General features: G+C 35.0%; 2 protein-coding genes across 2 annotated transcripts; one reads left to right on the top strand and one right to left on the bottom strand.

The window, feature by feature from the left end:
* Window positions 1–19883: 19883 nt before the first annotated feature.
* Window positions 19884–87397, bottom strand: Stam (signal transducing adaptor molecule). The gene is made up of 14 exons (XM_076831662.1): window positions 87172–87397; window positions 68590–68674; window positions 52264–52339; window positions 52087–52182; window positions 49577–49723; window positions 44630–44720; window positions 42717–42909; window positions 38756–38850; window positions 35325–35413; window positions 32127–32214; window positions 31160–31214; window positions 30473–30626; window positions 28049–28224; window positions 19884–22874 (listed from the first exon to the last, which is right to left on the bottom strand). The coding sequence occupies exons 1-14, from the start codon at window positions 87209–87211 to the stop codon at window positions 22652–22654; spliced, it is 1608 nt and encodes a 535-aa protein (XP_076687777.1). The 5' UTR covers window positions 87212–87397; the 3' UTR covers window positions 19884–22651.
* A 15085-nt stretch (window positions 87398–102482) lies between these two features.
* Window positions 102483–122214, top strand: Hacd1 (3-hydroxyacyl-CoA dehydratase 1). The gene is made up of 7 exons (XM_076831782.1): window positions 102483–102793; window positions 112651–112768; window positions 112941–112959; window positions 113037–113125; window positions 116244–116365; window positions 120628–120806; window positions 122038–122214. The coding sequence occupies exons 1-7, from the start codon at window positions 102537–102539 to the stop codon at window positions 122118–122120; spliced, it is 867 nt and encodes a 288-aa protein (XP_076687897.1). The 5' UTR covers window positions 102483–102536; the 3' UTR covers window positions 122121–122214.
* The last annotated feature ends 21965 nt before the right edge of the window (window positions 122215–144179 follow it).

The raw sequence follows: 144179 nt of genomic DNA on the forward strand, positions 1-144179 counted from the left end.
TTTTTGCTATCTTGAAGAACTTCCTGGTTAGAGAACAGACTTGGCTTTCTGAGGCTGGATCCGTGGTGGAAAGACTGAGTCTTGTGGTTAGAATTCACTTCCATGTAGGAGTGTTGATGCAGTGTTTTTTATTTTAGTAAGCAGAAGATATCATTCTGCCCAGAGGAACACCTGTTCTCCACACTTCCAACTGTCATTTCCTTCCTGCAGGCAGGAAGTCAAAAACTGAAAACCTAAAATTGTTAGTAAGATCATTTGTAATCTCAAGGTTTGTTCATTGTTTTCAGTGGAGGGTTTGTGAAACAAAATGTACAAACTGCCAGGAATGTTCTGGCATATCCGTGGTTTGTTTCCTGTGACCGTGTGGTGTTGATGTGCAGAAAGGGAGGACCTGGTGGAGTGAAACTGCTCTGGGGATCAAGCTGGATCTCCAGAGAGCCTAAGGAATAGGAGAGATCGTGTCTCTGGGCCCAAATCACTGATTATTTACAATTTCCAATAAAATTGTGATCCTCGTAAACAGATGTTACCAAATAAATCACCTGAAGGGAACTTGGTAAGATTCTGACATCATTTGCTATGTGTCATTTTCACCCCCGCTAAGCACTTGCAGACTGGACATACTAAATTTATAGTATAGGACAAAGTACAAGTTCGTCTGTGTGGCTATTATGTAATTTAAGCAATTTTGTAAGAGCAAAATGACACCATATTCACTTTTGTAACCCTTTTAACTGAAGTAACTCTTCTTAAAATTAACGAAATATAGAGAATTTTAAAAAATAATTATTGTGCTCCCTTGAAATGGTTTTCAGTTATTATTACCTACGTCTTAAAAGAAGAAGAAAGAGAACGAATGGGAGGTATTCATCTGTACAGCCATCACATAAACCATGTACCTAGTAAGCTGGGAATTACAAAAAGCGATATTTAAGGAAAAGCAGTCATTTTACTTTTCACAACATTTCTCAAATTTTATTTTTCAAGAGACAGCAATTTGAGTTGACCTTTCAAGTATTTCAACATAACAAACTTATGTAAATAAATAAAACTTATTTAAATGTAAGTACTTCTCTAATTATAATTAGCATAAATTTATCCCTGACTTTTCAAGGATGCCTTGGCCTAAATTTTCCAAATCTTTACTGTTAAGGGCTCAAGTTTGCAGTTCTCCAAATTTTTGGTTACTTACATTTAAAAAATTTGGAATTTCTTTTAGTAGCCTTGCCCATACTCTCACAAAATTAGGCAACAACAATTATTCAATTAATTTGGTCAACCTAGATAAAATAGCTTAGCTTTCCATGGTGTTTTCTATGGGCAGTGCTTCCTAACTCCACTGGGTAGTGCGGGTTTTGTTTGGTTTTAAGCACAGTTTTGAATTAATGTTCTAAAAGCCCTTGTGGGTTTGGAATCTTCCAGCCTAAACTACCCTTCTTTTTTTTTTTCCCATGTTTTTCTGATACTTTTATTTTACAATTAATTTTTTCTCTTTTTTTTTAATTTTTATTTATTTAGTTAGTTTTATTGATTTTACTTTTTAAATACACAACAGCAGAATGCATTACAATTCTTATTACACATATAGAGTACAGTTTTTCATATCTTTGTATATAGAGTATGTTCACATCAATTCATGCCTTTATACATGTACTTTGTTTTTATTTTTTGCATTAAATTCTTATTACACATATATACCACAATTTTTTTGTATCTGTTCATATACATATATATGTTGACACCCAATTTGAGTCTTCTTACATGTACTTTGGATAATGATGTCCATCACATTCCACCGCCCTTTCTAATCCCCTGCCCCATCCCTTTCCTTCATACCCGTCTTCCCTATCTAGAATTCGTCTATTCCTCCCATGCTCCCCCTCCCTACCCCACTATGAGTCAGCCTCCTTATATCAGAGAAAATACTCAGCATTTGTTTTTTGGGATTGGCTAACTTCACTTAGCATGATCTTCTCCAACGCAATCCATTTACCTGCAAATGCCATGATTTTATTCTCTTTTAATGCTGAGTAAAATTCCATTGTGTATATATGCCACATTTTTTTTTTTATCCATTCATCCACTGAAGGGCATCCAGGTTGGCTCCACAGTTGAGCTCTTGTGAATTGTGCTGCTATAAATATTGATGTGGTGTGTCCCTGTAGTATGCTGGTTTTAAGTCCTTTGAGTATAATCTGAGGAGGGGGATAGCTGGGTCAAATGGTGGTTCCATGCCCAGATTTCCAAGTAATCTCCATACTGCTTTCCATATTGGCTGTACCAATTTGCAGTCCCACCAGCAATGTATGAGTGTGCCTTTTCCCCCACATCCTCACCAATACTTATTGTTGTCTTCATAATAGCTGCCATTCTGACTGGAGTGAGATGATATCTTAGAGTAGTTTTGATTTGCATTTCTCGGATTGCTAAAGATGATGAGCATTTTTTCATCTATTTGTTGATTGATTGTATATCCTCTTCTGAGAAGTGTCTATTCAGTTCCTTGGCCCATTTGTTGATTGGGTTATTTGTTTTTTCAGTGCTTAGCTTTCTGAGTTTTTTATATACCCTAGAGATTAGGCTGGCTATAAAGGTATATGTCGTTTTTCCATAATATACTGTATCTTATTACACTATATAAACTGGGCTCATTTAGTTTTACAAACACTCAGTGAGAGAAGTCAGAGCTTCTCTTCATCAAAAGCAACCTAGTGACCTCCTGTCTCATGTACAGTCAAAGTCTTGGGCTTTGCCAATATTTTCAAAGCCCTACACCATCTATCCCTTACCTCCTTTGTAATTTTAATTTTTGTTTCTGTCCCTCCTCATCACTCTCTTCAATATTCTTCAAACATACCAAGCATAAAGCCTTAGGCCCTCGTTGTTTTCTCAGAATGTAAAGCTCTCCCCACAACATCCAAAAAGGCAGCCACCTTGCTTTCTGTAGGTCCCTTAAATGATCCTAAAGTCAACACTCTTAGTTAATCTACCAACTGATACCAGCCCTGTGATTTAAGTCTGAAGTATTATTATCATTACAGAGAGGGGTCAAATAGATAAATTTAGACACATTAGGTCAGATCCTGAATAGATGTCAAAATAGAAAGCATATTTGGGCCACTACCTCTGTGTTGGTGATTTAAACCATTACAGTCTGTTTTCTTCTATATTTATTTGTTCTATCCCCCTGCCTCATTTTTCTCCTTATCACTTAAAACATCATGTTTATCTGATTATTTAATTACCTGTTTCCTGAACTAGAATATATTTTTATTATTACATAATATAAGTTTCTGGAGGGGAAAAAATTTTTTTTTACCAATTTTGATTTCTGCTCCTTCCTAGACTAGTACTTGGAGCATAGTAAGGTCTCAACACATCTTTATTGACTTCCCAGATGACCTGGGTGAAGTCTATGCTAGCTACTGCACTGACGCTGGGTTTTCCAGGCTTTTTAGTCTAGTTGGATCTACAGGTAATTTCAGCAGCAGCAAAACTTATGCCCAGGCCATTTGGGAGTAAAGGAAAGAGGTGCTGATCAACCTAGAGGTTCCAGTAAAAGTTAAAACAGGCACGTTCTCTTGCTTACAAAACTAGTATTAAGGAAAACAAAATTACAACCAAAATAGATCCTGTGTTGGAGAAATCCCCAAGCTAACACTACTGTCAAAGGTTTTCTAAGAGGACGCACAGGACTTGGCCGACTGTCATCATCATGGTTATGATTTATTACAACAAATGGACTTGAAGACAATGCTTCAAATGGAGGAGGTGCAGGAGGTGAATCTAGCTCCCAAGGATTCTCTCACCTTTGAGCCACATAGGCCACAGTTAACTACACCAGCAATAAGTTGTGACAAAACACATGAAATATTGCCAACATGGAAGGCCCATTAGACACTCAGTGCCCAGAGTTTTTTCGTGGGGCTTATCATGTAAGCACTCTCTGCCTGACATGCTTCAAAATTCCAGAGTCCGAGAAGGAAAGCAGGTGTTCATCATAAACCACATCATTCATGCAAATTATTTAAGCACAGTAGGCCATGCTGATCAGTTCTGGGAATGGTGGAAATCCTTCCCAATCCAAGTTTCCCAATGCCAAGGGAGGGCCACCTTTATAAACAGGCCTTTTCAGCCTACGATGTTAACCCCTTTCTGTCCACTTACTCATCATTAGACCCCAGTACTACTAACTAATCTTCTGAAGTACATGTTCAACTTTGCACTATTTTGTTAAAATGAGGAAATGTAAATTAAAGAAATGAAAACACCACACGTTAAAAAAAAAGTACGACCTAATTTTAAAACGGTCCATCTGTAAGTTTTTTTAAAACTGTGTCTTCCTACTTCACTTGTGTTTTTTGTTCCTATATTACTTAAGTCTGAGCGAACCAATTTCAAACAGCAAGCTCATCATCATAATAAATATAGAAGAAAACAGACTGTAATGATTTAAATCACCAACACAGAGGTAGTGGCCCAAATATGCTTTCTATTTTGACATCTATTCAGGATCTGACCTAAGGTGTCTAAATTTATCTATATGACCCTTCTCTGTAATGATAATAATACTTCAGGCTTATATCACAGGTATGATATCAGTTGATAGATTAATTCAAACTAAGAGCAAATTTATTAGTTGAAATAATTAAAAAATTTGAATGACAGGACAACTCTAATTGCCTATAAGATCCAGGCCTGCTGATGCTAAAGAATGTGTTAGAAAGTCTCTGGCCAAGCCTGGGTGAGTCCCTGCACTTTACCACTGTGCTGCAAGATGACATTCTCTCTCTCTCTCTCTCTCTCTCTCTCTCTCTCTCTCTCTCTCTCACACACACACACACACACACACACACACACACACACACACCTTGACAGACCATCAGTCTCCTTTACCATCTTTTTTTTTTAACACCCTTGAAGATATCAGTGACTGCACAGCATGAAATCCTGACTGGAATATTTCCTTAACAGACTCTATTCTGTATTTTGAAGAACAGGAGACCTTCAAGCAATGCATATAGGATCCTTTTAATTTGTTCATGTGCTCAGGAATATAATCTATAAAATGGGTCCATTTTTCACAACTTCTGGCTATAATGGGGATAATGAAACAATAGGCTCCATCAGTAGATTGGGATAGGATTATGGAAAATTCAGGCTACAGTTTTAAATTGATTCTATAGGACAGAGCTTTATAAGATCGGTTACATAAATGGGTTCTAGAAGGTCTCTGAAACTATATGCAAAACTGGGCAGGAACATTTTTTCTGGGGCGAGGGTCCATGGTTTTCATCAACCAATCAAGGATGATTGTGATCTTAGAATTCAGTTTGTGAACCTTATACCAAGTGGGTATGGAAACAGTTTAAAAGGAGGAGATTCTATAGTATGTTTCCCAAACTGCTATAACTGAAGAATCACTTAGGATTCTAGTTATTTTACAGGTTTCCAGTCCCAGATTCCAATCAGAATCTTCAGGCAAATTCCTGGGAGTCTATTTGTTACTACGTTTCTCTTTGAAGTAGGTTGGAGAATAGAGATTTCAGCGTCTTTAATATCCATACCAGACTGGACATTTTATAACTGCATGATTTTTTATGGGCCTATTTCTAATTGGTTAAAGGCCTGAAGTCCTCTCTATATCTTGAAAGTTGACATGAAAATGGTACCTCAGAGGGTCACTTCTGATTCTGCCAGAAAGTAAAGCTCTGAAGTTCCTTGCATATAATTCTCTTCTCCAGGAAACTCAAATTGAACTTTTCTTTTAAATCTTACTACACATTCTGATTTGTTTCTTGGACCTATCACAGTAAATTTAAACATGAAGGCAATAGCCACCCCCAGTACAACCTATCATAAATGATCAATATTATGTTTGATAATATGTTCTTCCTTCAGATTCTGAAGACTTATGTCAGTTTCAGTTTCTTTAGTTTTGGAGCAAACCTAGAATATGCTACATATTAAGCAAATCAAAACTCTAAACATCAACATTTTCCAGATGGCATGGTAAAATGATAAATGAGAAATTGACTGCCTTATAACACTGAATTCTTTTTCCCAAATAACTTGCCTGGAGCCTAGATAATTTTCAGTTAAATATCTGCTTTAGATTTTTCAAGACTCAATCTCAGCAGCACCACCTACTGATAATTTAAATTCAGTGCTTTATGTAAATTCTTAGCAATGTACATATTAAACAATTTATTGGAAAATGCCTAGAACATGTTTGACTTTTCACAAAATAATGTTCATGATAATATAATTACACATGATAATATAATTACATTAAATAATATAAAATAAAAATTTAATATTTTTGCAGGTGACAAATTAAATTGATTGAAATGGCGTTGCATGCTTCATTCCAAATGTCTCTAGCATGCTGACTCTTATCCATTTGCCTCTATCCCCATCATTTCCCAGAATCCTCCCTTCATTCTCTATTCCAATTAGGCTCAGCCAATGAGAAGACTGGTAGGCTCAGCCAATGAGAAGACTGCTGGGAGGTCAGAGGACAGCATGGGAAGCTGTGGTATTTTTTTCCTTGTCCCTCTTTCCTGACTGGTATGCTACTTACACTTGTGTCAGCCTGTCCATAGGTTCAGTTCTCACTAGATTCCAGACACTGGACACCAAACACTTGTCCTATAGGCCTAGAGGTGGTGACACTTGCAGATGCCTCAATGTCCCTGTCTGCTCCCTTAAGTAAATAATAGTTCTTTCATTAAAGTATTAAGTCAAACCTCCTGAATATAATCCTGCTTCCTCCAGGGCCATGACTCTGGAGACTCAGACTGTATACTTGAAATGGAATTGATCAGTCACTCAACATTTACTAAGTGAATACTATGAAAAAATCTTGTCCTTGGTGCAATGGTAGATACAAAGAGAAAAAAGATTCTGGTATTTACATTAACATACATAAAGAGGATCTGGATTAACTAAAAATTTTTTTAAAAGATTAAACATAAGAATTTTAATTTCTGTATGCAATGTTTTAAATCTTAGTCACCAAACAAAGGTTTTGGAGCCAATTATGTCTCCCTAGTTCCCTATGAAGTTCTGATCACATTTACTACCATTAGATTTGAACCCTAAGGTATATTGCAAACAATCTTAAACCTGGAGCCAATTATTTTGTCTATACTTAATATATGCTTTTGCATTCTAATGAGTGTTCTCACACATAAATGCTCACACTGGAGTCCTCTGGGACATGCACGCATACACACACACACACACACACACACACACACACACACGCAAACACACAAAGAAAATGAAATTTTCCATGAGTGCCCAAATCCTGGAGATCAGAGTTTCATTCTCCATTGTGGCTTGTAGCATTCTCAGGACCTGCCTCTCACACAGTAGAGGGGGATTCCACTGTCCAGTGACCACATGGAAGGCAGCATGGCATGGTAAATAAGAATACAAGCTTGGGGCTGGGGCTGGGGCTCAGTGGCAGAGGGCTTACCTCGCACACATGAGGCACTGGGTTCAATCCTCAGCACCACATAAAAATAAATAAACAAAGTAAAGATATTGTGTCCATGTACAACTAAAAAGATATTTGAGCAAAAAAAAAAAAAAAAGGACAAGCTTTAACTAGGTTTCAGTCATTCAAACAGTCTAGCTGGGGATTGTGGGTAAACTACTAGGCTCTCTTGCCTCAATCCTTCATGTTACACATGAGGATGTGAATATCACTCTAGTTTGAGTTATTTGAAAAGCATTTACACTGGTGCCTGTCCAACAGCAGGGGAAATGTAAATTTCTGCTGAATATATCAAATTAAAGTGATGCTATTTTTTATATTACATGGAAGTGATGTACTTGGAAGGAAACTTATGCTACCTGGCCTGGACCCAGGTAGCTAATAAATCCCATAATTATCTCATTTTATACATGATAAAACTGAGGGCCAGAAAAAAGTGAATGCAATAAACCATTGAAAAAGCCATTGTCACCCAAATAACCTCACTCCTAAGATCTGCTTGTTGGTTGGTACAGTACAATTTAAAAATAAATGAAGTAATTTTACCTAATAAAACAAATAGAAATCATTTTCCTCTCATAGAAAAACACATGGGCATGCAAATCTATATTGGAAAAGGTTTAATCATGAGTGACTGAATTCTGTTACACAATAAACCATTTTGTAACTTTATTATAATTACCTAACATAAAACTGTTGAAATCTATAAAGGGTCTGAATTTTTATTCTACTTGCAAACTAAAAGGTTAGCCTGTCATAGTTCCCTGAATGCCAGCGGACAACATAAGAGGAGGCATGACTCCAAAAGAGATGACTGTGTTACTGACAGCATTAGCAGAAGCCAGAACACCAGCATGTTCATGTGCCAGTTCCCCAAGAACAGGGGACATACAAAGGTCAGGTAACACTTGCATTTGCAGTGGGCTGTGGAACAAAAGAAGAACTCTGAGCTTAGAGAACCCAAATATTTTACCATGGCAAACCTGCCTGCTTTTTGCTCTGACTGGAGATAGGAACTGTATCTTCTAAGACTCTAACAAACCCGCACTAATTTCCAGAAGACATCTCCACTTCAAAAACTATCCATTATACAAACATCCTTGAAAAGATAGTTTAGAAAAAGCATAGTTAGTGTTTCTGCTTACAAGGTGTATAGAACTATGAAAAAACTAAGGAGAATTTATCTCCCAACAATTGCTAGCACACATTTCCATTTAGTTGTTGGCAAATTTTCCCATCAATACACCAATCCATCACTATGACTAATATGACAGAGGTTAGGACCAAATCTGTTAAATTTGTCTCCCATAATATTCAATTAAAAATACACCAACAGGACTCCAAGAAGTAAGATAAGGCCAACTTTAACCATGCCCCTGTGGCCTGGACCCAGGAAGCTAATAAATCCCATAAACCACCAAAATTTACATTCAAAAGTCAGATGGACCAGAAACTGCTCAACGTGACGCAGACCAACACAAGAAACAAGGAATAATCACTAAGCTACTCTGTGACTGTGAAAGCAAAACAGGGGTAGAAAGTTCACTCAGTACCCGAGCACTGTGTACCACTTGAGGACTTGAATACGCAAATGATACCTGCTGAGATTTACTCTCACCAGATTTCCCTTTTGCTAGACTTCCATAGTTCTCACTGGGCCCTATTTTCCCAGCCTATGTTTCTCTTGCTACATAAAAAATTACCATGCATTTAGTGGCTTAAAACAGAATACAATTATGATCTCCGTTTCTGGGGATAAGGAGGCTGGACCTCTTCCAGGTATGATTACAGTGTTATCCAGGACTGAGTTCTCATCTGGAGGCTGCACTTGGCAAGAGGGTTTCTAAGCTCAGTTTGCTAGCAAGATGGAATCTTATGTGACAAAATATAATCACTAGAGTGACATCCTGTTACCTTTCCTGTAGTCTGCTGGTTATCAGCAAGTCAACATCCTGCTCACACTCAAAGGAAAAGGCCTAAACAAAGATAGAATCATCATGAGGAAGGTGTCATGAGGACCTGCTGCAGAGGCTGTCTGCCACAGGTCAGACACAGTCTTTAAGACTTCAGTCAGGTCCTAGAAGTCCTAGATGGGAAGTCACAGAAATATGATGAGAGCTTGGGGTGCAGATCAGTAGTAGAGTACTTGCCCAGCATGCTCAAGGCCCTGAGTTAGATACCAAGCACACAGACACATACAAAAAAAAAAGAGTCACATATGTAAATTTTCTATTAGTCATGTTATAACATAACAAGAGTACAGATTACAGTACTACTTTATGTGAAGCAATGGTCATGGTGAAACAGTTCCACCAAAACACTGAAGTGGTCTACACTGCTTGAGAAACTAATGTTTGACTCCATTTTTTAAAAATAAGTAAATAACAGCAGCTTCTACCTCAAGGCCTGTCCTAAGGAAGGGGGCCTGACCCTTGTCCTTGGTAAAACCCACAGAACATTCCTAAGCACATACCCACCCTGCTGAGTTGTTTGTCTGTAAATAACAGGAGAGATCTGTGGCACCAGGTGTCCCTGACCAGGTGTCAGGCTAGGTGAGGACCCATAGCAACCCCCCTAGCAACCTCCAATCAGCATGAGACAGGGAAAATACTGGGATGCCAGATGACCCCCAAGTAGTTTATGGTGGTTGATAACATGTTGGGAAACCATGTAGTCTAGCACATATACCCCTCGTGGACTAAACCAATCAGTTCAAAGGAATCCCCCTCTTGTACTAACCAATCACCCCTACCCAACTTGTTCCCACCATTGAATGTGCTAATCAATGTTAAGAGTTGTTGTTTGACTTTCCCGTGGTATGGAATGATTTGCTGTGTGATGTTGTGATGCACAGAGTATCCCCCCTCAAAACCTATAAAATCTCACTGAACAAAGGACTGGGACTTACTCCCTGGGACCCCTGCGTCAGGATGGTTGTGAGTCCAGGCTCGAGCTTGCAATAAAGACTCTTGTGTGATTGCATCAGATTCGGCTCCTGGAGGTCAATTGGGGTCCCATGAATCTGGCATAACATGCTTTTTTTCAACTTCAAATTAAGATTTATGATCCAGTTCCATAACTTCACTGAAACATCATAAGTTCCCAAAGGTATAAAGGTGTAGCACAGTCTGAGAGCCACCTTTCCTTCAAGCATAAATCAAAGCTTCACATATTGCCAGGAGTCAGGTAAAAATGAAGTGACAAGACTTCAGTCTCCTTGACCAAACTTTATCAGACTTTCCAAACCCTCTTTCCAGGAGGCTTTGACCTTGCCAGACCTGCATAAAGGATGTTTTCTAAAGTTAGAAATAAATGTGACTAGCCACTCATTCTCTGTTTCTAAATGATTTTTAGAGTCAGTATTAATATTGCATTTATTTGGAAAACAAACTTGTTCCAGGAGATTGATAGCAAGGAATAATATGATCAAAACACAAGGTCACATTTGCTTATATATGATTTCATGCAGGAGAAACACTAGGTGAATTTTGGGAAACCCCACACAGCAAAGGAACACAAACAACACACATGCACACCCTTTTTGTCACCAGTGACTTCAGTCACCATAAGTACTGAGTTACACTCATCCATACTGGGGTTATAACTTGCCTTCTAATTTCAACTGACTGTCCTTCGACTACTTCACAACATCACAGTCTGCAACCCTCCCTACATCCACCCCATAGGTACACATGAAATCTTGGCTAAGGTAAATTGCCATATTTATTTTCATGTTTATTTATTTCTCAATCATTTACCATGTGTGACCCTGCTGTTTTAATTATGTTTCTTCCTTTATTATGTCATTGCCAAAGTTTTTGAATGTTCTATCTCTAAGTTTTTCCTTTCTCCGTAACCCTAAATTTTTTTATTACATAATATTGTATAGCACATTGATTTTTAGAATGCATTCTGTGTAATACCATGGAATTTACTGTATTCTGTTATGAACTCCATTTCATCAAATTTAAAGAAAAATATACAAAAGGCATCTGCTAAAAACCACCACCAATGTTTGGGTTTCTCTTGATTTTAAGCATTCTGTATAGCATTTTACATTTCTCAAATGACAAGTCTTAGAATAAATATCCAGAAACAAAGGAGTTATAAACAACACTTGATTAATAAGCCATGAATTAGTCTTGCAGGTATTTTTTTAGTTGTAGATGGACACAATACCTTTATTTTATTTGTTTTTTTTTTTAATTTTTTAAATATGGTGCCGGGAGTTGAACCCAGTGCCTCATGCATGCTAGGCAAGCACTCTGCAACTGAGCCACAACCCCTGCAATACCAGGAATTAATACATAAAAAGAATATCTAGTTTGAAAGACATTAAACATAGTAATTTAGATCATACTATTAAATTTTAAGTTAGTGGCATTTACCTCTTAGTCAAAAACTGGGTACTAGCGCATCAGTTTTAAATCTCAAAATGTTGACTTTTGATAAAATTATTAAAACATACTACCTAAACATAGATTTTCCACCAATATCACCATTCTCTTTTCCTTAATTTTAAAAAATTTCCTGATCATTTTGAATCATAACATACATCAAACAAATATTGAGCATAAATAGGAGACTTATTCAATATTAATTTTCACTACTGAGGTCATAAATAGAATCAATGTTCAGTAACTATTCTACAGAAAATAAAAATCTGGAGTAATCTTCTGCTTTTCAAATACGTAAGTTGACATAGATATCTACAAATGCTGGAAGAAATTTTAAAAGAATTTGTTCCCATCATGCCAAAATACTTGAGACAGTTTACTGCTTTTCAAATATATAAAAGGCACAATCACACACACACAAAATAGAGATGCTCTACTCTTCAGTTTAATGGAGTAAGCAAAAGCAAAATAATTTAACTTGCAACCTAATGTATCTCCATTCCAGTTACAGATCATTCCATTTCAAATACATATCAAATATAATTTGAAGTCTGTTGGATTACCTTCCCTTCCCACGTAAATACATTGCAACCACATATGTGAGATAGCCCTGAAGTTTTGATATTAAAATATTTCACTAAGCTCTACTGGAATCTGTTTCTCTTGAAAGTGCTTTTCAAACGAAAGGAAAAAAGCATTACTGTATAAACATAAAAGTAGTATTTACTATGATATAAAAGCTTTTTCAGTGGGGGGAGTAAAACTGAAGAGCATTCCCTTCTGGAATTATTCTTGAAAAAAGTAGCAAAGACAGCAAATAAAATTCTAAAAGGCATCTGCTTACAAAAAAATAAAATAAAATAAAATCAGTAATAAATAACTGAAAAAGTTTATCTTTCTCCCACTATGAAAAATAACTAAAAAAGCTTATCTAGTTTAATCAATACTTGAAATAAGTCATTATTTCTTTATCAGATTCCATTAAACCATGAGACAAATTTAGGATTTTTTTGCAAACTACAAAGGATCATGTCATTATATTATATTTGTATAATTGTCATTACACAAACTACAATTAACTAGAAGGCAGCCCAGAAAGATTCACAGAGCTGTCCAAGATCACACAGCTACCAAGATGCTATTTTAACAAAAGCTCTGAGTTAAAAGTCAGTTCTCTATCTTCCTAAGGAAAATAAACTGAAATTTCCATTTAATAGCAGAATGGACTAGTAAATTCCTATAATTTAATTTAGTTCTTATCCTTACCTTCAATCCCAAATACCATCACCACCATCTAGCAATTTCTTTATAAGATATCTATGTGGTCCTAAACCATGATACAACACAAACTAATGAAACCACTTCGCCACATAACAGCCACTATTTATAGAAATAAACTTGCTGTTTATCAAAATACAAGCAACAATAAATGTTGGCCAGGATGTGGGAAAAAATGTACACTCATACATTGCTGGTGGGACTGAAAATTGGTGTAACCAATATGGAAAATAGCATGAAGTTTCCTCAGAAAATTTGAAATGAACCAACCATTTGACCCTATGTTATCCCGCTCCTCGGTATATACCCAAAGGACTTAAAATCAGCATACTACAATGACATAGCTGCATCGTTTATAACTGTTTAACTCATAATAGCTAAACTATGGAACCAATCTAGGTGTCCTTCAACAGATAAATGGATAAAGAAAATGTGACACACACACAGGAATATTACTCAGCCTTAAAGAATGAAATGATAGCATTTGCTGGTAAATGGATGGAGCTGGAGAATATCATGCTAAGTGAAACAAGCCAATTCCAAAGAACCAAAGGCTGAATGTTTTCTGATATGCAGATGCTAATTCACAGTAAGGGGCAGGGGTCAGGAAAAAATAGAGTTACTTTGAATTAGAGGGGAGTAAAGGAAGTAGAGTGGGTAGAAAGGATAGTAGAATGGGGGATAGGAAGGATAGTAGAATGAATTGGACAATATTACCATATGTGCATATGTTGATTACATGACTGGTGTAAGTATACATCATGTACAACCAGAAAAATGAGAAGTTATATTCTATTTATGTATGATGTGTCAAAATGCATTCTACTGGGGCTGGGGATATAGCTCAGTTGGTAGAGTGCTTGCCTCACATGCACAAAGCCCTGGGAGCAAACCCCAGCACCACAAAGAATAAAAAAAAAAAAAGAAGGGAAAGAAAGAAAAAGAAAAAAATGCATTCTATTTTCATGAATAACTAATTAGAAGAAAATTTTTAAAAATTAACTTGCTGTTTGAAGGCTCTTCAATAAATTTTAAGTTAACTAACGTACATTTTTCTTAGTAAAGAGCTATTAATAGGACTTTAGTAGTAAACTATGATGCTATAAAATATGGTATATTATAGTTTAATCATGTTATCATATAAATTATATAAAATATGTATTACATATGTACAAAACTATTCTGTGTCCTACATACCATTCATGTACATACACTGTATGCACTGGATACACACTTTGGTCAGCTTTTTCACTGCTGTGACTAAAGGACCCAATCAGAACAATTGTATAGGAGAAAAAGTTTATTTGAGGGCTTACAGTTTCAGAGGTCTCAGTCCATAGACAGATGTCTCCATTTTCCAGGGCTCCAGGAAAGGACTTAAAATCAGCATACTACAATGACATAGCTACATCAACATTTATAACTGTTTAACTCACAATAGCTAAACTATGGAACCAATCTAGGTGTCCTTCAACAGATAAATGGATAAAGAGAAGGAAGCAGAGAGACTCTACTCACCATGTACAAATATATACTCCAATGCCATGCCCCCAGTGCCTCACCTCCTCCAGTTACCACTCAGTTAATCCCATCAAGGAATCAATTCCCCGATCAAGTTAAGGCTCTTACAACCCAACCATTTCTTCTCTGAATTTTCTTGCATTGTCTCACATGTGAGCTTTTGGGGGACACCTCACATCCAAACCACAATACTATACCTCGTATCAGTGTACTCAATGTACGTAACAAAAAATTCAACAAATTTAGAAAACTGAAACTATAAATAAAGATGACTTACACTATCCAGGATGATAAGTGGATCCAGAAAAGCAATGGGATTACACATCTTAAAGACAATATAGTATCAATGTTCACCTCCGGGGTGCATTATCATGTACCTTTGAGTAAGTCATGGGGAAAATGAAGGCATACCCACTTGTCAAGCACTCACAGTGTTTTTCTCAAAAAATTTTTTTTCATGTTTTTGTATAGCTCTGGAACACCTGAAGGTCTTATTACATTTATTACATAATTAAGGCTTTTATCCAATTGTGAATTCCTCCTTCTTTTTCAAAAAGGACTGGAAATTGTTTAGTAGTACCAGATTTCTTAGTCATCAGGCTTTTCTCAAAGGAGTCCTTTAGTCTTTGAAGGAAACTGGGAAAATTGAGTATATTCTTACATTCTGTACTTCTAGGGATTTCCCTGCATGAGTTCTTTTATATACGTGAAATGGTATGCCTTGGACTTGAAATGTCCCCTAAAGGCTCATGTGCTGTAGGCTTGGTCACCGTCTGCTGGTATAATGGGAGGTTATGAAGATGTTTGAAGGTTGTGTCTGATTATCCCACTGGGGATAGGACCTTGAAGGGTCTATCTGGTTGCTGGCCAATTCTTCCTCATCCAACTGTTTCCTAGGAGCAATGAGAAAAGCAGCTCTCCTCTGCCCCTCTACCATGACATTCTAAGTCACCTCAGGCTCAAAGCAATGTAACTACTGATGGACAGAAATGATGAACAGAAAGCTCTGAAACTATGAGCCAAAATAAGTCTTTCTCTGTTAATTTTTTTCACATATTTTGGCACAGCAACAGAGAACTAATACAAAAAAAGGAAATAAAACGTTTGAAGTCTTTACATTTTTTACTTGCATCAGGTGTCTTATCAGTGTGAATCTTTTTATCTTTTAAAGAAACTCGAGAAAATGTATGCTTTCCCACATTCCTCATGTTCAGAGGGTTTCTTTCCACTGAGAACTTACATGTATAGAAAGGAAAAGGAAACATACACTCAGGAAGTTGTTTTACAGTAAGAGTGAAAAGGCTTTGAAAGTAACTGAGAGCACTCAAATTTACTGTATTATGAAAAAAGAAAAGAAAAAAAGACATTTTTCTGGATTACGTCTTTGAGGTGAATGGAAATATGGGACATTATAGCAGCTTTGGGTATTCAAAGGACTTTTCTCTAGTACACCTTCTTTCATGTCTACAAAGAAAAATATAATAACATGATTATCTCCCATTACCTTCATTAATAAGGACTTCTCTCCAGTATGAATTGTCTGATGTTGAATGTAACTGTAAGCGAAGACTTTACCACACTGTTCACATTCATAGGGCTTCTGAGTTCGTTCATTTATTTGGAGATAAGTGGACTACTGAAGGCTTTAGCAAACTATTTGCATTCATAAACTTCTATTCAGAATTAGTTCATTCATATTATCTAGTCAAACTGAAGACGGTGAAGGCTTTAACACATTGTTTACATGCATAGGGTCTCTCTCCAGTCTGAGTTTTTTCACATATTTGAAAGAAACAGTGACAAGTGAAGGCTTTCCCACATTGTTTGCAATCATAGATCTTTTCTCAACTTAGTTCTTTCAAGGATTTTTAAGGGAAATAATAAGCAAAGGCATTTATATTGTTTATACCCATAAGGCTTCTCTCCAGTATAAATTCTTTCATATTTTTTGATGGTAAGCAGACTGAGAAAGCGTTCCCACATTGTTTACATTTGTAAGGCTTTGCTGCAGTATGAGCTTATTCTCATTTGAAACTCTGTAAGGCTTTACTCCAGTGTAAGTTCTTTCATTCATGTGAAGGTAAGCAGTAGGAAAGAAGGCATTACTACATTGTTTACATGCATCAGACTTCTCACCAGTATGATGTCATTGATGCACTTAAAGGTGATGGGAAAAAGGCTTTCCCACATTGTTTACATTCATAGTACTTCTCTCCTATGTGAATCCTCTCGTGTATGACGTTATCTCCAACAAGTGAAGGCTTTATCACATGTTTACATTCATATGAGTCTGTTCATGTCTTTGAAGGGAAGCAGAACTAGTGCAGGTTTTAGCATGTTGTATACATGCATACGGCTTCTCTCCAGTATTACATGCATGTTTTGGAATAGAACTGAAAAAACTGAATTTTTTTCCCACTTAAACATTTGTAAGGTCCTTTTCCAGTGTACATAATCATTTATGTTTGAGTACTTGTAAAAGAATAGATTTCCTGTGTGGTTTAAACTTACATGGCTTCTCTTCACATTTTCCACTTTCATGTGGTCTGTTTTTGTGTGCACCTTACTTTTTCCCCAGAATTTTTGTTCTGACCTGCAATGTTTCGGTCTTCCTATAGAAGCCAGGTTTCTGAAGACTTTCTATATTACGTGTAAGTAAACATTCATCTAGTAAGGATCCAGCAAAGACCATTCTTCCTAGAGAAACTTCACAGCCACATCTTAAAAGGCCAATGAATTTGAAAATATCCTACATATGGGGCTGGGGCTGTAGCTCAGTGGCAGAGTGCTTGCCTAGCATGCATGAGGCATTGGGTTCAATCCTCAGCACCACATTAAAAAATAAATAAATAAATAAAGGCATTCTGTCCATCTACAATTACCAAAAAAAAAGTTTTTAAAAAGCAAAAATTACTATTAAAAAATATCCCACATATGTATAGCTGCAGAGCTGCAGCTCTGCCTGGCTCAAATTGACAGGTTATGTTACATTCCTTAGCAAACATTGTTTTTGCATTTTAGGATGACCCAGTGTCCTCCCTAGGGATCTCCTGACACCTGCAGCTTCCAGGAGACATAGGCTGCTCAGAGGCGCCTTGGCCACAGAAGTAGATGATGTAGAGCCTGGATCAATTTATTTATTTATTTTGATACTGGGATTGAACTCTGGGAAGCTTAACTTCTGAGCCACACCATCAGCGCTTTTTATTTTACATTGTGAGACAGGGTCTCACCAAGTTTTCTACCACCTCGTTAAGTTGTTGAGGCTGGCATTGAACTTGTGCTCCTCCTGCCTCATCCTCCCAAGTCACTGGGATTCCAGGCATCATCATTGTGCCCAGCTCGATTTTATATTCTTGATTACAACTTCTTCAGTCACTTTCACCAACTTCTTTGGTGTTGATCGTTCCTTTTAAAATTACAGAATATCAAAAGTACCTATACTGAAACTTTAAGTTCTTCGGTTTAGAGAAAACCATATCCTATGTACATTTTACCAAATTTCCTATTTGATATGTTACCTAACAGATAATACTATATGCAAAATTTTAAAAAAAAACCTTCTCTACTGTCTCTCTTTAAAGTAGCAAGATATATAATCGTCTTGAAGCTAAAAAAACCTTACATATCCTGCCACAGAAACAATAGATTGCAAGTATTTATTATGTATCTTTTTATAAAGCCATTAACCAACTGAAATAATTTAAGGTCCTAAACATTATTGTGACTCGTATGTATTTCTACCTGGATTGTGGTTTATACATTTTACTCAGCTTGCTTTCAATTTGGTAACCAACTTGCAGAAAATTAAGTCACAATTAGAACTTTTAAAAAGAAAAAACTTTCCCTCCCTTCTTAAAAGAAGGTATAATTATAGATAAGTTTTAAGATTAACATTCCAAAACTTATGTATCCAAAAATATAGTCCTGTAGTTGCTGACTGTACTTCTAAAATTGCACACCAGTGGGTGAATGAGCTGAGAAATAAAATGATTTAGGCTTGAACGAAAGGGAGGAGCTGTTTTGGAGAGGGGGGGAAAACAAACTTTCTTCAGTTACTCTGAACACAACTGAAAATAAAGAACAGAAAAACAACTATAATGAGCTACAGTAATGTCAATGGCCTAAGGTTAGAGTCTATTATACAGCATACACAAATAATTTAAGGTTAACAATGTTCATTTATGAGAACAGCTTCTGATATAATCATGAAAATATTTGTTTCATTCTTTTGAACCATAAATCATATGGTTCTGATTGTTAACTCTTAGGAATATATAATAGTCACTACAACGAAAATACAGCATCAGGTTAAATAACACCATATAAAGAATAAAAAAGGGGCTGGGATTGTGGCTCAACGGTAGAGCGCTCGCTAGCAAGGGCGGGACCCGGGTTCGATTCTCAGCATCACATAAAAATAAAGGCATTGTGTTATGTCCATCTACAAAAGATATTCTCTCTCTTAAAAAAAAAAAGAATAAAAAATAATGGTATACGTTCCTGTATATAAGTCATACACACATACAATTGGGACATTTGGTAATATTACAGAATTGTTAGGTTTCTTAGATGTGATATTAGGTTTAGGTTATATAGGAGTCTGTCCTTATCCTTACGAGAGGCATAATAAAGTATGTAGGAGTATGGTTTACAATGTCAACAACTTGGCTAGCTACATAATAAAGTGTGTGGGGGTGACACATCCATCTACATATATATATATAAATGTGTAAATATGTATATTTATATATATACATTTATACATGTATAAATATATATAAGGAAACAAATTGCTAATGATTACAAAATCTAGATGAAGAATGTTTAATTGTTCAAGGTATAATTCTCTCAAATCTATTGGTAGGTCTAAAAATTCTCAATACAAAAAAATTGTTGGGAAAAGCACCCTTCATACTATTAGATATTTCAAAGGACCAATATAGTAATTCCTCTTCTAAAATAAAAGATAATTGAATGTAAGATCTAAGGGATATAAACAGTTAGTCAACAACAACAAATAAATAAAAACCTGAAACCAAAAAGCAAAACAAAACAAAAAAAAATTGGGAAAGGACACTAGAGTGAAAATTTTAAACTACAGTTTTGGTATTAATATTTAAAATGATACAAGAACTTATGGTTATTAGTATAACTGGTAAGCAAAACAAGGAAATAGAGAAGAAGAAAATAGTGATTTTAATGTATATTTGATAAAAATTTGACCAATTATACCAATAAACCTCATTTTGGAAAATAATTTCTATAACTTTTATAGTTGCATAATTTAGCAGACAGGGCAATGATTTGTCTTATACAAACGAAGCCTTGAACAAAAGATACTTTCAAGCTCAATTAGACTGTCACATATAAAACTCATATCTACCAGAAATGAATGGTAGTTAATGGTCTATTAACAATTTTAAATACAAAAACTAAGAGGTATAGAAAAGAAGTTCCAGAAGCATTTAAGATGAAGTGCATCTCTAGGCACATAAGATGGTCCCTCACTGAGAAGCGAGAGAGCATAGTAAAGGAAGACCACAAAGTTGGAAAAGACTGCATCATATTAAGGATGTATTACCAAATAACTCCTAGTAGGTTTTAGGTATTGATATATTATCATATCCAATTAGCCATAGGGTCTGTTGGCTATTAATGCTACATAGTAACTGAATTGGATTTTTCCACTTAGTTGTTACTTTGGTGGAAATAAATCTCAAACTTTATAAAAGAGATAAACCGAAAAATAAAATTTGCTTCACAGAAGTTTACATTAAAATTAGTTCATTTTATAAATAATTCTACCCCTTTAAAATAAAAACTGCTAGTAATAAAGATTTCTAGAAATTTTGCAAAACGCAAAGGTCTCAAAACAAAATCATTTGTGATCCTAGCTGGTCCCTTCCTATTTCCACCTCTGTCATGTCATTTCAAAGATGGAAAAGCTAGCGTTTCATTTCATTGAAATTGTTTTTACCTGATATTTTAATTCTTAATAAATGAAAGGCACAAACAAATATAGTATGTTTTAAGTCCTCATCATTTAAATCTCCCTAAGCCTGATAACTAATAGGTAAAAAATAATATATACATTGAAATAGGGTATTTTTTTCATTTCATCATTCTTTGACTTTTATAGGACAAAAAAGGATAGAGAATACTTAACTGATTTTGTAACATAAAAGATATCAAAATTAAAATGGGAAAAGAATACAGTTTTAAACAGGAATTCATCAAAAGAAAGAAAAATACAATGACGTGGGGAAAAGTTTATCAGAAAAACATAATATTCAAATTGAAATGAAAAAGATTATCATCTGTTTAACAAAGTTTATCAAAAGCAACTTATAAAAAATAGTTAAAGTGTGAAGTCGGAATTGAAAACTGAAAATTATTATTTGAGAGCAACACACTCTAAACACAAACACACTACCAAGTGAAACATTTAAGTTGAATATGATGCTTTAAATAGGAACCTGTAGAATTAATCATCATTAAGATTATCTGCCAATGATGGAGTCATTTGACAATAAGCAATCAAACAAGTTACCTGATTGCAATAGTTTAGTACAAATCCAATTTGCACTTATAGTATGAAACCTGTTAATTCATTAAATGTACTCAACTCAACAGGTATTTAAATAATATTGTTAAATTATAGTATTGTAAAACCAGTGAAGTTTTAAATATTTAAGATTAAAATGTCAGTGGAAACATTCCTCGTATGAATACATTCAAAAATACTCCCAAATACAAAGCCAAAATCACTCATTAGAACTTTAAAAGACAGAAGAAAACTAAAAACTCCAGTTTTAAAGGTAATAATAAATACATAAACTGTGAAGCAAAGCCAGGAATATAAAATTACTTTGAAACAGCTACTTATATCCATTTTAATGATGAATTCAAGGATACAATATGTTAAAGACATATTTAAAAGTCTAGCAGTGGGGTAAGACAGGTGAATCAAACTTTGTTTGTATCTGAAATAATTACAAGAGACTTTGAAAATGTAGTGTTTTCTTTCCAGTTAAAAAAATTCTATTCATTGCCTCTATCTTTGGTGTCACTGCCACCAATAAACACAGTATACAGCTTAGAAACCTAATTACTATCTTCAACTAGGAAAAGTAAAACAACATTATTTCTTTAAAAATAAGATGTAAAGAATGTAATCCTACTTAATTTTGTCTCAGGGTCCCACATATCTGAAATATCATGCCAAAAAGTAAAAGTCTAAAAGGGAACATCATCATTTGCTATAACTGCACCAAAAATTTAGCTACTGTACGCTGGTGTGATGACAGCCAGTAGTATGCAGAGGCTACAGAAAGACATAATTTACACAAGTTTAGATCACAATTAGGAAAAGGAAGGTTCAGTTTAATGTGAAACTGAAACACAGACAACAATGCCTTCACGTAAATATGCTACAACTTTGTTCTCTTGCAGTTTAAAAGGACAGTGTAAATATCTTAAATTTACACAAAACATTAGGAAACAAGGTAGTTGTTCATGATTAAAATAAAATAGCAGTGTAAATTAATTTAACACAGTGTTAAATATATTCACATGATCACCATTGTGATTCAAATGGCCACTAATAGAGTTACATATCAATATATACACATAACATTTGCCACAACAGTTTTTGTTAAGTTTGACATTTTGCAGACCAGGTAATTTTACAAGACATATAATCTTGTATCAATTCTTCATATTATGAAAGGAATCAAATATTGTTAAGTAGTTTCATTTCTCTGGCGGAGGGTGACCCTCTAAAAAGTCAGTGCAAATTGAAGAGAGTTCTACCTTCTTGAATATTTGAACTTGTTGACCAAGATAGATTCCTATAAGCTGAAGATAAACAAATCTTAAGAATTAACGAATCTCGTAACATTGTCAGTGGCCTTTAGCAGATATCTGCCACAAAGAGGAACACTGGGTCCTATAGCAGAGCCTTCTGAGAATATGGTTGCTGTGGCTGAGGAGGCTGTTGGTTGCCTCCCGGTTGAGTCAGGGTTGACGATGTTAAATTATAGTTTGGCATCTGGGACATATTAGTTCCTGCATTCTGGTATATAGTGACATCAGCAGTTGCAGCAGTAGCAGTGGGAGGAGGACTATATATTGAAGCCTGGTTGGGATATGTATTTCCTTGAACCATTGCACTGTGGAGGGAGAAAAACATCCAATTAGCTATCTACCAAAATATAGCCATTAAGAGATAACAGTAAAGCCTGTTATCTGTTAAACACTCATTCATCTAAATTCTTTTTCTTTTTTTAGTTGCACTTGGACACAATGCCTTTATTTATTTATTTGTTCATTCATCTGTATGTTTATTTATTTACTTACTTACTTATTTATACGCGGTGCTGAGGATCGAATCCAGGACCTCGTACTTGCTAGGTGAGCACTCTACCGCTGAGCCACAACCCCAGCCCCCCATTTAAATTCTTTTGATAACTGTTTAAACATTTGACACAGATGTCAGACATTATTATTTGAGACACTGGGATGCTGCAGAATAAAAATAAATCACTACCATCATGAAGCTTCCACTCTAGCAGGAGAAGCCAATGGGTTATAAGTGCTGTGAGAAAGAAGAGAGTCTATTAGTAGGACTCAAAGTCCTGAAGCAAGTGATTCTAGTTTCTGTATGGTGGTAGAGGGAGGTCTTTCAGATAGAGCAATTGTTATGGTTTGGATATGTGGTGCCTTTTCTGTTTGAGACAATGCAAGAATGTCTTGAGGTAAATGATTAGATTATGAGAGTTGTGACCTGGTCAGTGGATTACTCCACTGATATGGATTAACTGGGTGGTAACTATAGGCAAGTGTGGTGTGACTGCAGGAGGTAGGTCACTGGGGCTTGCCTTTGGGGCTTATGTTTTGTCCCTGGTGAGCAGGGTTCCCTCTCTGCTTCCGTGTTGCCATGCCCTTCTGTCATGATGTTCGGCCTCACCTGGGACCAAGAACTATAGAGTTGGCTATCTATGGATTGAGACCTCTGAAATCATGATCCAAAATAAACTTTTCCTTCTCTGTGTTGTTTTGTCAGATCTTTTGGTCACAATGACACAAAGCTGACAAAAACAGAAGTATTTAAACAAAGACCTAAAATAAAGGAAGGGAAGGAGCCATATCAATTATCAAGGAACAGTTTGTTTCAGGCATACAGGAAAGAAGCCTTTGAGGAAAGAAAACACCACACATGTTCAAGGAAGAGCAAGGAGGTCAAGAGGCCTATGGCCAAGTGAGCACAGGTAAGAGTGATATATGATAGCAGAATTGAGGGGCTATAGCATATATAGTACCTTGAAGGCCACAAAGATTCTGGCTTATAACATGAGATGGAGAGACATTGGTTGGTTTTGAGCAGAAGGGTGATGTAATATCACTTAGATTCACCCTGAAACTAGGACAGAAGCAAGAACAGTGGAGGCTATTAGATTTTTCCAGGTGAGAGCTGACAGGCAGTCAAAGCCAGGGTGGAGATGGAAGAAAAGGGCATTCACATATTTTGAAGATCATGCCATCAAAATATAATAATGGACAAAGTAACTGGGAATGCCTGAGATTTTATACTTAGTAAAAATAAATGGCAGAATGGCCATTCACTGAAGAGGAGAAGAACCAAGAATGGTTTTGAAGTGAGAGGTCTAGAAAATATACAAGAAAACATGATACGTTAAGCAGTCAGATATTCAAGTCTAGAGTCCAGTGGAAAGATTAAGAGTAGAAAAAACATTTGAGTGTCATCAAGAATATACATGGTGCTTAGAGTCACAGAGCTGAATGAGCTAACCTATAGAGTGCGGCAGAGAAAAAAGCAGTCCATCTGGTCAGCCCCACACATCTGAAAGATAAGATAAACAGGAGCAAGGCCAAGGAAACTGAGCAGTAGTAGCAGTGAATAAAAGAAAAATAATGGTCATTATGGTCATGACCAACTATAATAGTATTTCAAAAAAAAAAAGAAATAATAAACTGTAAAATTAGGTACAAAAACAAAATTGACCCCATGATCTGGAAATCATCGGTGTTCCTGACAAGAATAATTCCAATGGACTACTGATAACGAAAGACTGATTGTTTCATTTCTCTACTTTCCTAAAAATACACAGAATAAAAGAGACCACCTAAATACCACCCCACCACATTTATCAACTATACCATTACCTATTCAGATCTGACTATACCCCGTATGTGAAACTGTTAATACAGAGTCTGACCCTATCAATTTTTAGTATAGCTATTAATGCCATCTCTGAAGGAGTACATGTTCAACGGGTGTTTTTTGTAGAACATGTCATTGAAACATTTAGCTGCCTTCTTGGCTGGGCTCATTTGTTTATTCTCTAGTTAATTCTTAGCTTACCTTCATTTTCACTAGGATACATTCCTTGATTTCCCACTTTTCTGGCATGGTTCCTCCTGTGTTCCATCAGAGGACCCTGAATGTATAACTATCATTGTATATTCTCTGACAGTTTCCTTTTGTATATTCTCTGATAGTATGTATCCCTACTAAACTATAATATCTTAAGAACTGGAACTGAGTCTCTTTCATCTTTTACAGTCACACTGCACAGGACACAGTTTTTATACTATAGAAGAACCTGCTAAATATTTGAAAAATAAATGTTTAAGTGTTAATGATGACAATTTCAGGTGCTATATTAAGCCAGTGAGATGTATTTCTTTATCCTTATAAGGGTTTCATAAAACTTTGAGGCAATTTAAGAATCTATGTATAAATGTACCATATATATACATATACATGCACATATACATATATACATAAGTATACACACAAAAATGTGTTTTCCTAGTGTTTCAGTATAGAAATAAGAAAACTGATAGCATAGCAAATGTAATATAACAAAATTGGAATAAGTGAGAGTCAGGGTTAGAAGTCTACTTGCTTGAAGTGTGCTGCATATTTGCCTTGAGTTTTCTAGTTGCAAATTAAGGCCAATGAGAATTTTTGTTGTTTTTGACAGGCAGGGTTTGTTTCTTTGTTTTTCCTGATCTTCAGTACACATCTAAAAAGACTTTTTAAAAATTCTTCTACAGATAATTTTGGTTTCAGAGTTCAGTTTTTCAGACTTCTGTCATTCTTGGGCTATCTTATTATTCATTGGAGAAGGTAGCACTGATTCAGTTCTCAAAAGTTACTTGTAGAGATGGTAGAATTTTAAAGTGATAGTAAATGACTTTATAAGGCAGCAAAGCTTGTTTATTTTTTTTAATTTGCTTCTGCTAAACTGAGGTTCAGGGACAAATCAGTGTATGTATGGCAGACATCTGACATACAAACATTACTTAGAGTTTCTTAATTTCAAAACGCTTCCTATTTAGCAGAAGCAAACATATAAAAATATGTAGTTTATCACAACATAAGTTATAAATAAAGATATATGCACAGTTCTTTAGTTGTTTAAAGAGGTGAATAAGTTTTCCAAGAAAATAACTCAAGTTGTGTTATTCCAGATCAGAAGAGGGAGAAAAAAGTAAGAAAGATGTTCTAACAAGAGTAAAGATAATGCTGGAATGGAATGGAATGGTACGCATGGTATAGCAAAGATGGAAAGTGTGAAAGGCCCGATGTGTGCTGGGAATTACCCTGATACTAACTGATTGAAGGTACACCTGGAGATACTGACAAGGATTGAAGAACATGTAGTCCTAGGAGCACACTAAGCAGCTTAACTCTTAATACTGAGAAAGCGCATAAAGAACTTTTAAATGGAAATAGGATAGATAAATTTACAGAAGCAAGATTAGAAGCCAAAGAACCATGTAGATTAGGCAAGAAATTCTATAGTGTTTAATTGCAAGATATGATGATATTAATAGGGAAGAGTTACTTAGGAAATTAGCAAATAATTTTATGTTGGGTATTATGATAGGGAAAAGTGCTGAGCAGACATAAAAGAAATATTGGGTGAAATGCAGAGTTTGTCCCAGGCTACTGGGTAGACAGGGAAAATTTAAATTGAAAATAAGGAAGTATATAGTTAGAATGAATACAGTAAAAGCTAATATTAATGGAATGTTTAGTATGTGCCAGTTTGCTATATGCATCACTTATTATCAGTCCATTACACTGTGATATATACTTATATTACAGTAAGTCAAATTTTTTATACCAATAGGAACCACAATATTGCACTATCACAGTATAGAGGCCATGTGTGTTAAGCTCTGGAGCCAGAAGGCCTTGCTTTGAATTGAAGTTAAGTAGAACCTTAGACCCCTCTCCCCGTCTCAGTTTCCCATTTTATAAATGGAAAATACTAGTATAGCTTCCCCCCTACGTTATTACAAGAAGCAAATGAATCAATTTATGTAAAACATAAAACAGAGTGCCTGGCAGACACTAAACATCCCATGTTAAGCCTCCCCATGACCTTAAATGACTCTGGAATACTAGACATGACAATAGGATAATTCCTTAAAATTCCCAAGCTTCTCCAACATGTGACTCTTTGAGGATGAATATTACAATAATGAGGGTATTACAGAGTATCTACAGACACTGATGGAAAGATTTCTAGAAATTATGCCTGGGTCACCTAGAAATGTCTGTTACACAAGTCAGGATATCATGACTTGTAGAATACATGCTAGTAAACTATCTTAAAGTTTGTTTCAAGGGAAAGAATTCTGCTTAGATTCCCAATAAAGCAAACACACACATAAAATATTTAAAAAATTCATAATGATTTAACTACATGACAGAGAATACAAGTAAATGCCAAAAGAACTGGGTCTCTGTCATCGCATAATCAGTTAGCTATCTGCCTCAAGAACCACCGAGGCAAATAATTTTTTCATCTTTTCTTTTCAAATGTTGTACCCTCTTTAATGAAAATCAAATTCCAATATAATACAAAAATAAGGAAATATTTTCTTACTTAAAGAGATAGCCCAGGATGTATACTCCAAAACAATAACAGAATTTAGATTTTACATAAAATTTGTGGAAAAATGATAAATTATAGTTACAAATTAGTTTCTTTAAATAAATTATCAAATATCATCATAGACTCAAAATCACAAAAATATCCCACTTATAAGAATACAAAAAATACAAAACTACCCCCCAAATACAGAAGTTGAGTGAGTTATTCAGTCAATGGACTGGCTTGTAGCTGATATTGTAGTATCAAAGGGGTTCCTATAAAATCCACTCAACACCACAAATGGGGCTGTCTGGCAACACTGATGACCTCTACCTGAGATTTCTTATTCAGATCTATGCTTACTGATGACTGGAGGCAATTAAAGAATTTTAACAGCAAAATCACAAGTAATAGTCAATATATCAAATTACTTTGAGTAAGAAGCCTGAGTGTGCTGACTAGAAAGGGCCGGGTTTGCAGATGGTGGAACTGCTCCTTGGCTGAGAGAAGACAGTTGCTCTGGAGGAAGACTGTAGCTCTGGAGATGACTCATCTGGGCATTCCCTGCAACCAGGTAAGCACCACTTTGATGAGGCCCTGGATATACCTAGGATGGTTATTGAGAAAACATACTTGATCGTAAAACCTTCACACACATTCCAAACATTTTCTGAAGAGGCACTCAGCTACAAAAAGAACACATACTATTTCTCAGGAATCATTTTTTAAAAACTTACTTCTGTCAACAAGCATTTTATAAAAAACACTTTTTAGTGATGTGGAAGCTGAGGATTTTTGTTTTTAAATATTACCTGAACTATTATTTATTGCAATACAGAAGCATTAAAGGAAATTACCTTGAAACTTTATACTAAAATAATGTTTCTATTAAATATACTTAATATTCTGTGTGATAATATGGAATCCAAAATGACATTTAGGAGGCACATTTTAGGAGACTACAATGCCATAAACTCTATTTATAATATAAATTTCCTAAACTGCAATTTATTGAACCTAGAGCAACTTAACTTTATAAAGCAAAGGTGAGTAAGTTGACTTTCTAAAGCAGGGGTCAGCATGTTTCCTTATAAAGGGCCAGGTAGCAAATATTTTAGGATTGTAGGTCATATAGCCTCTGTCACAACAACTACAATCTACAGATATAGGATGTAGCAATAGACAACGAGAATAGCTATGTTCCAATAAAAGTTATCTAAAAAACAACAAACCAACAAACAACAACAAAAACAGGAGGCAGGCTGGATTCATTTGCTTACTCCTATATCTAAAAAACTGTACTGTTTTTAGTCTAAAGAGATTGAAGTTTTTAAATATCAAAAGTCTTAAACATGGTATTATTAATTTTCTATAGCATTCACTTTTAAAAGACAACTTCTGTCTTTGTAATAAAATTGTTACTATGTGGGCTGGGGTTGTGGATCAGTGGTGGAGTGCTCACCTAGCACAGAAGAGGCACTGGGTTCCATTCTCAGCACCACATAAAAATAAATAAATGTATTAAGAATATTGTTACTATGTGTTAAATCAATATGACAATCATCAAGAGGCAAGGACAATAATCATCCTGGACTTCTGTTAAACCACAACACATACCATATCAGAATCCAAAAGGTCTTCATTATAAACATAGCTCTACCAGCTCATATAACTATTTTACTTTTTTCTTTGCATGAATGTTTGCTTTTTTTTTTTTTTTTTTTTTTTGCCTGACTCAAACTGAATTCCCTTGAGAAGATATCATCTAGCCTTATGTTTCTAGGGCTTGGCTGTTAGTTCCAGGTAGTGCTAGACCCTCATCTCAGGGAAAATGGCCCATTAAAAAAAAAAAAAAAAATCTGAACAAAGTTTGTAATAAATCTTTGTAAACAAAAGAGAATCTGGCTGATTATTCCTTATACCTGGAAATTGCTGAATTTATGGAAAAGGGGCTCTTAAACAGTTGCTTCAGATGAAAAGAGAAAAAAAAGGGTCTACATTGCAATATATGCATTTTATGTAAAAAAAAAAGGGGGGGGGGAATTCCCTATTTAAGCAGCTTTTAAAAAACATAGGAAAATATTACATTTTGTTGGTTAACAGTTTTTCAATTCCATTTTTCCCACTGCATTTAAGTTTTCCGTTTTTAAGTATTACTAAAAGTCATTAGATATTTAAGAGAATTTTCCCATCTCTGAAAATGGTATATTTTAATTTGTGGGTTTTTAAAAAAAATACAATATTGAGATAACACATACAAAAGGCTGTACATATGTAGTGTACCCAGTTTGAGGAGTTTGGCGATAAGTACATACTTGTGAAACCATTACCATAACCTATGCTATGAACATCCAACAATCCAAAAGTTCCCTGGTACTCTCTTTATTATTTTTGTGATAAGAACACTTTGCATAATCAGGTCATTGTAAAATAAAAACAGTAGATATTCAGAAGAACTTAGTAATAATTAAAAATTTGGCTCGATTTGATAAAACTACAGTTCTTAACCAAATCATTATATACAAAGTTTAAAAATATATAGATATTAGGTCCTCAACTTTAAAGATTGTTATTCAATGGTCTAGAGTAGAACCAAAATAACTATTTAAAATAAAGTAAAATAAAAAGATTGATGGCTGATTCTGCTGCCTATTGCTATATAAGAGCAATACAACTACTGGTATATTTAATATATTATAAATTGCATTCATCGAGTAAAAAATTGTATTAAACTTTATTCTCATTCTAAACATTACTTTTAGAAAATTTCATACTTTATAAAAATACAGCTATTACAGCAATTTCAAATGCATTAGAGAAGTTAAAACAATATTCTTGAACTTTTAAAAGCATACCTGAGAACCAGAAACACCAGATGACTGCATATAATACTGCTGATTCTGTAATTTTGCATACATGGAATACATGGGATCTTCATTCATTAATTTAGTATACAGCGAAAGTGCCTCCATCACTTTAACATTAAGTTCTGAGAGTTCTGAATGTTTCCTGAAACATTACACAATAATTTGAAACATAACTGCTTACTTAAATGATAAAATATTCTAAACTATGACATATCAAAATAGCAAAAATTAATTTTGGTAGACATTATTAAAGATTCAACCTAGGTAAAATTATCTTGTATTTTAGTGCTGAGGCAAGCAAAACTGCTTAAGATTTAGGTACTGTGCTGAGGGGAAATACAGTTTATTACAATTGACAGTACTCTGAAATACTTAAGATTTCCCCAATTATTAATAAATGGATCATTTGTGGGCTCTGGTAATGCCACTTTAGCAAAGATGACTGTACTAGGCTACTTAAATCTTATTTGTTAAAAAAAAAAAAAAAGAATATAGGGAGACTCAATTAAATCCTCACTTTTAAAAAGGGCAAATGAGTCCAATTCCCCACATCTAGTTGAAAGAAACTGAATAAGGAGTGGTTCCTGTGAAAGCAAATAGAGCTCACTCTGAAGTTTATAGAGACAGTTTTAAGGACAAATATACACAATACAGATATAGTCCATATTCTTTTACCTATCAATATCTTCCAGCTTTTCATCAATGAGAGGTCCCATCTGGTGACACATTGCTAATATAACAAGATTTGAAGAAATAAGAAAATGCAATAAAAGAAACTGAACCATTGATACATAATTATAAAACTTTAATAATAAAAGATTTAATTTAGAGCAATAAACTTTATATTAATTAATGTTAGTCAACAGAATCCAAAATTCATTTTCTCAGAATATGACAGTGACAACTTAATCTATAATACTAATCTCAAAATTAAGAATTTTTTCATTTCATAAAATTCTAGAATATTGAATTAAAAGTTTAATTTGGATTAAAAAGGTATGAGAATTCAAACTCTACCCAAGGTTTAAACTGCATTTTATAGAGTCAGAGTAAAGCAAGGTACAGTGGCATAAGCCTGCAATCCCAGTGACCCAGGAAGCCTGAGACGGGAAGACTGAAAGTTTGAGGCCTGCTACAAAAACTTAGAAAGACTTTTTTTATTTTCTCAAAATAAAAATTCATACATACATAGAGCTGGGGATGCAGCTCAGTAGCTCATTGGTAGAGCACCCGTAGGTTCAATCCCTAGTACCACACCAAAAAAACAGTAAGACTGGGTCAAGGAAGACTGAGAAATGCTTTGTTTAAAATCATTCTTAAAAACCATTCTATAACAGTGCCAGGGAAGGTGGTGTACACCTGTAATCCCAGCAGCTCAGGAGGCTTAGGCAGGAGGATGGTGAGTTCAAGGATAGCCTCAGCAACTTAGTAAGGCCCTAAGCAACTCAGTGAGACCCTGTCTCTAAATAAAATATAAGAAAGGGCTGGCAATGTGGCTCAGTAGTTGAGCGCCTCTGGATTCAATCCCCAATACCAAAAAGAAAAGAAAAAAAAAGTCTTTAAAAAAAAAAAAGTCTATAACAGAACAATAGATAGAACCTCTAATTATTCTCTTTGCAAGGTAAACTGAAAACAGGTTTACCTTCTAGATGAAGTAGCTCTGGTAGATCTGGTTGATTATCACTGGGGTCAGTACTTTGCAACATCTGCAGCAACTGGTCCATTTTATCCTACAAGAATTAAGTAGTTAATATAAAAAACAACTGAACTTTATGAAACATTATGTTTTCACTTATTTAACTAGATAAGGGACATAAAACTTTCATCATTAATTATAGAAACTTCAATTTTGCTTTTATGTTTTATTATCCCATATATTATCTTTAATACCATGTGTAGTCAAACAGTTGAATGTTATCCCTATGTATTTTAACAGATATTCTATAAAACTAGAAGAAAAGAACCACATTTAAACTTCAATGTGTGAGTTCTTCAATCTTTTATATCATGATAGAGGATTTCACTTTGCTTTGTAGCTGCTGCAGCTTAGACACAGGGCAGGTATAATATTCCTCTCAAGATGGTTGTTATGACTAACAACTCAAGTCATGAATACTTCACTCAGCTCTATTACAGCTGTTCTTGTAAGTAGAGCTCTAAGGATTTATTTTGCGTTTTCCTTTTTTTACTTTTTTCCCCCTGACAATATTTATTCCTGATTCTTTTTTGTTAGTTCAGTCTTCATCATTTCTCTAAAGGAACACTTTTCAAATTTTGTGCTCCTGTCTCCTCTAAAAGAATTCTAAACTATCTATAAATACATTTACATCTTTTAGAGATGACTTTTCATTTTTCTCAAGTTTAAAATAATACAAAAGATATGACTGCCAGGTCATTAAATATTGGCATCTTAAATAAAACAGTTCTGCTTTTATATATATGCATTTAAAAAACAGTCTAGGGTTGGGGATGTGGCTCAGGGCTAAAGTGTTTTGCCTATGAAGCTCTAGATTAGATCCCCAGCACCACAAAAAAATAAAAATAAATAAATAAAACCAGTCTTTGTTAGGAATTTCAAATTGTTTATTTTTCTCTTTGAACTCATCAGATTTCCACTCAATTTCCCCTACAAATTTTTCTGATTTTTTTTTAGTTGTAGATGGACACAATACCTTTATTTTATTAATTTTTATTTTTATGTGGTGCTGAAGATCGAACCCAGTGGCTCATGCATGCTAGGCAAGTGCTCTACCACTGAGCCACAAACGGGGCCCCACCCCTACAAATTTTTATCCTAGTGTAATATAACTGAAAGTCATCTACTGATGACTATATCAAATTTCCTCACAATAAAATTATGTATATAAACTGACAATGCTCCAAGTATTAAATTCATCTGTATGAGTTAATGATTACTATTAATATGAGTCAAAATAACATATTTCAACTTTTAGAAAATAAAATAATCCAGCAATAAGCATTGATTCCATTCCTATTTTTTGTTTTTACAGGTAGAAGTGACAAAAAACTTTGTTCATAAAATAGAAGCTTTACAGCATGATCATTAAGTCCTTATAGTATCCTCTGCGTTTAACACCAGGGATTACAGTGGCTTATCATTAAAAATTATGTTTAATTATCTACTAGTTGAAAGTCATTTTGTTCCTCCAACTTTTTTTTCTTTTTCCATAGCAAAATATATAAAACCATCTGATCTATTTTACTCAGTCATTAGTCATTACTTTCTTAACACCAACTCCAATATTTGAAATGGTCCCTGTAAATTTTTATACTGTAGGGCAATGCACCACAGTAAGGTTCAGGATGAGCCAGGGGTAAGGCTTTCTTCTGTACAAAGGCAAAGGGAAATTATAAAGGAGAGGAGAAAAAGAAATGACCTACAGTGTCAGGGTCAGTACTTTGATAAATTTTAGGAAAGAGTACTTATAGAAAATGAGGAAGAACTGAAAAGATTCTTCTAAAATGATTTATAACCAGGGATCAGAAAATTTTTTTTCTGTAAGGACCAGAGAGTAAATATTTTAGGCATTCTGCAATGCCATATTATTTCTACCAAGGTTACTCAATTCTATGACAGCACAAAAGTAACAAAAGAAAATATATAAACAAATGTAGAGTGTTACAAATTTGGCAAGCAGGTGGTAATATTCTATATGGCTTGAAAGTTCCATAATTTAATATTGTACTATTAAGTTAACACAGCTATGTTAATACTGTTTTCCAAAACAAGGAAATAACATTAATAAGTTTGAACAGGAAAAGACAACCACAAACATGCTTAAAGCTGAAAAAGTAAGCAATTTAAATCTTCTTTTTCTTATATGTAATACACAGAAATTTCACCATTTCTCTAAAAGAACACTTTTCAAATTTTGTGCTCTTGTCTCCCCTAAAAGAATACTAAACAATGCTGAATAATTTGGCAGTATCAACATATAAAACACACAGATCCTTCAATTCAGCAAAAACTTATGTAAACAGGATATTGTGATTTAAGAAAAGCCTATATTTAAATCCTAATATATTTAAATCCTAATATATTTAAATCCTAATAATACAAGTTTAGGCACTATTATTGGCTCCAAAAATGACTGCCACCAAATTGACACTGCATTTTCAAAGAAGTCACTGAAAGTAAGAATTTACAGATAATAACAATGACATGGAGACATTTAACATAAAGTTAGCATAAGTTTTTCCCAAAAGCTCAAATGTGTTCAATCCAAGAAGAAACCATGATTTATTCAAATGAGATAGTAATTTAATGATAATTTAATCTTTAGAAACAATAGTTTGGCTTATTCAACAAATTCATTCAGTAAGTGTGCCTTTCTCACTAATGTGAAAACAATCTTACTATGCTTGTTGGGTCTAATTGGAAAACAGGTACTCTTGAATAAAATCAATGAATGTAAAAATCCCATTTTGCTGAAAAATTTGGCAGTATCAACATGTAAAACACAGATCTTTTAATTCAGCAACTCAATTCTTGTACATCTTAAAAGAAACACCAAGAGAAATGTTGAAAAGATGTCACTGTTTGTACTAGCAAGAAAAGCTAGAAACTTCCCATCAGTTGAGGAATTAAAAAAATCAAGAGTATATCCATGAAATATAAAGCAGGAACCTAAAATAATGAGGTCCTGATAGGATTAAAATGGGGGGGACTGGAGAGGAAATTTCAAAAGCAATCTGTGTTTTGTCTATGTTGTTTAAGTTATTATTATAACAAAAAATAGATTACTCAACTAATTAATTATTTTAAAAATTCCAATTTCAGTACAAAGTACCAACCACTATTACCAAGGAAATCACTTACTTCATCAATAAAGGCTGGTTCCGGCTCCGGTTCTATTGTTTCTACCTGAACATCATCACTAAATTGTACCGTCTTCTTTTCTGTTTTAACTGTAAAAATAAAAATTATCTTTTCCTTATGATATATTTAAAATTACATTTAGGATTTTAAATTCTAAGAGAAAATTCAGATTTTTTTCTTTAATTTCCATCAAGCTGAGAAACTTAAGGAATAATTGGGGTTGCAGATTTAGGCAAAATGAAATAACAGTACTTTATAAAATTCGGTCAAGATTTCTTAATATTCTCTTGTTAAAGATTTTGTTTTCCATGAAAAAGACCACTAAAAATAACTTGTTTCTGAAACGAAAATTATTCAGCTATCACATTAAGAGAATTCAGTAAACTGTTCAGGAAAAAAAAAAATTTTATAATCACATAAGTAAAATCTTCAACTTAAAACAAATCCTTTTTAAATTATGAAGCCTTCAAAGAAAAATCTCATTTGGAAAAAAAACACACACTTTTTCACCAAATAGGAAAATAGCTATATATTTTCTGACCTGCCACTCACAATTTCTACCAAGAGAATGACATCCTCCAAGTAAAAGAAGAACTTTGTCAGTGACCTTGGCAGGGATCTGAATTTTCCAACAAATCAGCCTATATTTTCTAGTCATATTATGCATTAAAATGAAAAAATGGTCATCAAGAGAACTGAAAACCATTGGTCAGAAGCCATTTTTCTTTTGCTCACAAAGCAATCTTTAAAAATCATTTAATACAACTTGTAAATATGTGAATACAAGGTTGTTATGAATATGGCAAACTCCAAATAATAATACTAAGAGGCATGTAAACCTCTAAAGGAATGAGCTCCTCCCCTCTTTGATTTTCCCTCTTTGTTTTCCCTCTTTCTCTCTCTCTCTCTCTCTTTTTGGCAGTACTAGAGATTGAACCCAGAGGCACTCAACCATTGAGCTACCTCCCCAACTTTTTATTTATTTATTTATTTTTAAATTTCGAGACAGAGTCTTGCTAAGCTGCCAAGGAAGGACTCAAACTTACGATCCTCCTGTCTCAGCATCCTGAGTTGTTGGGATTAGAGGAATGAGCCACTACTCCCAGTTTGAACTTCCTCTGTATTATTTATCTTGTATCAATGAGGTCACTTAAAATTCAAAGAAATAGTAATAATTAAGATAGGGATATGCCGCAGTAGCACAATTAATGGAGGGAAATAGTTTTTACTAAACTATTAGATGTACTTAATATTACACATCCCCCAGCAAATCTCCAAAATACTACTATGAGATGCCCACTTAATAAATAAGGTGGTCAAGGAAGGTTAATAACTCTTCAACAAAGAAAACTAATAAATGGCAGGCTTTGATTTGAATGCCAATCTACTGTTTTATTAGCCCATCCTACTAAAAACTGGTCTATAATTTTATTCTGAGAACAAGTAACATATCACTTAAGCATTTTGTCTTATGTGCTTCCATATTAAACAGAAATGATTTAAATTCCAACATAAGGAATATACTTACCCCATTCAAGCCACCATAAAGCAAAATTATACCATACAAAAAGAAAGTTTCAGCTGATTCATTCCCCGTGGGGGAAAAGAGATCTGCTCCAGGCATATTTGCTTTTTATATCTTGAGCTATTAACAAGCACAAAGCTGGGGCAGCACTGCATTGGCTGTTACTCATGAGAGAACACACAGCCGACTTCATATGCTGACAATGTACAAGTTTGCAGCCTTTTCTCTCAGAGGCACTAATTTTACATATATGTGTGATACGTAAAAAATACTATAAAAGTGTTTTCACAATCTTACTACATCTTAAAACAAAACAAGCTAAGTAGGGCATTTGCTTCTATTTAACAGGTTAAGTGCACTATTTCCTCTAAAAGAATGGTGTCATGGGGATCATGCTATCATCTTGTTTACCAAGTTTGAACATAAACAAATTACATAAGCTCTGATCCTCCTGTTTTTCTTTTAGATTGTTTAGAATGAAACAAAGAAGAACTAGAAAACTCACATTAAAGTTGCATTGTCATAAAAAGGAAAAAAATGAAATGGCTATATGATCTGAATGAGATCTTGCAGCTTTTCTTGAATAGAAGTTCAAGATAATTTAAAGATTTTCAACAGCTGATTCAAGAACCAAAATAAGCTTAAACACACACACACACACACACCAAACACAAATATACACACAAAATCAACAATAGCAGTCTAGGTTATAAAAAGTTGGCATACTGTGCAATACACTTAAATAAGTTTCTACATATTTTTGAGTTCTAACCCCCCCAAAAAAAATTGATTAGAAGAATGTGTATTAGGAATCTGTCTCTATAGAAAAGTGATACAACACAACCTTGAAAAGGCCATGTTTCATTAGAAATTCTATAATTTCTGGCTTATGGTTAAAGATGTCTCTTCAAAGGACAGTAAAGTATCTCTTTACTGTTAACATATTTATATGATTTATTCTATACACATTTATGTAGTTTGTATTATAGGTAAGACTCAGTACTAGGTGCTGTTGGGGGGAAAAAGACTAAGACAAAAATCCTTTCTTAAAATTAAAAAAAAAATAATAACCATCTTGTGGTTCTTTCTTTGATTCCCTTCTACCTGGCATTACAGAAGACAAAATGAGATATTCAGCCAGATAACTGCAGCTTATCAATTAATATTATATAAAAACTCTTTTTAAAAATTCTGAACTTTTTGATCACGACTTAAAATTTTTTAGATGATTCAAACTTATCATTATGAAGATTCACTAAAATACATTATGTAGAAATGTAGTGAACTATCTCTCAATACTTCAACAGTTAACATTTCCTGCAAATATTACAGCTACCACTAATATCATATTTTCTCCATGGTCCCACTTTCTAGTTACCTCTCCTCCTAAACAAAGGTTTGGAAATCAAACAAAAAAGCTCTATATGCACTTCATTAAATATCAGTTAATAACCTTCTATAGAGCTGACAACTTAGGACCATTATGTTGCTTAGAGGATATTGCCATTAAGTCTGAGGCTAAACACTAAAACACTTCTCCAAACTTTGAAAAGCAAGACTATATGAGACTATATTGCATTTGTTATACTTTGTTAGCTAATAAGAAAAATACAAAATTAATAAATTCCATAACATTTCTTAATGAAATTGTTTTACACTGTACAAGGACATCTAGGCAGATATATAAATATAATAAAGAAAAATCCATAGTCTATGTTAAATTAATCTTAATAGTCAGGATTTGAATTCTTAGATTATTCTTCTGGTAAATAATCTGGGACTATTTACTAGAAATGCATTTTTAAATACACCTCAGTCACATCAGCATTTAAAAGTCATTACTCAAATTTCATTGAGAAGATTACAAATTATCTTTCATACGTTGACAGAATAAAAAAATACTCACTCATTTCTGGTTCAGCAGTGAGATCTGCAGTCACAAAATTAGAAGGAAATAACCCTATTCCTTGATGGGTTTCACCTTTCCACCAGTTGGGATCACTATGATAAACAAAAAAGAATGCTTTGTAATAATAAAGATTTTTTTTTTGAGTAAGAAATAAACTTTTATTTGTTTATATACGCCACTGAGATTTTGGCTGTGTTTATTACTACAACACAGCACAGTCCATCATAATAAGAACATTCATCTGCCAAGTCTTCATTGGTTTCATTCATTAATAATTATTTTCAGAATCAATTATTTTATTTCATTGGCAATTATAAAATAGTGTTCTTCCTCCAATTTTTGGCATTTCTTTCATAGTCATCAGTTAAAATTCTCCTTTAAAGAAAAATTCAATACCATTTATCATCCCCTTGGATTGAAAAAACTGTAAAAAAAGGATTTTCAAACATTTTTACTTATTGTTTTCTAACTGGTTAAACAATTATATTTTACTTTAACTCTTTGGTATTTAATTTATGGATAATAAAGATTTTTATTTCTTTAAATCTTCATCTTTTATAGTGTTTCTTATTAAATTAGTATGTTATAACAATCCAATTAAGGAGCCAAGGAATTTGTCTTCATTAGAAATAAGAAATGAGGCATTAGAGAAGATAAAAAGCTATTAATCACACAGTTCTTTATCTTTTTAAGGGCCAGCTGGTGTTTTGGGAATCCAATAAAAAGCTATAAATCTCTCCCCCAAAGAGGCCCTATTTATAGTTAAAAACTGTTAACTTCAGAGAATTCTTTGAATCCAGCATAAAGGTAGGCTCATTAATCCAAATCTTCATTCCTAAATCATTTTTCTTTCTAATACACATCAGCAAGCTTTTTTCTCCAACAAAAGACATATAAGAGGACACTTTTTACAGCACATCTTTCCAAGAGACACACTCCCTGATGTGTACACACATTCATCATTGTATCCCCACTGTCTAATACATGAAAAGCTAACAAGTCCTCAGTAAAGATTTTTTTGAAGGACTGCAGGACGAAGATTTTGTGCAATTTCCAGTTAACTGTCTCAACTTTACATGATTTTTTTCTTCCTTGAAAAAAAATATGAAAATAAAAATCCTATAGAATGTTTATCCCTCTAAAATTCTTATGTTGAAATCCTAATCCCCAGAGCAATGATATCAAGATAGAGTCTTTGGGAAACAATCAGGTCATAAGGGCAGAACCTTCCTGAATGGAATTAGTGACTCCAAAGAGCTCATTCAGCTCTTCTGCTATGTGAGAAAAGTGTGAAGACAGAATACTAAATGAACTTACAAAAATCAATAGCTTTCCTCTACACCAAGAATAAATCTGCTGAGAAAGAAATCAGGAAAATAACACCATTCACAATAACTTAGAAAAATAATAACCCCAGGAATAAATTCTATCTACAGAGGTTAAAGACCTCTACAATAAAGAAAACTGAAGAAAGAAACTGAAGAAGACACTAAAGAAGACTGAAGAAGATCTTTAGAAGATAGACGTCCCATTGTTCATGAATAGACAGAATTAATATTGTTAAAATGGTCACATTACCAAAAGCAATATACAGATTTGATATAATCCCTATCAAAATAACAATGATATTCTTCATAGAACTAGAAAAGTAAGTCTTAAAATTCATTTGGAAGAATGAAAGACCCAGAATAATGAAAGTAATCCTAAGCCAAAGAAGCAATGCTGGAGGTGTCATCATATCTGACTTCAAAGTATTAGACTACAGAATCATAGTAACAAAAACTGCATGGTACTGGTATAAAACCAGACACAGACCAATGGAACAAACTAGAAGACAGAGATAAACCCTACAGATAGAATCATCCAATTCTTGACAAAGGTGCCAAAACCATACATTGGAAAAAAGATAACCTTTGTAACAAATGGTGCTGGGTTATCATTTTATAGAATAAGAAGATTATATCCCTCTCATCCTGCACAAAAGTCAACTCAAAATAGCTCAAAGACCTAGGTAGACCAAAATTATGCCACACATAAGAAAACACCTACGGTCAGCACTCCAACACACGGGCACAGGCAATGACCTTTTCAACATGGCACCTAAAGCTCAGGAAATAATACCAAGAACTAATAAATGGGATCACATCAATTTAAAAGGCTCTACACAGCAAAGGAGAAAACAATCAACAATGTGGAAAGAGCTTACAGAATGGGAGAAAATCTTTGCTAGCTACTCTTCTGACAATATTAATATCCACAATATATAAAGAACTCAAAAAAACTTAACAAAAAAGAAAACACCAAAAACCCAATTAATAATGGGAAAATGAACTAAGCATTCACTTCTCAAAAGAAATACAAATGACCATCAAACATATGATAAAATGTTCAACATCATTAGCAATTAGGGAAATAAATGCAAATCAAAACTACACTGAGATTTTGTTTAATATTTATTTTTTAGTTGTAGTTGGACACAATACATTTATTTATTTATTTATTTATTTATCTATTTATCTATTTATTTATTTATGTGGTGCTGAGGATCGAACCCAGGGCCTTGCACGTGCTATGTAAATGTTCTACCGCTGAGCCAATACCTCAGCCCCTATACTGAGATTTTATCCCATCCTGTTAGAATGGGAGTCATCAAGAACACAAACAATAATAAATGCTGGAGAGGAGATGGAAAAAAATGAACACTTACCCTGTTGGTGGGATTATAAATTAGCACAATCACTATGGAAATCAGTATGGAGGTTCCTCAAGATTACAAATGAAACCACCATAAGACCCAGCTCTACCACTCCTCAGTATTTATCCTAAAGAATTAAAGTCATCATACTATAGTGACACATGCATACCCATGGTTTATAGCAGAACATTTCACAATAGCCAGATTGTGGAACCAGCCTAGCTGTTCATCAATGGATGGATGGACAAAGAACATGTGAGCGCTCAAGCACACACACACACACACACACACACACACACACACAATGAAGTTTTATACAACCATAAAGAATAATAAAATTACATTACTTGCAGGAAAATGAATAAACTAGAGAATGTAAGTAACATTAAATGAAATAAAACAAACTCAGAAAGTCACAAACCATGTTTTCTTTGGAAAGGAAAAAGGAAACGCAAGGCAGGCAGTGTTTGAGGAGGGGTGTGCTCATAAAAAGAGAAGGGAAATGAATATAGTACAGGCAAGGGACCAAGGGGAGACAAAGGGGAAACATTGGCAAACAATACTGGCCAAATTATATTGTTATATCATGTGAATATATGAATATATAACAACAAAGTCCACTATTATGTACAACTATAATGCACAAATAAATTATAGGGAGAAAACAACACATAGTTAATAGACTTCCATCTATGAACCAGGAAAAGGGCCCTCATCGGACATAAAATCTGACAATGCCTTGTTCTTGGACTTCCTAACCTCTAGAACTATGTAAAAAAAAAATTCCTGTTTTTTAAGAGTCACACAGTCTACGGCAATTTGTTATAGCAGAATGAAAGAACTAAAACAATAAGTGATACTAGAAATAACCTTAAACAAATATGACTTTATTTCTTAAAAGTACTTGCAAATTTTAATATTTCATGATCAGTAACAATTCATTTTAAGTAAAGCATCATATAGCTGCAGTTTTAAAGAGAGATGCATTGTAACACTATCCCCATAATAATGTAAATGTGTAATTCCATGTAAAGTTATTTTGATCCACATGGATACACTGACTGTTCTATGTAAATAAATCAATAAACTATACAAATGTCTTACAAATTCGGTGTATTCTCTAAAACTTTTAAGACTCTATCCTCCACAGAAAAAGGTCAATATTTTGACTACATTTTGTAATTGAATTCAACAGGAACAACGTAAAATACAAGGGATTTTACATATTTTCACATGGATAGTCAATTAATAATTAACCATTACCTGTCATCAAGAACTGTTATAATTTCCCCAGCTTTAAACGTAAGTTCATTATCTTCAGCAGCTTCAAAGTCATATATAGCACGAACTTTTCGGCCTTCATGTTGGTGGTTAGTTAAAAGACTGGATGTGCTTGGATACAAAGTGGAAAGGGTTGTTGACTGCTGCCTTTGCTCCTTGAGGGACAACTCAATGGCTGAAAAATAATGAGTTTTAAAATATCCAAAATTTATTATAGCCACAATCCAAAGAAGTTCCAAAAGATATCTCAAAGTATTACTTTTTCAAAAGTATAGCTGGAAACTAGAACATATCCTGATATATGAACAGAAATCATTTGTCAATAGTATTCATATATGCACAACTGAATATTTAAAATTTGATGAGAAATTCATGACTTTTTATTGAACAAATATAATTAAAATTATTGGGAGTTAAAAAATAAATTCTTGAATACTTTATGAAATTTAGTAGCAAATATTTTACATTTTTTTTCAACTTTTAAATGTTTTTCTATAGCAAGTTCCCAAAACAATATCAAAATCACATGAGAAATCAAGAGTACCATGCCTCACTGCAGAACTACTTAATAAATTACAGTCTCAAGGGCAGTATCTAAGAAGCTGGATTTTATTGTTACAAAGATCATTCTTTTGAAACCAGTGGGAAGACTCACCTAACAAATCTTAAATGTGTCTCCTCTATCTCTATCATACTCCATCAATGCAGATTATCCTTACCATGCATCTCTCAGAAACAATTATGTAACTAGATTACTCTGCAATACAATCTTAATGTACTCACTACCTTCCCTTCAATTGGAACCATAACCCCTTCTGAACCCCTGTTCTAGAATTATGAAAGAGCTAATATGAAAACAAAACTTTAGAACAAGGGGAAGGGAATGCATCCTAAACACAAAATGGTAAAAATCTTAAAAGAAAAGCAATTTTAACATCAAAATTTATAACTTTTTTGGGGTTGGGGGGCAAGTAACTGGGACTGAACGTATGCCCTCATGTATGCTAAGTATGCACATAACACTGAGCCAGCCCCTAAAACTTTTATTTGGTAAAACATGCCATTATCAAAGTTAATAAAACAAAAGGCAAGGGCAGATGTTTACACAGATAAAATAGCAATAGATAAATACCTAAAATATTTATATCTTTAGAAATATCACTATTTTAAAAAAAGAATTTCAAAAGAAAGACAATTCACCTAAAAAGAAATCAGAACAGCCACTACACACAAAAAAGGATTCAACCTCACTAATCAGGTAAATCAGGTAAATAAATAACTGGACATCATTTTGACTATCAGGTTCACAAAAAAATAAACTCTAATAACACCAACTCCTGTGAGGAGATTAAAAATAATCACAGCTTCCATACATTGTTAATGAAAAAAAAAAAAAGTCATGCAACCCTTTAGAAAAGTGAAGACCTACCTATTTCATGTTCCAACAATGGCACTTTTAGTGCCACATGATAAAGTCACACATATATGCAAAAGAGAATACAAAGAGGATATTGCAGCACTATTTGTTATAGAGAAAAAATAGTAACAATGCAAATGCCCATTGTAGAAAGAGAAAAAGTGTGCTATCTTAGTACACTGGAATTTTATATAGTAGTTAAAACAAATGAACTTGATTCATCTGTGTCATGAAAATCTCAAACATAATACATGAAAAAGCAAGCTGCAGATGGTAGAGTGTATTGCTTATGAAAAATGAATTTATTGGATAGCAAAAAGTAACTCATAGTTTCTGAATATACAAGGAAGTGAAATACTATAAAAGACTGAAAAGAATCATGATTATAGTTGCCTCTGAAGAAGAGAGACAAAGTAGATTTCTGCTTTAGCTATAAAGTCCTATTTCCTTTAAATATTTCAGGGACTTAAAAATGCACCTTTTGCTAAATCTTCTTCTTCTTTTTTGTTTGCTGCAGTCCCAGGATCCTTGGCTACTAGAGCTGGGCTTGCTTTTGCTTGTTCTGCAGCCTAAAAATAAAGAAACACAATATTTGAGGGTTGTTCTCAAATTTTCCCACTATACCTAATTAAAGAACTTGAAAGAACCCTCTCATCAACCCACTACAGATTTCTGAAGATGACAGACATTCAAACTGAAAGAGTTTCCACCGTGAAAGGAAGAAAGAACGGTCAGAATTGGAGGAAAGACACTGAGAGCAACTGGACACTTATAGTAAACAGAGCCAATACATTCCCAAAGATTTGTAAAAAGAGGTTAAACTAAAAACAGAAAACATGGTATGAAGAGACTAGAGAATATATATATATTTAATTTTACAAAAATTCTAACACCAGAAAAGGGGCTGGGAGAGGAAAGTAGATAATTATTTTAAAAACAAATAGTTTTTAAAAAATTTAATACTACTCTATTGTTAGATTTTATTGCTTCCTTTAGATCAAAAGCCAGGGTATTATCTTCAGGAACTCAGATTTCTATATAACAACATAAATGCTCATGAAATCCTACTGTACACCAAAATACAAATAATTAATTGACTGTATATTACTGCCTATATATTTTATAGATAAGGCAATGTACAAGTAAGCAAATATGTAAAATGATTCACATGTCTGGAATTACAAGTTTCTAAGCCTTATGTTTCCATGGCCTCTAAGTTTATGTACATTCCACACAAATCAGAATCCAGCCTATTTTATCAGCCTCATGTTCAATCATTCTACCAGTTATCAGAAACTGCTAGCAGTTCCTGAGCAGTCTATATACTGGTACTTCTATACCTAAGACACACTTTTGCTCCACTTACAATGTTCTCTCTCGCTGGCCTTATGTCACATCCAACTCATGAGTCAGTGAACAGCTAAAATATCACTTTCTCAATGAAACTTTCCTAAACTTCTTAACTAAGCACTTTTTCTTCTGTATTCCACTGATAACACTTTTAAGCAAGGTACTATGGTATGGGTGGACAAGAAGGAAAGTTGTGGAGTCAGGCCAACATAGGTCAAATTCCACAAATTTAACACTTTTTCTAGCAGTCTGACATTGGTGCACTAAGCTCTTTGCACAAGTTCTTCATCCATAAAATGAGGATAATAATAGACCCACACTTCATGGGCTCCTCACAGCCCATTTAGAGGATTAACACATGTAGCCTGCAAAATCAGAAGAGATGAGGATCATTCAGGATTTAAAACAGAAATATAACATCACCTCCAGGGGTTTATAATATATGTAAAGGTAATTCACCTGACAAATATAGCACAAGTATGGTGAGGCAGGGAGTAAATAGACCTACACAGTTTTAAGATTTCCATATTTTACAGCAAATGATACAATATTAGTTTTAATTCAAGCAGATTGTGAAAAGTAACAGATAGATGCTGTAATTCCCAGAGCAATCAGGAAGAAAAATGGAATTCAAATTATCATACCTACAGCATTTAGAACTGTAGCTGGCACACAGTATAGGCAATCAATCTCAGCTTGTATAATAATTATCTGGCTACAGTTCTTTCTCCATAACTAGACTATATGTACCTTGGGAAAAAGTACCTAAATATTACAAGTACTCGATAAATGTTTGTTGAGTGTTAAAAAAAAAAAAAGCCAAAATATTCAGCATTAGAGCAAATATATTACTCTTATTTCTCAATGTATTTCATACTGTCAAATACTCTGGTACAAGCCCGGCATAGTGAGGCACACCTGTAATCCCAGCAACTTAGGAGGCTGCGATAGGAGGATTGCCAGTTCAAAGCCAGCCTCAGCAACTTAGCAAGGCCCTAAGCAACTCAGCAAGATTGTCTCTAAATAAAATATTTAAAAGGGCTGGGGATGTGGCTCAGTGGTTAAGCACCCCTAGGTTCAATCCCCAGTACCAAAAAAAAGCACAGGAATTTACTTTAGAAAAGCAAATTTTTAAAAAAGCTTTTTGGAATTCACTTGAATACAACTTTAAGCACTCTTACTTATGACCTATCTCCAATTGTAAACTTATTTCGATAATGTTTTAATTATTGACTTCTGAAAAATTGTAAGTATACTTGGTCAGTGATACTCTATAGTTCTTAGTGAAACAATGATACTTGTCTTATTAACTAATCTAATATAGTAAGAGTGCTAGCCTTAATTCTATCAGTACATCAAAAATTAGTGCTAACAGAAATGTATCAGTGTCGCGACCCCTTGCCCGCAAGGAAGACGCAACTCAGGAATCTTCTTTCAGCAGTTTATTCAGGCCTTGATTAAAGTATCTTTTAGTGACCTTCCTCTCTTTACCTCTCTCTCTCCCCCCGAGCGCCCAAGCACAGCCTCATAAAGCCTCCCACGTACCAATCTTAAGCCGCCGCGTGGATCTTTCTTATAGGGTGGCAAGGGATAGCGTGCCAACTCTCCACAAAAGAATTTGTTTATCACAGGCCACAGTGGAAGCCGGCGCCATCTTCTAATGGCGGCCACAATCTACAACAATGGCTTACCACATATCAGTATGAATTAGGTATCTGAGGTATGACTGTTCTTAACATTTTTACATTATTTTCTTCTGTACTTGTATGAAAAAATAAACTTGGAAAAATCTTTTTATTTTCAGGGACTTTTGTTAAGTATGCTACGACAAAAATCTAACCTGATAAAACTGTAGCAATGACTTAATTAAGTAGCTTTAAAATCTAGAGGGAGTTCTGCAGCTGAACCCAAATGAGCCATTTTTTCATTAAACATGATACTCGTTTCCAATAAAAAACTTTTCAGAACCACTAAAAAAATAAAATAAAAATAAATAAAACTCACTATTCTTTTATCATATTTTGTTTAATATCTAGTTAATATATTTCTTATAACTGAAATATACCAAGTATAACAAAATTAGCTTGGGATATTTTATAACATCTAGATCAAAGAAATACAGTTTTAATTTTGCTACTGGTCCTCTATATCCTAAATATTTTGAATAAAAGAATCATCTGATTTCTCTTGTCAATCAAAAAATAATGCCCTTGCCAGTGTTTGCTATACTTCTTTGTGCTTTGAAGCCTAATCTGGACAGACACATATCCACTAAACTGTATCAAAAAGAAGATCAGATCAGGTTGGAGACAATCACTGGAAGAAAATCACTGTCCTTGTGTTCTAGTTCCAGCTCTGTCAACTACTAGCTGTGGTCCTGGACAAGTGCCTTAACCATTTTGAGTACCAGTTTCCTCATCTATAAAATGAGAGAAAAAGGTTAGACACTTCTTAAGTTATTCCTATAGCTAAGATTCTAACTTAACCAAGCAAAGCTACATGTCAAATATATCATTACTTCTTTCTCTTATAGATTAAGTCCATTTGTGGAATGAAATGTGGTTTTCACTTGCACTGAAACCTCTACTCTATAGAGTTTTGCTTCTCAAACTTCAGTATGTACATAGAATCATCTGGGAATCTCATTAAATGGAAAAAATGAGTTCACGGGTATGCAGTATCACAGGAGAGGTTGCATTTCTAATAAGTGTCCATGTGATGCTGATGATGCTGTCCAGTAAATCATATTTCAAGGAACAAGTTCTAAAATAAGTATAGAAAATGTAATTCCAGGGGCTGGGGTTGTAGCTAAGTGATTGAGCGCTTGCCTCACATGTGTGAGGCACTGGGTTCGATCCTTAGCACCACATAAAAATAAATCAATAAAGATATTGTGTCCATCTACAACTAAAAAAAATATTTAAAAAAAGAGAAAGAAAAAAGAAAATGTAATTCCACTATGTATCTGTGTTCTTTGTTTCTCTGCACTAAGTTTACTCACTGGTAAACAAGCACTGTTTTTTCGTCAAGAAATTGATAATATCTTGGATCACTCTTCATAAAATTATTGCTTAATTATACAGATTCTTGCAATTATTCTTAGTAAAGCCAGGTGGCAATTATGAATAAATAACTTCTCAAAGACATAGCATTGTAAAACTAATCAAAGACAAAAAATTTAAGTTATGAAGGAAAATGTCCTCTGTTTGCTTCCTCTCTCATATATATTTCTGGATCTTCATATCACAAGAGCACTCACATAAAATGCAAATACCTTGGGAAAAAGATCTACATAGATTTGGATGAGACTATAGGAGGCATCTGTAAGCAGTCAAAAGCCCAAAAGTGAGCCCTCCACAACTGAGTGTGTTCTGTTGATGGTTTCATGCCATTCACTATATTTTGGCCTGATCTATACAGTAGGCAAAGATGGTATACTAAATTACCCTAGATTAACTGGACATCCTAAAAGATGGTTACCTAGAATAAAAAATATAGGAAGGTAATAAAAAAAAATCCCTTGATTTTTTTCCCTATATAACATAAATCAGAGTTGTGCCATTACAAAATTCCATGTGTTTGTGTGCTATGTGTATGTATTTGTGTGTCTGTATGTGTGTATAAGAGGGAAGTTAACCCTTTTAGTCTGTCACATCTACTGAGGGAAAGGAAAAAGACTCAGGTATATAGGTTAGCTCATATTAAGGAAAATGTGTTTCTCTTTCCATTCAACACTCATATCACTGCCCTATTTTCAATACAGATGTTCATAAACTTCCTAATCAAAAAAGCTGACCTTACCCAAAATTTTGTCTACATTAAAACTACACAAAAAAATTAGAAATTACAAAATATTAAATAAATTCATTTATAAAGAAAAGACAGTGGGAATGTAGAGGCTGAAGCACATTAACATTTCACTACAACATTTTTCTGGCACTTTTGAATCCATCATTCTCATTAAAAATTCCTCTGAAATAGTAAAAACTACATAGAAAATGGACAAAGAAAGGAAAACTTCAACTGAACATAGTTATTTTATAGAAACAAACTGTAGCACACATACACACACTACCTGAGAGCCAATAGCTGGGAACGTAACTCCTTGTTCCTTAAGGTTTTTAATCATTGCTGATATTAGACTAAGCTGTGGATCATTCTTGAATTCATCTGTCCATTCAACCATAAGAGCCTTTAATTTTTCACATACCTTAGGATGACCCTAAGAAACAACAACAAAAAAAATTTAATAAAAAAGTACCAACTTCCTAGATAATTACTTAGTACAGACACTTTAAATATAAAAATTTCAAAAGTATTATAGACCTTTTTTTCAATTACAAGTCACCCCTAGCTATACATGTGAAATAACTACCCTAGACTATACATGTTGAAATAGAACAGTTAGTTAGTAGGAAAAAAACATATTATTTCATACTACGGGGGGGTGTGGGGGGGGACAAGGAATATGCCATTGTATCTCACTTCAAAAGTGAAATGTATTAAATATATAATAACACTGTGGAGATCAGAACAACAGGACTTAGACTTGAGTATTTTGCAATTAAGCATGTCAGGAAGACAAAAATAGTTTTATTTGTTTTGCTTTTTGCACAACAATTTTTAAAGACTGCAAGGAGAGAATATACAATTCTTTTTATTAATTCCTGACTTTTAATGTTCTTAACAGTGTATTTTCCCCACAATGTTTAATTATCTGAGGCTTGGTCTGAGATACTTACATGTTAATCATCTTGGAAAGTTCATTTATTCAGAACAAAAACCCCTCCTTAAGTATAAAACTGATGATATAAATTATAAAACATTTGGAAAATAAAGTCCTCTCTGTGATATATAGTTGCTTTTCAAAATAGTTGATTACACTAATATGTAAGTTTTCAGATTACATCTTCACTTAAATTATAGAAAACATGAGAATAGAATCTCTTTTGCACATTTTGATCAACATTTAGGACACCAAAAGACAATGTTTATTAATTAACAGAAAAAAATTAAACATAAATACCTGAATAAAGCAGAAAAGGATCTATCACATAATCATATTTGAAATGTACAGAATTTTAAATTTTTATGACATTTCTACACTGCTTTTTTCTACTAAATCTGGAACTACTTTTTGTCCCCCCCAAAAGAAGCATTTCCCCTTTTGATAGTTTTTAATAGTTATTTTTATTTGTTGATGGACACAATACTTTTATTATATCTATTTATTTTTATGTGGTGCTGAGGATTGAACCCAGTGCATCACACATACTAGGCAAGTGCTAAACCACTGAGCCACAACCCCAGCCCAACTTTTTTGACAGTTTTTATATATAATACCAAAAATTTTTTAAAGCCAGAAATAGTTATCTTCAGAAAGTCATAATTCTTTACTAGAAAAATTCAAACTATATTAATTTTTTAACTTCTTTGAATTGGGGGATTTAATTTTTTACTTTACATCCAAATATGCAGACAGTTGTAGGGTCCCCCAAACTCCCACTTTCTGTCTTAGTCCTCATGAAGAAACAAAGAACTCTGTGACCCATCCAGGTGCATTTCATCTATAGGCCTGAACCCTAGCCAGGGCTTTGAACATTCCTAGGCACTGATTAAAAAAAAAAAAAAAAATTGTTCAAGGGGCTGGAGTTGTGGCTCAGTTGTAGAGTGCTTGCCTAGCATACACAAGGCACTGAGTTCAATTCTCAGCACCACATAAAACGTAAAATAAAGATATTGTGTCCACCTAAAAAAAAATTAAGAATAAATATTTTTTTAAAAACAGTTGTTCTAGCTATTGTTCAAAACACTAAAGACTGAGTAAGTTTGTAAATACACAGAAACCTGTCTTGGCCTGAGCCAAATTCCATAAACTGACATATACACTCTATAACGTAACCTCCTTGTTACAGACATATCTGGATAAAACATTACTTTTCTCACTGGACACTGCAACTTACACCGTAAGCTCGATTTAAGTTCGACTATCAAATGATTTGGACTGATCACCCTGGCATTTAGTGCTTCTTTCTTTGGAATTACATCTGGCCCCATCTCGTGATGATTTGGGGCAGTCCCTGGTAGGAATTCACCTGCCACCACGTTTGTTGCCAGTTTGGTTGGACAAAATAGCAGTACTCTATTAAAACCCTGAGATAGCTGGGCAATCGTCTTATTTATATAAGATGAAAATTCAACAGTGCCCTACATTCTGGCAGTATTCCTGAAGGGTTCTACTTTTGGAAACCTACAAAAATGGTTACAAAAACTGTGCCTAAAATAGACTGGCATTATTTAATTAGCTAGATATACACATTTTCTTATCAGATGAAAGGAATGAGAGTGAAAAAGTTAAATATATTTCAATGTGATTTGAAAAAACACCAACTCTTAATAATTACATAGATTTGTAGTCTTTCCTTAAAACAGTATTTATTTGTATAACGAACAGACATAATCTAGAAAAGGTATAATATAGAGAAGAGAAACACAGAATAGTCCTTTGTGATATAAAATATTAAGAAATGAACAATAAAATACATGAAGAAGACTGCCTTAATTTCTGGCAGTAGTGTTCCTTACCTTATTCAATACGTTGCTTACTTCACTAGCAAAATCTCTTGAACATACTTCTAAATGAAAAATTTTGCCACAGTTTGATACACATGCTCCTAGAAGCTAAAAGCACACAACCAGAAGTTAAAAGGGTTCAATTTTGGTAGGTAATGTTGTGGCAAAGCTCAAAATGAAAACACTTACAGTCAAAGCTTGCATAGCAACATGGGGATCTTTGTGGTTCACCCGCCTCATAATAGACCGAAGACAATCTTTAGGCCTAAAATATGAGAAATTAAGCAATTAATTATATATCCAGCACCCACCTTCAATTGTAGGCAACAGACTACTATACAAAAGAAACAGTATGGTGAAGTACATTTATTTTTTATTAAGGACATGTTTGAAAAACGGCACATTGACTAGTTCCTTTAAAACTTTAAGCAAACTTAACAAGCTTTCTTATTTACCAAGCATAAATAGGCATTTGGGGTTAATGTTGGTTGAAAAAGATTTTGAAAATAAAATGGTAGGCCAAAACTTCCACTTCCTATTATGACAGTATAAATGCAAACAAATTTATATTTCTACTATAAACAATTTTAAAAGAAAAAAAATGTTTAAAATATGTATTAAGAAAAGCATCCCACAGCTTCAGTAGTGACAGCAACTCCCTCTGGGTGCCATGCTAGCATCTCCCCAGGAGACTTTGCAGTAGGACAGCTTTGAGTCATGGTAACCATGTACAACAAAGGAGGTAATCAAAAGTACACTACTCAGGTATTTGGAGAAATATAAAAGTAAAGAACAATGCAGGGTGGAAGTGTGGCTCAGTGGTAGAGCACCTGCCTAGCATGCACAAAGCCCTGGCTTCTATCCCCTATACCCTTGGGAAGGCAGAGAAGGGGAGAACACTGTGGCCTATGTCAAAGTTTTGTTTACAACGGTACAGGAACATCTGTATGGATCTTCCTGATGAAGAATTAATCCAAATGGAGAGTTTAACAAAAAGCACTACCCCACCAGGTACAGTATTATAGGAAGAACTTCAGTATGTGGCACATGAAACCAAATACTTCACCTACTTCTATGTAGGCCAAGTGGCTATTCCATTTAAATCTGGTTAAAACCTGGGCTGTGTCACATGCCCATTAATACATACAAAAAGAAGCAGTAGGGCCTAAATTCCAAATACCAGAAACAAACATCTACATCTACAGCCTTGCTAAGCGTAAAACGTCATTGTACTTTGTACAAAGAGTTCTCTTAACTAAAGTTTTTATGGGGGCTTTTGGTTGTGTTTTTTGGGGGTGGGTAAATGACAAAATAACTTACTTTTTTTTAGGTTATTTTCTAGTGCTGGGGATTGAACCCAGGGCCTTGTACAATCACTAAGCTACATCTCCCACCCACATGTGTATTAATTTTTTACCCCATAATTCTCTCTCCCATGTTTTACCCCTCAGTCTAATCCTTTAAAAAATAAATCTGTTGTAATTGAAGAAGACCTTTAGAAGACAGAAAGACCTCTCGCTGTTGAGAGATAGGCAGAATTAATATTGTTACAATGGTCACATGACCAATAGCAATATACAGATTCAATGTGATCCCTATCAAAAATACCAATGACATTCTTCACAGAACTAGAAAAGTCAATCTTAAAATTCCATTTGAAAGAATAAAAGACCCAGAATAATGAAAGTAATCCTAAACCAAAACAGGCAAGGCTGGAGGTGTCATCATACCTGACTTCAAATTAGACTACAGAATTATAGTAACAAAAACTGCATGGTACCAGCATAAAACCAGATACAGACTAATGAAATGAACTAGAAGCCATGGAGATAAACCCCACAGATAGAGTTACTGATCCTTGACCAAAGTGCCAAAAACATACACTGGAAAAAAGACAGCCTTTGTAACACATGGTGCTGGGAAAATGTGTTATCCTTTTGTAAGATGAGACTAGGACAGAGATCTAGGAATTAGACTGGAAATTATGCAACACCTAGAAGAACAACTAGGGTCAGCACTCCAACACATGGGCACAGGCAATGACTTTCTCAATACAACTCCTAAAACCCCAGAAATAATACCAAGAATCCAATAAATGGGATCATATCAATTTAGAAGTGTCTACATAGCAAAGGAGGAAACAATTGAAAATGTGAAGAGAGAGCCTACAGAATGGGAGAAAAATCTTTGCTAGCTACTCTTCTGACAGTATAAATATCCAGAATATATAAAGAACTCAAAAACAACCCAAATAATAAGTGGGCAAATAAACTAAACAGACACTTTTTAAAAAAAAGAAATGCAGCCAGGTGTAGTAGTGTATCCCTATAATTCCAGCAGCTTGAGAGACTAAAGCAGGAGGACTGCAAACAAAGCCAGCCTCAGCAATTTAGTGAGACCCTGTCTGAAAAAAAAAATATATATATATGATAAGAATGTGGCAGCTCAGTGGTTAAGTGCCCCTGGGTTCAATAACTGGTACAAAAAAGAGAGAGAAAGAGAAGAAATTCAATGAACACATGAAAAAATTCAGCATCATTAGCAATTAGAGAAATGCAAATCAAATCTACTCTGATATTTTATTCCGTCCAGTTAGAATGGGAGTCATTAAGAATACAAACAATAAATACTAAATGTTGGAGAAGAGGTGAAGAAAACGAAACACTTTCACACTGTTGATGGAACTGTAAATTAGTACAATCACTATGGAAATTAGTATGGAAATTTCTCAAGATTACAAATAAAATCACCATAAGATTCAGCTATACCATTCCTCAGTATTTATCCTAAGGAATTAATGTCATCATACCGTAGTGACACATGCACATTCATGTTTACAGTAGCACAATTCACAATAGCCAGATTATGGAACCAGCTTAGGTGTCCATTAATGGATGAATGGATAAGAAAATGTGGTGTATATACATAATGAAATTTTATTTAGCCATAAAGAAGAATGTGAGCTGCGTTTGGGTTTATAGCTCAGTGGTAAAGTGCTTGTCTAGCACATGTGAAGCAGTGGGTTTGATCCTCAGCACCACATAAAAATAAATAAACAAAATAAAGATATGTGTCCATCTACAACTAAAAATATTAAAAATCATAAAGAAGAATGATATTATGTCACTTGCAGAAAAATGGATGAAGCTTGATAACATTATGTTAAATGAAACAATCCTAATTCAGAAAGTTGAGGGTCATGTTTTCTCTCTTTTCTATGTGGAAACTAGAGAGGAAAAAGGGAAAAGTGTGAGGGGGTAGCATCTCACAAATATCAAAGGGAGATCAGTAGAGGAGATGAAAAGGAGCAACGGGAGAAAAAAAAGGGAAATGAGAAATATTAGGGACTGATACTGGCCTAATTATATTGTTATATCATGGCAGAAATGAATATGTAACAATGAACCCCATTATTATGTATAATCATAATGCACCAATACAAAGTATGGAAAAATATAAATCTGTTGGAGATGAAAAACTTAAAGTGTATATTGAGGTAACTGGGAAAATTAGGCTACACAGGCAGTACTGAGTAAGTCCCAAAAGTGAACCCATGAGATAATCCACAGGTTTGCTTAAACTCTCTACCTACAGATACTTTCCAAATATTAGTGCATACATTCTGCCTAAAGGCAACATCTGGGTTTCAGTGCCAGGAGCATGGCAATCAAAATAATAATAGCAATCGGAGTTGAACAGAAAGAAATCAGAATTCAGGAGGCCTGAGGAAATTAGAATACGCAGGCTACAGTAGAAGGTGCTAGTTAAGAGTTTTAGACAACTGCAGAAGGATTCATTTAGGTCTGTTGTAGAAAGTGCCATGTATGAAAAATTCCATGAAGCTGGGCAAAAGTGACTGAGTGCACTATGCCAAAGATTTCCTGAAGCTCACATAGTTTTCAGAACTTACATCAAAGTGGAGAATCCTTGTTGAATATCCAGGGCAATCACTGCCTCCAGAGGGTTTAGTCCCTAGCAGTGGAGTTGAACTATTCCTAAATTTCCTATACCACAACTTAAAACTAAGTCACAGAAAGATTTAACAACTTATAAAAGAAAGAGTCCAACATTCTTTTTAACTGAATTGCAACAAACCTAGTGCTCAATGACATAAAATTCAAACTACAAACATTTTGTAAAAAACACTAGATAATGGGGCTGGGGATGTGGCTCAGGCGGTAGCGCGCTCGCCTGGCATGCGTGCTGCCCAGGTTCGATCCTCTGCACCACATACAAACAAAGATGTTGTGCCTGCAGAAAAACTAAAAAAATAAATATTAAAAAATTCTCTCTCACTCTCTCTCTCTCCACTCTCTCTTTAAAAAAAAAAAAAACACTAAATAAGATGTGAAGCAGAAAATTATGATACAATAACTAGGAGAAAATTCAGTTAATTGAAAATGGAGAAAAAACAGAGGTGATGGGATTACAGCTATTAAAGACTTTATATAAGCTATTGTAAGTATACTGAAGGATGTAAAAAAATAAATAAATGTAAGGAAAATGGTATCTAAAAAGAACCAGATAAAAGTCTATAAATAAAAAATATAATAATGAAAAATTAATCGAACAGAATGAATCAGATATGCAAACATCCTGAAAGCATCTGAACTGAATTACGTGGGAAAGAATAACAAAGAAACAGTAAAAAGGAGCCACCACTAAAATTATTTTTAGGAGAAATGAAAAGAAAACAAATCCATAAAAAAATTCAATTTGATACATAAAATTTTTATCAAATTTGTACAAATTTATTTTTGATACATAAAAGACAAATGGAAATTAAAACAGAATAAATTAATAAAAATAATCTAAAAGGAGGCAGATTAAGATTTTTAATCCAACAATACAATAAACTACTTCAGTAGTCTTCAGAACAAGGAATACTCTCAGGGATAATAAAGAGGGAGATTATATAATGATTTCACGATGAAGGCATAACAATTCTAAATGTGTACATAATTATGTATAAATAATTATGTATAAAAGAATTTCAAATTATACAAAGAAAACATTGATGAAGCTGAAAGAGACAAATCTACTGCAAATTTCAATATACCCTTCTCAATAATCTGAAAACACTAGACAAAGACACACCCACACACAGATTTGGAATACCTGAACAACACTATCATACAACTTGACCTTTCTGACATTATAAAACAATCCAACCATACATAGCATAATAAACATTTTTAAATGCATGGAAAATTCACCAAAGTAGAGTACATTCTGAGCTACAAAATAAATATTAACCAGTTTAAAAGAGCTAAAATCATACAAAGAACATTCTTTGATGACTACAACAGAATTAAACTAAAAATTGATAACAAAATGGCAAAAAAATCCCAAATATTTGTAAGTCAACACATCCCTCAATAATATTTATGTCAAATGAAATCACAAAACCATAATTTCACTTAAGGACATAAAAACAAAGTCACATTATCAAGCACTTTGTACAAGAATGTTAATAGAGACCCTATTCATAAGAGCCCAAACTGGATACAATCTAAACATCCAGTCAAGCAATAAACAAAAAGTAACATTCATGCAATGTAATTCTTCTTAGCAATATGTAGAACTACTGATACATAAAAACATGAATTTATCTTAGAAATGCCATATTAATTACACAGTTTCACTTTAAGAAATTCTAAAAAAGGAAAATGTGATCTATAATAACAATGTTTACCCTTAGTTGCCTAAAGTAAAAGGAACTTTTGAGAGTAATTAAAATTCTGTCTGTCTGGATTATGGTGGTAATTATATAAGTGTTTTCTATTTGCAAAAACTTACCAAACTATCATACTGTACTCTTACAAGAGATACATTTTATTATAGAAAAATTATACCTCAGGAAAACAACTTTTTCTTTAAATGGCAGAAGAATGTAGCAAACATGCACTTCATGGGTATGCTGAATGATTATTAAAATTAACAATTATGCAAAGTAACCACACCTGAAAAATATCTGTTTAAGTTCTTCATATAAATGGCTTGGCAGGGTGACATATACACCTGTGTAGAATGTACCTTCTCTGAGCAAGAATCATAGTCAATGCAGCAAAATATTTACACTTTAAGACAAGAAGTAACTGAAATTGTGGGCAGCGTACACAAACTCACTAAGTGAAGTGGCAGTCGTAAGTTTTTAGAAAAACAAATTAAAGGGTTTCAAAAAAATACAGTTAAATTCAATAAGTTTAACATGCACATAATGCAGTTCAATTCTACAATCAGTGATCAAGGAAAAGTAAAACTAATTTTGCACTGATGCACTTTTCTCTTCAAGAATAATGAAATTTATAATCTCTCTTAATGGCCCAGAGTAAATTTCCAACATCACTACTTTCTTTATAAATGCCTACTCACAAGCATGTTGCTGCTATGAGAGATCTACAGCTTAACATTAAACTTTACCAATTTTTAAATTAACATTCACCAATTACATTACTTGAAAAGGTAATTCCATTAAAATATCGAAGGAAGTCGAGAATATTTAGTGTTACTGTTGGAAAAAGAAGTCAAAATTTGCCAGGCATATTGGTGCATGCCTGCAATTTCAGCAACTGCGGAAGCTGAGGCAGGAGGATCTCAAGTTTGAAGCTAGTTGCAATAATTTAGCAAGACCCTTTATCAAAATATAAAAGACTGGGAGTATAGCTCAGTGGTAAAGAACTCTGGGTTCAACCCTCATTACAAAAAAAAAAATCAAGATTTATGACACTTTATGCTTTTTAAAACTTTTGACAAGACCTATATTTCAAATATGTCCCATTTTGACACTCATTTGAAAAGTACTTCAGTATTATAAAAAACATAGATAAACTGTGACCAGAGGTTTTATATTCCTAAGAAAATTATTATCACTGAAAAGAAAAATTTCAAGACGAAAAATGAAAATGAAAAAAATAAAAATAAAAAATTTGAAAATGTTTACATTCTAATTCCTGCATCTATTACAAAATCCATCAAAATTTTTTAGATCAATTTTTTAAATGAAAATATCACCTTTTCATTATCTCCCTCGGGGCCTAATGAAAGAATAGCACATTTTCCTGAAAGTATTCTAAGTGTAAGAAGAAAATACTAAAAATAAATTAGTAATCATAGTATAAAGTACTATTAATGGATATGTTATCATTGTTAACCTCCAACTGTCTATTAAATAGGACTGAAAAAGTACAGAGACACTTGCAGTATGATTCTATATAGAAACACTAATTGGTATTCAGAAAAGTTCTTTGTAGCATAAGACTCTAGGGCATGTTGCATTCCTGGTCCCTGCCTAATCAGCAGCAACCTCCTGTCATGCAACACCCAAAAACATCCTTAATCAAGCAATACCACCCTAACTGAGAACCACTGCTAGACAGAAGTAGCACTGTTGATAAACTAGAAAAAAGATTTGGAATCTAACAGACCTCACCCGTTAAAAAGGTAAAAGGGGCAAAAAAAGAAAAAAAATGGTGTGCAGAGATGTGGAGGAGGTTATGAGAGGGCATGCTCCTAGTATTTTCTTATCAGTGTGTTAATATAATACTTCTAGAATTGTGATAGGGACTTATTTCTAAAGTGTCTCAATGATGTTACTTCTAGAAAACACAAATGTCTCATTCTTTATCATTACTTTTGTAACTGTAGCTTTCAAAATTAGTTAAGTGATTTAAATTTTACATTTTTATCTTACATGCTACAAAAAAATGGCTTACTATGGCTTACCATTTAAGGACACACTAATATCTATATGAAGGTTGTATGTACACACATAACTTTCATAGGTCTTATTATGCCTGCACATAGGAGACACACAGTAACTAAAAGAGATGGAATCTCAAAGCTTTGCTGAATGAACCAAACACATTTAGAAATAAATAGATAATATAAACCATCCTTGACTACCGAATAGAGCCTAATTTAGAGGATGTTTTTAAAAGTGTAAAGGCATTAAACAAACTGTATGAAAATTCTAATATAAAATTTTTTTTTTAAAAATCAGAACAAAATGAATAATAATTCTTAAGCACATACTGAAATGCCAATCTGATTTATAGCACACATTTCATAAAAAAATCTACACATAAAACACACGAAAAACATAAAAACATAAAACACACGAAAAAGGGGTGAATAAATATAAATCAAATTATTTTAAACATAAATATAAAATTATTTTATATACAGTATAAATATCAAATTATTGTCAACTGTAAGTTTATAAAATAAAAATTTCTTATGAGATAAACAATTGAATATAAAATTATAAATAAGTATATACTATATTGTTACTTAAATATTGAATACAAGTTCATGAAGTCCCAAAGGCTTCATTAGAAAAGGAGGTAAATTAAAACTTCTACTTATTGAATTAAATATGGTGGATTAATGAAAGGGTAGTAACAGCTACCATATACTTATATTCAATATAATGATATTCTGAATTTCCCAGACAATACAACACTAAGGTACATACATTTCAGACAAGCAAAATACAATGTCATGTGCATAGGAGAGAGAGAAACCAGTAAAAACTTGAATATAAGATTTGTATGTATTCATTAATGATTTTAACAAATAACAAATAGGCACATAAGGATACAGAATAGTAAAGTGGGAAAAAACATAAAATTGAAAGTAAAGAAACCTAATTTTACCTCTGCTTAACAGCAACAAGTCCTATTAAAATCTCAGTACTTTGGTTTTTCATGTGTAAAATAATCTCTCCGATCACTAGGATTCTATAGATCTCATTCTACAAAATAAATAGTGTTTTTAAAAGTAAAATAAAAAAGAAAAATCATTGTCTAGACAAGTAAAGATAGAAAAATCAGATTCCATTCCCTTCGTGGCTCCTTCTACCACCCCATTCTCTGCTGAATCATCATTTCAATTGGGGGGGGCACACACACAGTGCAACATTCTCTTCCAGATATGCAGATGTAATTACATAACTTAAAGAAAATCCTATACATGTATGACTGTGTCAAAATGAACCCCACTATTATTTATAAGTATAATGCACTAATAAAAACATTTGAAAACTGAAAATAAGAATAAAAAAGCAAATTCCCATCAAGCAACCAGTGAAAGAAAACCTCGCTTAAATAGCAGCAAAAAAGACAAAATATCTCATAAAAAATGTATAGGACTTAGAAAAAATTTAAAATAGAACACAAACAAAAGTATATGTTATGTCTTCAGGAAGATTCAACATCAAAGACATACAAATGTTAATTTAAAGATAAGCCAATATAAAAAGAAAGTCAAGCCAATTTTAAGGTTTATCTAGCACAGTAGGGAGGGACAAGAATACCTGGAAAACCTCTAGACTTAAAAAAAAAAAAAAAGATTAGTCCTACAGAATGTTAAAACATATTATAAAGCTTTAATAATGAAAACCATAAGGTAACAGCACATGAATAATCACATACATTCCATTTCTCATTTGGAATGGAATAAGAAAGTCCAAAAACAGACCCAAATACATACGTGAATATAACATATGAAGGTAATATTTCAAATCAGAAGGAAATAAGATAGAACTATAAGTAAATGATGTTGGGATATCTGGTTAGATAAAAGGAAGAGAATAAAGTTAGACCCATACTTCATATTGCCTAGAAGAATAAATCCCAAACAGATTAAAGACTTCAATGTAAAAAATGAACCATGCAGCAACTCTGGAGACAGACTTGTGGCTTCTGACAAAGCTAAACACAATTTTTTAGTAAGAACCTGTAATCTGCAATCATAAATTCTAGGTATTTATCCAGTTGGGCTGAAAACCTGTATCACCACAAAAATCTGAACATAAATGATACAATCGTCAAAAATTGGATGCAACCAAGATGCCCTGCAGGTTAGTAGACAAACTGTAGTACATATAGATATACACAACAAAATATTATTCAGCAATAAAAAAGAAATTATTAAACCACGAAAAGGCAGGGAAAAACCTTAAGTGCATGTTACTAAGTGAATGAAGCCAGTGCGAAAGGACATATATTCTATTATCCTGATATAATCCAACTCTGCACACTTAGGATTCAGATTCAGCTACTCTGTATCTTAAATTCTTAGGGGAGAAAAAAAAAACAAGTTTCCTATATCTGGTAGCATTTACATACATGCTACTGTTTCTGCCTAGGATACACTGCTTTCAGCTCTTAAAGTCTTCTGAACTTTATAATCATAGCACAAATACTATTACTTTAATGATTATTAGCCCTCACATTGGCCCTTCCCTGAAAAATCTAAGTAGGTCTCTCCTTTTGCTCTCCATTACAGCATGTTGCTTACCCTTCTCAACTACTTACCTATTTATTCCTATCTTCTATCAAGATAGTATTAGCATTGTTGATAGCAAAGGTTATGTCTGGTTTATTCACCACTATATTCAGTATTCAAAAAGTGTTTGTCAAAAAAAAGAAAAAGAAAGAAAAACCAGTTGATGGAAAGAAATGAAACCAAATGAAGAAATTCCATTTGTTTAAAAAAAAAAAAAGAATGAAAAATGGAAATCAAGATCATGCTTTACAAATTCTTTAATTTTACTTTTGTTGGAACCCTTCCCATCGTTTAAATGACATTAAAGAGTTCTAAATATGAATTAGTTTTTGCATTTTAAAATGGGAAAACCTAAAATACTCTACAATGGCTGTGACGATTAAACGTGTACAGGGCCACTTAAACAGTACATGGCAAGTAATAAATGGTCAATAAATGTCAGACATTACTCATTACTCTTAAAAGAGCATTTAGAAGACCTTTGAAAAGTAAGGCCTCATAGATCAAGAATATGATCATATGGCATCCTTAATCCACATGAAATTCCAGAAGAAATGTGTGATTAAAATCTGAAGTCATGCTAGGTTTTTTCCTCTTCAACTCTTGTTGGCAGACAAGAATAATATCTGGATATTTGTCGACCAAAATGATGCCAATTTGTAAATTAAAATGTCACCTAGTGGCCCTTTTTCTTATGTGTTTTTTGTATAAGAAATTTTCTGTGAAATATCCTTCCATTGTTTAAGCTTTTGTTTGGTCATCTTTATTTAGTTTGCATGAAGTTGAAAATTAAGGCATTTTTAAAAAATTTTACTTCATGCCCATTTTATGGCAGGGCTTGGGGGGAAGATAAAAATTCAATTTGAACATATACTTGTAAATTCTAATGCAAAATTATACAATTTTTCTTGTAAACAATACCAATTTTAATTAGAGAGCATTTTCTTTTAGCCTGTATTTCAGTCTAGAAGAAAAGGTAATGAGTAAAACAAATTGCGTTGTTAAAAGGATTATAGTGCTGCATTGTCTGAAGTTAGCACCTCCTGGACTGAATCGTCTGTCTAGACTAAATGTATTACAAGTCTGTATGGCAAGTTTGCAGCAAGATCATGTGCATATCATCCCATTGTAAAACAACTTCAAAAAATATGGGAACACAGTTATTTTTACACAGTTCTTTTTGTTTTTTTGTGTGTGTGCTGTCGCTTGTCGACAACAGCTTTTTGTTTTCCTCAATGAGGAGTGTTACTCATTTGTGAGCCTTCATTTACTCAAAGTGAAATGGTTAAAAATATTTATCCTGTTAGAATAGTCTGCATCTTTTTAACAACTCATTAAAAAAACAAAACAGAAAAAAAAGAATATGATCGTAGCCTAAAGAAGAATTTTTAAATCTGTTTCTCTACCTGATGTCGCCCTTGCAACTCTAAGATGATTAGAGATTATGTTATCCTTACAAAATCAGAAAATATTCTATTACCGTCCAGCTGAAGGTCAGAGACAGTTACAGTTCAATTCTGGATAAAACAATACAGAGTTAAAATTTTTTTTTAACAAATTTCTCCCCAAAGACTTGTATTTATATGTTTCACAAAATATCAGTAATAACTTTGATTTTACCCTTCTAATACTGTGTGAATAAATCAAAGATTTACTACAAAACATATCCACTAGGCAAATAAAGAAGAGTTACACTATATTTTCCACCTTTTGTTAATTATATCTTTGGCTAAAGCTAAGTAAAAACAGTTAACATATACTCTTTATTAGTAGAACATAATAAAGAGTTCAATTACACAACTTTAATCTCAACTTATTATTATTATGGAAATCAATACCTACCCCCACACATCTATTATTGCATATGAAATCATACACCAATCAAAAGTAACAGAAAAATAAAGCTATTTATTAAGTGAAGACTTGTTAAAGAAAACTGCTACTATGATTCTGAAGGTTCTCTTGATTCTAAACAAACAGAGACTGTTCAATTCATCATATGACCTAATTGGCATTCTTCGCTACTTACTCATACACTGGAACTGCACACTAAAAATCATGTGAATATCCTAAGGAGTCTGAAAATTTTTTCAGAATATTTTTTAAAAGATTTCAGTTCAGCACAATCAAATATTTCAAGCTTTAAAAGAAAAAAACTATAACTTATATGAAGCAAATAAGGTTTACATCTACTCAGTTTCTTGAGACTGACGTAATGACAAAAATTATTAAATAATTTGTATTTAGTAATTTTTATTTAATAATTATTGAAGTATGTAAAAAAACCTTGTAAGGCACTAACCGAAACTGATGTTAAACTAAAAAATGATTACTAAATTTGTCCAATACTTATAGACATTAAAAGAAATACATTTCTAATATTGACAGGATATATTACGAAATTAAGTAATAAATGTGTATGCTTATTTTATATGAATGAAGGAAAATGTATTCACATTAGGAAAAAACCTACATTAAAAAATAAAAGAAGTTATCTATAGGGAATGGGAAACAGGAACAGAAATTAGATTTATTAATTTTCATTTTTTTAACTGTTTTAATTTTTGAGTCATGTGAATATACACTTATTTTTAAAAGAATACATCATATAGGCATGGTGGTGCATACCCATAATCCCAGCAATTCAGGAAGCTAAGGCAGGAGGATCATCAAGTTCAAAGCCACCCTCTGCAACTGAGCAAAATGCTATCTGAAACACAACAAAACATGGGAGTGGAGAAAGTATAGCTCAATTGTAAAGTACTTGCTTTGCACATACAAGGCCCTGGGTTCAATCCCCAGCACAAGCACCACAAAAAAAGGAGGGGAGTGGGGATACATACTTCAAATGAAATTTCAAATAATGGCTGTTGTCTCCCTCTTTATACCTGAGAATATTTTCTAAATTACCAAAATTCAAAAGCAGCTTCAAAAGAGGGCTATGAGTGAGATTAGGGAGCAAAAAACAGGGGGAAAAGCTTAAAATAATATGAAGTACTTTCATTTTATTTAGACTTTAAATAATTCTACTATATATTACTCATTACAAATTATTTATTAAAAAGAGAAAATATTGAAAGAGAAATGCTTTCCCTTACGTCCTTTTATCATCCTTGAAGTGGTCTTCTTAAATAAATCTCTATATTTTATAAAACTTCAAGCTAATACTACAGGGCAACAATAATCTTTTTAAAATCCAGATTGTTGTTTAACACATAATCACCTTATAAACCGCATTTCAATCCACAACTTCCCTTTACTTCAAACTACCTTAAACTGACTGTGTTAGGAAAATGCAATTTCCTGTCCTGGTCTTCTCTAAAGCACAAGAAGCATCTAGAATATCTCACTTACAACTTATAGTACTGTTTAATAAAATTCTTATGCTACCATCAGCAACCCGCATCTAAACATATCTATACAAACTCCTAAATAAGTCAGATCTCCATTAAGTCTTCCATATACACTAATTACAAGATGATTTAAAAATGGTTAAAAAAAAAAAAAAAAAAAAGACTGGGGTCGAGGGAAGTTATTATTTAGTGGACATAATTATAGTTTCACTTTAAGATGAAATAGTTCTGGAAATGGATAATAGTAACACCACACAACAGTGTGAAAATACTTAATGCCACTGAACTGTTCACTTTAGAAGACTAAAAAGGTAAGTTATTATATGTGTTTGCTTTAATATATACCACAAAAGGAAAATTGAAAACAAGTAACATATTAAGAATACAAGTATCCCACAGTACAATGCTAAAAAAGTTCTTTAAAATTTTGTATTATTAAACTCTTATGGGAATTTATAAGCCAATTCTGTAATGTTTATATATTAGGCATGTAGGCACAGTGTCTAGGGCTCACAATAATTTTAGAAGCACACAAAAATGTTTTAAATTATTCTAAAATAAGAACAAAAAACCCTTTGCATCAAAAAAAAAACATGCTTTAATATATAACATACATATATTTTTCTTTATAACAAAGCATTCGTGCTTTTTTTTTTTTTTTAAGGGAGCCTCTGAAAGCAAAAATGCCTATAATCCAGGAAAGTCATAATGTAGCTCTTACGTTTTCCACTTCCTAATATGAGAATATCCAGGTACAATAAGAAGATAGAAAGATAATTGGATATGTATGCAAAACAGTAACCTTAAAGAAAAACCGCATGCATGAACAATTTGGGCCAGACATTTTTTTTAAAAAAACCTCAGTAATTTAAAATGGTATCTCAATTATTTCTTTTCAAACAACACTTTTTTGACAAGAACTACAAAGAGATATCCCATTTATATAAACAAATAAATAAATGTTTGGAAATTAACTTAATGAGGATTTAAAAGAACTAGACACCAGTAACTTTTTTGTGTGTGCGTGTGTGTGGTACTGTGGATTGAACTCAGGGATGCTCACCACTGAGCCACATCCCCAGCCCTATTTTGTATTTATTTAGAGACAGGGTCTCACTGAGTTGTATAGGACCTCGCTTTTGCTGAGGCTGGCTTTGAACTTGTAATGCTCCTGCCTCAGCCTCCTGAGCCACTGGATTACAGGTGTGCACCACTGTGCCAGGCTAGGCATCAATAACTCTTAAAAGAAAAATAAGTAAGTGGGAGGAGAAAAAGAATAGAAGAAAGAAGGGAATAAAGGAGAACAAAAAAAAAAAATAGACTATCCCTCATTATGTAACTTACTAAAATTGAAAATATTTCCTGAGTAAATTCATGTATTTAGTATAACCTCAATTAAAATCCCCAAATGATATAACTCAAATTTTGAAAAAAATATTGTGAGGGCTGCAGCTATAACTCAGTGGTAGTGCTTACCTCACACGTGTGAGACACTGGGTTCATTCCTCAGCACCACATATAAATAAATAGATAGATAAATAAAGAGATTGTATCCATCTACAACTAAAAAAATTATTTAAAAAAATATTGTGAGGGGAAAAAAACAAGTAGACTAAAAATAAACTTGAAAAAATTAAAAAATGAAAACTATCCAAATTTGTTGATACTGGATAAAAACAAAATGCAAAAAGATAAAGAATATTTTTTTTTTACATCTACAAATCCCAAAATCTCAAATATGTGAGAAAACAAAAATATGGAAAAGAATATCTAATGAACACTTGTTTGTATAATAATGCTAACATGAAGAAAAACAAATTGACATTTATTACACATCATACAGAATTTTATATAGGTTACAAATTAATTAATTTGTTCATTCATTTATTTTTGGTACCAGGGATTGAACCCATGGGCACACTACCACTACTGCCACATCCCCAGCCCTTTTTTTATCTTTAATTTTTTTTTTTTTTTGGTTGTAGATGAACACAATATCTTAATTTATTTATTTTTATGTGGTGCTGAGGATCAAACCCAGTGCCTTTACCATTGAGATACAGCCCCAGGCCCCCAGCACTTTTTCTTTTGAGACAAAGTTTAAATTTTTCTGGGCAGGCCTTGAACTTGTGATCCTCCTCCTTTAACCTCCCAAGTCACTGGGATTATAGGCATGCACCCTGAAGTCCACTTATGAATTAATTTTTTACTTAAAAAATGGAATATTTCTGGTAACAAAAGGGAGTTTGTCTTTTGATTTAAAATAACTGACCAAAATATTACACACACACACACACCCCAAAAAACTTACAGAATAAAAAATACCAAAATAAAGATAAAATGAAAACAAACAGAATGAAAAGAGAAGAGGGATTCTGCAACTAGAATGTTTATATTAGATAAACTTTTATCTCTAAAACATACAGAGATATTGGCCCATACCCACGCCTCAACAGTCAAAGTGGAGCAAAATATGATTTTAATCAAAAACAGAAAGAGTTATACACATTTAACTACAGGCCAAGCACTATTAGAAACACTTTATATATTAATTAATCTCACAAATGAACAACAATCCCCACAAGAAGAAGATACTACTTTCAATTCTATGTGGTAAACTACAAAAGGTAGGCCAGAAGGGCAAGTTATTTATCCAATGTGACATAACTAAGTAGTTCCAACCAAAATTTGAACCCAATTTTTTACCACTCATGTCAGTCTAACTGGTTAAACCTTAATGGGATGAGACTTCAAATATTTCTAGTAAAAACATTCTCTTTTTAAACTAACTTTTAATATTTTACTTCTTGATCCTTTTCTTCATGTTTATAAAAAAGAATGAATAAAACTCTTTGAAATGTTGAACACTTACCCAGTACGAGACTGGCCAACCTTATCACAAATATCCAAGATGAGGCCCCAGTCCTCAGCAGTATTCATCTCACTGGTTGCTTTCTCTGCAGATTGCAAAAGGAATTACAGAAACATTATTTTAAATGTCTTTAAAAATCATAATTATATTCAAATCAAACTGTGGTATAATCAAGCATCAATAAAAAACCCAAATAGTTGCCAGCAGTCTGGTTAGTAAGATTTTTATGTCCACCTTTAAAAGAGGAAGGAGCACATTTATTAACACATTTTCCCCATTCACATTTCATTTGCTTTTCATTTAAAATCAAATATAGGACATTATTTTTCTTTATAAAAGCAAGTTATATACAGGTCTATCCCCATCTGCAAATAGAAGGACTAAAGTAAGAAACATTATTTTCATTATCAAAAAATTCTTAGCTTTACTTGTCAATGAAGGGACACGGGTTAGGTACAGATCTCTATCAAAATGTTTCGTGTAATTTATTTGGCTAGTTTTATTGATTTATTTTTGTTTTGTTTTTGAGAATGTGGAGGAGGGAACTAAAGGACAGAAAAAAATCAAACTGCAAATATTTTTCCTAAACACTTGACATACTAAAAACATCAACAGAGGTATGGTATAACGAACACAATCATATAATTTAGCTTTCTTCCTTAATTATGAAAAGATTTTTAAAAAGACAAACACACAAGCACATGGAAAACATGAGATGTAATTAATAGCAACTATATCCCAAAAGCTTTATAACAACACATATATATGATAACCTATATAGAGGACCCAAAGGGGAGAATCATATATTATTATAAGAATCACATAATCATATATTATTATAACTAGCCTCTATATACCACCGAATTCTCATCAGCTGGAAAATGGTTAGCAGAAAGAATAGTAATGAAAGTGAAGAAAGAGGTCTTAAAATTAGGAAAAATTAATAAAAGCTCTTTGAAATGTAGTAGTTCACTACTTCGTCTTCTTTATTCAAGGCCACTAGCAACTACCTCTCCCCAAATGTAGGAAAAAAAAAAAAAAGTGAAGGTGTGTTTTCTAGAAGTCAAGCAAAGCTTTTCTGAACTAGTGGACACCATGCATAGTAAAGACATGGACACATAAAATAATGGAAGTACTTCTGGTTTCCAATCCAGCATGTAGGAGCTTGGAAGCCATCACTCCTTCCCAACAAGTAAAACATTGAACAAATTGAAAAATAACAACTCTTCTTAGATCTTTCTGGAAAGAAGCTTACAGAGCAAACTACTGACTCCCAAAATTAGAGAGACAAGCAGATGCAGAGAATCACAACTTAGCACAAGCAGAATTAATCTCCACAGGAATCAAAGCCAGGCTGGAAAATCTAAATGTAAACCGACAAATTGCTGAAGGTTCACAGGACACGAGTGAGTTTTAAATTCAGCAGATCCAAATCATAAGGGAATCCCCACATCTTTGTAAGAAATAGAGTGGATTTCACTGTGAATATATGAGAAAAATTTCCCTGTGCTAGTGGCAAGAAAGGGAAGAGAAGGAACCATTTTGAAACACACCAGAGTACTCTGCTCTTCTTAACAAGGACTGCCTTGAAGACAAACTATTTTACTAGGGCCTAACTAAACAAAGTTTTACCAGAGATTAAGGTAAGAGTAATTCCCAGCTCTAGTCCTCTCTACCTTTCTAACTGAGGAAAAAGAAATACCCCCACTATGTGGGGGAAATACTGAAAAGCATTTGTAAAGTTCACAGTCCAGAGGCACAGGCTCAATAAAAGACATACCTAATCATAGGACTATAGTATACTTATGCTCCCACCACGTCTTACTACCACACTATTAAGGCCTATTTAAGAGCCACCTAAAGGTCTGAAGTGAGTTTCTATTTTCCATACATCAAAAATTTACATATTGCCTGATGTGGTGGTGCACACCTGTACTCCCTGCTGAGGCAGGAGGATCGCAAGTTCAAAGCCAGCCTCAGCAACTTAGCAAGGCACTAAGCAACTCAGTGAAATCCTGTCTCTAAATAAAATACAAAAAAATAAGGCCGAGGATGTGGCTTAGTGGTTAAGTGCCCCTGAGTTCAATCCTCGGCATCTCAAAAAAAAAAGAAAAATTACATATCAAACTAAAAGGCAAAAACAGTTTGTAAAGAGAGCATAGAAAACCAGATTAATATATGGTAGGGATGTTAGAATTATCAGACTAAGAATTTTTGACACCATAATTAATATGCTAAGGGATCTGATGAAAAAAAGTAGACAGCATGCAAAAATAAATGCAAGCAGAGAGACAAAAATTCTAGGAAAGAATCAAAAAGAAATGCTAGAGATCAAAAATTATGCAAATGAAATAAAGACTTTCTTTGATGGACTCACTAATAGACTACCATCTGAGTTTGGTCTGCAAATAGAAATTTGACTGGGGTGGGGGGATGGAATATCTAAGAACAAATAATGGGAACACCAGAAGGATAAAAAAAGAACAAACAGATTTCTCCCAAATGTCAGACAGCAAAAAGACCCTGAAGGCTCTGGGAATACCAAGCAAAATAAATGTCAAGAAAACTTTACATGGGCATATCATATTCCAACTGCAGAAAAATCAAAGATTAAAAAAAAAAAAATCTTGCGAAGGCCAGTGGGAAAAAATGCCTTATGATAGTAAAACAAATACATCTGACTTTTCAGAAATCACCAAGCAAGACAAAAGTGACATAAAAATTTAAAGTGTTTAGAGAAAATAACTGCCAACCTAGAATCCTGTACTCTAAATTTTCTTTATGAGTGAAAGAAATAGTTTCTCAAACAAATACTGAAGTTATATGTTACCAACACTTGTCTTACAAGAGTATTTTTTGTTTGTTTGTTTGTTTGCTGAGATCAAAAATAGGTCAGAAACTTGGATTTACCTAAAGAAAGAAATAGCATTGGAGATATGAAATATCTGAAAGTAAAAGAATTTTTCTTATTATCAATTGTTCTGACATAAATTTATTTAAAATATCAGGAATGTATTCATTATGTACCTATGTATAAATATATGTACATATACATCTCCTTAAGTATGATTATACATATGTAAAATAAATGACAGCAATGTTACAAGGAATGGTAGAGAGAAAATAGTGGTATTTTATTATAAGGCACTTGCTCTGCCCATGAAGTTATACCATGTTATTTCAAAATAAAATTAGATTAGTTGTAAATGTACATTTCACCCTCTACAACAACCATTGAAAGTCTAAAAAGAAGTATAACTATGCCAAGAAAAGAGATAAGATGCAATCACAAAACACTAAATTAAAACCACAGAAGGTGCCAGGAGCAGTGATGCATATAATCCCAGCCACTCAGGAGGTTGAGGCATAAAGATTGCAAGTTCAAAGTCAGGCTCAGCAACTCAGCGAGGCCCATAGTAATTTGGCAAGATCCTGTCTCTAAATAAAATATTTTAAAAGGGCTGGGGATGTGGCTCAGTGGTTAAATACCCTTGGATTCAATGCTAGATACCAAAAAAAAAAAGGGAAAAGAAAGAAAGGAAAAAAACTACAAAAAGATGAAAAGTGTGAAAAACAAAAATAGAATCGAAGAACAAGGACAACAAAAAGAAGATAGTAACAAACATGGTAAATAATAATTCATCAACATTAACAGTCACTTTAAATCATCTAAATACAATACCAAGCAAAAGACTATCAGAATAGATCAAAAAACAATACCCTACTATATTTTGTCTATAAGAAATCCACTTTATAAAGACACATATAAATTAAAAATTAAAAGATGGAGAAAGAGATACAGACAGTCCCTTATTAAAAACAGTTTAACTTACAATTTTTAAACTGTTGGTCACATTTAGTACTTAATCGCACTTCAAATTTTTGTCTTTTCTGGAGTTTACAACATGTCCATACAACTCTCTCTCATGATGCTGGGCAGCAGCAACAAGCATCAGCTCCCAGTCTCCCACACAATCACAAGGGTAAACAACTGATACTCAACAGTGGACTGTGCTTCTCAGCCATGATGTTCAGTAAGTTAGCTGAATTAAGCACATTTTTCATTGTTTTTATTGGTGCAAATTGTATACAATTTTGGGTTTTCTGTGACATTTTTGTACATGCACATAACATACCTCCCCTCTCCCTCTCTTCTTCCCTCCCCTCCATCTCTCCTTTTCCCTCCCCTCTTCTCTCTGGCTTGATCCCTTTCTTACTCTACTGGTCTCTCATCATTTTCATGAGGTCCTTTTTTATTTATTTTTCTCTCTAGCTTCCACATATGGAGAAAACATTTGACCCTTAACTTTTAGAGTCTGGCTTATTATTTAGCATCATATTCTTTAGCTCTATCCACTCACTAGAAAATGGCATGATTTTATTCTTCTTTATGACTGAATAAAACTCCATTGTTGGGGCTGGGGTTGTGGCTCATTAGTACAGTGCTCACCTCACATGTGCGAGACACTAGATTCCATCCTCAGCACCACATAAAAATAAGTAAGCGAAATAAAGGTATTGTGTCCAACTACAACTAAAAATATAAAATAAAATAAATGTTAAAAAAAACTCCATTGTATGTATATACTACATTTTCCTTAATTACTTACTCATCTGTTGATGGACACTTAGGCTGGTCTAAAAACTTGTCTATTTTTCATTCCACTGTTATACATATCAATAGTCATATATCACTACAGTATGCTGTTACATACATTTTTGACATGATATTTCAACTTACAATGGGTCTATCTGGACATAACCCCATGTGAGCCAAGAAGTGTGTGGATATGCCAAGAAAACCAAAAAGTGAGAGTAGTTATTTTCAGACACAGAAGACTTCAAAACAAGGAAAGTTACCGAGGATGAAGAGGAGCACTATATAACAAGGGGCAATTAACCTAACAATCCTTAATGTGTACATGCCTAACAATAGGCCATCAAAATATGTGTGGTAAAAACTGACAGAACTGTAAGAAGAAACAGACAAGCCACTATTATAGCTGGAGCCTTCAATACTCCTCCATGAGAAATGGACATATCACGCAGGCAGAAACTCAGTAAGGATACAGTTAAACTCAATACCACCATCAATCAACAGGATATAATTGACAACTATAGACAACCCCAAAACAGCAGAATTTGTACTCTCTTCAAGCTCACATGCAGCATTCACCAAGACAGACCATATTCTGAATCATAAAACACACCAAAACAAATTGAAAAGAGTAGAAATTACACCATGTCTGTTCACAGACCAGAAAAAAATCAAACTAGAAAATCAATAACGGAAAAATAGCTTGAAAATACCAAAATACACAGAAATAAATAACCCACTTCTAAATAACACGTACCAAAAAGTCTCAAGAAATTTTAAAATATTTTAAATTAAAGGAAAATGAAAACACAATTTATCAAAATCTGTGGGATGCAATGAAAGCACTGCTTAGAAGAACCCTCACAACATTCAATGCTATAATGTTAGAAAACAATAAATACCTAAAATCAATAATATAAGCTGCAACCTTAGAAAACTAGAAGAGCAAATTAAATCCAAAATAACGGAAGGAAAAACAAACAAACATGAGAACATAACCAATGAAGCTGAAAACAGGAGAGAAAAGCAGAAAATAAATACTGCCCAAAACTGGTTATCTTAAAAGATCAATAAAAACCTCTAACTAGGCTAATTTTAAAAAAGGAGAGGATATAAATTTATATGAGAAATGAAGGAAAAGACAGCAATACAGATCCCATGGGCATAAAGATTATAAACAAAGACATATTATCAACAACTCTATGCCCACAAATTTGATAATCTAGATGAAATGAACTAATCCATTTGAGGACACAATCTGCCAAAACTGATAAAAATAAACAATCTGAATAGTTTTGTTATCTATTAAAGAAACTGAACAAAAAAATTAATAACCTTCCAAAACAGAAAGCATCAAAGATGGTTTTACCAGTGAACTCTCCCAAACATTTAAGGAATTCTTTACAATTTTTGTCAAAGATAAATACTTCCTAACTCATTCTATGAGGCCAGCATTACCTTAATACCCATACCAGACAACACTGCAAGAAAACTACAGAGCATTACCTTCATTAATATGAATGCAAAAATTCTCAACAAAATATTAGCAAACTGATTCCAACAATATATAAAAAGAACCACACATCAAGACCAAGTGAGATTTATCATAGCTATGCAAAGCTGGTTCAACAGCTGGATTAACCTTCCAGGAAAAGACTAAAACTGAATGCTCTAGCTCAGCCCAAGAGGAAAGACTTACAGATACTAAAAATATAATACTGAGGGCAAGGGAAGAAATTCCACAGTAAATGACCCACAAAATAACCAATGTAGTTCAAAATCAAGAAGGCCTAACCACACAATCAAGGCTTCCAATGTGCTTTTCAAGTATTAACCATGGGCAGACAGCAAAAATTATTAAGTGAAAAAATATCTAACATGAGAGATTAAGGAAAAGACGAAAGAAAGAAAGGGAGGGAGGGAGAGAAGAAAACAGAAAAAAGCAACAAAGCAACTTAGGAGAAATAGAATGCGTGAGAGGCAAAACTTCATAAAAATATTACCTTTCAAGATTATAGATGCGCAGAAGACAACCAGTCTTTACTGGAGCACTACAACTCATCAAAGAACAGAGAGATTAAATCACCAATAACAGACTCATTTTCCTTTTTAACATTAGATTTTCTTTGTTTAGTTGTAGATAGATACAATGCCTTAATTTTATTTATTTTTATGTGTGCTGAGGTTCAAACCCAGTGCATCCGCATGCTAGGCAAGTACTCTACTATTGAGCTATAACACCAGCCCAAACAAACTCATTTTTAAACCTGAGATGGAAAAACCAATAAAAAGATTCATATTTGTAATGGTTGGTCTTAATTATGTGAAAATAAAATTCCTACTTCTCTCCTCAATGCTCTGCTGCCTGCATCACTTCCCCATTTGACCTACTAATAAGAGCTAGAGATAGGTCACAGCAAGTACAAAAGCAGAAAATAGAAAGTAGCCAATTCTGTCCAAATTCTTTGCAGGCTTGTAATACCTGATCTATGTCACATCCCTAAGGGTTATAGCATCATCTACCAGTTGATCACTAACACTGAGAACTGTAATAAGCATCTAATAAGAAAGTAGTGGATGACAAACAATGAGTACTGATAATGTATGGGTACTTGCATACAGGATACCTGTGCCTAGCTATTTATATTATCATTTGTCTATTGTATAACAAAATCATGAGACTGGGTACTTTACATTAAAAAGGTTTATTGAACCCAAGTTTTTTAAGCTAAAAGTCTAAGATCAAGCAGCCCCATCAGTTGAGCCCCTAAGGGTCTGGTGGCTAAGAGCATCACAATGGTAAGAGTACCTATGGAAGAGACCCTGGTAGTGAAATAGGAAACCAGAGGGATTCAGAGGCCATGCTCATTTTTTTTCTAACAACACACTCTTGTAAGAAGGGTCCAATGGGAACTACATTAATCTCTTCTAAGGAGAGAAACTAATAAGCTCCTACTAGACACCACCTCTACTGAGAACCAAGCTTTAAGCCCAAGAACCTTTGAAGGACGCACTCAAACCATAGCATCATCCTACCATCTTCTAACGCGAAAGGTAACAAAAGCAGATGAATATATACAATGAATTGTTCGTGTAATTTAAAAAAAAAAAAAAAAAAAGGTCCAAAACATCTGTGATTTTGGCTTAGGGCTAAGAAAGCAATATCCCAAGGTAAAAGTCTCATAAGCAGTTTCTCTTTCATTTCTTGTCTCTCATCTCTTATTCCTCCAAGAATTAAGCCACAGAAACTAGAATTTCTACTTCTCAAAGGTAGGTCATAGAAAGGTGAACCCCTTTTCCCCACAGACAACTATAAAAACTAGAATTATTATGCTAATTTTCCCTTGACTTTCTGTTAGGAGCTAGCCATAACAAAATTAAAAACTTCATTCCAGAAGATTCTGGCCTCATACCCAAGAAGAAGAAACGCTACATCTCAGGGACCAAGAAGAACTTGAACAGATAAGCATTTGAGGGTTATCCCATACAATCTATTACCATTAGTTCCTCCTCTTTTTGTCCAACCACATTTCCACATGGCTTTCCTTGCTTCATCAAACCCAAGCATAAAAATGTATAGTTCACCCTGGGTCTGTGGGTTTTAATTCTAAAGGCTCCCATGTCAGGTAAGACTGATCAAATAAATTTGTTAAGCTTTTCTCTCATTAACTTGTCTTTTGTTACAGTATAGAGAATAGATCACAACTTTCTTTATAGAAAACGGATCATTCCCCTTAATCCACTCCTGTATTTAATTATTATAAAAATTATAAAACTTGAATACATATTCAATGAAAATGAGCTTCTAGAGTATGCCAGATCTTATCTGAAATGACTTACAATCTTAAAAAAGAAGAAGAAAAAGAAACTCAGATAGCTTAAATATAAGATAGAAAAAGTGTCATAGAGGTTATAGAAAGCCCAAATCAAGTTGAAAAAGAATCTGTGGGAAAAGCTGTGGCAAAGAATCTGTGGGAAAAGAAAAGAAGAATTAGAAAAGGCTTTTGAATACATTTAGAAACTAGGAGAACAAAGTAATGAATTATTTTCTTTCTCTTTAAATAAATAAAGAAAAAAAGCAAAGCTATAAAAAGAGGGAGGGAAGTATAATTAAGAATATCTATGTTGGCTGAAATACAGACTACTTTGCTAAAAATTGGGTTAATCAGATACAACCATACTAAGACCTAAAATACTAGAAGAGTTATTATTTTGATTCAGGAAACATCAGAAAGTCAAGGAAGAGTTTTGAACCAGGAAAAATTCCAATCAGATCTGGGTTTTTTGAACAACAACAAAATCAATCTACTACTAATATATAAAACCAGTTTGTAAAAGGAAAAAGGAGAAACATAATGAGAAAATATTTCTGTCCAGGTAACTAAGTGGGTTATTCAGGATGAAGAGACTGTCTTAAATTTACTTGTAATTGTTCAAGCATCCATATACATTATACATCTTTAGAAAATAAGAGCAAATTCTACTTTGAGTCATTCTTTGAAAATCCAGGCCCTCAGCCTAAGAGCTAAACAAATGAAAAAGAGCCCAAAACACAAAGCTTGTAAGTTCCATAGCCCTTCCCTTTAAGATTTTCAACCCCTTTAAAGTCCAAGAAGATTTGAGTTGTCCTGAACAATATCCCTCAAGAACATTTACTTCATCTTCGAAAAGAAAAATCAGTTATTACTTTGATCTGGTAATGCATGTTAATAATTAACCCATCATTCTGACTGACTAGTAGCCAAGCCAAGTAAGCTTCTTTTTTTAAAATATTAAAGTGAATTAAAGAAAAGAAACACATTTAGATTTTTAAAAACACCATCTTATTTAACAACAGCTAACTGCATTAAAACTAAACTTATTACAAAGTTAATAGTTAACCAAAAATGATAGGCCTATATTTGATCAAATATAAACTATGTTCATAATTATGATCTTATAATTCCTGAATTAATTAAAGTACCTTCTTTACTTTCCTATACAGGGTCAGATCTGATTCAACCTTGTATACACAAATAAGAAATGCACTCTTTTCAGAATTCCAAATTTTCATATCAGTTATTAATGTTGCCTCAAGAGCAACAAAATCATTAACACATTTCTTCTAGTTAAAAAAGAACAAATATTTTTTTAAATCAGAAGAATATAAACTATTAGCAGTTCAGCATGGTTTTGTGAACAGCAATTTTAGTTAAACTTTTTACTTTCTAAGACAAAAACAGGATTTGGGGAAGAGGGAAAAGAGACAAAAATAAAGCAAACTTGCCTAAAAAAATTCAAAGCTTTATAATGATGTAATTTTATCCTCAGATCTTTATGGTCATCCTCAAAAAGAGGAATTAAAGAAATTTGCTCATTAGTACTCAGAAAATCCTACATGAGAAACTCAACTAAATTTCAATAATTTTCTCAATGAATTGGAGAATTTTTTTATGATAAGCAGATACTTCTGATTTTCTCAAAATTTATGACTGTCAAGCATTTGGGGAGGGGAGAAATGCTGGTAAGACAACAACTTCAAAAGCTGCCAATGGGCAACGAGCTGTGGTTCAGGGGAAAAGCTTGTGCTTAGTACGCACGAGGCCACAGATTTAATGCCCAGCATCCAAAAGAAAAAAAAAAAAAAACACATGGGGAGGGGAAAATACCCCAACACCCTAATTAGAACAAGTGAAGAGAAGAATATGTCAAGCAAGAGGATCTATACCTAAAAAGGAATAGAAGGTAAGGCTGAAGAGTTAAAAAGAAGCCAAAAGTTAAGACGTCTTATATGTCACGTTAAGTTCAACTTAATTGAAGATTTTAGATTCGAATAAATATTTCACTCTGAGGAACCATATGACTACGTTTGTGTTTTTAAAATATCACTATCAGCAACCTGGAAATGACCGGGGACAGACGAGAGGCAGAGAACAGTTAGAGACTACTGTAGTAATCTAAGAGAGCAGTGATATAAACCTGCCTAAGCAGTTACATAAATAGAACGATGAATTCAAGTACTATTAGGAACTTAAGGACACAGACTACAGCAACACTGGAATTCTTGAGGGGCATATTCATTTTGCCTGGCACATAGTAGATAACATACATTTTTTTTTTTGGAATGTAGAGAATTATAACTATAGAAGTCAAGAAGGACTCCAAGGCCAAGGGCAATGACACAAGCCTGTAATCCCAAGGGCTGGTCGAGAGGCTGAGGCAGGAGGATCAAGAGTTCAAAGCTACCCTCAGCAAAAACGAGACATTAAGCAACTTGGTGAGTCCCTGTCTCTAAATAAAATACAAAATAGGGCTGGGGATGTGGCTCAGTTGTCCACTGCCCCTGAGTTCAGTCGCTGGTACCCTACCCTCACCCCCAAAAAAAGAAGGACTCCCAGGCTCTTGATCTCTGTGACTAAGTAAACAACTGATGTATGAGTCAGCAAAACAGAGAAAAAGAATTATTTAGAAAAAAAGTTTCAATATAATTTTTTTTCTTCTTTTTTAGTGGTGCTGGGGATTGAACCCAGGGCCTTGTGCATGTGAGGTAAGCACTCCTATCAACTGAGCTATATCCCCAGCTCCTCAATATAGTTTTATGACCATGCTGAATTTGTGGTATTTTCAACTCCAGTGAAGAGGCAGAATGTCAAGTGCATTTACAAATAATCCTCACAGCAACTCCATGAGTAGATATATTTCATACCTATTTACAAAAGTGGATAGTGAACTCAAGTACCTGTACCTGTTCAACTACCCATTTACCAACAGGTGCAAGTTAAGCCCAGAGCCACAGTCTTTTCATCAAAGCACATTTCAGAAGAAAAAGTATCTGGCTGTGGTTTATAACACTGAATGGATTAAAAAATCTGTAGGATGTGAGCTGGTCCCAAGTAGTCTGACAAGGAATGCAAAATGCCCTATTATAAAAACAAAGACATGAGTGACTTAGCAGAGATAGGAATGATTCAAAGATGCCTCTTGAGTTTTAAGCCAAGGCAACTAGAACATGAAATTACCAAAGAATGAATGAAGAACCATACTGGGAAAGACAAGTTTGGTTTTCTGATAGATTGATATTTAGGTGATAGCAACAGACCAAATAGAAACACAATACTGACGATCTAGAAAATATTAATAATTAATTATTGGATAAACTGAGTGCTTACTATGTAACAGGCATTGTCCCTAAGGTACTAGGGATAGAAATGAAGAGTTCTCATCTTCATGGAGTTTATGTTCCATACAAGAAATGGTCAACCAATTAATTTAACATCAAGTAGTAAAGTGCTATAATGAAAAATGATGAAAGGAAATAGTAAGGGTGAAAAGATGGATTTTTTTTTTTTTTTTTTAAAGAAGATAACCAGGAAAAACCTCTCTTGGAAAGTGACTTTTTAAAAAATATTATTATAGTTGTCAATAAACCTTTATTTTATTTACGTATATGCAGTACTGAGAATTAAACCTAGGGCCTCACACATGCTAGGCAAGAACTCTACCACTGAGCTAAAACCCCAGCTCTAGTCCCGAATGATGAAATGAACATCAAGACCTTAATATTCGGAGGCAAAGAAAATGGCATAAGACAGATAGCTATAGGGGCAGAAATGAACCTGAAGTGTTCAGATCCAAGAAACTTGGCTTGACAGGGAATCTGGATGTCATAATCACATCAGAGACCCAGAAAGGGGCCAGACTGCAGACCATCATAAAGAATTTGCATTTCCCTTTTAAGTGGTATAGGTAGCTACTACAGGATTTTAAGCAGGTAAGTAACACTATCTAACATTTAGTAAAGATCACACTGGACTTTGTAAATGAGAACTGATTATAGGGGACAAATGTGGTAACAAACGGTACCAGAAAGCTCTTGCCATAGTATGAAAGAGATTATGATGACATGATAACAGTTCTGAAGTGGAAAGAAGTAATGAGATTCTGGATATATTTCTTAAGTACAGTTAAAAGTTCTTATTGATAGAATGGATGTGGAGTGTGAAAGAAAAAGAATCAATGATAAACTTTAGATATTAAATCTCAATAGTAGGAAATAATAAGGGTATCATCTACTAAGATGGGCAATGGTGAAGGAATAAGAGGGTAGGGAGAAAGAAATGAATTAAAATTTTTGAAGCGTATTTTTAGACTCCTATTAGAATCCAAGTGGAGAGGTTGAATATATGGGTATCTAAGCTTGGAACTCAGGCTGAGGCTAAATACAAAAATTTAAGTATGATGAATATACATGGTATTTAAAGATAAGAGATTAGTTCTGCCTATCTAAGAGCCTTAGAAAGATCTTTCCATCTTCTAAGGTCTTCTTTAATTTCTTTCTTTAGCATTCTATAGTTTTTGTTGTAGAAGTCTTTCATCTCTTTTGTTAGGTTAATTCCCAAGTATTTTATTTTTTTGAAGCTATTGTAAATGTGGTAGTTTTCCTTGTTTCCCTTTCAGAGGATTTGTCATTGATATACAGAAATGCCTTTGATCTATAGGTGTTGATTTTGTATACTGCTACTTTGCTGAATTCATCTACTAGTTCTAGAAGTTTTCTGGTGGAATTTTTTGGGTCTTCTAGGTATAGAATCATATTGTCGGCAAATAGTGCTAATATGAGTTTTCTTTTCCTATCTGTATCCCTTTAATTTCTTTCGTCTAATTACTCTTGCCAGTGTTTCAAGAACTATGTTAACTAGAAGTGGTGAAAGAGGGTATCCCTATCTTGTTCCAACTTTTAGAGGGAATGCTTTCAATATGTCTCCATTTAGAATGATGCTGCCCTAGGGCCAAACATAGATAGCTTTTACAATGTTGAGTTATGTTCCTATTATCCCTAGTTTTTCTAGTGTTTTGAACTGAAAGGGTGCTGTATTTTGTCAAATGCTTTTTCTGCATCTATTGAGATGATCATATGGTTCTTATCTTTAAGTCTAAATGACCATACTACCAAAAGCATTATACAGATTTAATGCAATTCCAATCAAAATTCCAATGACATTCCTCATAGAAATAGAAAATCAGTCATGAAATTCATCTGGAAAAATAAGAGACCAAGAATAGCTAAAGCAATCCTTAGCAAAAAGAGTAAAGCAGGTGACATCACTATACCAGACCTTAAACTATACTACAGAGAAATAGTAACAAAAACAGCATGGTATTGGCACCAAAATAGACTGGTAGACCAATGGTACAGAATAGAGTACACAGAGACTAACCCACATATTTACAGTTATCTTTCATTAGACAAAGGCACCAAAAACATACATTGGAAAAAAAATAGCCTCCTCAACAAATGGTGCTGGGAAAACTGGAAATCCATATGCAACATAATGAAATTAAACCCCTATCTCTCACCATGCACAAAACTCAACTCAAAATGGGTCATGGACCTAGTAATTAAACCAGAGACCCTGTATCTAATAGAAGAAAAAGAAGACCCAAATGTCCATCATATCAGATTAGGCCCCTACTTCCTTAATTAGTCTCCTATAGCGTAAGAATTAAGATCAAGAATTAATAAATAGGATGGATTCAAACTAAAAAGCTTCTTTTCAGCAAAAGAAACAATCTGTGAGGTGAATAGAGAGCCTACAGCTTGGGAATAAATTTTTACCACTTGCACATCAGATAGAACACTAATCTTTAGGATATATAAAGAACTCAAAAAGCTAAACACACACACAAAAAAAACAAATAACCCAAAAATTAATAAATGGGCCAAGGAACTGAACAGACACTTCTCAGAAGAGGATATACAATCTATCAACAAATATATGAAAAAATGTTCAACATCTCTAGCAATTAGAGAAATGCAGACTACTCTAAGATTTCATCTCACTCCTGTCAGAATGACACCTATTAAGAATACAAACAATAAGCATTGGTGAGGATGTGGGGAAAAAGGCACACTCATACACTGCTGGTGGGACTGCAAATTGGTGCAGCCAATATGGTAAGCAGTATGGAGATTCCTTGGAAAACTGGGAATGGAACCACCTTTTGACCCAGCTATCCCACTCCTCAGTTTATACCCAAAGGACTTAAAAACAGTATACTACAGGGACACAGCCACATCTATGTTTATTGCAGCACAATTCACAGTAAATAAACTATGGAATCAACCTAGATGTCCTTCAGTAGATGAAAGAATAAAGAAAATGTGGTTTATATACAGGATGGAATATTACTCAGCAATAAATGAGAATAAAATCATGGCATTTGCAGGAAAATGGATGGAGTTAGAGAAGATAATGCTAACTGAAGTTAGCCAATCCCCAAAAAATCAAATGCCAAATGTTTTCTCTGATACAAGGAGGCTGATTCATAGTCAGGTTAGGAGGAAGAGCAAGGGAAGAAGAACTCTAGATAGGACAAAGGGATGGGAGGGGAAGGAAGGGGGCAAAAGGTAGGAAAGATGGTGAAATGAGAAGGACATCATTACCCTAAGTACATGTATGAAGACACGAATGGTGCGAATATACTTTGTATACAACCAGAGATATGAAAAATTGTGCTCTATATGTGTAATATGAACCGTAATGCACTCTGCTGTCATATATAACAAATTAGAATAAAATAAATTTTTAAAATAAATTTTAAAAACTTTAAAAAGTTAAGAGATTATTTTTTATTTTATTCTTACTTTATAAATAAAAAGCATAGAAACTTTTCTACTAGCTTTACAACTACTAACAACTCTCTAAACAGTCCTCTAAATTAAAGAACTATTATTATCCCTACATCCGACTTTAAAGATAAGAAAACAGAAGAACAAAATATCTGACCAACTAACCCAAAGTCACACTACTGATAAGCAGCAAGCTTGAGATTTGAATTCAAACAGTGGAACACAAGAGACTGAAATCTTTTTTTTTTTTTTTTTTTTTTTTTTGAGAGAGAGAGAGAGAGAGAATTTCTTAATATTTATTTTTAGTTTTCGGAGGACACAACATCTTTGTTTGTATGTGGTGCTGAGGATCGAACCCAGGCCGCACACATGCCAGGGGAGCGCACTACCGCTTGAGCCACATCCCCAGCCCGAGACTGAAATCTTAACACTAAGTTAAGGTGTCCCCTAAGACATCAAGAGAAAAAAATGTCAAAGAAAAAGAGACTTTAGAATTGAGACTCTGGGCATTCAACATTTGGATAACAAGAAGAAAAAAAGGTTAAAAAGAAGCTAAGCAGAAAATAAGAAAGGTTGGTGTCCTGGAAAACCATGAATAAAGTACATGTAAGAGAAATATTTAAGAGATCACCAAAGAAATGGACAAAGAACAGACCACTGGATTTGGCAAGATGGAAGTCAGCAGTGACTTTGAAATAAATGCTTGATGGAGCGAGTTATTTTTTTTAATTCAAGAGTTGAATCTAGAAGAAATGTAATGTCCAGAATGAATTTCATTTATTCAGTAAATGTATACTGAATGTTTATTAGCATTAGACCCTGGTCAACATGCTTGGGGTATAGTAGTGAAAAAATGAAACAAAAATCCTAGCATTAAAGGAGTTCATATTTTATTAACATGTTTAGGGGCTTCTTTAAGGAAAAAGCCATTGCCAGCATTTTGCCTCAATGTAAGAAATTCTATATTATATATATATATATATATATATATATATATATATATATATTATATACGATTGGCAGTTTCAGTGTGTGAATAAAACTGAACACAATTTTGAAGTGCAAATGCATGTAATTGTTAAGTGATTAACAATCACATCAAGTAGTACTTTAATATAGCTGAAACGCTGATGGACAAGGTAAGAAGAAATACTGTTAAAAAGCATTCTACATACTACATTCTATATGCTAAACAAGGAACTCTATAGGACTCTATCCAAGGATAATTAAACTGGTAATTTCTGAGAGAGGTCTTCTTAAATAAACCTTTCACAATATTTCAAAACATGAGAAAAAAATTGATCTAAATGCCAAAACCTAACAAACTTTTTAAAAGTAAGCTTTTCTAGAATAAAACAATGTGTCTATATTCAAGAAACTTACTGTCTAGAAGTCTTGTGAGAACCGCAACATTCTCAACAAAGATTAAACACCTACTATTTAGCACCACAAAAATAATTAAGGAACAAAATACAGGATACAACTACCTGGATAATACTCAATAATTTTGTAAAGAAAAAATGCTAAAATAATTTGCAGGAGTTTGGAAAAAGGTAGAAACTACAAAAGACTATATAATAGATGTTCTCAACTGGGAACTATTCTGACACTCCAGGGAGCATTTAATTATACTTTAAGACTTTTTAAAAACATGACTGGCAGTGGAATGCCACTGGCATCTCATGAGTAAAGACCACAAATGTACTGTATAGACTTTCATAAAGATATTTAGTCTAAACTATGTATATGTTGCTACTAAGAAACCCTAAGCTATATTTATCAGGAAATAATTCAGGCTGGATTCTAAATTGGACTATAAAAGGAAGATACACAGAAAGGAGAAATTATAGAAACAAAAGCATAAGGGCAAGAAGGAACCTGTGTTTGAACTGGGTGGTGCAGGTGCAAGGAACAGGTTTGACATTAAGAAGTTTGTCTGAATCCAAGGCAAACCTGTTCAAAACATCAGCAGGAATATGCAAGAGTCCCCGAGTTCAATATACACCACAACAAAGACAAACAAGGTGATTGGGATAGAAAGGTGATTGGTTAGTTGATAGTTACAAAAAAAAAAAAAAAAAAAACATTAAAACTAGATAAAGGTGCCAAAAACAGGAAAAGCTCGTGTTTTATTTTAAGCATTTTTTTCTACAGATTGACACAATATGTTATATAAAATTGTTTACACTGTGGTCGGCTCTCTATACATACTATTTCATTTAATCACAGAACAGAAATATGTGTTTTTGCTTTTTTAAAAGTGAGGACACTGGAAATCAATGTAACTTTATTTCACTGTGAGCTAGGAACAGGCAGAGATAGGATGGAACTCTTTTCTAGTCTTAACTCAAATTTCCAAGCATCAGTGATATGTTGTACGAGTCCAGAAGAATAAAATTCAAAATTCACCTTTCATAAGTAAAATATACAAAGATGTATAAAGTAACTCTATAAGGTTTCCCGTGTATTCTTTACTATAATAATTGTTAAATTCTGCCTTATTGGACTTGGATATGGTATTTGGCTTGCTTTTCTTCGCACTTGTGTGCCAAGGTAGTTTCTTAGTGCATCCAACTAACCTCAAAATTCTCTTCCCAGAAATCCAAATCCCGCAATTATTACCTTTAAACCAGAAAAAGAAAGTGGGCGGGGGGAGCTTACTTGTTGAACTGGTATGATGGACAACTAATACCAACGATTCCGAAAACAACACAAATTTAACATTACAGATGCCTTCCCAGATTCAAAGTCTTCTTCCACGCTTCTTACAATGCAGAGACCCAATCTAAGAAAGGCAACCCAAAAGACTCAGGCCCTCAATTAAGTTTCAGTTGTTGCCAAGTATTTCATCCTCATGTTTCCCAACATTTTGGGGTCTACCCTCAACCAGAGATTTCTCCTGCAGTGACCTAAGTTAGGAAAGAGATTTTTATATCCTGAGGAACCTTAACTAAAACATGCTCGTAGTTTCAGATACTTAACATTTAGCCAGAGTAACACTGCTGCTGTAGGACTTACAGCTCTACCCTAGCCGATATATGCCTCAGTCCTAGTTCTTCCAGTAGCAAAGTCCCAGCACCAGATGCTACACCAGCTGCTCCTCTGAGGCCTTTTACACCAACCCCTTCAGCAGCTCCTCCGAAACCCAGTCCTAGCTCAAGGCCCATTTCAGAGATTCTGAGTCCCATTTCTTTCAAATAGAATGCGCCAAGCCCTCAACCTTCTTTCATCTCTTAAAAGGAGCCTCAGGAATGGGAAAGAGCGTGGTCATGGCCCTGGGGTCCTGAATGGACGCAGACAGAGGAGGCTCCTAGTCCGGTGGAAAATGAACAGGGAGCAGAAAAAAAGAAAAAAAAAAAAAAAAAAAACCACTTACCAACATCCTGGTCAAAGGGATTGGTGGCAAAGAGAGGCATCTCTACTGCCTACCGAAGTGTCCGCGGAGACTCCCCCTAGACAGCAAGAGAAGAGTCACGGTGCGACGTGGGATGGAGCAAAAACAGCAAGAACCTGATTCTACAGGGTCCAAGACAGCTCCTCCTCTTATCCACCCCCAGCAACCGCGGCAGCAGCGGCGGCGGCGGCAACAGCAAAGAAGCTGCGCAGGCCCCCGCTCGGAGCATCTCGGGAATCTAGGCAACCTCAGCACTGCCTGCTCAAAACATTCCCCGCAAGCACAGTTCCACTCAGGGAGTCCCCCTCTGGCTGCCTCCTCTTTTGATTATAGACATGTGAAAGTATGATTGGTGGCTGCTTTTTCTGTATTTCCCTTGATCAGGAGTCTCCGGAGGACAGGGTCCTCCAGGCGCGCCGAAGTCGACTAATGACCCCACGAGTGAATCACAGACTAAGGAGAAAGAAAGAGGGTCGGATTTAGGGCGAGGGAATTCCTTTTCTTTTCTGTTCCTTCGGTTGTTGGTCTTAACGCAGTAGTATCTCCGAGCGGGAATGGACATTCCTTTGGGTCACCCTATAAGTAAAAAAGCTGTGAGTTCAGTTTGCTGTGTGAGGTGACAAGAAACTTGCTTGGATGGAGTCATGTGAGCTGAAGGAATTGGCTCGAGTCCCTAAAGAGGGGAGTGTCAGGGCGCGCAGCTGCCTCGGGGAGGCTGAGGTAACGCTGGCTCCTTCCCTGGAGTCCCTGCAAGCCCCGCTGCGAAAGCTTTTGTCGTAAGGCGTGGGCACCTCGCGACTCACCGTGCAGTCATTAAGCAGCTGTGATGACTAGAAGATGAGTCTTCCGCTGCCCAAGATAGCCGCCCTGAGCTGAGCAAAAAAGGAACTCGGAAAAATTGAGCTAGAAATGGATTACCAATTCCTGGCAACCAAAATGTTGATTTAATCATTTTATTTATAAGTGTATGAAGGGAATAAAATTTATCCTGTACGTCGCGTAGAAGTTTTAAGGCATCTCCTAGAGATTTCGCGTCGCATTTGGAACTTCACTAAGCACATCCTGCACGTAAATTGAAATTATGTAAATTATACCCGAATTTCAACACCTCCTAATGTAGCATGGAAACAACTATTGACATGTTAGCACTGGGAATAGTATCACAGTATACAGACTGTGTTTACCAAACTCCATTTACTATGAAGTCCCACTTCTGAAAGTGAAAAATGAAAAATCAGAGTAGCAGATAAAGATGAGAGAATCAGATGTGGGGGAACTGTGTATTCACATATTGTTGATTGAAGTGTACATTAACAATTTTCCCTAGGGAAATATTTGTGTGTAAGGTTTTGAAAATGCAAATAACCTTGGACCCAGCAATTCCTTTTTTTTTTTTTTTTTTGTTTTTAGATTTTCCTAAAGATGTTCTTCTGAAAGAATTAAAATACATATGCATGGCAACATTGCTTATAATATCAAAACCTTGTTAACTACTAAAATGTCCAACATTAAGAGATTAGCCAAATTACTTCATCTCTTGGTGTCTCAGTTTCCTGATCTGTAAGAAACAGGAATAATTAAGGGTTGTGGGGATCAAGTGGATAAATACAAGAAAGACCCTTATAATAGCACATGGCATATAGTAAGCAGTAAATAAGTGCACACAATCATAATTAGTATTGGTTAAGTAAGTTCCAGTACGTGTGATATAAAAACTATATAGACAAATGTCTATAATAATAATATTATACATAATAATATTATACATCTGAATAAATACATCTGTATTTACATAAACATCTAAGTATTTAAGGTTTTAAAAGGTAGCAAAACCAATAAAATGACAAATACCCACAATTTTAAAAATCGGGAAGGAAATATTCGAGAATTTTGTGATCTGATTATTTTGGAATGGTAAGATTCTGGATTATGTTTTTGTTCTTTATACATTTTATATTTTCCAAATATTTTAATGGAAAGCATTGTTTTTCTTTCAAAAGCAAAAAAAAATAGGATATGGTAATATCACCAGGCTCTTAATATTTTGAAGGGCCAATATGAAAAATTTGCTTGTGCTTTCTTATGACAAGAATTTTTTCCAAAATGCCACTATTGATAGAGGAAATAGACCATTGTTTCTCAAAAACCTGCTATTACTAGCTTTAGGGAATCAAATGACAACTTCCCCACCTCAAGTTACAGAGCAGTATCATGGATTGATATCATAATTGCCCTGTAGGAGTGTCCAAAATTTATGAAAATTTATTTGAACATGCTCTGTGCTTCAGAAATGAGACTGAATTGTTTTGTTACCAGCAGTAAGCCAGTAAACAAATTGTTCAAGCCTTAATTACCAATTGTTGAACACTGGGAATTACATTAGCAGTGATAACCTTATCCATGTATTTTGATCTAGAATAGTGACTTTAGCTACTGGGGGTCTTTATGATTAATATGCTTAAAAATAAACATTTTTAAAAAATAAAATACATAATACTGTTATGTTTAACTTACAAATCACATATAAAAAGCAGAATGGGCTTGTATTTTGAGGTTAACATCCTTTATTTCTTTAAAATATTGAAAACATAAGTTTCACTTTTAGTATTTCATTTTGAAAATTCTACATTAAAAACAGTGATACTGATGTGCAAATGGAGTTACTACATTAAAAAATCTATAATTAAAAAGTTCAGGAAAAGAAATACCTTAGGCAAGTTAGCAGTTAAATTATCCCAGCTGAGTAAAATGATTACTATTTCTCCAATTCAGTCCTTCCTTTCTAAGCTTATTGTCACTACTTTTGTTCCCACACTCACCATTTCTCAGGGAATTAAGTAATCTCCCTTTGTCCACAGGATCTGTGGTTAACCTTGGTCCAAAAATATTAAGTGGTAATTGTTAACAAATGAGCAAGTTTTAAACTGCATACCATTCTGAATAACATGATGAAGTCTGGCAGCATTCTGTTCAGTCTAGCCCAGGACTGAGTGTTGACCAGTGTATCCATGTTGTATATACTACTGCCCATTAGTAACTTAGTAGCCATTTAGTTATATTTAGGTTGATCATATTCACATGATTTTTATTATTGTCTATTATGATTGTCCTCTTATTATTAGTTATTATCAATTTCTTATTGTGCCTTATTTATAAACTAAACATTATCATAGGTATGTATGTGTAGGAAAAAACAGTATATATATAGGGTTGAGTATATCCAGTTTCAGTTTCAGGTGTCCACTGGACATATCCCCTGTGGGTAAAAATTGTAATACCATATTATGTTTATCTCCTAATATATTTTTTACTTTCCTACTGCTATGGAATGAATTATATCCCCCAAATTCCTATTTCAAATCCCTAACCCCAGTATAATGGTATTTGAAGATAAGGCCTTAGGGAACTTGTTTGTTTTAAATGAAGTCATGAGACTTGGGCCCTTGTAACAGAATTAGTTCTCTTATAAGAGACACCAAATTGCTTGCCCTTTCTCCCTTTCTGCATATGAGGATATAATATAAAAGCAGCTGTCTGCAACCAAGGACGAGTTCTCAGTGGAACCCAGCCATGCTGACACCCTGATTTAAGTTTTCCTATCTCCATAAATGTGAAAAAAAAATTTTTGTTTTGTCACTCACTTGGTGGTTCTTTGTTATGGTAGCTCATGCTGACTAATACACCAACCTGTCTTCATACCAAGCTCTACTAACAAATATGACTGTCATTCCCTTAAAATTTTTATACAGTTCTTCAGTCACTCAGTCATTGAGTAACTGTTCATTAATAAAATCCTTCTGTTTGTCAAGTACCATTCTCGTTGCTGGAAATATCATAGGGATACAAGCTTTGCATAACTTAGCCTCCTTTAGAGGTCTTTTGGGAAGACAGTCATTAAATAATTAGATTAATTGCCTAATTACAAATATACAGTCTCCTGACCCCCATATTAAGCACTCTTTACTATTACATCCTTATGAACTGATCCCCTAGAATTTCATCTCTTTAGTTTCTCCACATACTCTCAAGTATTTCTAAACTAACAGCAGCGGTCCAGGCACTTTCCATGACTTCAAAACAAGCAACTTTCTGTTTTTTCTGTTCTTATTCTATTGGATAGATCTAGATCTTTTCTAAATTCCACTCAGTCTTCACTTCCCAAAAGCATTTCCTAACTCTTTATCTGACCAGTAACAGGCATATAATAAATGTTTGTTAATTAATTGGTTGATTGGCCCCCTCTATCACAACACTTAATGGTTTGTTATTTGGTCCAGGTATTGATTATTACATAAAAACCTACCCAAATTTAGCATCTTAGAGGGAAAAAGGGTAATTTCTTTGGCTTACAAATCAGAAATGTGGTTGGACCTCAGCAGGGACAGCTTGTCTCCCTTCCATGCAGTGTCAGCAGGGTTGGCTAAAAGGCTTGGATGACTCTACAATCAGGGCAGCGATATTTGAAATTTTTATGTTATATGTCTGGCAATTGATACTGACAATTAGCAGGATTATTAGAGCTATCAGAACAACTACATGTGTTTTAGTCAGCTTTTTTGCTTCTGTGTTCAAAAGACCTGCCAAGAATGACTTTAGAAGAAGAAAATTATATTTAGCCTTCATGGTTTCAGAGGTCTCCATCCATAGATGGCCAATTTCATTGCGCTGTGCTGGAGGCAAGGCAGAACATCATGGTGGAAGCATTCAGAGGAGGAAAGCAGCTTAGGACATGACCACTAGGAAGCAGAGAGACAGCTCCACTCACCCAAGATAAAATATAAACCTCAAAGGCACGCTCCTGGTGACCCACTTCATCCAGCCATACCCTACTTGCCTATAATTACCACCCCGTTGATCCCTATCCATGGATTAATCCACTGATTAGGTTAAAACTTTCATAAGATAATCATTTCACGTCAGACATTCTTGCATTATCTCACACATGAGCTTTTGGAGGACTGCTGATATCTAAACTATAACAATATACCCACTACCCCATGTATTTTCTTGGCTCTTTCTATCACACAGATTTAAATCTGAGTATTCCAAAGACAAGAAGAGGAAACTACCGATTTCTTCTGATCTGGGCCAGAAAATGGGTGCACCACCATTTCAGTCATAGTCTATTGGATGGGCAGTCACAGAATCTACACTCAATGGAAGATGAAATAAAATTTATGTCTTAGAAGAAGGAGTATGAAAGAACTTGGGGAGCCATGTTTAAATGCTACAACTGTATTATAACTTTTACTTTATTTAAATAGGCATTAGTTTTTGCATCACTTATCCATAGGCTCTTCACAGTATGTGTTCCATAAATATTTGTTAAATGCAGTCAATAAAAAGTATTTATTAAAATGGCATACTTCCATTACTGGCCATAAGGAGATGACAGGATTAGGACTTACCTTTTCACCATACACAAATAGAACAATGGACAAAAATACATGGTACAATTGATTTCAAATGTAAGACAACATACAGCCCTGGAGTGTGGTCCTGAGGAGAAAGGAAACATACGCAGTGAACCCTATGATTGCCAATAGTTTTCTGCCCAGAATAAGTTTCTGGACTGAAGCATAGGGAGGGGGAAGCCCCCCATCCCCCCAAAAAAGTCCCCCAAAAGGCTTACTGTATTGAAGAGATTAAAAATCAGAGTTTAGAAAGACCAAGAAACTAGAAGTTGAAGGAGGGAGTATTAGGAAAGTGCTATGCTGAGAACTCCACATATCTGCACAGAAATCTCAAGACTTTGGCTGAATGCTTATCTAATAACAGATAGACAAGCCCCACCAAGTATAGGGAAAGAACAATCACCAGGGAACAAAACCCTGAACATTCCCAAACTTCACACTAGTCTGGGAATCCTTTCAATTCTCAGAGCCAGAAGGAAGAGACCTAAATGAATACAATGTTAAATAAGTACCCCAAAAGGGCAATGTTTTGGTAGAAAAGGATTTGTTCTCAAAGAACATAAAAAGTAACTCTTGAAAAGATTACATTAGGCAATGCATATGTTAAAGGAAAAGCAAGGTATGAAACTCTTAAAAGGAATACCCTCTCCCATGTTAGTCAGCTTTCTTTACTATAACAAATACCTGAGATAATCCACTTATATGGAGAAATGGTTTATTGTGACTCAAATTTAGAGGATTCAGTCCATGATGGGTTGACCCTGGGGCCTTGGGTGAGAAGCATGGCAGAAGCATGTAGCAGAGCACAAACCATTCACCTCATGACCTGGGAACAAAAGATAGGGTCCCACTATCCCCTTCAGGGCACACACCTAATGACCTCCCACTAGGTTTCACCTCTTAAGGTCCCCCCACCAGCAGTGCCACTGGTGAGGACCAGGCTTTTAACACATGGACCTCTGAAAGGACAATTGAGATCCAAATTTTTGCACCCCCCAAATTTTCATTTGAAAAATGAAAACTCTACAGTTGCCAGACTCCAATTTAAAAAAAAAGAAAGAAAAAAAAAAAAAAACTGGATACCGACAGGGTCGGGAGAATGTGGCCAAAAACCTACACAATGAGAGATGTTCAAACAAACTTATCCAGCCAAAAGGAATAGGATATCACTTGGAAATTTGAATTCACACAAAGGAAAGAAAATAAAGCAGTTGCTACATAGAAACAAACCCTGAGATTACAGTGATAATTCAACTAACATAGAATGATTCAAGTGCTATTATAACTGATATGCTTAAGAATTTATAGAAAGATAAATATAAAGAGGAGAGAAATAAAAGACACCAGAAAGAAGCAAATGGAAATTCTAGAAATGAAAAATACAATATTTAAGATTATATCTAAAATAGACAGAATTAACAGATTAGGCACTACAGTAGAAAAGTGAATTTGAAGCTGGACATGTTGGCACACACCTGTAATCGCAGAGACTGGGGAGGCTGAGACAGGAGTATTGCAAGTTCTAGACCAGCCTCAGCAACTTAGTGAGGCTCTAAGCAACTTAGTAAGACCCTATCTCAAAATAAAAAACAAAAAAGGCTGAGGATGTGGCTCAGTGGTTAAGCGCCCCTGGGTTAAATCTCCAGTACCAAAAAACAAAATGAATCTGAATATACAAAAATTGAAACACATAGAAGACTGAATTATTTTTACAGGAAATCAATGATCTGTAGGGAAATATAAGCAGTGCAGCATGTGTATAGTTAGGAAACAAAAAATGGGAAGGAAATGGTTTAGGAAATCTTGACCAAATTTTTTCAAATTTAATAAAACTACATCCCACAGATTTGAGAAAGTAGGTAAACCCCGACCATAATCAACAACAACGAAAATAACACCAAAACACCACATGAAAAAAATCACTGAAAATCAATGATAAAGATGAAATCCTAAGAGTATTCAGAAAACAAAAAGACATCCTGTCAAGAAAAATGAAGATAAGAATTACCTTAGACTAATAAGAAAACTATATAACATTTTTAAAATTCTTATTATGTATTCATTTTTAATTTTTTAATTTGTTCTTTTCAGTCATACATGACAGTAGAATGTATTTTGACATATCACACATACATGGACATGGACATATGTGTACATGATGTGGAGATATTATGAATATAGGAAAATTATGTCTGATTCATTATACTTCTGTTCTTTCCATTCCCATTCATTCCCCCTCCCTTCCTTCAACTGCCCCCTGTCCAATTGGGTGAACCTTCACCACTCCATCTCCACACCCCCACCATTGTTAGTCAGCATTCACATACTGAATTGAACAGAGAGAACATTCAACCTTTGGGTTTTTTAATTTTATTCTATTTTAGAGAGAGAGAGAGAGAGAGAATTTTTTAATATTTATTTTTTAGTTTTCGGCGGGCACAACATCTTTGTATGTGGTGCTGAGGATTGAACCCGGGCCACACGCATGCCAGGCGAGCGCTCTACCGCTTGAGCCACATCCCCAGCCCTCAACCTTTGGTTTTAAGGGATTGGCTTATTTCACTTAGCACGATAGTCTCCAGTTCCATCAAATGCCATAAATGCCAACTGGCAAATGCCATAATTTTATTCTTCTTTACAGCTGAGTAATATTCCATTGTGTACATGAATCATCTTTTCTTTATCCATTCATCTGTGGAAGGGTACCTCGGTTGATTCCACAGCTTAGCTATTGTGAATTGAGCTGCTATAAACGTTGATGTGGCCATATCACTATAGTACGCTGATTTTATGTCTTTGGGGTATATGCCAAGGAGTGGGACAACTGGGTCAAATTGTGGTTCCATTCCAAGTTTTCTGAGGAATCTCCATACTGCTTTCCAAAGTGGTTGTACCAATTTGCAGTTTCACCAGCAATGTATGAGTGTACCATTTTCCCCACATCCGCGCCAACACTTATTGTTACTTGATAGAACATTTTTTAAAAGACAGCAAAACATTACCTTTAATACCCTAAAATTTTAAAATTGTCACCATAGAATTCTGCCCCAGCAAGAATAACTTTCAAAAATAAAGGGGAAGGCTACAGGTGTAGCTCAGTGGTAGAGCATTTGGCTAGCATGCTCAGGGCTCAGGGTTTGATCCCCAGGGGGCACCACCCTCCTAGCACCTTCACATATTCACACTACCCAAACTCTGTCAAAACCCTGTCCTTTGAGTTTTTGTGTCCTTCACTTTACAGGAATGATTGATTAAATTATCAGCCATTAAATTTTAAAAAATATAAATAAAGATTAAAAACCTCACAGTGGTCAGGAAGATCTGATCACAGTGATATTTTGATTTGGAAAAAAAAAAAAAAACAACTGTCTGCCATTGCTGATCCACTCATTCTTCAGACACTGTCCCTCCCTGAGGTGGAGGGATGGGGCCTAAGGTACCAACCCTCTACTCATAGTTGGTTGTTTTTCCTGGCAATCAGGCCCCACCCTAAGACTATCCAGGAACTCCCAGCTGCCAGACATCTCTTTAGGATTTAAAAAGATCTCTATATTATCACAGGTTCTGAGGATCTCAGGAGCTGTGTGCCAAGAAACGGGGGCAGAGGACAAATTTGTTTTTCATATATGTCACACAGGTTTTACATGCGTTACTGCTAATTTGCATACTTCTAATAACCTAGGCATCAAAGCAAAGTAGACCTGCAGTGAATGGAATGAAAAAGAAACACAGCATATTCAAAATTTGTGAGAAGCACTTACAGCTCTATATAGAGAGATTTTTGTAATATAATAGGCTCCTATAGTAGAATAGACAGAAGGTCCCAAATGAGTGATCTCAGGTGTCATTCCAGAAAACCAGAAAAAAAGTAGCAAGAGAAACCCAAAGCAAACAGAAGAAAAGAATTAACAAGCATCAGCATGGAAATCATTGAAAAGGAAAACACAATGCAAATGAAACTAAATGCTAGTTATTTGAAAAGATAACAAAATTGATAAATCTATATGTAGGCAGATTATAGGGAGAGGAGAAAAGTCAGAAATTATCAACGTCAGAAACTGAGAGAAGTGACATCACTACAGATGTCACAGACGTGGAAAAGAAAACTGATGAAACAATACCCATAAATTGGACAACAGGAAAAAGTGAAAAATTCCTTCAAAGGCACAACCACTAAATCTCATTTAACAGGAATGTCTCTGTTTCTATTAAAGGAATTACATTCCTTTTTTAAATTTTTCAATAAAGTTAACTACAGATCTAGCTGGTTTCACTGGTTATTAAAACGGGGGAAAGTGGAAAGGAAGATACTCTGACTTCATTATTTTGTTTGTAGTGATGCTTTTGTGGATGTACATACCGTTATTTAGTAAATCACTCAATTCAAATATGTGCAGATATTGTATGTGAATTATGCCTCTCAACAAAGCTGTTAAAAGTAACCAGAAATTACGCCTTTTGCAATCATTTGCACTGATGATAAAACTTTTTAGAGATCACTTAAAATATGAAAGTACGTGTTTCAGAAAAGCAAAAATGTTTGAAAACCAGTCTCACACCATTCCTCAGGAACTAAATTAGGTTGCCACCTCTTCCCTGAGAGAGAGATCCTGGAGCAGCTACTTCTTCTAGAATGGTTTGACATCTTTCTTTCTTTCAGAAGGTTGAACTGATCTATATATTGCCAGGATGGCAAACAGCCTTTTCATAACAAACAATAATTTTATAATATTTTATAAGTAGTTTTATGATAGTTTATAGCAATTCTACTCAAAACTTCCACTTTTCCTCCTTTCCATTTATAAAGTGTATATCTAGCACCTAATAACTGCCACCAACTGGTAACTGGATTAGTTACCAGCTGGTCTCGGTTTATGGTGATTCCTGACTCAGTCTGCAGTTGGCATGATTCTAAAGAATCTTTGAAAATGGAAAACCTCACCAAGGAATCCACTCCTTCCTGGCGTTTGCCATTCAAAGATTTTTCAAACTTTAGTTTTGAAGGTAATTCAAAGCTTAACACAGGGGAATGTTTACAGCAGCTCAATTCACAATAACTACGTTGTGGGATCAACCTAGGTGCCCTTCCACAAATCAATGGATAAAGAAAATGCTTACCATAGGGAGATGCACAGGAAGATAAAAGGCATCTTCATTCTAAAGTTCCCTGGACTATATCTCTGCTGATGTAGAACATTTTCTTCAAAAGAGCACTTAAAATACGATTTTTTATGCTTAACCATACACGATTAATTTTTTAAAAAATATTTTTTAGTTGCTGATAGACTTTTATTTTATATATTCATATGTGGTGCTGAGAATGGAACCCAGTGCCTCACACATGCCAAGCAAATGCTCTACCACTGAGCCCCAGTCCCAGCCTGCTTAATGTTTATAATAGCATGTGAGTGTAGTTCGTTTTCATAATCAATTTTGTAGGTATAAAGTGGTTCTTTTGAAATGAAGTTCTTATAATAATATATCTACAGAACAGAAGGTTTTGCTTACAGTCTTTTTAAGTCTTGATTTTCAAGACTTTGTACCTAAAATTTGTATGACTAATTCTGTTCTAAATGAGATTCTAGATAAGCGCTAGAAGGACTTCCCCGAGCCTCAGTTTTTACATCAATAAAAAATAAATAAAAAATAGATTGGACTGACTGCCTGCACATCAGTATGTTACTAACGCATCTTGGAATACATGTATTTGGAAGATTTTTTTATCCACTATAAAACAGTTAGCTTCGTCAGGATAGGCCCTCATTTTTCTTTTTCTTTTGATATCACCTATCTATAACTAATGCATAGTAAATTGTTATGTATATTTATTTTTTAATTTCTGGTACTAAGGATTGAACTCAGGGGAACTTTATTACTAATGTACATCCCCAGCCTTTTTTTTAGTTTCAGACAGGATCTCACTAAATCGCTCATGCTAGTCTCAGTCCAGTGTTCTCTCCACCTCCCTAGTAACTGGGATAACTGGTGCACCATCGCACCTTATTCACTTTTTAAAGGACAATTTTACAAATCTGCTGATATTATTTATTCATACTGTCTTTAGAAGTTTTTTTCAAAATGTTATTGTATCAAACTTTGTACAAAGCATAACCATTGTGAAAATGAGGTCATCTTGTGTCACATTCAATGTGTTAAAGGCATATTTGAAAGAGAAAGTATTAACCACAAAATACAAACTCTCTCTGCCTCAATAATGAGGTTTTATGTTAAACATATCAATAATATGATGAATTTTTTTACTTTAAAATACTTGCTATTCATGACATTTAAAAATCAACTGTAATAATTTGCACATGAAGTGCAATTTATGTATTCAGTATGATGTTTTGACAAATATTTATACCTATATAACTACCAAAAATCAACATATTGAAGATTTGCATTGCCCTAGCGATTCCTGTGCTTATTCTTAATCTATTCTCCCCACAAACATCCCTAACCCTAGGCAACTCTGTAGTTACAGATTATATTTTCCCTTTTCAGAGTTCCACATAAAAATAATCATATACTATGTAATATTTTGTGTCTGGCTCCTTTTGCTCTGCATAAAGTTTATGCGATTTATTCATGTTGCACATACAGTAATTTATTCCTTTTTATTGCTGAGTAATATCCCATTGTATGATTGCACTAAACTTTGTCTAATCACATGTTAATGGACACATGGGTTATTTTTAGTTTGGGGTGCTATGACTAAAACTGCTATGAACATTTGTATCCAAGTCTTTGTGTGAATATATGTTTTTATTTCTTTTTCTTAAATAACAAGAACGAAATTGCTGAATCACATGGTAAGGGTATACGGATCTTTTTAAGAAATTGCCAAATTGTTTTTCAAATCAGTGTTCTCTTTAGCCTTGTATGAGAATGCCAGTTGTTTCACATCTTTGCCAACATTTTGAAACATTAGTCACTTTAGTGGTGGTGTAGTGACATATCATTGTGGATTTAATTTGAATTTCCCAAATGACTAATAAGATCAAGCACCTTTTCGTGTACTGTTGACTACTTCTATATTTTCTTTGTAAAGTATCTATTAAAACTTTTTGCTCATTTTAAATAATGAGATTGTTCTATTGAGTTGTAAGAATTTGTTTTATATCTGGATACAGATTCCTTGTTAGGTAAATGTATTGTGAATATTTTCACTTTTTAATGTTTTTAAATCAGTAAATTTTTACATTTTTGATGAATTCAATCTTTTTTTTCTTTTTAGATTATTGCTTTTTTTCCCCCTTGTACTTGAGAAATCTTTTCTTTCTCCAAGGTCATAAAGATTCTGCTGTATTCTTCTAGAAGTTTCACATATTTAGCTTTTATGGTTAGCTCTATCATCCATTTCTAGATAATATTTGCCTATGATATATAAAAGTCAAGATTCATTTTTATATGGATATCCAATTGTTACATTTATTAAAATGATTATACTTTCCATATAGAAGTACCTTAATTCTTCTTCTTATCTTTTAAAAAAATTTTGGTACTGAGGATTGAACTCAGGAACACTCAACCACTGAGCCACATCCCCAGCCCTATTTTGCACTTTATTTAGAGACAGAGTCTCACTGAATTGCTTTTGCTGAGGCTAGCTTTGAACTTGTGATTCTCCTGCCTCAGCCTCCCCAGATGCTGGGATTACATGCCTATGCTACTGCGACTGGATAATATCTTAACCATTTGACTGAAATCAGTTGACTCTACAGATGGCTCTATGTCTGGACTCTTATGTTCGGTTTCATTGATCTATGTCTCTCTTTATGCCTACCACACTGAATTGAAAATTGTAGTTTCAGAATAAGGTTTAAAACTAAGTCTGTACCTGCTCCAATTTTGTTCTTCCCATACATTTCCATAACTCTTAGAGTTAGCTTGCCAAGTTAAAAGAAAAAAATCTGCTGGGATTTGGGGTGAACTGACATTTACATAGTACTGAGTCTTCCAATTCAGTAACATGCAATAGCTGTTTATTTCTTTCAGCAGTGATTTATGGTTTTCAGTAGTGAGTTACAGTTTTTAGTTACAGGTATAGGGCATGTTCTGTTGAATTTATCCCTATATAGTTAATGTTTTGGGATGGTAATAAATACTGTATGGATTTAAACTTAATTTTCCAATTTTTTTTGTTGTTGTTGCTGGTATGTAGAAAATAATTGTTTTTGTCACACTGTCCTTGTTTCCTGTCCCTAGTTTTAGTAGCTTTTTCCCTTAGGATCCTTAGGATCTCCTAATTATTCTTCTAATTATTCAAGGTTATCATTTGTAAGTACATGGTTGTATTTCCTCCTTTCTGATTTGATAGGGTTCCATGATATTCATCAAATTTGAACAATTTTTTTCAGCCTCGGGCAGGAGAAGGCGCCTCAGCTTCCTGGCCACCGCCTGGACCAAAACATGCCTTGGACCCCCTCTATGGCCTTCTTCCTCCTTTGGTCTTCCTGGAAGTTTTCTAAATTCTAGTGCCACCTGGGCGAGGCTCTCAGAGCGAGACCAGACCATACTGGGTCCTGATTTCTCCCTTTGGGTGCGCTCCGGGAAGGCCGGAGAAGCCAAGGACCCCCTAAATTGGCGTCTAGGGGTGGTACGGTGGTCCTTTCCCTGGTGTTCACGGCTAGGCTTGGAAGCGATCCAGGAAAACTTGCTGATAGCTTCTGTAGGTTTGTGCAGAATTTGTTTCGCTGGACTAAGGAAGATGTGTCAAGGAAGAATGGTGGCAAACACACTAATGTGAGGTGACAAATTTTTGGGAGGCCTGTGCATGTTTTTCACAAACAGCTCCGTGAGATAGATTTTCAAATTATTCTTACCTTCAGTGAGGAAACTGAGGAAAAGAGAGGTTAAGTTGCCCACATTCACACTGCTAATGAGACAGGTGGAGTCAGGAATTTCGGGTTTGAATTTCAGTAATCTGACTCCAGAGCCTGTCGTCTTAACCCGTGTGCTTTAAGGGGAAAGAAGGGAGAACTACCAGGAGAAAGCACGGACCTTGAAAGGAAGAAGGAAAAAAAAAAAAAAATGAAAGAGATACATAGAATAGAGAATAGTGGGATACCAATAGTGGGATACTCTTCCTGGCTGGCTGGGAAGAGTTCTGATTAGTTTCGTGACTCCGTTACCTTGTTATCTGTTCAAACTCTCCCTCTCCCCGCTCCACTTGGCCCTAGGGATTGCCCCCGGGGGCGCTTGTATCACTAAGCTACTTGCCCTTCCCTTTTCGTTGTTTATTTTATGATAGGGTCTTGCTAAATTGCTGTGACTGGCCCACAACCTGTGATCCTCCTGACTCAGCCTCCCTAGTCGGTGGGATTACAGGAGTGCTCCATCACGCCGGATTCAAACTTTTCTTTTTTGGTGTTTTCTCATGTCCTCTTTTCCTCTACCTTCCCCAAACCATCCATCATTCTGAGCTGAACAGTTATATCCACGGCTCCGGTAGAATCCACCGAAGCGGGGCGGTCTCATTGTAATAATTCATCTTGTACATGCCCATCTAGTCAGCAAAAATGAACCGGGCGAAGGGGTGCTTCTTCCCTAGAAGACAATGAATCTTCGGCGGGAAGACCCTACTTTTGGACTCCACGGCTAGAAACTGCTTTACAAGTAAGTTTGCAGCAAGGTGCACATCACCAGGGCGCAGGACGTCTGGGGAGTCTGTCTAGGAAGACGCTTCCCCAGCTAGCAAGCCGATATATTCTCCAAGGAAGCGCAAACCACAGCGCCTCCTGCGAACAGTGACCAGGGGCTCGAGGACCAGAGGCCCCACTGCCCAGGCCCTGCGGACCGGCCCCCGGGCTGGCGCTCTCCCGAGAGGCGGGAGCGGGGACAGGGGCGGGGCGGCGGCGGCGGCCGGGGGCGCCCGCTCCTCCCCCTCGCGGACGGCCGGGCTGACGGCGCTGAGCCCCCTGCGCGCGGCACATGGGGCGCTTGACCGAGGCGGCGGCAGCGGGCAGCAGCGCTTCAGTGGCGTGCTCCGCCGGGTCCCCTCCCACTCCCCTGCCCCTCTTTTCCACGTCCCCCGGGAGCGCGGCCACCATGGCGTCCAGCGAGGAGGACGGCACCAACGGCGGTGCCTCCGAGGCCGGTGAGGAGAAGGAAGCCACGGGCAGGAGAAGGCGCCTCAGCTTCCTGGCCACCGCCTGGCTCACCTTCTACAACATCGCCATGACCGCAGGGTACGTGTGCCCCGAAGGTCCTTCACCCCCCACAGGCCCTCCTCGCTCTGCTGTCCCCCGACTTGCCGGGAGCAGGGTGCGGGGTGCGGACCGGGAAGGCGCGGCTCCGGCAGCGAGCGGCTCGGGCGCACGGGGTGCGCGCGGACCCGGCTGCGGGCTGGCGGCGGCGGCGCGGGGGTGGGCGCGGCGCCGGGGTCGCGGGCGGTGGCCGTGGGGGAGGGGCGCGGGCGCCTGCCCCGCCGCCGCCCGGGTTGAATGGAGCGAGGCGGGCGGGGGAGCCGGGCGCTGCTTGCTGGGCATTGCCTAATACGGTGCCCGGCGCGGCGCAGCGGCCGGGGCGCGGGCCGGAGGTTAAGTATAGACCGGGGCAGGAATGCGGGGCCGACCCGCGGGGGAGGCGGCCGGGCCCGGTCGCCCGCTTTGCCACCGCCTGCGGCTGCCGTTGAAGGAACGCCCGCCCGGGTCCTGCCACCCGGGAGCCCCGAGCCGCCCGCACAGACTGCAAATCCGCTTTGAGGGCCGCCAGAGCAGAGCGTGCGGTTCCTGGTGCCGCAGATCCCAGGGCAGTTCTTCTTCACTGTTAATTTCGCCGTAACTCTTCATTAATTAAATTTAAAGCATTGTATGTCTTAGAGCCTCTTTATGGCTCGTATTCCATTACTGATACCCTGTCCTTTATATTTCTGGCTCCTATTATGACTTACAAGTGAGAGTTACATTATAACTGTTCGCTCTTCAAAGAGCTGCATTGATGACTTCTGTGTCAGCTTGTTCCCAAAACCTGTGAGAAAATGCTTTTCAGTTGCAAAATTACACCGCCTTTTGAAAAGTGATTTTTTCCGAGTGTCACACAAAGTATTATTAACCTATATAAATGTGAGGAGAAGTTTACTATTTTAAACTTTCTCCACGGCTTATAGAAAAAAAAATGTGATTGATAAAGATCTAATAAACCTTTTAGTGCGGTATTATAAGCTTAGCCTATTATACTGAATACCAAAAGTAGTGTATAAATATATATTAATTGAGGAATTACTTTGTGCCAGGTACTGTGCTGGTGTTTTACATGTATTAACTGTTTCTAGTTCTCCACATCTGCAAGGGCACATGATACTGCATTTTATAGGTTAGGAGACTGAGACTCAGGTCAAGATCACAAACAGCTCCTAGAGTTATCCTACTTCGTCTTTGTGTTTTCCTAAGTTTTATAATCATCTTTTTTTAAAAAATATTTTTTTTAGTTATAGAAGCGCATAATACCTTTATTTTTTTATTATTATTTTTTTAATGTGGTGCTGAGGAACAGCCCAGTGCCTCACACATGCTAGGTAAGTGCCCTACCACTGAGCTACAACCCCAGTTTTATAATCTTGACAGGAGAAAAACTAATATATTCAAAGCAAATGGAGAACAGTTTAGTGCTCATCATGTGATTCTGCCTTGAAATGCAGTCGGGACTGAAAGATTTCTCTCTGCTCTTGGATAATTTCATTAATTTAATAAACATCTTTAGAACACGTGCCTTGCGTTAATTCTTTCGCTGTCTCTTCCCTTGACGTCCACTCTCCACTTTGAAGCCCAGATTACCATTTCAGACATTGCATTTTAAAGCCTTCAGTGAGAAGAAATAAGAATAAATACAAATAAATAAAAACCAGCCTTTAGTGACTTTACACCTCCACTCTAAGGGATTTAGGCTGTCACTCAAGCCCAATTTCCCCTGCAGTCTTCTTACATTTGAAATCTCTATTATTCCTCAAAGCACCAAGCATTTTTGTGGTCTTTGCTATGTTTGCCCAGTTTCTTCTCTCTTTGCATGGTGCCCTCCTTATTTTGCCCATGACTTCTAACCAAGTCAGCCTATTTGTAGTTTTCTAAGTCTTCTGCCTCCCCTGGGGCAGAATTAAATGCCTTCTCCTTTGTGTTCTAATACATAATTCCTGTCTTCCCTACCATCCTCTGCAAACCAGTGCTTAGTCTAAACTTACCTATTCTCTGCCAAGAAGGTCCCTTGGCATTTTCACAAGGCCAGGGTAACCAAAGTGGAGTAATCCCTAAGAGATTTAGTGGAGACTTTCTATATGCGTTGATATTTGAAGAATAAATTTGCATACATACACAGAAAGTAGACATTTCAAGTTAGATGAATTCTAGAAATAAGCATGAGTTACAAGCCTGGTACCTTGTCTTAAATCTGAGGATCATGTTGGGGATTAGTGGTAAATCGAATTGGAGGAGTGGTGGTGTCAATATTGGGACAAAAATAAATCCATTTAATGAAGTAGTAGAGGCTTAATGGAGGGTGGTTCTTTTAGTTCATTTAACATATTTCTCTTTCAGTGGAACTTTGGAGTGTTTATTCATTTTTTTGTAACAACATTGAAAACAAAATAGTATTTGAGAAATGTAACAAATATTTATCTAAATGTAAAAAAGAACTTGTCTAATTCTATAAGCCTAGCATAAACTTTTCGGTTTTTCCTTATCACCTTTCATATGAGTGTCTAACCTCCAAATTACAAATCTCCCTTCTAAGGGAAGCTTTTACCTGGGCATCTTCATACAGATAGCAACCTACATGCTAATCCTCCTCTCCTTTGCCTGCTTTATTTTTCTCCATCCCATATATGAGCCTGTAACTGTACCACATATTTTACTAATTTTTCATTGCTTAATGTTGTCCCCATTAGAGTAAACTTCAGGCAATACTCAGTAAATATTTATTGAATGAATGAATGTATACATATTTTAAGGCATTTTTGTTACAATAGCTGCTCTATTGTGTACACTCCTGTTTGCACTTAACAAGTGTTTCTATATAGTTTTTATAATTACACCTTTTCAAGGTTATATAAATATGTAGCATTAATGTACGGGGACAGATTAAATCATGTCCCTAATGACGTTTTGCTTCTATTTGTCTCCCTTTCCTACAATGGATTTTCTACATTCAACATTGTTACTTTTGAATGCTTTGGATAAGTTCCCAGAAGTAGAAACCGAACTCTGAAGGATTTTCATAGTACTTGCTCATAATAGGGTCTTGACTAGGCGGATGAGCAATTCTCATATTCATTCTTTCTCTCTTTTCTTAAAAAACAACAAAATATTTTTGAGACCATATGTGTAAATGCATTGGCCTAGGTCAAGTAGGGGACATAAGATAAATATTCTAGGCCTGTCCTTGAAGTGTAACCCAGAGCATTTATATATAAACAATGATTGCAACAAAAGAACAGACTGAGATAAGTGTTTGACAGAGGTGTCAGAGGACAGACCTAGGGAGGGAGAATCAGAGAGAATTTTGTGAAGGAGATCATAGCATTTAAACTGAGCTTTGAAGGATAAGTAGGACTTAATTGGCATGAATGAGAAAACAACATGAATTAGGGTAGTGATGTGAAGTTGCTAGATATCCATTGAGGCAAAAACCAAACAGGCCTGACATGTAGAATGGGAAGTGTGGATGGCCCAAGCTAGGTACTGCTCAGGGCCTCAGATATTTTGCTGGTGTGTTTGGGTTTTAATCAGTCAGCAGTACTGGGCAGTGTCAATTAAAGGATTTTTTTTCACTGCTTTGTTAATTGGGTTACCTTGAACAGGTTAACTTCTCTGATCCTTAGTTTTCTCATCTGTAAAATTGGAATGAAACAACTACTTTGTAAAATTGTTACAAAGAATAAAGAGAATAGAATTGAGATTCTTAGTAAGGTGCCTAATGCACGGGAATGTAATATTTTAATGTTTAAAAATATTAATTCCTGACCCCCTTGTTTAAAATTGCACTTTTTGCAAAAAAAGAACTATTTAAAATATTTCTATAGTATACTTATTAAGTGTTACATAATACGTATGCCTTTTAAATACCTTTTATTGCTGGGGAGGATAGATTATGTGGATTTACCCCAATTTGTTTATCTATTCGTCTGTTGATGGACATTTGAGTTCTTTCCACTTTGGGGCAATCATAATTAAGGTTGTGAACATGCATGTATGAAGTCAGTATATGGACATATGCTTTTATTTTTCTTGGATAAATACCTGTAAGTGGAGTGACTGTGTCATGTAATAGTCCCAAGTTTAATTTCTTAAGCAAATGCAGAACTGTTTTCCATGGGAATTGTACCATTTTTACGTTTCTTTGGGCAATGAATAAGACTTGCAGTTGCTTTTACATCCTTGCCAGCATTTGGTATGGCCTGTCATGATTTCTTTAGACATCCAGTGAGTATATTGTCTCACTGTGGTTTTAGCTTTCCTTTTCTTAGTGACTAATGATACTGCATATCTTTTCATGTGCTTACTTGCTATTTGTATGTCTTCTTGGGTATTAGTATCTCTTCACATATTTTGCCAGTTTTTTCTTTAATGCATTGTTTGGTTTCCTCATGCTGATTTTTGAGATTTCTTCATATAGTCTAAATTTAGGTCCTTCCCAGACAGGTGATTTGCAAGTATTTTCTCTGAGTTGTGACTTGACTTTCATTTACTTAGCTGTGCTTCTCAAAGAGCAAGTGGTCTAAATCATAGTTGAGTCCAGCTTATCAGACTTTTTTTTTTTCTGAACCTTTGGGCTGAACTTTTTATTGGCATGAGTGCCTGTGTGCTCTCAGTGGAAACATTCATATATTGACTGCAAAAGAAAATACAGATTTAGTGTACTAAAGGCAGTTTAGGGATGTTAATGAACAATGTATGAAAGTAAAGATGTGTGAAAGTGAAGACCATTTTTCATACATTCCTCCAAAGGATTGCTTTAAAGGAGAAATATAGAAGATATGACAAATTAGAATATCATATTTCAAAAACTGTTGAAATGATGGGTCTAGGTAATGCACATCAGTAACTGCTACCATCACAAGAAAAAAGAGGAACATTAAGAAATTATGTGCTCCTTATAGAAGTACCAAAACAACCTTTGAAAGCCTTGCCAGAGGATCAAACATGAGTCTGATCAAGGTAACTACCTACCAATTTACAGGAAATACAGAGACAGAACATAATAAAATGACACGTGGGTATCCAATTAGCAAAATCCAGACTGAGAGTAACTCTTCAGGAACAACCACCCAGTGTTTCACAGATAAACTGCAAAAGAGATACAGGGAAGGCAAGATGGAGGGGGGAAACCTATTGAGGGAGTCATGAGAGATTTACCAATAATTACAGTATATGAATCCTGTTTCAGTCATGATTTTAAAAGATTATGAAACAATCAAAATTATAGCTTGTCTTAATATTTTATGACATTGATTTTTTTTAACATCGGATATAGTGATATTATAGCTTTGCTTATTAAAATAATCATATCACTGCCGGGCATGGGTGGCACATGCATATAACCCCAGTGGCTCAAGAGGCTGAGGCAGAAGGATTACAAGTTCAAAGCCAGCCTCAGCAATTTAGCAAGGCCCTATGCAACTTAATGAGAACTTATCTCAATAAAATATTAAAAAGGTTGGGAATGTGGCTCAGTGGCTAAATACCCCTGGATTCAAAATCTGGTACCTCCCCCAAAAATCATTTTAGAGATACATAATGAAACATTTATAAATCATTGGATATTGGATATCTGATTCAAAATAATCAGGGAAGAGAAGTAGAGATTTGGATGAAACAGGATTTTCCATAGGATATTAACTGTTGAAGCTGCATCATGGGCACATGGAGGGGTTTGTTATACCATTCTCTACCTTTCCCTATATGTTTGAAACTGCTTACAGAATGTTGGATTTTTTTTTAAAGGAGATATAAGTATAATAACTAAGTTTTTCAGGGAATAGGTGGTCAGTCTCCAAGAAATCTCAGAAGAAAAAGAAGCCCTGGAAGCTAGCTGGAAGAAAGAGGTGCCCCTTCAATAGGCCCCTGAGGGTCATTGTAGCCATAGTGGCTTGAGAAGGAGGCCTCTGTGTTGTGTAAGTTATGCCACATTTTTCTTGTGATAGCACTGTTCTGTCATCTTTACTTACTAATTTAATAGTTCCACCAAACAAAAACCAAGTCCTTTTTATCTCTAGTTCCCTAGCATCTAGCTCAGTGCCAGCTTAGCAAGAAATGTTGAATCTGAAAGATGAATGAATAAATGAATGAATTTAGCAAGGAAGAAATCTTTATATTGAACTTATTTGTCAAAGAGATTCTGTTTTACCAAGGGCTGGTTGATTGCCTCTATTTGGGTTCAGGTAATCAAGAGCTGTGACATATTTACAAACAAAACAGAACAGAACATCCCAGAAAATGATTTCTAGTGTCAGAAATTCTAGTTACTTTTCAATTTTTTTGTTTTATTAAATGACTGAAATGATGGATGAAGGACGTCCAAAGTTAGTTAAATGTAGGATCCTTAGAAAAACTTTGACATTTCTTTTGATGGGGGCATTCAGGATGTGAGTTCTAATTAGTTTAGAGTAGATCTTGGCCTTATTTACTGAAAAAGAGAGAAGCAATTAGAATGGATGGTTCTATGACTCTCTTGAACCCTGGAAGAAAGAGGTGTTCATTTATTTTGAACAGTGTAGCGATTGCTATGTTTATTGGTACAATACTGCCACCTATGGAACAACAGTAAAACTTTTCATTAGAATTCGTGGGGTTTTTTTTTTGCATAATGCTATTAAAAATTTGGAAAACTTGCCATTTAAATTTATTCTTCAATGAATTCTTTTACTTAGCATATGAAGCAGTTGTATAGTGGAAAAAATATATCTCAGATTAATTTTTAATTAATAACTATATCTCAGATTTATATTTTATAGACATCTGAGTTGAGTTTGCCTAAACAAAGACAAAGGTATGGGAAAATGTTTAAGTTTATAAAGCTCATTGAGCTTTTTGTTTTCTTATCAAAAGCATAGGGACTTGGGATTGTGGTTAATGAACTCCTAACATTTTAAACCTGAAAGGTACCTAAAACATTCAGGTTAGCATTCTATGATTAGCCCATCATTGAATTTGATGTTGATATTCACACGAGAAGAATCCAAGAGTAGAATTCAGTGAAGCAGTTTTATAGTGGAAAAAGAACAAAACTGGTGGTGTGGAGACCTCAGAGGTTCTAGTGAAGCTTTGTTGGTTAACTTAATCTAAGGTTTGGGGTCAGTAACTTAAATGTCTCTAGATGATGATTATCTCATCAGAAAGAGCGGTTTTCAAACTCTTTTTGAAAGCAGACTACTATGAGTTAAAATATTTGAGCCTAGACCCCCCCATATAATTTTCATGATGTATCAGTGGTATGAATTTAAGTATGATTACTATGATCAGCTCCTATCTAAGGATATAGTACATACTTAAAATCAAATCAGTGCAACATAGTGTTTAGAAGCAGAGCCTCTGATGGTTTTAGCCTCTGGTGGTTTTAGGTCCAAGCCACCTGATTGTGTGTCTTCAGCAGTATAATAGGATAATACCTGATAGGGTTATTATAAAATTAAGTGTGAATATGTAACAGTGTCTAGAACATAGAAAGCAATCTAAGATATGCTTATTATTATCGTTGTTATCAATATTTCTGCATTTCAGATGTCTGATCATTTCATTTACTTCCTGTTGTATCTGATAAGAAAGTCATTGCTCTTACTTGGGTATATGCTAAGGAGGAATTCCAGAAGTGGGAGTGTCATCCCACCATGTTCTTACTGTTCTGTTGAGTTGTGTCTTCCTTCAACCACAAATTTCTTTGCAGAAAACTTTTTAAGCTGTCTGTCCATGGCATGAGGATTGTTTAGTTAAAAACTTAAAACTGTATAATTGCATAATTTGTAAAACCACTCAACTGAATGCTTTGAAGACTGATCTACAAGACTGGACTAGCCCCTCATTTCCATGGGTGTGTTATTCAGACTTTTGAAACAGGAAAAAGGAGGCAACTTTTTTCAATTTCAGCATGCTTTAGTGTTTGTAAGGGAAACTCTGAAAAAAATTACTTCTCATTGGTTACTCAAGGAAGAGTGAGAAGCAGTATGAGAAAGCTAATGGCCAGAGTGTGGCGTATATTTTAAGTACAATTAATTCGTGGTACCGAATCTGTATTTAATATATGAAGGTGAGCTGAAAAGTGAGGGTTAATGTATTTTGGGGGGTTTCTTAAATTAAAGTTTTGAAGGTAGACCATGTCTGATTTTCTGTCTATCCTTTCTGTGGTATAGCATCTATTTTTATTCTGTGAAAATTATGTAAATAGTAATTGATGATTCTTATTCAAGATTTCTACTTATACCCGCATATATTACATAGTTGCATAAAATACGTATTTATACACACAAGTGCAGCTTTGACAGATTTCTACCTCATGACACCTTCACATAATTTTATTAACTTTTAAATGATAGTGTCATTTTTGGTACATAAAACTATTTTCTGAATCCAGAAATAAACTGGACAGTGTCTTCTCTGGTTGGTCTCATGTGTTCTCTTCCTGCCCTTGCAGAATCAATATAATAATGCCTTTTCTGCTTTTGTATTGATTGAAGAAGAAATACAGTTGATCAATAAATATATGAAAAAGTGCTCATCATCTCTAGCAATTAGAGAAATGCACATCAAAACTACTTTTTAAAACATAAATTATATATATATATATATATATATATATATATATATATATATATTTATTTATTTATTGTTGTAGTAGTTGACACAATGTCTTTATTTTATTTATATGTGGTGCTGAGGATAGAACCCAGGGCCTCACATGTGTTAGACGAGCACTGTACCACTGAGCCCCAGCCCCAGCCCCTCAAAACTACTTTAAGATTTCATCTCACTCCAGTCATAATGGCAGCTATCAGCAATATAAGCACAATAAGTGTTGGCGAGGTTGTGGGGGGAAAAGGCACACTCATACATTGCTGGTAGAACTGCAAATTGGTGCAACCACTCTGGAAAGCAGTATGGAGATTCCTTAGAAAACTTAGAATGGAACCACCATTTGACCCAGCTATCCCACTTGTTTGTCTATACCCAAAGGACTTTAAAACAGCATATTACAGAGATCCAGCTACATCAAAATTTATAGCAGCTCAACTTACAATAGCTAAACTATGGAACCAGCTTAGGTGTCCTTTGGTAGGTGAATGGGTAAAGAAAATGTGGTGTAGATACACAATGGAATATTATTCAGCCTTAAAGAAGAATGAAATGATGGCATTTGCCAGTGAATGGGTGGAACTGGAGACTGTCATGCTAAGCAAAATAAGCCAATCCCAAAAAACCAAAAGCTGAATGTTTTCTCTGATATGTAGATGCTAATTCACAATAAGCATGGGCGTGGGGCTAGAGAAGAACAGAGTTACTTTTAGGCAGAGAGGAATGAAGGGAGGGGCGGGGGTATGGAGGTAGAAAGGATAACAGAATGAATTAGACATTAATACTCTATGTGCATAGATGATTATGTGACCAGTGTGATTCTACATCATGTACAACCAGAAGAAAGTTATACTCCTTTTATGTATGACATGTCAAAGTGCATTCTTCTGTCATGTATAATTAGAACAAATAAAAAAAATTGTGGTAAAATATGCATAACATTTACCATCTTACCTTTTTAAAATGTGCAGCTCAGTGGCATTAAGTATATTCACATTGTTATGCAGCCATTATCATTGTCTGTGCCCCTAGCATATTTTACTTAACGTTGTTTCTTTATAGTTCATCCACATCATGACATCTGTCAGAGTTTCCTTCCTTTTTAAGGCTGAGTAATATTCCATTGTGTGGATAGACCATGGCTTATCCATTCAGTCATTGATGGACATTTGGGTTGCTTCTGCTTTATAACTGTTGTGGATAATGCTTCCCTGAACATGCAGTGGTATGAATTTAATAGAACTTTATAAAATACTTTTTTTTTTCCCTAGGTGGTTGGTTCTGGCTATTGCCATGGTACGTTTTTATATGGAAAAAGGAACACACAGAGGTTTATATAAAAGTATTCAGAAGACACTTAAATTTTTCCAGACATTTGCCTTGCTTGAGGTAAGTTTTCTATCATGCTATTTCTCTATGTTGCAATATTTTTTGAAAATATTTTTGTTGATCAGTGTCAATCTTATTTTGCTACTTACCACCTACAGATTGGTTTAATACCAGTGTTGAAGGGGAGTTATTTTATATAATTGACTTTTGATTTTTTTTTATTTGCTTACAGATAGTCCACTGTTTAATTGGTGAGTTTTTGCTCTGATTTTATCTTTTCATTATGATTTGCCTTTAGGGCAATAGTTGACTTGTTTTTCTCTTCAAGGAATTGTGCCTACTTCTGTGCTTGTGACTGGGGTCCAAGTGAGTTCAAGAATCTTTATGGTGTGGCTTATTACTCACAGTATAAAACCGGTAAGTAATATAAACACGCTGTGTTCTTGAGCCTTCAGCGAAGCTTTCCATTTATTGATGTCTAAAATATTAACATTTGCATATTTCAGAAAGCAGAATATTTAGGCAAAAGATAATTGGATTTAAATTTAAGTATCATTCTACGTTGATTTTGTGCTGTGATAGATTGACTTTGAAAAATAAACAACCAAATTATTGACATTTTTACCCACGATATACTCTTCTCTGATGTTTATAGTGGTTTTTAAAATTAACATTCATCTTCTGTCAGATACCTAAGTGAAAATTTTCTGTTGAAGTTTTTTTTTTCTATTAAAGTGATTCTCTTTGATTCTATAATTGAAGTTGTCAATATAAACAGTTTATTTTTCCTCATTTAGCATTAGTATTCTTGCTCATTCAAAAAGTAAATGTAGTGGGTCTGAACAAATGGAAAAGACTGAATTAAAAGTGAGGTTGGTTGTTTTTTTGTTTTTTTTTAAATAATCAAAGGGTACAAAATCTCAGTTAAGCAAGAGGAATAAGTTCAAGAGATCTGTTGCACAACATGGGAAATGTAGTTAATTAAAAGGTATTTCTATCAGTAGGTTTTCAGTGTTCTCACCACTAATAAATGCCAAATCTGTGAAGGAGTACATTTGTTAATTAGCTTGCTTTAGCCATTCCATAACGTCTATGTATTTTAAAACACCATGTTTTACAGTGTAAATATATGCAATTTAAAAAATATATATTTTTTTAGTTGTAGAGGGACACAGTATCTTTTTACTTTTGTTTATTTTTATGTGGTGCTAAGGGTCAAACCCAGTACCTCACACATACTAGGCTAGTGCTCTACCCCTGAACTACAGCCCCAGCCCAAATACGTGCCATTTTAATTTGTCAATTAAAGCATAATCTTTAAAAAAGGTAAGGTCAAAACACTTAGGGAAAATATTATTTATGGAGGCATGAAAAGAGACCGACTTAATTACTGAATCTAATTAATGGCTTAAGTCTTTTTAGACAAAACAAACACCAGGCCGATGCTGTCAAGACACGGGGCTTTTTAAACCTACTACGGAAACATTTCCCTGCTCGACCCCTCTGACCTTCTTGACAGCCCTGGTAGCCTACTGTCTACTTGAGGACAGATCTCTGGCCTCCTTTCCATTCTGCAGATGCCTTTCTTGTCTCCTCTGTGCTTTGGGACTGGCACAGAACCTCCTCTCCATTTCCTCTTAGCCTCGCTAGCCGCCTGTCTGCTTGGGGACAGATCTCTGACCTTACGCCCTTTTACTACTCTACACCGTTGGCCCTCTTGACTGGTGTGTTTCACTCCACTTTCTGGATCCACCCAGTCCCTAACCACCATACCCACAGCTGTGAGCACATGCTGCAGGGAGAGGCAGCCTCTTCATTGATTCTGGTTGCTTCCCAACTTAAAAGCAGGAATACAACATTATCAGAGTAAAAGACAGCCCAGACTGTCTCTTCCAGGCCACAGAGGATCTGAAGAAGGAGAGAGAAGAAAGACAAAGATAGGAAAGCCAACATGCAAGAGAGAGAGAGAGAGAGAGAGAGAGAGAGAGAGAGAGAGAGAGAGAATATTAAAGTAACACTGCTGTGGAGTGGCAAGTTCCAAAGAGGGGGAAAAAAAAAAGGATCTTTCCTTTTATCCAGAGAATCTGTCCCTTAGTATTACTTTTTCTTTTTGTTCCATAATAGTTTTCCATTGGCACCTATCAGCCACTTCTTAATTAATTCAACATTTATTGAACACATTTGGTACACTTAACAGAGTTCTAATTTCTGCATTTACAAAAATAAATAAGATAATACAAGCTGTCAAGGTACTGGCTATTGGGAAGTGGGGCGGGGGGCAGCAGTTCAACAAGCATTGAATCATGGAACAGGTACTAACTGCAGCTGTTCAGTGCCTGACACTGTGGGATATGGCTGTTATAACACAAATATGGTTCCCATCTCAGGGAGCCCAAAATTAAGAGAGAAGATAAGTAAGTGGTAACACAAATGCTTATTTAATTATATTAGCGTTAAGTGCTTTAAAATGAGAGCCCAGTTTGCATTGCAATAACCTAGGGACCAAGTCCTTTCTAGGGAGTGATAAAGTGAAAAAGTGATATGTATGTTGAACATAGACAGATATACAAGAACTAGCCAGAAGAAATTTTAATACAGATTGGCACGTGTTATATACAAATACAAACAAAATACTGTGAGCACAAGGAAGGTGAGCAAGTAACTGCTCAAGTGACTTAGGAAAGTTTTCCAGAGGGTATAATCTTTTAGCTGATGAGGAAAGATATTCTATGGGAAACAATAAGGATTAACATTCTAATCAGATGGAATAATGTGTAAAGACCCAAATATTCAGAGTATATTCTGGAAATAACACAAAGTTTAGTGTTACCACAATGAGAAGCAGGTAGGAGGATTGCATGATTGTAGATGAAGCTGGTCAGGTTTCTGAGCTCAGATTGTAAGGAACCCCAGATATCATGCTCAAGGTTATAGGACTTATCCCTTTACCCCATTTAGCAACAGGGGAGCAGTAAAGCTTTTAAATCATTAAGATTTAGCTGATTTTTTTTTGTTTGTTTGTTTGCTTTGTTTTGTTTTTAAGAGAAAATTTTCATCCATGAGGAAAATAGAGGATAAACTGTTTAGGAGATGGTCACAGTAGTCTGGATAAGAAGTGATAAGGTGCTGAATTAAAATAGTCGTAATCAGGACCAAGACCGGGGCATATTACAGAGTTTGTATCATAGTAGAATATGTGTGATGTGTGATTGGATGACTAATAGAATGTTGGAGAGTCCGATTGTTGCCATTCTGCTTTCAAGGAGATGATGGTTGGAGTTACTGGCTGGAGTGAAGGATAAGGCAGAAAAATCAGTAAATAGTTGACTATTCCTGTGAGTAGGACGTACTTAACTTCCATGTTAATAGCTAATTATGCAGTGGTAATGGCCTTAAGTTTTCTGTGTTGCTTTTGCCTACCCCACCCAGTCCATTTTAATAAAAAACAATAAATAATCAAAATAATTAAGATGTATCTCTCTTTGACAAGTAAGTTCAGGGTTGAACGACACTGGATTTCTCTGTACTTCTGCAGATCCAGAATGAGGAGAGTGTGGTGCTTTTTCTGGTGTCGTGGACGGTGACTGAGATCACTCGCTATTCCTTCTACACATTCAGTCTTCTCGACCACTTGCCATACTTCATTAAATGGGCCAGGTGGCGATGTCTTGCAGTTTAGCTTTTCACCATCCTGTGCATGCTTTTTGTGTGCTGAGTTAACACCCGAGAATTAAAATTTGTGTTGTAGCTCACGATGCCAGAATGCGGTTGTTCTGGTTATTAGCAGTGTTATAACTTGTATTCTAGAAGCTTAATTTAATGATCAGAGGTGAATCATGTTAATATGCATTTTGTGCGAAATTGAAACAAGATAAATCCTTAAGTAATCTCAGAACAAGTCATTTATTTTTCTTTGAAAGTATGATATGTACTTTTGGAATTACATTAAAGCTGTACTAAATATGTGGTATTTTATCTGATTGATTTACATCATTTTAATATTCAGTCTGACATCCACAATTTTTAACTTCTTATATAACAGTACCTGTTTTTTCTTTTGTTCTAAATAGTAGAGACAGACATTTTCTTGAAATTGTATTAGGAATGTGAACCAGAGTTATATTTTAGGGGTTCCAAATATGTCTATCCTAAACTAATAGTTCTAAAAACAAAGATATAGCCAATTATCTTTAAAAATATAATTTTTAAGATATTATCTTAAAAAGATAATATCTTTTTTTTTTTTTTTTTTTTTTTTTTTGGCTACTTGGGGATTGAACCCAGGATTGCTCTGCCACTGAGCCACATCCCCATTCCTTTTTATATTTGAATCGGAGTCTCATTAAGTTACTAATACTGGCCTCAAAACTTGTGATCCTCCTTCCTTAGCCTCCCCAGTCACTGGGATTACAGGTGTGTACCACCACACCCAGCTCCTGTTCTTTTTGAATTCTTTGGGCAACTAATATTTTACAAAGATATTTAGAAACAAAACTGCTCTTTGGAGAACAAATCACAAACCAGTATAGATTTGTCCATTCCATTCTCTTTGTTGTGTTTATAGTAGTAATAACATAATAACAGCTGGTGTATGCTGGCTGCACACCTGATGTGCAGCTATGAACCAAACACAACCAGAGGTATTGTCTCATGAAGAAGACAAAAAGTTACAAAACTAATAGGTCCATGATAAGTCAGGAGGTGGTAAGTACAAGATGTACTCCCATCTCTGAGTATGACAGTAGTAGTCAACTGATGCCTTATGTAGAATAATTACATCTATAGTAGTGATTTATTATAGTAGTAAATAAAAGTAATGTTTTCATTGTAAAAAGCTCAGAAGTATATAGAATAAATATGATCAGTTCCTGCCGAGCCCACACGCTGCCTTTAGAAGGGAAAACCAGAATTACACAGACTTTTTTAGAAAAAAAATATAAAAACACAGGTGTGAATTTTCAAAACATAAGTAGGGTGATACTATACTTGGTTTTTGTTTATATTTTGGAGCTCTTTTTTTTTAAAACAGTACAGATGAATTTTGATCTCTTTCTTTAATATTCTAATGAACCAATTCTCATTCTAAGTGAACCAGTTCTCTATGGTTGGAATTTAGATTGTTCCCAGTCTTCTGATAGTATAAGTAATGCTTTGACAACCTATATCCAATGCTATATTTCTGTTATTTTTTTAAAAAAAAACTCTGATATTTGTTAGTTTCAGATCCTCTTAAGAGCCTAACACTTTTTCTTAATTGATTACCTTTTTTTAATAGCTCATGTATTGTACATGTTCAAATATAATAAATTAGAATATATAAATTAAAAAAAGGAAATAGCTTTAAAATCCATCTATACAAGAATGACCACTGATCTGACCAAGGATTATGTTCTGTTATATCATCTCTCAGACTTTTAAAAACATTCTTTTTTTAGACATTTGTGATTTACCACTTTACATATAATTAAATTCTTTAAGATTATATTTTTATTTAAATATATTGTCTGTCACAAGAAGGTTGCTCTACCGTTTATAGATGTCTGGTTGATTTTATCAGTGTCCTACATAAATATATATCCACTTTTAATGATTGAACCTTTTACAGGGTTGGCAGTTTTGAATGTAGTTGGACTTAGAATGCATATCAATACCATTTTGCATGATAGTCTTTGGGACCTCTGGTGTCTTTAAAAATATTAACTCATGGCATAGTCTCTTTTAATTGGCTATATTTACAAAATTTGTTTGAAGAAGGTAACAATGAACCTTGTGCATTTTCCTCAGGTCATGCACATTATTCTTTGATGATTTGTCTCTGTGCCTTTTGCAGTGCATTTGCATGTCTTGCTTTTCTAGAAAAGCACAAAACTGCCATTGTGTGCCTAAGTTTTCTGTTTAAAAAAGATTTGTCAATTGCCTTAATGTTAAAAAAGATGCAATGTAAAATCTTTCAACTTTGAAATGCATGTGCTATCTTAATCCTTGTCATTTAATCACAATCATAATTACATTTCCTGTCCAAAAAAATCTTAAAAATCTCCACTGTCTGATTATATTTCAACCTCTTTCAGTAATCTAAAATAATAATAGTTTTTAAGTTCAAATGTGGAAGCTATTGTTCTCAAATAAAACTTCACTTTAAAAATTGCTTCCTATTTGGCCTACAGACATAATTTAAATGTATTTTGATTCTGCTTATATGTCGAGGGTGTTCTTGGAAAACTTCACAGAATAGATAATTGTACAGTGGGTTATGTTTTCAAATTCCCTTCCATTTTAATTTCAAAAGTGCATTCCCTCTAAACTATTTGAGGTGACAGTTGGGAATCTTCAAGGAAGTGTTAGATCATTCTGAATGTGGATAGTTAAATCTCCTATAAGTCTACCCTCAGAACTTAGTGACATGTAATTTTTTTTTAAAGTACAAGTAGAGTCAGATAAGTTGTATTAGATATTTTCACTGTCTTTAAGGCTTTAAAGAAATTTACTCTAGGAGTGATAATTTTTTTTCTATTAAAAAACAGTGTTACCCAAAAGTCATTTGAGAGCCACATAAAATAAAAAACAATCAGTTTGGTTGTTTTTTTTTTTTCCTTGTGAAAAGAATATAAAATTTTCAGTTACATAATTTTGTTAACTTGAGATAGGAAAAGATTGATTTAAATATTGCACAGATAACTACACAAGACTGGTAAGAAAGCAGGGTTAAAACCAAGGAGAGGATACATGGGTAGAGGAAAGGGAATCTTTTTTCTTTCACCATTAATTCATTTTGGCAAATAATTGTGTTGTTCTCTCTCGCATCACTTATCCTCATAGATTTGTGGTCCAGGGGAATCGGGTGATTTTTAAGTTGTCTCCAAGCTGCTTCAAACATCAAATTTAATTTCTATAAATATTTCCAAATGCCAACAGTGATTAAATAAGACACAGATTGACTTGATTTCTTTTTCCATCAACATTTTTACTTACTTTTCGATGGTAACTGCTGTATAATGAATGACTTGGAGAAAAGTAATTTTCTTTAGTGAGGAAGTGTCATTGTCTTGGAACCCCTAGGCTCTTCCTGTGTGAGAGCAGGAGAAAACCGGGTGTTCCCCTCATAAACAAGGCCTGGCCCTCTCTGGGCTAGAGACCTTGCCAGGGGCCAGATGAACTAGTGGTGATTTTGGAGTTTGAATAGAAATTTCCAGCTCTATTTTTTAAGCAAAAGAACTGTGTATTTCTTTTATTCTGAGAGCAGTTTGAGACAACACACTCCTTAGTAGTTAACTGATGCCTTAGGTAGAATTATTAGTTCTATAGTAGTAATTAGTTATTAAAATACCTTTTAAGGATAACTGCTGTGGACATTCTAAGGTTTAGATACACTAGGATCAAAACCAGTGTTTTTAACCACTGAACATTTGATCACTAAATAAACAGCCGTAGGGGGCAAAAAAGCAGTCCCTTATGATCCCATGCACCAAAGAAGACGCCTTTACAGTAATTAAAAGACTTTGTTAAGAAACGTGTAGTGAGCCACAGGGGAGCACACCTACCGTCCTAACTACCCCGTGGCAGAGGCCAGCTGAGCCATTTAAGCACAGGAGTTTGAGACCAAGCAGGGCAACATAGCATGACCCTGTCTCAAAAAAAACCCCAAACTTTAAATGTATAAAACGATTTCAATACAGTGAAGTAAGTTCGCCTCTTATTTTACTAAGAAGATCTAGCCATTTAGAATGAAAACTGCCATTAGAAAAAAAAGGATGATAGTTAATGAGCAAATGGTTAAAGCAAAAAAATGGACCTATTTATGTGAGGTTATTATAGGAGAATCTCAATGTTTAAATGCATTCATTTTGAAAGTCTCATGTTATAAAATCCAATAGTGATTCCAGGAAAATAATTCTCTGAGGTTTTTTTCCTTTCTCCAGGTATAATTTTTTTATCATCTTATACCCTGTTGGAGTTGCTGGTGAACTTCTTACAATATATGCTGCCCTGCCGTACGTGAAGAAAACGGGAATGTTTTCAGTAAGACTTCCTAACAAATACAATGTCTCTTTTGACTACTATTATTTTCTTCTCATAACCATGGCCTCATATATACCATGTAAGTATATATTTATTAGTACTTGTGTTTAACACATGCTATGCAGAATTTTAGAAAGGTGTCATAATAACCTAATGACTGCTCAAAATACATTAAAATCGCTCAGTACCATGTTTGTTTATAACTTAGAATAATTGAAGGGGGAATGAGTTTTTAACTGGCTATGAGGAAAAGGTAAGTAAATTAATACACAGTAATTGCTTTTTCAGAATCGGTTAAAAATAGATGTGCTTTGTGCAATAAATTTTTCTAAAGAAAAAGAAAAATCATTTGAAAAGTATGCTGTTTGTAAACATTTGGAATTATGTACCTGAATATAAGCATTCTATTCAAGAAAATTTAAGATCATTTGTATCTGTTCATTAAGCATACTTGGAAAAATCATCTAGGAGTACTTTTTAGTCTGATTTGTGTGGCTCTGTGAACTAGAAAACAGTAAATATTTCTTTAAATATTTTCAATAATTCAGCCTCTTCACTAGTCTCTCATTATGTTTCAGTAGTTGAAATAAATTGGTGAGACTTTAAACATTTATTTAAATACTAATAAGAACTATTTTTAGATCAGATTTTGATAGTCACTAGAAGGAAATAGAAGAGAAAAGGCAAGGTTGTTATGTACCTTTTCTCAGTGAAATGATAGACTGATGTAAGTGCGGGGAGAGAGGAAATGAAAGTCCATAGAATATCACCTAAAGGGGTGTGCATAAAACTTGGACAATACCTTGAGGTCTCTACCTTTGAAGTTTTTCCAAAATCAGAAGGTACTTAATGGTCAGAGTGTTGTCTTCTAGCATTTCACCTGACTCTGCATCCGATTTTTCCATGCAAGCCAGTTCAGGAGGGCTCAGGAAGGTGTTCCTGCACTGTCACCCCCTTGCTTTCCCCAGTATCCAGTTAATGGTAACATGGCTTGAGCAGCAGCAGAGCCTGCATGACATTTCAAAGTGTTACTGAATTCTAAATTCAGACTTGTTCCTCCTGATCATTAGGAAGGGGTATTTCTCAAGGTGTTTAAGTTTTTTCTAAACACAGAACAAACAAAAACATTCTCAAAAGTTTATTGCATTAAAAACATTAAAATGTTTGGACCTAGAGCTTCATAATATGTTTGGGGGTTAGCAAGGATATACACTGTGCTTTATTGCAAACACTGCCACATTTAACAGGCTTCAGGCATAAACAACTTAAAGCAATAGCTTATCTTTCTTTGTTTTCTTTTTTCATTTAAGTGTTTCCACAACTCTATTTTCATATGTTACGTCAAAGAAGAAAGGTGCTTCATGGAGAGGTGATTGTAGAAAAGGATGATTAAATGATCCCTACAAACAAGGTGCTTTTTCCAGAATAACCAGGATTACTTGAGTCCAAGTTTTAATAACAAGAATAAAGAACTTCATGAAATATCATGGAATGTATTATTGTTTCTTAAAATATAACCTGAGACTAATGGTGTTTGCCAATATTTGTCTTCATATTGTGCCAAGTCTATTTTTTAGAAGAACTGTATAGTTATTATGAGTTCCTGGGTAGATGTTGATCATTTAGAAAATAACTGGGTGTATTACCTGGGGGAAGGGGGCTTTTTATTTTACTAATTTTTTTTGCAACTTATGCTCAATGCTTTTAAAATCAATCTCTACAAATTAGTTTAATGATATAACGTTAAGACACCTACAGTGACATTTGTGTGGTATTTATAAATGAAGGTAGATACAAAATTATAATAACTATTAAGAATATATTGGAACCCATAATCTGTTTTTTCAAGTTATGAGTAAGGATTTGTGATTAATAACAATATTTTCAAGTGGGAACATCATTTACTATGGTAAGAATTTTGATGTAACAGTGTGAAAATCAAAAATATTCAGGTAGATATCACAGTTTGATAATTTCTTTTTCTGCAACGTTGGGGATAGAACCAGGGGCCTCATACATACTGAGCAAGTGCTCTACCACTGAGCTACATCCCCAGCCCTGGGGAATGTCTTTGAAAATATTTCTAGGCCATTGAGGTTGCTTATTAAGCATTTTTTAAAATTATTTGAATGAACTTTTTCAACTAGAAGGATTTTAAGAGGTTAGGAAAAAGTAAGTATATACTTTGTCCCCCTGGTAGGAAAAAATTATGATGTCTGATCATGATGTACTCAGATCTCTGATTGAGAAAGACTGCTTTATCCCGTGGAATTATCTTATAAAAATCACGTTGTGATGATCCCTGATGGTACTTACATGATTCAGTTACCAATTATGATCTGAAACAGACTTACTTTATTCTGAATTCCATCGAATAGCATAATGTCTTGTAATAAAGCTTTTGTCTTCATGTTTAATGAAAAGATACATTGAGTTACTTCACTACTGTTTCACTTCTTAAGTAGGTCCTTTGAAAGTTTTCCCTCATATTATGGTATGCAGATTTACTGACCCAAGTTTAGAGGAAATAAATGTGTCTCTAAAAGAAAAGGATTTTTTTTACATACTGTGGATATCTAGATGTAGTTTTAGCTTTAATATTCTATATTGTTTACATTTACAATCCACATGTAACATTACACTTCTCAAAATAGCTTGATTGTGTGTTACTGTCTCCTAAACAGTTTTTTTTTTTTCATGTAGAATTTGGAGTTCAGAATAGTTTTTGCAAACTTATTTTAAATAACTTGATTTTTCAAAGGTGCTATTTCTTTTGTTACATTACATTATAATGTTTCCTCTGCAGCTGAATGGGATGAGCAGTATATATTAATTTACTAAGTCTCAACATGCTTACTGTTCATTCTGGTCTTATACTGCTTGATGAGTTTTCATCTTCAATTTTTATATGGAAGAATTTTTCATTTTCCCCCATTTAGTAACTTAAGAGATTCATGTGTTCATTTTATGAAATGCTTGTCTTGTGAAAAATATTTTAAGTCAGACTCCTAAAATTTATACTGATTCACCTGTACTCCCCAAACAATTATAATACGTTTCCCCCTTAAGTTGTGGAATATCTTGAAGTAGGAATTGTGATTAACTAATAAAAGTGAAAATTCATGAAACCATTTGGTGACCTATGTTAATATGCTTAAAACATATCTGAACCAAATATTAGATTTAGTTTGTTATCTTCTATAGTCAGCCAATTCTAAACTGTCATTTGTGTAGAAGATAAAATGCTAAATGGTAGTTGGATTTTAAAAAGAAAAAGTATTTGAAATTCCTTTGCATTGTTTCCTATGATGGCATATCCTTTTGAATTTCTCCCAGTCTTCACAACTTTCAATCATCAAGTCAGGGCTTGAATCAACTAGAATTTGAATTCAATTTTCTGTAGACTGTGGCATTTGGAAAACATGTCAAAAAATTTTGATACTAGCAACTTTCAATTGTATTTGGTGATGGTATTTGCTAAAATCTGTTTGTTTTTTAGTTTTTCATAGCCTAAAGCTTGATATATTGTATTGTGCAATTTTTGAAATGTTCTAATATTTTAATTTGATATTAATATAGTGCATCCCTGATAATTTTAACCTACAAAAAAGCATGCCAAAATAAATGTAAGAAAATAATTTCAACCAAAAACCTTTCTTTGTTACTTGGCATTGGCATCTGTAGATTTTAGAAGCGTTTTTTTTGTTTTTGTTTTTGTTTTTGTTTTACATGCTTAGATTTTTAATCATCTTTCTGGAATCTCATGGTTTCTTGTGATATATTGTAAGCAATATAAAATCTTTCAATAATCCTTCACACACACACAAATATTTATTTTGTGCCTACTGTATGCCAGCTACCTTTTTTAGGGAATTAACATCTTCCTCCGATCTTCTCTCCTTTACCCTACACAGTAAACCTTTATATAATTACCAGATTACATTAGTTAGCAAATCATATTGCAAAATAATTATTAATGCTTTTAACAAAATACAGTGTATTGATAGTATGAGGTGATAGGGTTCTTATTACATGTGTATCTGGATAACACTAAACAGACACTATTCTGACTTAGAACCACAAATCAACTTAAAATCAATTAAAACCTATGAGACTGAGAAATTATTAAGGGGTCATAGAAGGAAAAAAACTATAAAAAGCAACATCTGAAAAAATTTTCAAATAAATATGCAAAGCTTACAGGCATTTCTCTTTCTTACTCATATAGATTTGGATCACACAGAGTGGAGAGAAAAAAGCAACACAGCTTTGTAGTTTCTAATATGAAGGCATTGAACTGAATGAAAAATTCAGTTTGTTCATATTTTAGTCTAAATTTATAAGATATTTAAGTAGACATAAGTGATTCCTGTAGATGTGAAGCTTAAAAAATATATTCTAAAGATCTTAGATTTTTAGTGTTTCAGTTACAAGTTTTTTTGTTTTTATTCACTTTTGTTTTGAAATAATTTTAAACATAAGAAAGTTGCAAAAATAGTAAAGCCTTTATGAAGTGAACTTTGCTTGAATTTCCCCACCACTTTGCACATTTGCTATAGCATTCTCTCGCTCTCTCTCCAAACTATGTTGTGAACCATTTGAGAGCAAGTTGAAAACATAATCCCCAGGTTTTCTAAGTGTGTATTTTCTAAGAACAAGCAAGGACATTATCTGACTTTGATGTTGTAGAATTTTTTAAATTATTTCGGTTTCATAGTAATACCTAGGTAATAAAAAATATTTTAGTTATAGATGGACACAATACATTGCTGTACACTCTTACCATGTTATTGTGTCTTGCTTTGAAATTATATATAATGCAAGATTGAGATTGCTGTAAAAATTCTTTTATTTCTTGTTTCATGATAGTGACTTTTAAGCAATTTGTACAATTTAAATATTTGAAATAATTTTTAAAACCACTCAACACTCTGTGGCTTAACTTTGAGGATAATGATTATAGAAAAGTAGTTTTCAGACCATCGCTTTTATAAGAATCATCCAAGAACCCCAGAGTCCTTCCCTTAAAGATTTTAGATCAATGACTGAGACTAAGAAATCCACATTTTTTAGCAATTTACTTGGCAGCTTTGGTGCAGGCAGTTTGGTTGTCTAACCCTTAAAAGAAACAGCAACAGAGAAAGGTCAAGGGCAGGAGAGATGATGTCTTCCTAATGCCATAGTCAATGTACCTAATAGAATTGAAAAGAGTCAGTATTTCTTTAGTCATTCCTTTTTGTTTCTTATCAAAACAAACACTATAGTTTTATACCTATAAAAAATAAAAACGTGATATTTACATCCTATGAAGTAAGATATTTTTTAGGTGCCTTTTCAGTGTATTTTATGCCCATACAACTTATCACATTCACTTAAGCATAAGAGAGAGAATAATAGTAAAATTGTACTGGATTTAATAATAACATGAAATAATGGACATTATTATGGTTAGGTCTGTTAAAAGATTTTTGTGTAGTGCTATTGTTAATTGAATAGAACTTCCAATACTTTTTAAAAATAAGCCTTCCCCAAGACACACACATCTTAGAGGAATGTATTCAAGGTTGTGGGAATTGTATATGCTTCTGTTTGGGAGAAATATTCATGACAAAATAATGATTTGTTTTCCTGGATGATTTTAAATTGAATCACATGTTGATTAAAATAGATTTGTGGCTAAATTAATGTGTTCAGAAGCTGGTTTTATTGAGTTAAATTTTAACTGAAGTTTATTAAAACGCTTAGAACAGAAATTAATCTGAAGAACTGAGGAAATGGAATTATTAATTTACGCTAAGTCTCAGGAAGAGAAAATGGCGGTTTTCAGCTCAAAGAGCATGCATTTTGTGACATCAACCTTTCTCAAAGCTACAACTTTATTACTTGTATATGTAGCATTAGTTTCAAAATCCGGCATTTTTTAATTCCAAAATTAACATATCAGATATTTTATATAGAAACTGAATTCAAGGCATTAAAAGTGGTTTACATCTTTTACGAAAATTTAAAATTTCAGAAAGTTCAAAATTTCAGAATAGGTTTTATTGCAGTAGAGGTGATGCTCTCTGTAGTAAGTTGTATAAAATACAGTAACAGGTTGGTAACAAAAGGTAGATATGAACATAGTTTGTAAACAGGCTTTTTCTTTGCTATTTTTAAACTTTATATTTTTATTTTTGTACTGTAATTATACATTTTGTACTATAATTATGCATAGTGGGATGCATTTTTACATGCACACAATTTTTGTACATGTACACAACTTAACAGTATAATGTGGTCAGTATTTTTCCCCAGGGTCTCTCCTTTCCCACCTCTTCTCTCTCCTCCTGGTCCGTTTCCTCTACTGGTCTTCCATTTTCATGAGATCTCACTCCTGCCATCTTTCTTTTCCCTTTTCCTCTCTAGCTTTACGTTTGAGAGAAAACATAACAACCCTTGACTTTCTGAATTTGCTGATGTTCCCTAACATAATGAGCAAGATGTGGGGGCCCATTTCTGTAATCCCACCAGCTTGGGAGGCTGAGGCAGGAGGATCACAGGTTTAAGGTCAGCCTTGGCAACATAGTGAGACCCTGTCGTAAATAAATAAAATTTTAAAAGTCTGGGGGTGTTTTTCAGTGGTAAAGTGCCTCTGGTTCAATCCCTAGTACTGGGGAAAAATACATATGTATATGGATTAGGGTTGGGGGTGTAGCCTAGTGGTAGAATACATGTTAGTACTGGGTTTGATCCCCAACTCCACCCCACCCCCCCAAAAAAATATATGGATATATTTCTTGGGAAACACTAACAAAATTTTAAAACTTATAAACTATCTTAGGATGTTGATATTAGGTTTGGATGGCAGGTTTTTAAAAATTTTCTCATTATCCATACTTAGTCCTAGAATGAGGATGTTCTGATGTTTGGGAGTGAAACTTGTGTAAGATTCAGGAAGAAAGTACTCGACTGTTTTAAGCCTCCAAGTCCTCATCTGTAAAGTGGGGAAGGTAGTTGTCTGAGGAGCAAATGGGACCCATCTATAAATATGGATCACAGAGGTTGGCCGACATAAGTACCCAATAAGTATTAGTTGTTATTAAGGATATTGTTGCTTTTAATGATTTTATAATAACTTTTATCAGGTAAGATTTCTTAAATCATATCAAACCCATTTCTTGGGAAGAATTTAGCATTAGTTATGGAGGATGGTTTTGGTTACAGGTTTTTGTGCTGTATTTGCTACTTCCATTAGTTGAAGTATTGCCTATATTTAACTATTTTCCATATCTTTGTTTTTGTTTTTGGAACCCAGGAGCACTTAACCACTGAGTCACATCTCCAGCCCCTTTTTATATTTTATTTAGAGACAGGGTGTCCTGAGTTGTGTAGGACCTTGCTAAATTGCTAAGGCTGGGCTGGGCACAGTGGTGCATATCTGTAATCCCAGCCCCTCAGGAGGCTGAGGCAGGAGAATCATGAGCTCAAAGCCAATTTCAGCAAAAGCGAGGCTGCTAAGCAACTCAGTGAGACCTTGTTTCTAAATAAAATACAAAATAGGACTGGGGATGTGGCTCAGTGGTTGAGTGCCCCTGAGTTCAATACCCAGTATTAAAAAAAAAAAAAAAATGTTGAGGCTGGCTTTGAACTCACGATTCCCCTGCCTCATCCTCCCAAGCTTCTGGGATTACAGGCATGCGTAACCAAGCCCAGGTCTTTTCCTTATCTTGAATTACAAGTCTCTAGCTTTATTTAGTAGAATAGTGGAAAGGATCTACCTATAAGTTGGTCTCCTTTTGTGTATATGTGGAAACTGCTGGTCATAATTTTCACTGTATTTCAAATAAGACAGAAGTGTAATGAGAGATTCCCTAGTCATCCTGGCTCCCCTGGGAGGGAAGAGGGGCCTTTGCTCCACTGACAGGAGTCCCAGGGATGGAGCATGTGACTGCTGTCTATAATAGGAGACCCTTTTAGAGAAGTCTATTGTGTCTGCATATTGTTAATAATTTGTGTGTATGGTATTAATAGAAGAATATTAAAGTTTTATAGGTTTCTCAAATGAGAAGTTCATCAATCAGAATATGATGAAATTACCATCATTAACAATAAGATAATTTTCTGAAATACTTAAGCTTATTGTCTAAAGGCCCCATTTAGCTAGGTGTGGTGGGCACATCTGTGATCCCAGCTGCTCAGGAGGCTGAGGCAGGAAGATTGTAAGTTCAAGGCTATCCTGGCGATTTAGGGAGACCCTATCTCAAAATGAAAAATAAAAAGGGCTGGCAGTGTTCCTCCGTGGTAAAGCGCCCCTGGTTTCACTCCCCAGTACCAAACAAAACGACAAAGACCCCATTTAAAAAAAAATAGATGTAAATCCCTTTCATCCTTGATGGTATGTGAAATATAGATTTCAAATTACCATTTTTCCCCCTAATCTGAAACACCAGATGATTACATTGGTCAGAATAAAGTCAAATGGTCTGGCTGTTGTGGTTATATGCTTGAAAGTTCCCTGGTTTTCGTGGGAACATTAGAGTTTCTGTTGGCTGTCAGAAAAAGCAAAACTCAAATGATGAATGACAGAGTTGAAAAAGTCTTAAGTTGCTCTTTAATTATTTTCTTCACCCTAATTCTTAGAGCATTAATAACTCTTTCATCTCTTTCTCTTCACCCTCATACTTATATGGAAACACACTCATACAGGTGGTTAAATAAATGTGATTAATCTATGCATACTTTATGATTTTACATATAATTACATGCTGTTTCATAGTACATATTTCTCCATTGATAGGCATTTTTGCTTATGGTTTATTGGTAGGTACCCAAAAAGTAGCCATGTGTTATAAAGTGGTGGTGATAATTATATCAATATAACTTTGATCTGTCCACTGAAATACATTATTACTAAACCATCTATTATTTATCTCATTTTAAAATAAAATGAGATATATGCTATTACAAATATTATTACAAATAAACATTTTGACACTGAATTAGTCTCAGGTTCAGTAACAGGCAAAGTATCTCATCACTTTGTACAGGTGGAGATATATATATGTAGGAGAGATTGTTAGGTTAATAGGAACATGTTATTATTTTTTTTAAAAAATTTGTTTTTAGTTACACATGATGGTAGAATGGATTTTGACATATTATACATACATGGAGCCTAACTTCCTATTCTTCTGGTTGTACATGATGTGGAGTTATACTGGTAGAACACATATTTTAAGTTCTAGTAGGTGCTTCTAAGTTATACTCCAAAAAAGCTGTATCAGTTCAAATCTGCGAGCAAGGCATGGGAGTACATTTCTTCATAGTACACTAACCAATGTAAATGTTTTCATCATTTTCCAACCTGTATTTATCTGATTATTAAAACTGAACAAATTTTAATGTTTATTGATTATTTGTGTATTTTTTTTTTTCCTTTCTGTGATTTGTTCACCCACAATGTCTGCCCACTGTTCTCTGGAATCTCAGTCTTTTTAAGTGGTTTACAGGTGCATCTGTAAGTTGTGTGTGCACAATCTTTGTCATGTTTTCCGCCTGGTGCTCGCATACAGCTTTGTTTATGATGCCTTTTGTCTTAGAGGGCATTCAAGATTTTGTGTACAGAATTTTCCGTCTTTCCCCCGATTTTATGTTTTGCTTATGAAGACAGACAACGCAAAATCACAAGTACACTTTCTTCTATTGTATTCTTTATGTCTGGTGTAATTTTCTTTCATTTGAATTTTTGAGTATTTATTGTGTGAGGCAGGGATCCACTTTTATTTCTGCCTCCAGAGATCTCACATTATTCTAACAGCATTCACGGATCATGTTCTCTCTTCTCCCACCTGAAGGAAATGCTGCACATTGTATATTTCAGGTCATTTTTCATATCAAGGTTATGTAGATGTCCATTCACTATTATGGGAGAAGGAAAGATATTCTTAGACTTGTCGTACGTGTATGGGATTTGTGTGCTTCTGTTCCTACTCTTTCCTCTATTTTTATCTCCATGTCTCTTCCAACACAGGCATAAGTCTACTTTCACTCAGTTAATATATTTGATGGAGGTAAAATAGGTAAAGATCCATTTCTGATCTATTTGCTGGTTATTTTTCCTTATTTTAAGGACCAACCTCAAAGATAAATGGTATATTTGTCCATTTATGAATTTAGAGAGGAAGGAGATCCATCTCTAGTCTAATTTTTTCTATATGTTTAAAAAAAATCTTCACAGGGACATACAGCATTTTAATCTGGAACTATCAATATGGTAAAAACTTTTTTAATGTTTTAAATTTGATTTCCTTATATTTAAAAATATGTATAAAAGTATGTTCTTAAGGGCAAAAAAATAAAGGCGGGGGGACAGAGTAGTGCATATAAGATGTTTTGTTTAAAAACTGGGAAAGACAAAACATGTACACACTTTTACATATAATGTGTACATATACTTAGAGACATACATGTAAGTATGTCTGTGTATACATGTAGAAATATAGACTCCTAGAAAAATGGTAGTTATTAATCCACCAGGGTTGGGGGATTGGGAGAGGAACTGACCAGGTATGAAAAAAAATGAGGAGATTTCTTACTATTAACACCATTTTAAATTTCCTAGTTTTGAACCATGTGAACATAATGAATTTTTTTAAGAGAGTGGTCAGTAATCAAATGCAGCAACAAGTTCAGTGTGGCAAGAACAGAAAGATGCCTATTATGTTTGTCAGTGTTTGGTTCAGTTGCAGACCCAACCAAACAGGTTCTTTGGAGTGTTCATGACAGAAGCAGGACTGCAGGCAGTGAACTGAAATACGAGTGGGGAGTTATTTATATATACTGAGTTAAGAAATCACCCCAAACTTTGTAGCTTAAAACAACCTGCTTTATATGATCTCTTGACATCCTCCTGCCAAATTGAAGTGGCCAGTTGGGAAGGTGTTTTTGCTCCGAGTGATCTCAGATGAGGCTTCAATTCCTGGGGACTCAATTGGGCTAGTACTGTCATGGTAACTTGAATGCATGACTGGCATTTAATGCTGACTGTCATCTGGGGGCTCAGCTAGGGCTTGCTACTGATGACTGGACGTGACTTTTTGTGTGGTGTGAGCTTCCGCAGAGTGGATGGGTTCTGAGAGATTGTATCCCAGGAGAAAGGAGAAACTTACCTTACAAATGTTTGTGCCCTTAATCAAATTATAATATGTGCATGTGTAAATATGGCATAATGAGTCCAATTATTATGTATAATTATAAGGCATTAATAAAACATTTTTTGAAAAAATGTTAGCCCTAAAACTGGCCTTCAATCACTTGTGCCATTTGCTATTGATTAGTCAGATCAGGGCCAGCCTACACTCAAAGGAAGGGGAGATTAAGCTAACTCTCAAGGGGAAGAGTAATAAATAAAAACAATCTTTGATCAATCACAAGAAGTGAGGAAGCTTTTGCCAGAAATTAACTACAACTAAAATATCTATTGCACAACTCATTTAAAACAAGCAATACCAGCTGAGGGAATTACAAATGCATTTGAAGGAAGTTTTGGGGTTCCCCTTGTCTTGTGGGTCAATGAGGAGCATTAGTAGACTATCAGGGGAAGAATGTCATCAAATATTTGGGCGCTTGGGAAATTTTCTTTGGAATCATGCTGTTTGTTGACCTTGGGAAAAACTATAGAAAGTAGTTGCTGGCTATCTTCTGCATTTCCTCCAGAGTTCTGGATAGTATTCTTTACATGACCCATTTAACAAGTGCTGAAGAGTATTATTATTTTTTAATCCTAGTGCTAGGAAATCTTTGTGGCCTGCAAGGAACTGATATGTTTCTTGTAGTGAACACTAAACCTAAAACATATTGTATAAAGAAAAAATTTAATAATACTATAGGTTATGAGCAGCATAAATTTACATGTTTATTGCCTTGATGATCATTTTTCTGTACTAGCTGTATTTTCTGTGAAATCCATTGTTATCTACTTCTCCAGTTCAATGTATTTTTCTTATAAATCTGAACTTTGATAAAGTGAAATAATAATTTATAAACAATGAAAATATTGTGATCACAGATGAAGATAAACATCTTAAATTTATACTCTAAGGATTGAGTGCCAGAGTTTGTAAGAGAGGATATTGGATCCATATGCACCTGAAGAAGCCTCAAGAGAGGTTAGAAAGGGAATCCTGGATGTCTCAAAGGTACCTCATTTCCTTAAACTCTTGCATAGAGTTTCCCTGTTCTGCAAAAGAATAAAAGGGAATTTTCTTAATCTGCTAAACTATTATCTCTACCAAGTCTATAGTAGCTGTCATACTGAAGAGTGGGTTATACTGATGGTTCTCCTTCTTGTAACAAGTGTTTTCTCTATTGAAGTCAATCTTGAGGAGGTCCTGACTAGTGAAGTAAGTTGTGGGGTGGAGTCTAAGTTGTGGAGTGGAGTCAAAGAATCTGCATTATTTGCAGATGATACGGTGTATGTAGAAATAGTAGATAATTCATAGGAATCTACAGATAAATAGCACTAAGAAGTGAACTTAGCAAGTTTACCGAATACAAGGTCAATACAAAAGTATGTTCCATTTATTAGCTACAACCAAAATGATATCTAAAAATACTGTTTACTGTGGCAGTAAAAACCACTTAGAAATAAAGTTAACAAAAGATAGGCAAATTTCTACATAGAATCTACAGATTAGTTAAAATGGAGAAAACAAATAGAAAAAAAATAGAACATGTTCATAGATGAGGCAAATATTGTTAAGAGAGTTCTCTCCAAATTGATCTATAGGTTCAATGCAAATCCAGTTAAAGTCCCAGGAACACTTTTTTATGTATATAAATTTTCAGATTCTACAATTTATATTGAAGTGCATAGGGACAAGAATAGTCATGATAATCTTGAGGAACTTACTAGAATTTTACAAGATTAACCAAATAGCAAGCCTTATATTATGCGTCAGCCATTAAGATCCTATGGTATTTGGAGCAAAGATGGACAAAAAGAATCTGGAATAAAACTATTATAAGTTTTATTTATAATAAGATGATCTTCTCAATAACAGTGCTGGACAAACTAGATAAACTAGTAGGGAAAAAATATGAACCTGATTTTCTATCTCACATCATACACAAAATTTAATGTGATATAAATCTAAAGACCTAAATTTGAAAATTAAAAATCAAACTCCTAAGAAGAAAACACCGGAGAACATCTTTATGACCTCAGGATCATAAAAAGATTTCTCAAGCAGAACACAACACTAGGTGCAAAAGGAAATAAACAAATTGGGCTTTATTAAAATGAGGAGCTTCTGTTTATTAGCAGACTTCTTTTCTCTACAACTTGGGAGAATATCTGTAGTACATAAGCCCAACAAGGGACTCCTATCTAAAAGGAAGAACTATAAAATCAAAGAGAAAAAGAGTTCAGCAAGAGCATGTGCAGCTTTCAATAAGCATATGAAAGTCTACAAAATTATGAGTTATCATATAAATGAAAACTTAAATGTCTAAAATTAAAATTTACTGTGAAGATGTGGAACAACAGGAACTCTCGGTGTACAGCTGGTAGAAGGGTGAATTTGGAAAACTGGCAACATCTGTTATAACTATATAGATGTGTCTGCCCCAAGAGCCAGCAGTTTTGTTCCTAGATATGTACCCAAGAGAAACGGTGTATATGTCCACAAAAATGTTTAAAAGAATACTTAAAACAGCATTCTTTATTGTAGACCCAAACTGAAGACAACCCAAGCATCTATCAAGAGTAAAGTGTATGGTGGTGCATGCCCATAATCCCAGAGCTCAGGAGGCTGAGACAGGAGGTTTGCAAGTTCAAATCCAGCCTCATCAATTTAGGGAGGCCCTGTGTCTCAAAATATAAAAATGACAGGGGATGTGGTTCAGTGGTTAGGCGCCCCTGAGTTCAACACCCCCTCCCCAGTACTAAAAAAAAAGAAGACACATTCTGAATGAGTTCAGTTAAACAAAGCTCAAAAAGCAGGCAAAAGTATGTTATGATGACTGGAATCATAATATGGTGACCTTTGGTGGGGGGAATCCTTGACTAAGGAGGCATAATGTGCTAGAAACATTCCAAATCTCAATGTGGGGTAGCTCAGGGATATCCCAGCTTTCTTCTGTAGCATAACAGATGACTGCAAATTTAATGGCTTAAAACAACATGAATTTATTGTCTCATGGTTCTGAAGGTCTGAGGTTCTAATTGCTCAGCTGGTTTTTCTGCTTAGGAACTCACAAGACTGACATCATCAGTTGCCCTGGACTCTGACCTTGGGACTCCACACTCATACTGGGACTTGGTGGACTTGAGTTTCTTGCGGCTGCAGGCAAGGCTCTTCATTTCCTTGCTGAGTATCAGTTCAGGGCTGCTCTGGGCCGCGCTGGGCTGTTCCAAGTCACAGCATTCCTTCTCATGGGGTCCTGTCCATCTTCAAAGCAGCTATGGCTCATCAATAGAGTCATTAGTTGTAACCTATTCACAGACATGACACCAGGAGGTGAAGGGCATGGCGTCCAAAGTTTTGCCTACCACAATAGTTATATACAGGTATAAAAATTCATTCAGTTGGATCCGTAAGACATATATATTTCACCTTATGCATATGGCATTAAAATAAAAATTTAGGTAATATAAGTTAATATATGGAAAGGAAAAGGAGTTGGGTAATGAATGAGGGAATGGGCATTTTTGAGCTGGGACTAAAGAACAGTTAAGGCAAAAACATGAAATTAGGGGCAGGGCCAGGCGCAGTGGTGCACACCTGCAATCCCAGTGGCTCAGGAGGCTTGAGGCAGGAGGATCGCAAGTTCAAAGTCAGCCTCAGCAAAAGTGAGGCGTTAAGCAAAATAGGGCTGGGGATGTGGCTCAGTGGATTGAATGTCCCTGAGTTCAATCCCCAGTACCCCCCTGCCCCCTAAAAAGAAAAGAGAGACATCTTGCTATCAGGGAAAAAAAAAAAAAGAGTAGAGATGGGTGTAATAAAGACTGCAGAAATTCAAAAAGAATCCTCACCAAATGAAAGGTAGCATTCTGGTGTGTAATGGAGACTTGCAGCTGTCTCCCAGATCTGTTCTCTACTTTTATTGTAATTGAACCTTTCAGTTTTCACTTGGCACTAAGAATAAAGATATTTTTTCCAGTCTCTTTTCCAGCTTGGCATGGCTGTGTGACTAAGTTCCAGCTAATGGAATGTGAGTAGAAATGACACATGCAACTTCCAGTAACCAGGCTCTCCTTGGAATGTGGACGTGATGGCAGCCATCCATCTTAGAACATGAGAGAGCCTGGAACTCCCCAGGAACAGCAGAGCAGTAGAATGAAGAGGCACTTCTGGGGTTGCTGAATGCAGCTGTGTAGGGGTACACTGTGTTAGCACAGTGGGTGCCATTCCCATAGACCACAATGTGAATAGGGCCCCACAGGATTGTACAGTACACATCCTGCACAACCACACATGGTACCCCAGAGCCACCTGTGCAGGTAGGACAGACTTAGGAGTAAGGCTTGGGAAGCTTTACCCTTGAAAACTAAACTACTGTAATTTTAGATCACTGGTACAGCTTCCGAACTTAAATTACAAATAAAACAAGGTTCTGAATCAGAGGTTGTAACTGGGTGCTTTAGTGTCCACTAGCAAAGAAAGGGGAGTCAAAAAGAGTGGTTATCGAAGGGCGAGGTGGATTTAGGGTTTCTTGGGTGAGTGCTATGTGTAGAACTCTGGTAAGTTAAAGCTCTGAGGAATATAAAGAAAGGATATTTCCTGCCCTCCAGGAAATTGCAATAAATGAGGATTTAAGGGATTATAACCCTCAAGGAATTTATAATCTAGTGAAAAACATACATGTACACCAATAACTTTTTATTTTTTGGTACAGGGATTGAACTCAGGGGCACTTGACCACTGAGCCACGTCCCCAGTCCTATTTTGTATTCTATGCAGAGACAGGTTCTCACTGAGTTGCTTAATGCCTCACTTTTGGCTGAGTGGCTTTGAACTCATGATCCTCCTGCCTCAGCCTCCTAAGCCACTGGGATTACAGGCATGTGCCACTGCACCAGGCTACACCAATAACTATTTTATTATTAATGCTGGGGATTGAACCCTGGGTCTCATAGATGCTAAGCTCTTGCTCTACCACGGAGCTACACCTCCAGCCCTGTAACAATAATTTTAATATACAGGAGTGCAGTAAAGCTCTGGAGGCAATAATCTAGTTTTCAAAAAGTCATTTATACCAATAATGTTAATATACAGCAGTGAAGTGAGTCCTGGAGGCAGTTCTGGAGCTAAACAGAACATTACTAGCTAGCCTCCAGTTCCCAAAGCACAGCATTTGTCAGTTTTCCCTTAAGATCTCCTTAAGTGATGGGATATAGTACTAATTTTTCTAATTCAATGCCCTTAGACATCTGGCGTCTGCAGCACATAAGCAGTTTGCCTAGTGTGTTTTAAAGAGTTGTTGCTTTATTTTTCCAGAAATAAAAAAGAAAAATCAATATATTTTTATTTGCACAAGAAAATGAAAACCGTCTTGGCCTCAGAGGAACAAAGCATTTAATTTATTTTACAATGTTTTCTAAATATTTCTCTAGAGAAGCTTACATTTATGGACAGTGTCTGAATGTGACCTTTAAAAATACATTGTTTTGGTAGTTTGGTTCTAAACGGACTAAGATAATAATAAAAGCCTATAAAAATGTATTTGAAAAAATAACACGTATGGGTGTCCTGTGTATATGCGAGAACCGATCACAAATCTTTTCTCAATATTAAAACCATTCTCGTTACAGTGGCCATTTACCATTAAAACCCACTGTATTTATTTATTGAGGGCAGATCATGAGAAGCACTCTGTTGCCTGCTGTGGAGATGTGGTTTATAAGACAAATTATATGTTCTTATATAGTGGGTCCTTGCCCAAAAGATATGGGAATACACACCCAAATAACTGATTGACACATTGTATTGAATAGACTCCCAAACGGCTGTGGGTACATAGGGGAGGAGAAGACCAACCCTCTGGGCTCAGTGGTTAAGTGCCCCTGGGTTCAATCCCTGGTACCGGCTCTCAAGAAGGAAAGAAAGTGAGATGTCAGTCCTCCTCTCCAAACCTTGTAGTGCTTTCTCACATACATCAGAGTAGAGCTCAGAGTTCCCTCTAGGAAGCCTTCCAGTCCTCCCCCTTGCCCGTTTCTCCCCCACCATCCTGTCTTATTTTTCTCTGCTATTTTGCTGCAGCGTTACCTATGCTTTCTGTTCCTGGAAAATTCCAACCTTGGAAGGGTTGCTAAAAGATAGCAAGGTTTGTCCTGCCACTGCATTCTGTAAGATTTCAATAAGACTTGACAAAGTACATATCTATTATAGAGTGGAAATGCCGTGAGGGCAGGTGTTAAGGTTGGATCTGGAATGTCCCCACCAAAACTCATGTGTTGAAAGTGTGGTCCCCAATGCAGCAAGGTTCAGGGGTGCGATGTTTGGGAAATAATTGGATATGAGGGCTATAATCTTGTCAATGCATTAGTCCATTTGCTGGATTAATAATTCAATGAATTACTGGGTGGTAACAATGAACAGGTTGGGCATGGCTGGATAAAGTAGGTCAAGGGGATATGGCCTTGGGGACTGTATCTCTCCTGGGGGTTGTCCTGTCTCTTTCTCTCTGCTTCCCAATTCCCAGCAGCTTCCCTTGCACACATTTCTGCCATGATATTCTGCCTTGTCTCAGGCTTAGAGCAATGGAGTCCAATGAGCACAGACTGAGACTTCCGAAACTCTGAGTCCAAAATAAACGTTTTCTCCTTTAAGTTGTTCTTATCAAATATTTTGGTTACAGTGATGAAAAATCAACAAAGGAAGCTTTTTGGTTTCTTTCTTTTCTTTCTTTTCCTTCCTTCCTTCCTTCCTTCCTTCCTTCCTTCCTTCCTTCCTTCTTTCTTTCTTTCTTTCTTTCTTTCTTTTTCTTTGATTCTATTCTGTCTCCAACACATAGAACCACTTGGCACAGAGTAGGTGTTGAAACCTTTATTGAATGAATGAATGAATTCTATCAACTGAAGGTTGCATTCTGGAAACATATACTGGATATTCCCATAGTTGATGCTTGCTTATGGCATACAGCACAAAAGCTTGTTAGAAATTTCTGGTAAACTTTTATAAGTTGTAACTGACAAAGAAAATTCTTGTCTTGACAGACCTAATTTCTACCATACTTTAGTGACCATGCCCCTCCGCTATGTTCTAGCAAATCAAAGCCTTTAGAGGTGCGGGTTAGGTGAGCAAGTGGTTTTGGCATCATTTTTCAAAACAGTTCTAAGTTGCAGAATTTACTCGGTCATATAACAACTTTATTAGACAACTAGATGTGCTAAGGTGTGTGAAGAGGAAAGTTGTTCCTGCCCACGAGGGGTTTATGGGGGCTTTATTTTGGTACTAGGGATTGAACCCCAGGGTGCTTAACAACTGAGCTACATCCCCAGCCCTATTTATTTATTTATTTATTATATTTGGAGACAGGATATCACTAAATTGCTAAAGGTTTTGCTAAGTTGCTGAAGCTGGCTTGGAACTCATAATCCTCCTGCCTCAGCCTCCCAAGTTGCTGGGATTTACAGGTGTGCACCACCAGGCTTGGCTTTTTTTTTTTTTAGATAAATCAACCTGTGATTAAAAATTAATGTGGCAAGTGCTTTTTGAACACTCTGCTAGAACATAAAAGAGGAGCAACTGATTTAGGAACAACTCTGCAGAGAAGGGCAGGCTGGAGCTGAGTCTTATGTGGTGTTTACTTAGGGGCTGGGTGTGTTGGGCAGAGGCAACTGCAGCCTGAGCAAGGGCATAGGGTTCTGAAAGAGTTGGATAGAGGAAAGTTCCATGGTTTCAATGACTGTGTCCCTTCAAAATTCATACACTGGAAGTTGAAAACCAAGGTGATGAACTTAAACCCTCTTAAAGTGGGTCCTCTGGAAAGTGATTGAAATGGGATTAATGTTCTTAACGGAGTGAGTCTGTGCTCTTTTTTATTTTTAACCTCTTTTTCCCTTCTACCATGTGAGGTCGCTCTGAGAACACCCTCTTTTGTAAGCAGAACATTCGCCAGACACCAAATCTGTCAGCCTCTTTTGGACTTTCCAGTCTCCTGAACTGTGAGAAGTCAGTCACTGTTATTTACAGCAGCAGGAATGAACTAAGACAAAAATTCTATGTGCATCTGTATGGGCTGTTATCCAAGGTATCTTATGAGCAGTAGTGCAAGATGTGGATCGAAATTTGGGCAGAGCCCAGATAATGAGATAGGAGGTATAAAGCAAATGTTGTCATATTAGAGTTTACTTTTAATAAGGTGCAATTTGATAGTTTTTTTATAGAAATCTCTCAAGTGTCACAAGTTAAATGTAAAAGTAAATAATACTTTTGCTTCTGATTAAATTAATTGGATTGATCATTTATTTATAGGCTCAGATTTGCATACTTCTGCTCTATGTTATCAGGCAAAGTTAATGGCATGATTTGCAATTTTTTAGAATTTAAAAATTATTTTTTCTGCTCAGAAGGTCATATTTCTGATCTTTTATCATTGTTTTAAGAGACTTAAATCACTCTGTGAGCTCCGAAAGGCCCTCCAGATGTCAGAGAGTGGTAAATTTAAACTATAATCGTCAAGATCCTTAGAGAAAATACCCAGCCTTTGTAACAGGGACAGCCACCTCTCATCTCATCCACCCACTGATTGTTAATAGCTGCCAAAATGCTGTGCCAGGATTCCAAATCAGCAAGAAAGAGCATACTGCTTATCAGGAATACCTGTGTGGCCCAAACCTAGAGTGTGTCCTCTACATATTGTCATACCTGCTGAGGAGCATATGCCCTAACAATTCAATCTTGTGGCAGTGGCAAGAAATCTGATAACTCCATTATTGTTTGGATATGAGGTATCCCCCCAAAAGACTCATGTTGAAGGCTGGGTCCCCATTGCATCCATGTTCAGAGGTGGTGATTTCAGAAGTGATTAGATTATGAGGGCTTAGGCTTCATTCATGGATTAATCCATTGAGTGGCTCATAATTTGAATTGCCTTTGGGAATGTGGTGGAAAATGTGGGAGGTGAGACCTGGTTAAAGGAGGGGAACCTTGGGGGTGTGCTGTTGAGGACTGGATTCTGACCTTAGTCTCCCCTGCTTCCTGGCCCCCCATCTCTGTGAGGCCATGCCCTCTCTGCCCTGATGCTCTCCAAACAAGCTTATTTATAGCAATGGTGCCAGCTGGCTGTGGACTGAAACCTGTAAAATTCTAAGGCAAAATAAATCTTTCCTTCTCTAAGTTGTTTTTTTCAGCTAGTTTGTTCAGAAACACAAAGCTAATACACTCTTCTTGTCCTTTTCTTGAAACTTTGAACTTCAGGAATTTTCTGAGCCAATATTTTGGTACCTACACTGAATTCAAGTTCTTTGCTCTAGAACCATGAAAGACATGGAAAACAGATTTGGGCATGTGAGTGCATCCCATAGTCTTTAGCTCTCAGGGCTCCCTTCCCTGGGTTTCACCGACACCTGTGAAGGAGCTCACCTGCATCCTGGTGGAACTGACTGTAGATTAGTCCAGTAATAAGTCTCCTTCCTTATGATATTGAATAGGGTATTTCCAAGTGCTTATTGGCATGCAATTTGAAATCAAAATTATGAACTTTTTCTTAAATTAAAAAATAAAATCTAAATAGGAAGAAGGAAAGAGTTTATATTGGGAGAGAAACAATAGAATTGGGAGGTTATTTGCATAAAAACTAAAATTTGGAATTTTTCCTGATTGGGTTCCATCCTGTTTCCTGGTCCTGGGGTATTAAAGAGAGTAAAGCCAGCTACTCTAACCAATATAACCAAACATCTCAGCAGATGAACACAAACTCATAATGATTGACTAGGCAATTCCCCTCCAAAGAGTGATTCAGGGAGCCAGTCTCCTTTTACCTTATGACTGTACCTTCTTCAACACGTGGCTTCCAAGGCTTAGGCGCTTGTAAGTATCAAGCTACTATAGCCGAAGAGACACACAGATTTGCATGTGGGCAGTTTTTATGGGCTAATGCGGAAGTAGAATTCATGAAAGTTCCACTGGCAAAAACTTAGTAACAAAGCCAAAATGAATCATAAAGTGACCATGAAGAGCTTTTTTTTTTTTTTTTTTTTTTTTTAATTCTTAAGATCAATAAATATACCACAAATTTGCTTTCACTATAAAGTGTTTGCTTAGAGCCTATGGCATGTATTCACAAAAAGGGACCATTATTTTTATTTTAAGTGAAATGTTAAAGAAGATTTGAAGGAAAAAAGCACAATTCTATTCTATAATTTAATATGTTTTATAATCACATAAGTTTTAAGGACAATGTTGAATAGAAGTGGTGAAAGAGGGCATTCTTGTCTAGTTCCAGTTTTTAGAGGGAATGCTTTCAATTTTTCTCCATTTACAATGATGTTGGCCTTGAGTTTAGCATGTATAGCTTTTACAATGTTGAGGTATTAATTAGATTCTAGACAATTTTATTCCATAAGGCTGCAGTGAGCAACTTCTAAGATAGTTTTTGCTTCTGTTAAATTGTTTTCTTTTAGTTACACTTTTGCAATATTGTAAAAATAATTCTGAAGTGAACACATTTTACCAGTTTTTCTTCTATTGAATCATTTCCTTAGAATTAGCATTGATCAAAGTCAAATGTTTTTCATGATATGTGGGTGCTGATCCACAATGGGGGGAGGCAGGGGAAGAATGCAGGAACTTTGTGTTGAGCAGAGGGGAGTGAAGGGACAGGAGAGGGTATGGGGGTAGGAAAGAAGGTGAAATGGGAAGGTCATCATTACCCTAGGTACATGTACGATTGCACGAATGGTGTGACTCTACATCGTGTACAACCAGAGAAATGAAAAGTTGTGCTCGATTTGTGTACAATGAATCAAAATGTATTCTGCTGTCATGTATAACTAAGTAGAATAAATAACAACAACAACAAAAAAGAGAATTAGCATCGACTCAGTTACGTTACTGGCTCAACAATATGAATGCTCTAACAATTTCAGATACATTTTTCATCAAGTTGCTTTTCTGGAAGTTTATACTAATTTCTAGTGGTATTAAATTTTCTCTTTTATCCAAGTCCCACCAGCATTTACAATACATTTTCTTAACTAATTTAATAGTATAAAATGGTATTTCAGAGATGCATAAGGTACTAAGGTGAACATTTTTTTTTTTTTGGTTTACATCTATGAAATTCTTGAGGTTTTGTTTATGAATTTGAAAGAGCTGTTTATCTGATAGAGACATTTATCTTGTGTGTATGGCTTTGGCTGCAATTTCTCTTCCTCTTGGTTGTTTCTTATAATTATAGATTTTCCTTTCCCCCTCTCCAGTGGACACAGGTGCTTTGATGTACCCACATTGTTTGTGTTTTTCTTTGTGATGTTTCTCTCTACAATTTGAAACCAAAGAGATCTATCGACAGTGGGATCTATGTGGGGCTTTGTATTTTTTAGCCTGTTGAATAAGTATTGTTTTTTTGCATCAATTTTTCACAGTAGGTAGTCAAAAGATAATACAGAGACGGAAGGAGGAGGAAAGGAGTTAAGTTTCTGCAGCCAATTTTCTTGTTCAGTTAATTTCAATCTCTCAAATAATAGGTGAGTGTGTGCGTCAGTGTGTCTAGCAGGAGGAGGGGGAGGTAGAGATGTACAAAAGAAGATAGTGAGAGAACGTGGGGGTTTGGAACAGACCTAGTGACCTGGTAAACTGGGGTTCATGCTATAGACACCTAATTGGCTTTGATTGGTAATTCATGAACCAGGCGGTATCTCAACTATGAAACAAAGAAGGAGCTCTGATGGCTGGGCCGAGGAGCTAGATTTTTTGGCAGAAAAAGCCTGACAAAGCAGAAACAGGAAACTGAAAAGCAGATTGGTCATTTCAGATTTACTTTCCTTATAGGTTTAAATCAGCAGAGTCTTTCTTACTGTGTCTGCTCAGGTTGACTCAGCCCCTGATGATTGATTGCTGTAGTTCTCCTGTTCTTTTGAAAACCATTTTAAGGTTTGACATAATATTGTGGCACCTGGAACAATCTACTCCCTTCAGGTTTGGTCTGCTTTACTGGAGCCCAGTGCAGGAGTTGGGTTCAGAACAATGGCCTCCCATAGATTTCATTTAATGATGCAAAAATGACTCCACTTTTCTGTATTATTTCATGGATTCCAAGCTTCTAAACTGCCAGACTTGGGAGAGAACAACTTTGTATTTGCTTGTTAATATTTGATTTAAACAAGGTTGCAAAATGAGTCATTAATGACAATGAATTAAATTTAGGCTCTCATATTTTCCCCGAAACTAATCAAGCAAACAACTCAGAGAGGTATTAAAATTAAGGACTTGTAAAAATGCCGTCAGGAGGGTAGCATGGTGTT

Source organism: Callospermophilus lateralis, chromosome 13, assembly GCF_048772815.1.
Source record: "Callospermophilus lateralis isolate mCalLat2 chromosome 13, mCalLat2.hap1, whole genome shotgun sequence".
NCBI classification, from domain to species: domain Eukaryota; kingdom Metazoa; phylum Chordata; class Mammalia; order Rodentia; family Sciuridae; genus Callospermophilus; species Callospermophilus lateralis.

Coding starts and splice junctions, on each gene's coding strand:
- Hacd1 (XM_076831782.1), top strand. CDS start 102,537: ATGGGGCGCTTGACCGAGGCGGCGGCAGCGGGCAGCAGCGCTTCAGTG. Junction 102,794..112,650: donor AACATCGCCATGACCGCAGG/GTACGTGTGCCC, acceptor TTTTTTCCCTAG/GTGGTTGGTTCTGGCTATTG. Junction 120,807..122,037: donor CATGGCCTCATATATACCAT/GTAAGTATATAT, acceptor TTTTCATTTAAG/TGTTTCCACAACTCTATTTT.
- Stam (XM_076831662.1), bottom strand. CDS start 87,211: ATGCCTCTCTTTGCCACCAATCCCTTTGACCAGGATGTTG. Junction 49,724..52,086: donor TAAGCAACGTATTGAATAAG/GTAAGGAACACT, acceptor GTTGTTTCTTAG/GGTCATCCTAAGGTATGTGA. Junction 31,215..32,126: donor AGAGCTACTTCATCTAGAAG/GTAAACCTGTTT, acceptor TTGTTATATTAG/CAATGTGTCACCAGATGGGA.